Here is a 121896-nt window from a genome sequence, read left to right as displayed (position 1 = left end):
TCAGTGTTGTCTTGTTTTCTGCAAGCCTTGGATCATCCAGGCTCGGATGGGCAGCACCCACCGCGATCATTTTCACCAGCTAAAAAAATAACTCAATGAGTGGAGAGAATAAATTTCTGGCCGCAAGCAGCTTTCACCAAGGAGGACTCTGGACACCGGGTTTGATCAGCTAAAATAGTTTATTGAAGACACAGAGAGGAACAAAGGGAAACACACAAGCGGCTGAGTCATTGGCCTTAGAGCTTCTGCAGGTGGCCCTGAAAGATGCTGTTCCCTTCCAGGGTCTTGTCCCCACAGGGTTAGCACCCCGGCTCCGTGCCACAGGTTCCCAGGAAGTGTGGCCAGGGAGATTCTGGGGCCTGCCCGTTCCTCCAAATTTCTGTGAAGGGATCAGGCAAGACCAATGAATCCAGCAAAAAAACAGAAGCTGGAAGAAAGGATGAACATGCAGGACAACAAGCAGACTATGAGGAAAGACTACAGAAGGAGGCCAAGGTGCCACCCCACCCTGCCCGGGCCTCGGGGTGCCTGGGCAATGCGCACAGGGAGCGGGAGGGAGGACGTGCGTTACACATCCGGGACTGGTTCACGGAGGCTGGAGTGTGCAAGGGGGGTGCGGGGAGGGGCACTCCGTCCTGGCTCCGTGGCTGGGTGGTGGCGGGGTGCACGCTGGCAGGCGCTGCAGCCTCCTAGCACCTCTTAGAGGCCCCGCTGAAGGCACCAGCCCCTCCGGAGGGTCCGCACACGCCGGCAGTGACAGCAGGGGCAGCAACTGAGGCGGAGAGATCTCCACACACGACGCCACCTCGGGAGCTGCTGACGCCTGGTGGGAGGACAGGCAGAGACACGCGTCAGGTACAAACGCAGCCCGGAGACTTTGGGGTAAGCGAAAATATGCCCTCCCCGAAGGCACCGGGACCATACCAGCTGGAAAGGGGGAGGGAAGAGCTACTTACAGACATTGACGGAGCCAACACCCTCACACAGCCTGTAGGGAGAGGAAAGGGGACAGGTCAGTACCCGGGAGAGGTCACCGGGCCCACCCGGCTGCGTGGAAGGTAAAGTCCCCGGCCCTCCTTCTGGGCGCTTGCCAAGGGGGAGGGCTAAGCCAGAAGCCAGGGCAGCCCAGGTCACCTTGGGTTCTGGAAACAGACTGCCTGGTGCCCTGGCTGTCCACACCTTGCTTAAACCGGGCAGCAACCTCAGATTTGCCCTTCCTCCGCCTAGACCCTCACGTGAACATCTCGTCCTAGGCCCTTCGTAAGGATGAAGGGCAGGGGCCGGGGTAAGTACGAGGCGCCAGCGCAGCGTGAGCACATCAGCAGTCTCGGCCGCTACTGTGTCTACACTGGTTCTGACGGACCTGCAGCTTCCTCCCTGAACCTGGTCTGATTTGTGTCCCTGGCTTCAGGAGACACAAGTTTGCGTCTATTCTTCCCATTGCAGTCAACAGGCCCTAAAATAGTAACAGCAGATCCTCAAATACCGCTGATTCATTCCAGGCTGTTTTATGGTAAAGCTGGTGAGAAAAAAAAAATTCTGCCTACACTGACAGAACCAATGGTATTCGAGGACCCAGCTTCCTGCACATGGGTTCGCCTTAAGTCAGGCTCCAAGAGCCGAGCAATGACATTATGTGAAGGCTTATTGCTCCTGAGTCAAAAACATATGAATGCATGGAATTTTAGAGCAGGCTCAGACCTGCTACACCAGTTCCCTCATCTGATAGATGGGGAAACTGAGGCCCAGAGAGAGGAAATAACCCGTGATAGCGGCACCTAACTCCACCCTGCCTGTGTTTCCCCTGCGGCAACGCTGTTTCCTCAAGGGGAACACACCGAGGGCATCTGGTGGGCGGTGACAACAGGTGGTCAAAATCAGCTCAGATAGGAGGAGGGTCGGCAGCCCACCATCTAGTCATGCCACACCCAGTTTTCTGGGGAACGCATCTCAGAGCTGAGCTGACTCCAAGAATACTGTGTGGCCAAGGGGTGGGCCACTCAATTTCCAGGACTCTCTCTACAAGCTTCTCCAACTCCCAACCTCTGTCTTCCAAACCTCCACCCCCTGAATTCTTCACTAATGAGCTTCTCGGCCTTGGCTCCAGTGACTCTGAGCTCTCCAGGACATCTCTTGAGTCTGTAGCGAGTCTCACCATACGATCACTTTGATTCCAGATACCCAGCCAGCACCCCCATCTCTCCACACACAGGAGTCCCCCTGGATTTTCTCTCTGTAGCCTCACCCTCCACTCCACTCTGCCCAGGGCCAGTGGGGCCGCTATGCACAGGAGGAAGCCTCGGGTAGGACCACCTTGGGCAAGACCCAAGGGCAGCGCTCCACGTGTGCTGTGCTCACGGGCTTTGTTCAGGGGCCCTCCAGGCATTGGAAGGCTGAATGACCACCCGGTCTCAGAAATAAGCAAAAGCAAAAATGCTCAGATGGGGCTTGGCACAAGGCATAAGTGCCTGCTGTCTGTCTAAACGAGCCCAGCCCGCTGCGATGGAAAGCCACTGAGCGCACTCTCTGTAATTAGGCTGGGTAAGTATAGGTTTGAAAAGCTTTCTGAAGCTGTCAAAATAGGACAAATCTGCAGTTCCAGGCCTGGGTCAATGCCATGCTTGGAAGGACAGCCAAAATGCTGAGGAGAGCAGAGAGTACAGGGAGGGGGTTGCAGGGGAGGGGAGAGGGAAGGAGGGGTGATTAGAGGGGAGGGGAGGGGGGACAAGATGGAAAGAAGGTGGAGAGAGAAGAAGCACCATGGGGGGGCGGGGGGGACAGCCAAGCCTGGAGTTCTCAGGAACCTGCTGCTGCTGCCTGTCCTGACTGCAAGCAACACATTTGCAAAGCCTTGGCCTGCCTTATGCCTGCGTAGACATGAGAGACCCCGGTGGGGCTAGACAGACACCCAAGTCACTTACTCAAATTACCTGTCCAATTCCAGAATTGGGAGGTTTGGAAGGGGAGTCCAGAGGAGGCTGGAGTGTGAGGGACAAGGCGGGCTGAGAACCCAGGCAGGCTGGGAAAAAACTGGCTATGGTACCCACCTCTGCTCCTCGCCCTCCAGCAGGCGCCTGTAGGTGGCGATCTCGATGTCCAGGCCCAGCTTGGAGTTCATCACCTCCTGGTACTCCTTGAGCAGGCAGGCCATGTCCTGCTTGGCCTTCTGCAGGGCCTCCTCCAGACCGGCCAGCTTGGAGCGGGCGTCGTTGAGGGCGGCCTCGCCCTGCTGCTCAGACTGGCTCACGGCGGCCTCCAGCTTGGCGTTCTGAGAGCCCACAAGAGAACGAGAGGGGTGTGAGCCATGGGTCAGGGTCCATTTGCTGCAAGTGCCTCGTGTCTCCCACCCAGCTGGGATTAGCCAGGAACAGGCCGCTCAGCTGCGTCACCTGGGCCTCCCCGAGGGACCAGAGCCGGGGACTCTGCTCAGGCTAATGGCCAAGCACGAGGGTGAGCTCCAGGTTGGCACACGCACCCGCAGCCGCCTGGGTCGCCCCAGCCGCTCTGGCCAGGGCACGGAGAGCTTACCTGGGCCTTGGCGTTCTCCACCTCGGCCGTCAGCCTCTGGATCATGCGGTTCAGCTCGTTGATCTCCTCCTTGGTGCGGCGCAGGGTCTCGCCGTGGCGGATCACCGTGGCCTTCATCTCCTCGCACTGGGGGGGCAGAGGCAGGGAGGCTCAGGGCACGTTACCCCCGTGAACCCACCAGCTTGCCCACCTGCCCTCCCATCTCCCTAGCTGGAGGGGAGCACCCTCCAGAGACCCTCCTGCGGGGTTGGGGGGCCCTGGTGCCCACCTTGGTGCGGTACCAGCTCTCGGCCTCGGCCCGGCTGCGGCTGGCGATGTCGTCGTACTGAGCCTTGATCTCGGCGATGACGCAGTCCATGTTCAGGTCCCGGCTGTTGTCCATCTTGACGACCACCGAGGTGTCTGAGATGTGGGAGTTGAGAACGCGGATCTCCTGTGGGGGGGACGACGGAAGGACCCTGCTTACACCACAGCTCCAGCGGGTCTCAGCCCCTCCCCTCTCTGCAGCCCCGACCCCCTGGGCAGCCTCATCACCCAGCGCCCCCATCTGTGTCCAGTCCCACTTCCAGGCACGAGCCCGCTCTCCAGGCCGGCTGCCCCTTTCCACCTGGACCGGCCCCCTCACCTCTTCATACAGGCGCCGCAGGAAGTCGATCTCCTGGGTCAGGGCCTCCGCGTTGGCCTCCAGGTCCGACTTGCGCAGGTAGGCGCAGTCCACATCCTGGGGAGGCAGGGGTCCGTGAGCTCAGGGCACAGTGCTCATCACCGGCCTGGCTGCTTTCCTTGCCCCGTCCACGGAGGCCAGGGGACAGGGCCCCCGCGCTCCTGGTCCCACCCACCTCCCTCCATGTTCCCCTCCCTGGGAGACCCTCACGACGGCTCCCCTCTGAGAACAAACCCATGTGCCTTGCAGAAGGGCCATCACCTTTCACCCCCTCCAACACCCCGACACATCTACCCTCCATCCCCCCAGGTTAGCCTGCCCTGTCCCAAGAAGGCTGCCCGGATGGTCTCTGCTGCTCAGCCACCTGGACCCTCCCCGTCTCCGCCAGTCCCCGAGACCCCATCTGGCCACTCCTGGTTCCGCCCCATCCTCCCATGCCCTGGCCCCTGGTGCGTCTCCTCCCGCCAGACCCTCACAGCGCAGGGGACACTGCCCCACAGCGGACTCTGAAGCTCCACGGGCCCCGCACAGCCCACAGCCCACAGCACAGTGGGCTGGGGGGGCAAGACAGCCACCCCTGCCCCGGGCCTTGCCAGTGAGTCTTCTGACTTTGCTGCCCTCTGCTGGGCAAAGCCTTGCGTGACCTGCCCGCTGGGAACTTCCCATCCTGCTTGGGCATGGGCAGGGCCCCCACACTGAGCCTGAGGCCCTCAGGCTGGTCTCCCCAGGAAGACCCCCTGCTCTGCTCTGAGGCCTCCCTGTGCGAGCCTCTCCACCCGGCGGCGCTCACCTTCTTCAGGGCCACAAACTCGTTCTCGGCGGTTGCTCTCAGAGCAACCTCCTCCTCGTACCTGCGGCAGAAGAGGACCAAGAGGAGGTCACGGTGGGGCCAGGCAGGCCTCCGCACACCCCCTCCGCTCACCCCAGCCAAGGGGCCGCGTCAGGAGCCTTCCCACCCAGCCGCACCCGGAGCCCCCTGGGCCCTTCATGCCTGGACTTGGGTGTGTCTGTCATGCCCCCTCCGCTCTGAGGGGGGGTGGGAAGGGCCAATCTTCTGATGCCTCTAGATGTGCCCCCAGGGCTGCCCAGGAGGCACTCGGGCCTCAGCACCTGCCCTGTGTCAGGAGTGACGGGGCTCCCTCAGGACACCCCAGCCCCCGCCTCCCCTACCCTGGGTGTCCTCCCAGCTCAGGGGTGTGGGGCCAGGAGACAGAGGCCACCGTGCTCAGCCCCTAAGCAGTGGGACACAGAGCTCAGAACCTGTCACCCCTGAGACCCCAGAGACGTGACTGGACTCCAGGTATGACGGTGGCAGCCAGAGCTCGGGGGGAAAGGGGGGACCCCTGAGAGCACAGGGGAAGCTACTGAGGACCTGCTTAGGTTGGAGATGGCCTCCGCAGGAGAGAGGCCTCCGCGGGTGTGCAGCCTTGTTCCTAGCTGGCACCTGGGCCCCAGAGCTCCTGCCACACACGCCAGCCAGGCTGCCTGGCAGCGCCCTCCCACAGCTACTTTCTCGCCTGATCCACGGGCGTGGGCAAGTCTGTCTCCTGGGCCCACCGCCACGTCCCTCCTGCCACACTCACTTCTTCCGGTAGCCCTCCAGCACCTCCTGCACGTGGTTGAGCTCAGCGGCCAGGCGCCCGCTGTCGGCCTCCACGGACTCGGCCTCCCGCCTCAGGGTCTCGATGTAGCCGTTGAACAGGGGCTCCATGTTGCTCTCGCAGCACTGGCGGTTCTGGTAGAACTGCCATTTGGTCTCCAGCAGCTTGTTCTGCTGCTCCAGGAAGCGCACCTGTCATTTGGGTGAGGACAAGGGGTTAGATGGCTCCTGGGGTCCCTAAGCCAAAATTGGGGGGATGGCGGTGATGCCTTTGAGGTCTGCTCCCAACTTGGAGCTCAGCAGAGATTAGGCAGAGGTGGGCTGTGGGGGCCCAAGCAAGTCCTGCATCTCCTGACCACGGTCCCTGTCTGCACAGCCACCTCAGGGACGGGAGCAGGGGCCCGGGATAGGCTCTCAGCTGAGCTGAGTTCCTGAGCCTCTTGAGTCCAGGCGGCGCCATGGGGTCGGGAGAGGAGGGGCTCCCCCTCAACCTCAAGGCAGAGGATGAGTCCTCTTAGGCCAAGCTCCCAGACTCGGATCACAGCAGGGGCTCTGGGACATGATGTTACAGGTCATGTAGAGGAGAGCTCAGCTCAGCTGGCCTCTCCCCACTTGATCTTGTAGCCAACCCCCAACATCCCCAGGGCCTGGGCAAGCCTGGCTGATCTCAGAGCAGCAGTCATTTTCCCTCCTCGTCTCTCAAAGTGTGCCCTGTGCCCAGAGCTGCCGTGTGCGCCTCTCCCCACCAGCTCTGCCTGGGAACACTCAGCTGAGTCTTTCTGTGTCTTCAGTGAGGGCCTGATGGGGCTGTGTGTCTGTTGCCTCCCCCATCAGACAGGAACTCCTGGAGGCAGAGGTCTCTGTGCCTCTTACTCTCTCTGGGAGCCTGGCCTGAGCCTGAGCACAGGTGGAGCTCGGGAAAGGTGTGATGAAGGACACGCACCTTGTCAATGAAGGCAGCAAACTTGCTGTTGAGGCCCTTGATCTGTTCCTTTTCCTGAAATTTCACACCCTGGGCGCTGGGGTCGATCTCCAGGTTGAGGGGGGTGAGCAGGCTCTCGTTGATGGACACGGTGGTGATGCTTGGTGGGCTGGGTCCGCACACCCCGCCGGAGCGGTACCCGAAGCTGCTGCCGCCGGAGCCGGCCCGGAAGCCACCACAGACGCTGCGACTGCCGAAGCCCCCGGAGATTCCACGGTAGCAGGAGACGCCGCGGTAAGGGGCAGCGGTGATGCAGCAGCGGCCAGGCCGGGGCGCACAGGCCGAGGCGCAGCTGAAGGAACGGACAGAGCTAGATCCACAAGTCATGATGCTCTTGGGACACAGAGGACTCTGAGGAGGGAGATGTGCTAGTGAAGGGCACAGCAGACAATGTGCTTAATGTCTTGCACACAGTAGGGCCTTTTATATCAGGGAAGCCTGATGCGTCCACAGAATTTAGAGCAATTAAGCGTCTTTATGGGCTTGGGTTCTTCTGCTGCTGTCACTCCTCCCTTAATGTGCTTAATTGGGAGCCATATATGACCACATGCTTATGGCCTTTTTCCCTAAACTGCACAATTTTTGTCTTCAAAGGGCCAGCTCACCTCTCCCACACTCACCCCAACCTCCCCATTCTCAATTCGTCAAACTCAGGGGTTGGAGGAGAGAGGAGCAATGACTCACGTTGGGACAGAAGGGGAAAGGCAAGCTGCAGTCCCTGCTGTACCGCCCCTTAGTGCAGGCAACACCGCTGTCCATGGTCCTCGCCAGCCATGGTCCTCGAGGGAACACCGGGGGAATGTGAGACCAACAGGAATGGAACTCCAGGTGTGTGTGGTTCCCCCCCCCCCCCCCGCACTGCTGGTGTTTTCCTGTATTTCCAAAGCCCCACAGTTGCATAATCTCTCACTTAATCACCCACACAGCCCACATCTGCTCACAATCCCTTACCCCACACTTACTGACTTACTGACATCTCTCTCTCTCTCTCTCTCTCTCTCTCTCTCTCTCCCCCCACACACACACATGCTGACCTTCCCACCATAATCACACACAAACACATTGCTTGTGTTCGCACTCACTGTTCCCACTTGCACACAGATCAGTCCCTAGGTAAACGTATTAGACCGTATTGGCCAGCCAACATCGTGAGCAGGAATTCCACCCCTCAGAGTAATCTATGAAGGCTTGCTGGCCTCAAGAATGCCTGACCATTTCCAACATGACCCCAGCCAAGGATACCATGTCTGGATTTCATCTCAAGGTTCCAAGTTGTTTCCAGGGCCTAAAAGGCTGGGATGAACACCACTATCACGATTTTGTACAAATACAGCATTTGGCTAATAATGAAATCTATCTCGATAGACCCTATGATGAGAGCATCTAACCCCTGCCATCACCCCTGATTCTCTGCTGCTTTCCTTGCTATACCCGCCCTGCAGCCCTCTCCCTTTTAGAGCAGTTTGTCAGTAACTTCAGCAGGGTGTTAGGACAGATTCATATTGGTGTGCACCAATATGTGGGCCTTGAACCTTAAAGACTCTGCTCTGACTAGTTCTGTATGATCTGAGGGCAAAGTACTTCACTCATCTGGGAATTTTCCCTCCCTGTACTTCTTGGAGATTTGCAGAACTGTCCATAAGTACAGGAAACTCCAGAGCATAGTAACGATGGTTTATCTTATTGCCTCGTTAAGAAGCAGGAGAGCCAGGAGAAGCATTATTTTCAGAGTTCACATTGGGACCCAGTGGGGGAAAAAAAAAACAGAACTTATTTTACTAAAATAGAATAATGTCAAGTGGAATAGAACAGACTAGGAAATGTGAGAGTGGACCACAGAAAGAATAAAGTTTCATGGCATTTTTGTTTCAATTGTATATGGTATATATGTATGTGTGTATTTAGTCACTATGCAAAATCATTGCTTAATATGATTGCTACTAAGACTTTTAAAACATGGCACATCCGTTAGGAACACAGACCCAGATTCCAAGCTACCCAGTTTCAAAGTCCAGTTCTGCCACTTTCTAGCTATGTGACTTCAGGTGCCTACTTAACCTCTCTGTATCTTATTCCATGATTTGTAAAATAATAATAGTACCCACCTAATAAAGTTGTTGTAAAGATCAAAAGAGTTAATCCATGTAAACCACTTAGAACAGCACCAAACATGCTCTAAGTATGTAATCAGTAGCAGTAGTTATTGCTAGCGCTGTCGTAGTTAGAGTGACAGATTGGACAGGGCTGTAAGAATATATATAGTTGTTGTTTATGCTGCTGCTGATGACCTAGCAGAAGATATGAGAAATACACTTACCCATATTCCTCAGCCACCTATGTAAAATTCCCATTAATAGCATGTATTTGAAAGGGTTAATAGAAAGGTGAAATGAAATAATATATGGCCAAATGCTTCACATAACACCTAATACACAGCAAGTGTTCAATCAATGTTATTTATTAGTCTGTCATAGGAGTCAGCTCATGGAAGGACCTGGCACTTTCAGTCATGGTTACTCCCTTTATCCTAGAAAAGAACCCCAAAACATATGGTCTTCCTTCAGTCTCCACTCTGGTCCAGTTGCCCCAACTGCAGTGAGGGTCTCTCCCCTTAAGCAAAGAGAAAATATCACCAGTCCTTGGCCAGTCATGCTGCTGGACATAAAGTGAAACTTGGGAAATCCAAAAAGTCTCCTATATGTGATGATTTCAATAAATTTGTATTTATTTGGCCTTAATAGACCATCAGAAATCTTTGGTAATAAATCAGTGACAGGCTCGCTCATCTTGCTTTTTGCCTGATCCCAAACCCCCTGATTGATCAGTAGCTGGGGGAATCCCACTGGGTTGAGAATAAGGGCTATGCTATTGAAAAGCCATCCAAGTATAATGGAACTCCAAAGAGAGTAAGAGAAGGCTGGCATTCACTGCCATTGGACCAATGGAAATTGGAGTTGATAAAGAACTTCCTAGAAGGGTGGTAGGTGATCATGGTTTCCTAAAGGAATTTGCATTATGTCTCCCATCTAAGGAAGCTTATATAAAACAGAAATACTCTTTATACTGGAGTGGCCATCATGTTTGTGGAGACAAGGTAAATCAAAGGACCTTCAGATAGAGAGATCAGAAAGTCTTCTTTTAGACAAATCAGAACCCTAGACATAGCCATTGCCTGGGGCAGACCTAAACAGAGCTCTGTCAGATCCACACGAGACAGGACCATAAGATGAACTGATGTGGTGACTTGTCACATGAGCTCCACCTACAATATCTCCGGGGGCTGAGGAATCAAATCTCTGGTCCAGAGACGCAAGCAACGTGAGTAAGGTTTCCTCCTTTTCCAACTGGAGGAGGAAAACGCCAGAGATGAGACTAGGGGCCCAGGGCAGGACTGGAAACCCTGAGGGAGAAGAGAGAAGCTGAGCCAACCAACCGCTGGCGCCTGTCCCTACCAGGGAACTTCTCCGGCATTGAGCAGGGTTCTCAACACCAGAATTATAAGACTCAAAAGCAACATCATAGGAGAGTCACCGGGATGGAGGGTACAACCAGTGTGGATGAGGAGGCATGGACCCCAGATACCACACTGGCCTGGACAAAACAGGACAGTCTCCTCTACTACAGGAAGCTCCAAGATCAAGGAGTCTGGAGAACCACCTCACGTACATGCCCCACAAGATGTTCCTGAACGACTCTGCCTTGCTACCTGCCTCACAGTTGCACCAGGTAGTCTGCTGCAGACCAGGAGCCCAGGTCTTCACCCAGGAAAAGTACACGGAGGTTCATTTTCCCCTGACAAGGCCCGTGGGCCAACCATCAATCTACATCTTGCAGGAGTGGGATTGATCCGAGCAGGGGAGAGAGACTCAGGGTAGCTGGGTGGTAGTTTGTGTGTGGATTATTGGCAGGAAGGCCATGCCTAAGGGGAACAATACCTATAAAAATATGACCACAATGTAAGAAAATAAACAAATGTGTATTTTTAAAAAAGAAACTCTCTTTTTAGCCCAAGTGGATCTTATTTCAAGAAATGCTTGGAAAGAAGGAGCCTATTGAGTAGTTTTAACATTAGAAAATTCTTCAGTTCATCTTGCTTCTATGGAAGATGTTATAAGGCAGATGCCCCAAGACAGAAGATGGGTTATATAAGACAACATATTCCGGTTGGAGAGTCAGGGTTTCTGAGGTTGATAGGCCCCTGCCATGTGCTGAACTTTGTCTTAATTTTGGAGAGGAACATTTCGGAGGTGACCTAAGAGGATTATGAAGCTCCTGATTTGACAAGAAGACTGACCCAGGTTCATACGAAAGACCAGAAGCGGGAATAGGACTGTTCCAACTGTACCATCAGGGGCTCAGAAATGTAATGCTGACTGCCAGCGCCCATTCTGAGGCAAAGGTAAGAATGATTCCCTGTGCAGGGTGAGGACAGGCTTTAAGAAGAAGACAGGCAAGTCAGTGCTGGTGAAAGGTGTGCAAGGAGGTGTTTCAGAGAGTAAACAGTAGGGCCACCTCAGGGCCCTTGCCAGTGGAGGCTGAGACCTCAGAAGCAACATCAGTTTCATCTCTGGGATTCTGCTCCATGACTAGGGGTCAGGAGACCGACTGCGGGCTCTGTGTCTGGAGAATATCAAACCCCTTCACATTAGGCTTACAGGTTACGCTCTTTCTAGCCTTGCGCCTCCTGCTTTCCATTCAAAGAAAGCAGGCATGGGTCAGATTCCAGTGAGGGAAACTGACGGAGGAGGGAACGGCTGTTTACGTAACTCCCAAGCTACTGATGAGCTAGCAGACCTCAAGTCTACTCACCAGGCAGGGGAAGTTGAGAAAGGCCCAAATCACAGCCCTGCCCCCTCAGGTAAGACAGCCTGGGACACTGGCCAATGGCCTGTCAGAACTCTCTACACAAAGGGACAAATTACCTCGGAGAGCCTGGAGGGGTGGGGAGTAAGCCTGACTCAGGAGCTCCGCCCCTAGTGAGTTCTGTCCCACTAACCACATTGAGCCTTTGCACCTCCCTGAGTCCAGGCGTCTGCCCTGAGAGGATTCATTGCTATAAAGCTGCAGTTGGAGACACCTGTCTCTCCAGGTAGGTCTTCTGCACCTTGTCCTCAGCGTTCCATCCCTTCCCCCATCCACCTCATCCTCCTCTACGTTATCCCAAGTGTCCCCCACCATTTTCCCCCGAGTTTTCTTCCCATTTTTCCTCCACTGTTGTCCACTTTCCTTCTCTTCCCACCGCCCCCTCTCCCCGTCAGTCCTAGTCCTTCTTCCAAGTAGCTCTGGAAAGTAATTATTTAAGATCAATCATCTTTTCTATAGAAATTGCCTCCTATTTACTTCTTTCTTTCCTTCCCCATCCTACCTCCCCCAAGGCCTTCAGGATTCTCACCCGCATGAGCTGACTTTCCCTGTCACCCCTTCACTGCTCAGGTCAAGGACATCACCTGACCAAGGTCACACCAATTCATTCCATTCCTCCTTTAGGCCCAGCCAAGACCATCTTCTCACCCCACCCCCAATCCCAGAAATGACCACTCTCTAGTGTGTTTCATCTGGTCCCCACCCCATTCAACCAGAAAGCTTTGCACAATTAACCACCAAGCTTTGATGGTTTCATGACTCAGCACTTAATATGCAGCTGGTACTCATTTCATTCATTCAACAAATATTTATTAAGCACCTACTATGTGCCAAGCCCTTGGAATATATCCATGAAGCAAACGTTTTTATCCAGTGGCATGTTGCAGGTTTGCATTTTTGTTCATGATCTGGATACATGTGCAGATTTTCTCTTAAAATCATGAACAAGACAGAAGCTCTCCTCCATGCTGTAGTCCTAAATCCTGAGACCTCTCAAGAGGGAACTGGGGATGGGGTTAGAGAGAGTGTGTGTCAACTTGTCATATACAAACACCATCTACTGTGTGATACGATAGCGGTTGGTAGATAAAAGGAGGTACGATGATGTAAACTCATCCCTTCCATTGGGATCAAACACACCAGACACTGACACTAACCATACAACCTCCGCAGTCTCTTAACATCCATGGACTTCAGTAAAGTGTCCTGTCAGTAAAGCTAGAAAAACACCTGCCTTTGACTATAATTGTAAACTTAGATGTGTTGGTGCATGTTGGATTCAATATAGAATTTACTAGGAAGTAAAGTAACATCAAGGATGTTATTATTTTTTAAGGTTGGAAAAATATTCACAGAATGGTTTTCAATACTACTTGAATACTGTTTTTAACATACCCACAGACTCTAGAAAAACTATTGAACAAATACACTAGAAGACATGAAAAGGAATGTTCAGGGGCAACTCTGTTCAGAATCCAAACTCCAAACATAGCCATGAGGCCATCATGGTAGACAGGTGAACAAACTGTGGCATATGCACACAATGAGTACAACCCAGAGTGAAAATGAACACTGTACAGCTACAAGAAATAGCGCTGAATGTAAGAAACCAGACTCACAAGAATAGACACAATAGAAGTGCAAAAATTAGAAAACTAAACAATATACAGGTTAGGGATACTGTATATTATTAAATATAAAACGGTAAAGAGGGGCCTTCCCGGTGGTGCTAGGGGTTGAGCGCCGCGCTGTGAATCTGTCTGCAGCCACCGCGGTGCCGGTTCGATTCCCGGCTGGCCAGGGAGAATCCCACATGGTGCGGCAGACCTCTCCTGTCTCATCCGCTGCTCCCCTCAGCAGTGCCTTTGGTCCATCTGACTGTTCTGTTCCCTGCTCCGTCTCTGGTGAATCCTCTCACCCTCCCGCACCTCTGGCCTGTACCCCAGCTCTTATATAAATAATTTTTTTTAAAATGGGAAAAAAATAAAAAATAAAACTGTAAAGAAAAGCAAGGAATTGATTAAATGCAAAATCCTGAAGAGGAGCCATCCCTAGGCCAGAGTGATGCTCACAGGAAGTAAAGTTTTACGTATGTTGCTTCTTCCTAATGGCGGTAGGCATACCGTCTATGCATTCTTGTGTGTGTGTGACATATTTCACTATAAAAACAATTTCAACTTCCATAAAGCTCACATCGCCAAAGCAGAGACCCTAAAGTGATGATTCAGCCAACACATCCTCTCTCCCTTTCCCCCACCACAAGCTTTTTCAATCCAAGAAACCATACAGGTTGAATGTCCTTTCAGGTCTTCCAAAATTAGCAGCAATTAAGAATGCCTGAAGTTTAATTAAATGGTGTCACATCTGACTTTTTTATATCTTGTTTTAAATTGCTTCTTTTAATGGCCCAGCAGGGCCAGCCATTAGGAATTAGCTCATGTTTATGCATGATATTTTTATAGGGAGTTACACTGGCAGAAAAGGTAAAATGCATGTGAGAGGCATCTTGACTCACAGCGGTTCTCCTCAGGGGACACCCTGCCAGCTGGCTTGCTGGGAGCATCACCGCTCAATTGTAGGCAATGCCCAAAACTGCTGATGAAGGTATGAAGGGAATGGGAAATGCTGGTCCAGCTCCCCAAACCCATAAAGTGACAGCCAGTGCCGCACCCTCCTCTGCAATGACCAGATGGCTGACACAGTCAGTGACCCTGCCTCTGTCCCATCACAAGGCCTCACTCCTGAAAGTTTTGCACAGACACAAAGATCCCTGCTGTCTTCTTCCCTCTCTGCCACCAGCCTGTCCCCTTCCTCTGTCCCTACACTGCTCTGCTGACTTCGCCCCTAAGGCACAGCAGACACAGAGGGACTGCCAGCCACTTCTCTTAAACCCCCGTATTTTATGAGCTCATCTTTGTAGGACCTGCTCTGCTGGAGAGAAGTGCTTCCTGGGCAAGCAGAAAACTGAGCAGACGTATAGAAATAACTCAAACTGACATTTCCCATGCCCTTTCTTCAATCCTCAGCCCCCGGATCACAGAGATCTAACCTCTAGGCCTCTCTGGCCTCCAGCCTCAAATTCCCCTGTGTCACCAGCATTGGTCTCTCCCAAACCCCCAACCCCCTGACTCTGTCCATCTTCCTCTTACCCCTCTCCCGAGTGCAAACCCACAGATATCCCCTCTGAAGCAACTTTCCCTACCCTCTTGAAGTTTTCTAGGGGTTAGGAAATCTAGGGGTTTTCATAACTTGAAGGTGAGATAGCATCAGCTCCCCTGGGCTCCCCTACTTAGTAGCCTGGAGACTTTGGGTGTCTTTAGTTTTCTCATGTGTAGAATGGAGATAATGGTACATACTTCATACAATTGATATGAGAATTAGTGGTTCTCGTTAATTAGTTAATTAGTTAATTAATTAGTGATTCTCATTAACATACTAATTCTCACATAATACAGATAATATGTGGCATCATGATAACCGCATAGTGGGTGACCCTTGAAAATAAAATGCCCTCTTTTCAAAATAGGACTACATTTCTCTACAGAGTTCTCAAGTGACCTGACTTGGCATCACCTATGACAACCTGATATTTCGTGCTCACTGGAGAAAGACGATAAGCATTACATAGCATCATTTATGAAGTATTCTCCCCAAATATGAGCAAGTTAAATCCAATCAAGCCTCTGGACCAACACTAGCCAATGGAATTTTATATGGTAATGGAAATGTTCTGTATCGAGACTGCCTACTCAGATAGCACGTGTGGACACTGAGGACCTAAAATGTGGCCAGTGCCCCCTGAAGAACTAACTTAAATTTAGTTAATTTTCACTAATTCATATTTAACAGTCATGCTTGTAGCTATTGACTACCATATTGAATAAGCCAGCTCTAGATCTAATTGCAGCTTAAAAAAAAATACAAGGTATAAAGAATAAGTTAAATCACATAAGACCTTTTTTTTTTTTTAATCTAGGGACAATTGGGAATGGATAGTAAATAATTCTTTGTAATTATTGTTAATTATCTTGCATGTGGAAATGGCACTGTCCTTACTCTTAAGAAATGTGTATGGAAGTATGTAAGGATTGCAAGGCATACTTCCTGTAGCCGCCACATAAATGGCAAGTGTTAAAGCAAACACGGCACAGTGTGAGAGCTAGCTGGAACCTAGGTGCGCGGATGGACATCTCCAGGTGTTTCTTATACTGTTCTTCCAACTTTCCTATTAGTTTGAAAAATCTCTTAACAAAAGTTGAAAAAGACATATAACGCAACTACTTAATAATCTGCTAGCCAAAAACCTATGGTTTTCAGCAACCTCTGGACTCCTGGGGATGAGGAAGATACAGTGTGTGTTGTCAAAGCACCTTGGCATTCACTAGAATGGAAACTTCCAGATGTCATTGGAAATACTTCAGACTTTGCTGGATCCCCCCTACTCACCTCTATACACACAAACAGGTCCCCTCCTCTTTCCAAAGTGCACACACAGTGAATACACACTCAGCATCTGACTTTTCTCCTCCATTCTCCTGGCCTGTTTCTTCCCTCCCTCCCCTGCCAGGCCTTTCTCTCCCCAAAATCTGCAAATGAGTGCATGTTCTGCTGGCAAAGCACTTTGCAGATGAAACATGCTGAGTCCCCCTTCGGCCAGGCATCCCATACACAGAGGAGGGTGCGGGCCACTCCACCATTAAAGCACATTCTAGCCGGGCATTGGACCAGGCCACCCGCCCAAGCCCATAAAGCACAAATTGCCCCAATCCGTCTGCATGGCCAACCCCCTGCTCAGTCTGAGCATAAATAGGACTGCAGCTCCTTGAGGAACACATTGGAGTTTCTCAAGGCTCCTGCTCTTCCTTCCTGTTCTCTGCAACTCATCTCACCAGTACTACCATGACCTGTGGATCAGGATTCGGTGGAGGCCGTGCCTTCAGCTGTGCCTCAGCCTGTGCGCCCCGGGCTGGCCGCTGCTGCATCACCGCCGCCCCTTACCGCGGCGTCTCCTGCTACCGTGGAATCTCCGGGGGCTTCGGCAGCCGCAGCGTCTGTGGTGGCTTCCGGGCCGGCTCCGGCGGCAGCAGCTTCGGGTACCGCTCCGGCGGGGTGTGCGGACCCAGCCCACCAAGCATCACCACCGTGTCCATCAACGAGAGCCTGCTCACCCCCCTCAACCTGGAGATCGACCCCAGCGCCCAGGGTGTGAAATTTCAGGAAAAGGAACAGATCAAGGGCCTCAACAGCAAGTTTGCTGCCTTCATTGACAAGGTGCGTGTCCTTCATCACACCTTTCCCGAGCTCCACCTGTGCTCAGGCTCAGGCCAGGCTCCCAGAGAGAGTAAGAGGCACAGAGACCTCTGCCTCCAGGAGTTCCTGTCTGATGGGGGAGGCAACAGACACACAGCCCCATCAGGCCCTCACTGAAGACACAGAAAGACTCAGCTGAGTGTTCCCAGGCAGAGCTGGTGGGGAGAGGCGCACACGGCAGCTCTGGGCACAGGGCACACTTCGAGAGACGAGGAGGGAAAATGACTGCTGCTTCTGAGATCAGCCAGGCTTGCCCAGGCCCTGGCTGGGCAGGGGATGTTGGGGGTTGGCTACAAGATCAAGTGGGGAGAGGCCAGCTGAGCTGAGCTCTCCTCTACATGACCTGTAACATCATGTCCCAGAGCCCCTGCTGTGATCCGAGTCTGGGAGCTTGGCCTAAGAGGACTCATCCTCTGCCTTGAGGTTGAGGGGGAGCCTTCCCTTCCCTCCCGACCCCATGGCGCTGCCTGGACTCAAGAGGCTCAGGAACTCAGCTCAGCTGAGAGCCTATCCCGGGCCCCTGCTCCCGTCCCTGAGGGGCATGTGCAGACAGGGACCATGGTCAGGAGATGCAGCATTTGCTTGGGCCCCCACAGCCCACCTCTGCCTAATCTCTGCTGAGCTCCAAGTTGGGAGCAGACCTCAAAGGCATCACTGCCATCCCCCAATTTTGGCTTAGGGACCCCAGGAGCCATCTAACCCCTTGTCCTCACCCAAATGACAGGTGCGCTTCCTGGAGCAGCAGAACAAGCTGCTGGAGACCAAATGGCAGTTCTACCAGAACCGCCAGTGCTGCGAGAGCAACATGGAGCCCCTGTTCAACGGCTACATCGAGACCCTGAGGCGGGAGGCCGAGTCCGTGGAGGCCGACAGCGGGCGCCTGGCCGCCGAGCTCAACCACGTGCAGGAGGTGCTGGAGGGCTACCGGAAGAAGTGAGTGTGGCAGGAGGGACGTGGCGGTGGGCCCAGGAGACAGACTTGCCCACGCCCGTGGATCAGGAGAGAAAGCAGCTGTGGGAGGGCGCTGCCAGGCAGCCTGGCTGGCGTGTGTGGCAGGAGCTCTGGGGCCCAGGTGCCAGCCAGGGGCAAGGCTGCACACCCGCGGAGGCCTCTCTCCCGCGGAAGCCATCTCCTCCCTGAGCGGGTCCTCAGCAGCATCCCCTGTGCCCTGAGGGAGCCCCGTCACTCCTGACACAGGGCAGGTGCTGAGGCCCGAGTGCCTCCTGGGCAGCCCTGGGGGCACATCTAGAGGCATCAGAAGATTGGCCCTTCCCACCCCCCCTCAGAGCGGAGGGGGCATGACAGACACACCCAAGTCCAGGCATGAGGGCACAGGGGGCTCCGGGTGCGGCTGGGTGGGAAGGCTCCTGAGGCGGCCCCTTGGCTGGGGTGAGCGGAGGGGGTGTGCGGAGGCCTGCTCACCTCCTCTTGGTCCTCTTCTGCCGCAGGTACGAGGAGGAGGTTGCTCTGAGAGCAACCGCCGAGAACGAGTTTGTGGCCCTGAAGAAGGTGAGCGCCGCCGGGTGGAGAGGCTCGCACAGGGAGGCCTCAGAGCAGAGCAGGGGGTCTTCCTGGGGAGACCAGCCTGAGGGCCTCAGGCTCAGTGTGGGGGCCCTGCCCATGCCCAAGCAGGATGGGAAGTTCCCAGCGGGCAGGTCATGCAAGGCTTTGCCCAGCAGAGGGCAGCAAAGTCAGAAGACTCACTGGCAAGGCCCGGGGCAGGGGTGGCTGTCTTGCCCCCCCAGCCCACTGTGCTGTGGGCTGTGGGCTGTGCAGGGCCCGTGGAGCTTCAGAGTCCGCTGCGGGGCAGTGTCCCCGGCGCTGTGAGGGTCTGGCGGGAGGAGACGCACCAGGGGCCAGGGCATGGGAGGATGGGGCGGAACCAGGAGTGGCCAGATGGGGTCTCGGGGACTGGCGGAGACGGGGAGGGTCCAGGTGGCTGAGCAGCAGAGACCATCCGGGCAGCCTTCTTGGGACAGGGCAGGCTAACCTGGGGGGATGGAGGGTAGATGTGTCGGGGTGTTGGAGGGGGTGAAAGGTGATGGCCCTTCTGCAAGGCACATGGGTTTGTTCTCAGAGGGGAGCCGTCGTGAGGGTCTCCCAGGGAGGGGAACATGGAGGGAGGTGGGTGGGACCAGGAGCGCGGGGGCCCTGTCCCCTGGCCTCCGTGGACGGGGCAAGGAAAGCAGCCGGGCCGGTGATGAGCACTGTGCCCTGAGCTCACGGACCCCTGCCTCCCCAGGATGTGGACTGCGCCTACCTGCGCAAGTCGGACCTGGAGGCCAACGCGGAGGCCCTGACCCAGGAGATCGACTTCCTGCGGCGCCTGTATGAAGAGGTGAGGGGGCCGGTCCAGGTGGAAAGGGGCAGCCGGCCTGGAGAGCGGGCTCGTGCCTGGAAGTGGGACTGGACACAGATGGGGGCGCTGGGTGATGAGGCTGCCCAGGGGGTCGGGGCTGCAGAGAGGGGAGGGGCTGAGACCCGCTGGAGCTGTGGTGTAAGCAGGGTCCTTCCGTCGTCCCCCCCACAGGAGATCCGCGTTCTCAACTCCCACATCTCAGACACCTCGGTGGTCGTCAAGATGGACAACAGCCGGGACCTGAACATGGACTGCGTCATCGCCGAGATCAAGGCTCAGTACGACGACATCGCCAGCCGCAGCCGGGCCGAGGCCGAGAGCTGGTACCGCACCAAGGTGGGCACCAGGGCCCCCCAACCCCGCAGGAGGGTCTCTGGAGGGCGCTCCCCTCCAGCTAGGGAGATGGGAGGGCAGGTGGGCAAGCTGGTGGGTTCACGGGGGTAACGTGCCCTGAGCCTCCCTGCCTCTGCCCCCCAGTGCGAGGAGATGAAGGCCACGGTGATCCGCCACGGCGAGACCCTGCGCCGCACCAAGGAGGAGATCAACGAGCTGAACCGCATGATCCAGAGGCTGACGGCCGAGGTGGAGAACGCCAAGGCCCAGGTAAGCTCTCTGTGCCCTGGCCAGAGCGGCTGGGGTGACCCAGGCGGCCGTGGGTGCGTGTGCCAACCTGGAGCTCACCCTCGTGTTTGGCTGTTAGCCTGAGCAGAGTCCCCGGCTCTGGTCCCTCGGGGAGGCCCAGGTGACGCAGCCGAGTAGCCTGTTCCTGGCTAATCCCAGCTGGGAGGGAGACACGAGGCACTTGCAGCAAATGGACCCTGACCCATGGCTCACACCCCCTCTCGTTCTCTTGTGGGCTCTCAGAACGCCAAGCTGGAGGCCGCCGTGAGCCAGTCTGAGCAGCAGGGCGAGGCCGCCCTCAACGACGCCCGCTCCAAGCTGGCCGGTCTGGAGGACGCCCTGCAGAAGGCCAAGCAGGACATGGCCTGCCTGCTCAAGGAGTACCAGGAGGTGATGAACTCCAAGCTGGGCCTGGACATCGAGATCGCCACCTACAGGCGCCTGCTGGAGGGCGAGGAGCACAGGTGGGTCCCAGCCCCGTCTCACCATTAGCTGCCCTCCTGTCTCTTGCTCAAAAGCCACCCTTTCTCACGACTGAGCAGTGGCCGGGGGTCTCGAAAAAACCTATGGGTTTTTTGCTTTGTTGAAATATATGGCTTGAGAGCGCTGATCTTGTCCCTCTGCTCCTACCTTGTTGACCCCTGGGGACTCCACTCCAAAAATGTTGGGAGTTTTGTCTGCCCCTGGTGGCCAGTCACTAATCAAGTCTTTTTCTTCCTCCCTCTCAGGCTGTGTGAAGGTGTTGGCTCCGTGAATGTCTGTGAGTAATACAGCCTGTGTGGTCCAATAAACTCCCTCCTCTGAAGGATGGCAGAGTCTGGGAGGGGGGGGTTTTCAGTGAAACCTAAATGTAAGAGTGGAGACTGGCCTCACAGCAAGAGGATTAGGGTCAAACAGCAGGAAAGACCACAGTTTAGGTGTAGAAAGCCCCAGAGTTATCAAGTACAGTTCTCCTGACTTTTAATACCAAAGCTCAGGCGGTGTGGGAGGCATTTGTCCCATTTGCAGAATGACTCCCTCCCCCAGAATTTTGACTCAACCTTTGGGGTTCGCAGGTGTCAGCAGCTCCCGGGGTGGAGTCGTCTGCGGGGACCTGGGCGTGTCCAGCTCCAGGCCAATCATCAGCAGCGCCAGTAGCGCCTCCTGCGGGTCCACCCGGATGTCCTGCCGCAAATGTTAGATGCCCAGACTCATGCCCAGGTGGATGTCTCTCCAGTCCAGACGGGCGTGACCAGCCCTGCCTGGGCCGCAGTGAAGAGCACCCCCTCCTGGGCAGAGCAAGCACTCTGCCACCGCTCTGGCACTTTGAAAGGTCCATCCCACTTCTGGGTGATCTCTAGTTTCTGTGTGTGATTCCCTCTTGCTTGGTTCTGCTGCCGGAGCTGCGAAAGGCTGCCCCGCAAAGAAGGCTCCTATTGCCCACAGGAAGGGGACTCTGCGCAGGGAAGAAGACCAGCACCAACACCCTACCCTGGCTGCCACAGGGCCAGTGGCCAGGGCCTCCCAGCCTCTCCCTTCCTCCTCTGCTGAGCACTCTGTCTTGACTTGTTGTTTCATTAAATCAATGTAGCCAACACTTGGCCTTGTCTGCGCCTCTGTTTTCCTCCCCAGGGGTCAGGGTTTGGATGGGTCCCCAAAGTCATATGGAACTGACAAGGCGTTAGTCTGAGGTCTCCAGTACTCTACCACTCCAGTACCCCTAGTCCGGGGGTCTCCATCGCTGGGGTCACAAAAATCTCAGATTTAACCAGGGTTGTGTGAGGCCCTTGTGTGATATAATTTTGGCCACACAACCTGAATGACACATCTGCAGATGAAGAAATAGATGCTGAGAGACACTCAGTCCCTCGGGAGGGGCCCCACATGGAGTCCAGTGGTTCCTGGGGTTTGAAGCCTGGTGCATCTTGCTGCATGTGTTCACGTCGGTGAACCACAGCTGCCTCCCAGAAAGCATCCCTGTGCACATCTGTAAACTGGTGGAGAATGACAATGAGATCCATCAATCACTCAAAGCTTAAGGAAACATCACTCATTGCTTTGGTGGGGAAGACTCATGCCTGAGTAATTTATTAGAATTCTTTAAGGCAAAAGTACACAAACATAATTTAAATTTTCAAAGTCTTTCATATGGCTACTTTTTTGTTGTTGTTGTTTGTTTTTTAATGAAGTTCTTTTGGGGTTTGGAGACCTTCCATAGCTGATAAGACACCTCAGAGACAGAAAACAGCACATAGCAAGAAAATGATGCTGCTCAGAGGTGAGCACAGACTCTGGATCCAGACTGCCTGGTCCAGAGCTGGACTCCGTTCTGAGCTGAGTGACCTTGGACGGTTCACTGCGATTCGCTGTTTCCACATCTCTAGAGTAAAAGGGAAGAAGGAGTTGATGGGAAGATGAAAGGAACTTCCTGTACATAAAAAAGATGAGCGCCATGAAACCAGAACAGGGGTTATCAGCGCTATTCTTCTGCACAATATAAAGTAGAAATCCTGCCAGAGATCAGGGCCGTGGCCAGCCTCTGGGAGCACTTCTATCTGTGATCAGGTATCTCATGTTCAGAGGGAAGTGACCACATCTTCTAGGTCAATCCAGTTTTTTCATGCTGGGCAGTGTCTCCCCCATCCTCATGCACACACACACACACACACACACTGATGAGGATCTTACAAGTGGCAGTGGGAAGGGGGTGACAGCCCCTTGGCTTCACTATGGGCCAAGGTGAGTCCCTGACCATCTCTCTTTATAGCAAGGTGAAACTCCAGACTTCTAGACCCAGGTGCAGACATGCAGGGCCCCGTGCCCATCCCTCAAGGTGACAGAAATAGTGAGAACATTGAGACAACAGAAATAAGTGATCTGAAAAAACAAAGGCCTTTTTAAGAGATAAAAATAGTCCACGGTTTGCAGTCACTGACGTGGCCCCTGCACTCCCTGCATGGAATGCTGAGCAGGACAGAGCCCCAGGAGAGTTCCAGAGTGTCCAGCTGTTCAAAGCAGCCCTTCGCGCCATGACAGCACACAGGCCCGGCCAAGGGTCCAAGCCCGAGGCCCAAGCATCAGCTTCAGCTCTGCCTCCCCCGTTCAGAAGCCATGTGCAACCCCAGCCCAGAGGGACTTCCCATCTCTGCAGAGGGACCCCTCGCTTCCATGTCTCAGGCCCCGATGGCCTCCTGGCCTCCCTGCTCTCACCCTCCCTCCAGCTATGACCTTCACTTCCCGCTCCAGCAACACAGTCCCCACCCCACCCCAACCCCACTGCTGGACCAAGCCAGGCAGGGGAGCAGGGGTGAGTGGATCAAATACACAAAACCTGGGGCGCAGAATGGAGAGAAAAGGGAATACCGCGCTGCATCACGTACAGCGCATCATCTCCCTTCTGGGGTCTCACTTGTGAAAGAAAATGGCTGGACTAGGTGATGTCTGAGGTCCCTTAGCAACGGAAAGCTCTAGTATTCTTTAGAGGAGAGGTCAGCCAGGACTGGGGCCTCGGGGAAGCAGGGGCCAGGGGCCGTGGCACTGCTGCGTGCACAGCTGTCTGTGTCCATTCTGCCCAGCCCACTGTCCCGGGCGGCTGTCTGTGAGTGGCTGTCTGTGTGTGTGTGTTTAACTGTGAGGATTTCCCACATGTAGTCACAGGTGTGCATGTGCGCATGCCTGTGTGCATGCGCAAAAGAGTTTTATGGGTACGTGTGGATATGAGTGTATTGTGGGCGTACAATTGGACAGGTGTGCCAATGAGATGGGGTCACAGATGGGCCAAGAGGGGAGTCCTGGTGAGCAGGAGCTGCTGGGTATCACACAGGGCAGTGCCCCTGGGTCAGGGCTAAACTACCTCCCCCCTTCCTGCCCCTTAGTCACTCTCACCACAGTGGGGGAAGGTGACATTTGACCTTAAAGACTTCGCAGAGCTTTCTTTAAAGGGGCCAAAATCTTGCCCAAGAACTCAAGTAAATGAAATTTTAATTACGTCTTTGTTACTTTTATTAATTTGAAAACACTTTACATACTGTAATATACTTCATTCTCACATGATGAGTACTATTTTCTGTACTGTGGTGCAGAGAAGTTAAGTAGGGAGGGGAAAAGGGAGAAATGAATCTTCACCAGTTAGATCTGAGGAGGGCGCCCAGAACCAGGAGAAGCGTTGGGCCCAGTCATAGCAAGATCGGGGACAGAACTGGGACAGAGTCTGGTTGAATACTGCAGCTAGCAAGAAGGGGCTGCATTTTGACCCATCAAGAGACTCCCAAGGGGTTGCTGGAGGGTGAGACGTGTTAGTGGTGGGAGGACAAGGTTCAATGCATCCAAGGACAAGGAAGACCAGCCAGGCCCACAAAGCCTTGACCTGCTCACATGCACTACGTGCAAACGCTGGAGCTGGATGCGTGAGAGAATCACTACCCGCGGGGTCTCAAGTAAACACACGAACAGCTAAGTCACATCAGGCGTGTTTAAGTGCTATTAGGTATGAGGCAGACATGGAGAGCTAAGGGCTGACCCCTCAGAGTCCCCTCTGCTGAGAAGTGATGACCAAACTGGTGACAACCTCCTCCTCTCAGGAGTTACTCCAACTGGCAAAGCCTGTAAATGGGCTGCTGAATGACTCTCCCACCCCAGGCTGGAATGTGGCCCTTGGCCAGGGAGCCACTCAGAAAATTGGTTCTCAAACTGCAAAACCACAAACATCGCTGGTGACCCACATGGACCTGGCCCAGCAAGAGACTCAAACTTGACCCACAGTCCCTGGTATCTCCTGGACTGACAGGCAGGTCCAGCCTTGAGACTTGGAAAGGGAGAATGTGGGCAACCAGTCCTCTGTGATACAAGCTCGCCACAGACCCTCCGGACAACTTCTGGAGGATACTTGCTTCTGCACTTCCCGCAGTGACATGATCCTCGAAGTGATCAGCACAGCAGGAGCTAGAAAAACCTGACCTTAGAAGCCACAGAATGGTATTACCTCCTAGCAGAATGCAAGGAACAAGCGCAGAGGGGGTTCTGCCATCAGGCAGCTGCTTGTGCTGGGAGTGTTGGTAAGAATGTTTATGTGGCTGGTGTGGATCAGCTTTCACCCCTCAGGGCTGATGCATATACCCAGTGGCACTCAGCCCTTCTCTGGCCACCCTGTCCCCCAAGCTGGTCTATCTTCTACCCCACAAAGTCCAGTTGCTTTATGAGCTCAGACCAAGTACATTCTTTGGATGATGGCTGCCTACCAGCCAGGTTTCAGCCCCATTCCTTTGGCATGAGACTGCTCTGTTTATCCAGGAAGGGGGCCTTTTTGGATACCTGTTCTCCAGGCAGGGACCCAGGAGAACACGGCAGACACTGTGGCACTAGCTTACCTTAAAAGGTAAAGCCAGGGCCTCTGGCCAATGACGCACCTTAGCCCCACCCAGGGACACAGAAAGCAGGAGCCATTGTTCCTGAGGTTGCTGGTGATGTAATCCTTTGTGCAAGAGAAAAGAATGCGCCCTCCCTGAGCAGAGGCTTCTCTTGGGCTTGGGTGGCTAGGAAAAGGCCCAGAAACTCAGCCCTTCTCTGGCCACCCTGTCCCCCAAGCTGGTCTATCTTCTACCCACAAAGTCCAATTGCTTTGTGAGCTCAGACCAACTACATGGTAAGTCTTGCAGTGCAGACGGAGCAGAAATCTCCACCTGATTCCAAAGCCCAATTCTCCCTCCACCACAGTACACAGTTCTCAGTGCACCAGCGAATCACTTGTTACACTAGAACCTGGGTCTGGGGCACCCAGTTGTGTTCACACACCCCCAGCCCCAACCTCTGAGGACCATCTCTTCCACCACCTGTCCTCGAATGTCCCTATCGGGGCAGTAGAAGCTCCTCTCAGCTTCATCCTGGCGTTTCCTTGTGATGGCCTGCGTCCCAGGCGGGTGTCGTTGATGTAGCTGAGCCAGGTTTCTGGTCTCGTGGCGCCTCCTTTCCAGTTCTTCTGTTCTTATCCTGCATCACCCCCGTGCTCACCGCCACTGTGCCTGAGCCTCAGGGCCGCTCAGCAACTGCTTGCAGGGTGAGTACTTGAAGGACCGCAGCTCTCAGCTCCTCGGCCAAGAGCAGATGACTTGGGCCCAGGCTAGGGGGTACTAGACCCTCCCTTCGTGGGCCCCAAGAGAGGGGGTACTAGACCCTCCCTTCGTGCATTTCACCAGCGCACTCTGACTCCACGCCCCGCCCCCAGACTGTCTCCATAGCGTCACCACAAACTGAACCGTGCAAACCCAGACTCCACAAGGGAGGAGGTGCCCCCAGGTCGGTCCCGCATCTCCTCCCACCTCCAAATCCAGCCAGTGCTGTCCTGAGGACACCGTGAGAAATGCAGGCGCGGGCACCCCGGCCGCTCCGTTCACGGCAGAACTTTTATTGCAGAGGAGGAGCCCCGGGAGCGGGACGGGGGTCGGGAGGGGGACGGGGCGCTGGGCCGGGGCGCGAGCTGCGGGGCGGCTGGTCTCTCGGCCGGTGAGCTGCTCCCCGACAGCTCGCTCCGGGCGGGGCGAGAGCGCGGGCGAGGCGGGGGCCGGCCCCAGGGCGAGGGCGCCGGGGTGCGGGGCTAAGTCTTCGGGTGAGGGCTCCTGGGCTTCTCCTGGGCCGGCCAGAACGGGTCAGCATTCGCGGGGTTCGCTGCAAGCCAGGCCCGCGCCGCAGACCGGGGGGCCGCAGTGCGCGCCGCCGCCGCCAGGGGCGCTCGTGTCCGGGCCCGCGGGCTCCGCGGCGGGCGCGGCGGGGGGAGCCCCGCCCTGGGCTGGGGGAGAGCGGCTGCTGCAGGAGGCGGACCCCCTTCCCCCCGCCCCACGGCCCCGGAGACGCCCCACGAGCTCCCCCACGGGACAGAGGCGCAGACCCTTCTCCCCGCCGAGGGGCAGGAGGGAAGCTCCCCAAAGCAACAGATCCCCAGTACCCCCTCCCCAAGAGCGAGGCAGGAGCCCCCAGCGCCCCGAGGTCGGCGCCGGATTCTACCCACCTAAGGATAAAGCCCGAGGACAGACCCACGGAACCGCCTGGCCCCAAAGAACAGCCCACACCAAAGAAGCCCCACCTCCAGCACGCACAGTCACCCCAGAAGGCTCAGAGGCAGGACAGACACAGACCCCGCTCCCATCCCAGGGTGCACACAGAGGCGGGGGGGGGGGGGGTGGATAATATTTGAAGCCCAGGCCGAGGCAGCCCTGTTATGTACTTACTGATGCTCCGGGCCCCGAATCCCAGACCAAGCCTGCGGGGAGGAGCAGGGAGCAGGTGAGCGCATCATCCCTCCGCCAGGTGCTCCCCAGAACCGTCTCCACCCGCCCAGAAGAAAACACCGGCTCCAGCCGCTCCAGCCAGGCTCTCGGTCTGGTTCTCAGACAACCCCCCTCCACCCCTCCACCCCCACCCCCACCCCACCCCACCCCCGCCACCCCCCCCCTGCAACTTTTTGCATCAAAAACTCCTTCTGGGCCTTTAGACTCAATCTCTCCTGCTTTACATTGAATTAACTCATTTTCACTGATGACTTCTTGGAGGAGGAAGAAAGTGAAAGGTCTGTACTTTCTTCCACCGCAGTTTAGCTTGAAAGGAGGGATGGGTGGGGGGAGCATTTTGAACTTTTGAAGAGACCACAAAGGAAATAGCTCAATTATCTGAAAAATACTGTCCAAGCCTCACCCAGCCACTTTCCATCTGAGTGTCCTTGAGGTGGCCCCTTGCTCTCTGAGACTCAGTTTCCTCATCTGTAAAATGGGGCTAATAGGCTCTTTCTAGGGTTTTGATGGGGTTCAGAGGAAATGATCGATGTAGGGTGCTTGTGCTCAGTCCCCTGACCCTCCCCTCAGCCCGGCAGACCCAGCTGGGGCGGCAGCCCTGGGACCTCTACTGCTGTCTAGAGCTACAAGCTGAAGCACTACCTGTGCCTGTCTCCCTGCCTGCCCGAGGCCTGGAGGACAGAGGAGGGAAGGCACTTGCTGGGGACCTGCGTGCCCGTAGCCTGGCTGTGGTCCCTGCTGCTGTCTCAGTAGACAAACTGACCCCTGCTCTCAAACTCTGGGGGCAAATGACTTCATGAGTCACCCAATCCCAGGTGCCAGGATGCTCCATTGCTGGGACTTCTGTCTACAGGACTGTAGGACAGTGGGGGACGGGGGGTTACTGACAGCAGAACAAGTCCCTGGATACCCAGGTCACCACTCACCACCCTCCCCCACTGTGAGGCCCAGGGGCTGAGTGCATCGTCGAGGCCAGTGCCTGGCCTCACCTGCTCTCCTCATCCTCCAGCAGCTTGCGGTAGGTGGCGATCTCAAAGTCCAGGCCGAGCTTCACTATCATCAGATCCTGGTACTCACGCAGCTGCCTCACCATGTCCTGCTTGGCCCGCTGCAGGGCAGCCTCCAGCCAGGCCAGCTTGCCCTTGGCATTGTCTGAGGTCCCCTCCTCCTCCTGAAGGGCTGGCAGGTCCTTCGCTTGCGCTAGCTTGCTGGACTGGGGGCAAAGGGAAGATCACAGACAGGACAGCCTTGGTCCCCACCCACCCACTCCCATCAAGAATCCAGACGCTTCTCAGAGACTGGAGCGCCAGTGAGGGGTTACAAATGGCTTAGAAGAATGAGCGTGCCTGCTCCAAAATGTGTGTTATGTCTGCCCTCCTCGCAGGGTGGCGGTTCGGAGAGGGAAACTTTTACACCAGTAGGTAGCTTGTCTAATATGAGCTAGGATGGAGGAAGCAGCATATGCTCCCTAGTACATAATGCTAGGATTATTATTTCATCGACGAAATTCAAAGGGAAAACAGCCTGCCTTCATAGGAGACTAGAACTTATAGTCTCTGGGGCAAAATAATAACAATAAACACTCGTCTTGAAGAAGTGAGCTCGCTGCTTAGGGAACCTTTGGAAAAGTCAGAGCAGCTGTAGCTGACGGGACACTGAACCCTGGCGGCCCCCACCCCGCTCACTTGCCACCCCTGGAACTGGAACAGTTCATCCCTCCTCAAAGTCACAAGCTCCTGTAATAGGGAGAACCCCCACAAATATATATCCCTCAGAACCTGAGATCGTTTCTAAAAATGGGTTTAAATTTAATGCCGAATAGGACAAACAAAACACAGAGACAAAAGTGTGCACATGGATACAACAATATGACAGAAACAGGCATGCACCTTCGTACGTATATACTTACCTGCCAATTATTCACCCACATGAAATACAGAGTCCTAGGCTAATGTAAGCGCGATGGACACTCCAGCCACACTCCTGCTTATTCAGACACACAGAGAAACTCTGCCCACCAATTCCAAAAGACAAGGACTATAGTCTAGTTACCATAAATACCTGATCCCTTACCCCATCGCCACTCTGCTGTCCCCCGGTCCCACTCTTAGACTGTCTCTTTGCACTGTCCACCTCCACGGTCAGCTGCTGGATGGCCTGGTTCAGCCTGTTCAGCTCCTCCTTGCTGTGCCTCAGGCCCTGCATGGTCTCCTTCACCTCTTCACACTGTGGGTTTCAGGCAAGTCGGGTAGGGAGGAAGACCAGGAAGATGAGAAGAACAGACAAGGGGCACTCGACTGAGGCCAGAAGGACAATTTCCATACCCCCACCCCCCCTGCTGTCACCAGCAGGTCACCTAACTTCTCTGGGCCTCTATTTCTTCTTCTGTAAAATGGGCTTGCTAACCTTTCTGGTCCCCAAAGGCAGTTGGGAAAATGAAATGCACTGGGTTGGCACGGTGGGAGCTGCTCCACCAGGCCTGGAGATGCCAAGGGTAGCATGAACCCAGGCACAAAGGACAACAGTCTGTGGAGCTGAGTCTTCGAAGTGAGATCACATAAATTTACTCCTAAACTCTAGGAAATCAATTATTGTGACGCACCCCAGATGGTCATCTACATCAATACAAAAGGCCTTTAATAAATTCAATAGTCATTCCTAAAAATCTAAGAATCTGAAAAAACTTCCTTAACTTCATCAATGGCAGGGATCCAAACACTGGCTCCTTCCCCAAACTCAAGGCCACTACGGCAAGTGCTGTCTGTAAGTGACAAAATCAGCCCCTTCACTTCCTGCGTCTGGCCTCCACGTGCCGATTCCTAGCAGATGGGCATGGGAGCTGACACCTGCACAGAGCGTCGCACTCCAAAGTGCTGTAGCTCCACCATCTCCACTGGGGCGCACCGGCACCTGTGAAGTAGGCAGGCAGGTACTGCTGTTGCCATCACCTTTCCTTGGGCAGGCTGACAGTCTACAACGGTGCCATGAAGCAGGGACCCAGAACCATGTGAATAATCCTGCCGGGCCATGGCTGAGCCAGACCTGTCTTAAGCCCATGCATCTGCTCTCTGCCCTGAAGGACATAAAGTCACACACATCCTTCAACCCGGAGAATAGGAACAGCTCATGCCAGCCCAGTGCAAATATCTTTCCACGGTAGATGGGGTATGGAGGAATGCGCATGAACAGGCTAGAAAACATTGTTTCCATACATCTCTGCCCTATTTCCACTGCCCTGGCCCCTTTCCTGCAGTCACACCTCAAAGCTGTACACACAGCTAACAAGCTCATGTCTAGCTGGGCCCAAAAGATATGGATGGAACCCAAGACCCCTCATCCCATGTGACCCAATGAGCCATGTGGACAAGTTTCACTTGAGGAATAGAGTTGCCATCACCTCCAAATCTGCGATGAGCACCGAAGCCCAGATCCAGCTTGAGGAATTCCCAGAATCCTCACTTCTGAGGATGAGGCCGCTCCTTCCTGGGGGCTTTGTGACCTCACCTTGTCACCATTACAGAGTTCTGACAAGGGGTAAAAGGGACATTCTGCGAGCTCAGATGGGAAAGTAGGGGACCTGGAATGGGCGTTGAAGGAAGGAGGAAGAGGGAGAAGGAATGGTAGTTCAGGTGGGGAAAATGGAGCAGAAGAGTTTAGATTTATGGAGTGGGCAGTGGAAGCCAGAGAAGGTGCTTGAGTACGACAGTGGCCTGATGTGAGATGTAATTTAGGAAGGCAGGTCTGGTACAATGTGGAAGACAGACAGGAGGTAGAGAGACTGGAACTAGGGAATCCAGTTCCTAAGCTAGCTAGATAATCCAGGGTAATGACTCTAAAATGAAGGAATAGCAGGGACTAGACAGCACAAGCTTTTTGTTTTATAAATTTCTCACACATGCAAAAGAGGACGTGGAATATACATTTAATGATTTAAATAGCAATAGTCATAAAACAAATCCTCATACACCCACCAGTACCTTTGAAGTCCCCCGTGGGAACTGTTCTGATCACAGCAGCTTCCAACTCTAAACCCATCTAATCTCCAACATAACTATTATCCAGAATTTTTGTGTTAAGCAGTCCCTTGTTTTTCCTAATTATTTTATCTCTGTATAAATTCCTAAGTATTTAGTTTTGGGTACCTTTAAGCTTTATATAAATAGAATTCTCTATGTGCTTCTGTAACTTGCTTTTTTCTCTTCAATATCTGTGAGATCCATCCATTTTGATGCATATAGCTTTATTCATTTTTCAGTGTTGTATAGTATTCCGATGTATTAATATTTCTTCATTCTGCTTTGGCTATCCAGATGTGTATCTTTTTGCTATAACAAACAATGCTACTATGTGTTTTGTGGTATATATCTGCTGGTGTATATCAGCAAAAGGTTCTGAAGATTACTGGTGATCAAATTTTTTTTAACCATTAACCACAACTCAGAATAAGTAATATATTTTATTTCATGAATCAGTACCTATATACATATTCATGCACATAAACTAAAGTACCTCATGAAAATTACTCATTTCTACTATGTGCAATGCACTCTGATTCTCTAAAAAATCACCTTATCATATTTATCTTTGCTTTCAATTTATAGCCTTATGTTTTATGTTCATTTCTTATAAATAGCATATTTCTTGTATTATTCGTTAAACAATTCTGAGAAAAAAGTACAAGAAGAGTTATTAAGCTCCCTCACTTCAAACTATATTACAAAATGAAAGTAATCAAAACAGTACGATATTGTCCTTAAAAAACAGGTACACAGGGCCTCCCTGGTGGCACAGCGGGTTGAGTGCAGCACTGTGAAGCTGTCCGCAGCCTCTGCAGTGCAGGTTGATCCCGGCCGGCCAGGGAGATTCCCACATGGTGCGGCAGACCTCTCCTGTCGCACCTGCCCGCTACTCCTCTCAGCAGTGTATTTCAGTCGTCTGCCTGTTCTGTTCCCCACTCTGTCTCTGGTGAATCTTCTCACCCTCCCGCGCTTCTGGCCTATACCCCAGCTCTTGTATAAAAATAAATAAATCTTTAAAAAAAAAAAAAAGCAGGTACACAGATCAATGCAATAGAATCAGAAATAAAGCCACACATATGTAGGCAACTAATTTATCACAAAGAAGTCAAGAGCATGCAATGAAGAAAAAATATCTCTTAAATAACTGGTACTGGGAAAACTGAACAGCCACATGTAAAAGAATGAAATTAGACCACTATCTTTTACTATATACTAAAATCAACTCAAAATGGATTTTTTTACTTAACCCCTGGTAGCCTAGGGATTAAATCTCAGTGCTATCACCACTGCAGCCTGAATTCAATGACATAGACCTTAATGTCTTTTTTTTTAAGATTTATTTATTTATGCATACAAGAGCTGGGGTACAGGCCAGAGATGTGGGCGGGGGGGAGAGGATTCACCAGAGACAGAGTAGGGAGCAGATAGGCAGATTGACCGGAGTACACTGCTGAGGGGAGCAGCAGGCGAGGCAGGAGAGGTCTGCTTTGCCATGTGGGTTGCTCCTTGGCTGGCCGGGGATTGAACTTGTGCTGCAGAGGCTGCGGATTGCTTCATAGTGCGGTGCTTAACCCGTTGTGCCACCAGGGAGGTCCTAGACCTTAATGTCTTTGTGCATTCATCTCCAACAGCAAAAGAAACAAGAGGAACAACTAAGAACTCTTCACAAAGGTGGAGCCCAAATCAAAGGGGATAGTATCGTTCTCTCCCAAAGCTAAATCTAAGTGAAAGTTTTGAAGGCCAAGAAAGGCATTGCTGAAAGGCATTCACAATGCAAAAAAAAAAAAGCCCACATATCAATTGCCTTCCTGCGGTGGTAACTCTAAAAGCAACTGAAATATCCTCAGAAAAGCACCCCCCCCACACCCACGCCGGGAGGAACAAGTTTGACCACTATGCCATCATCAAGATCCCCCTGGTCACTCAGTCAGTCATGAGGAAGATAGAAAACAACAACATACTTGTGTTCACTGTGGATGTCAAGGCCAACAAGCACCAGATTAAACAGGCTGTGAAGAGGCTCTGTGACATTGATGTGGCCAAGGTCAACACCCTCATCAAACCGGATGGAGAAAAGGCATAAATTTGACTGGCTCCTGACTATGATGCTTTGGGTGTTAGCAACAAAATTAAGACCTTCTAAACGGAGTCTGGCTGATTCTAATTGTGAATTTTTCACCATTAAAAAGAAGAAATAAATGAAAATGTAAATACAGCAAACTAAAAAAATTCTGCACAGCAAAAGAAACCTTTGTTAAAACAAGAAGGTAGCTTACTGAATGGGAGGAGATATTTCCAAGCCATGGGTCAGTCAAGGGGGTTGGTATCCAAAATACATAAACAACTTGTACTGCTCAACAGCAGAAAACCATGCACCCTGATTTAAAAATGGGTGGAGGATCTAAAAATAGACATTTCACCAAATAAGACACACAGATTGCCAACAGATACACATGGAAAGATGTTCTCCATTGCTTATTATTAAGGGAATGCAAATCAAAACCACAGATCAATAAGTCAGAAGGAAAAAGATAATGTTGTATAATTTCACTCATTCATGGAATTAAAAAAAAAAATCCTTTAGAATGAATGGTAGTTACCATAGAGGAGTTGGGACGTGTGGCTGGCAGTGACTAGAACCCCTGCACCCTGAGTGTCCGCCCTTAGAGTCCAAATGTTCTTCCCACATTCTAACTTCAGAGTCTCTCTTCAGGCCAGAATCACTCGCAGCTATTCAAGGGACTGGTGCCTGCACACAGCCTGATACAGGAGAGGAAAGCATGAGAATTAGGCATGAGTTCCTTACAATGAAGCCAGAAGACATCATGTCACCATCTCTGAACCCAGTCACCCTAGGAATCACCCAGGACCCACCCACAGAGGTCCAGAGAAGGTCTGGGTCCTATAGCAGCCCTTATAGTTCAGCAGCTCCCTAACCCAATCCCAAAAGAACCCAAGCGGCAGGCTCTCTAGAACCCTCGAGGAAATGCAGCTGGATACAGAGCCCCCCTACTGCTCCCACACACCCAGGCCAGTCTGGCTCCCCCGGCCCCACCCACCGGCCACGTGACCTGGAGTGTCGCAGCCCCCCTGAGCCACAAGACTGTCACCTCTCTAATAGAAATGTATCTATTTGCCTGTTCCACTGAGGCCTGCTAATCAGTGGTGTTCTGGAACATGCTCCCACCAGATTCTAGACCTCTCTCACCTATTTCTAGTCAACTCTACATCAAGTGACAGTGGTAGCTTAAATCATGCAATATGGAAGATTTTACACCACTGCAATCAACAAGCATGATAAATCAGGGCTTTTTTTTCCTCAAAGAGTCAACTATTAAAAATTTACCAACAAGCCACTGTCCCTAACTAAATCATGCAGGGAGCCCCAGAAACCAGGGAGAGGACCTCAATAAAGACTATTGTCCTTAGCCTCTCCTCAGGGAAGGGAAGGGCCCACAGGAGTTCCAAGCAGGAGCAGAAGAAATAGGTGCTAAGGAGCTGTGCCACGAATACATGGGTGAGGTCTATGCAAACAAGGCTTTGACCCAAATCTGGGGCAGCGCCCACCTGTGCCCCTCGCCCTTGAGCAGGCTCCTGTAGGTGGCTATCTCGATGTCCAGGCCCAGCTTGGAGTTCATCACCTCCTGGTACTCCTAGAGCAGGCAGGCCATGTCCTGCTTGGCCTTCTGCAGGGCCTCCTCCAGGCCTGCCAGCTTGCAGCAGGCATCGCTGAGGGCGGCCTCACCCTGCCGCTCAGACTGGCTCATGGCGGCCTCCAGCTTGGCGTTCTGAGAGCCCACAAGAGAATAAGAGGGTGTGTGAGCCACTGGTCAGGGTCCATTTGCTGCAAGTGCCTCATGTTTCCCTCCCAGCTGGGATTAGCCAGGAACAGGCCACTCGGCTGCGTCACCTGGGCCTCCCTGAGGGACCAGAGCCGGGGACTCTGCTTGTGCTGATGGTGAGCACGAGGGTGAGCTCCAGGTTGGCACACGCACCTACTGCCGCCTGGGTCACCCCAGCCACTCTGGCCAGGGCACGGAGAGCTTACCTGGCACTTGGCGTTCTCCACCTCGGCCGTCAGCCTCTGGATCATGCGGTTCAGCTCGTTGATCTCCTCCTTGGTGCGGCGCAGGGTCTCCCCGTGGCGGATCACCGTGGCCTTCATCTCCTCGCACTGGGGGGAGAGGGGAGCGGAAGCCAGTGAGGTTCAGAGGCACATGTTGCCCACTCAGGACTCCGTGGGTGACAGCGCCGGCGGCACAGTGCTCAGCCTGTGCAACCACACGAGGCAGCCCCGCCAGGACACCCAGCCTGAGACTGCCCGCGTCCCCTTACACCACCAGGGATCAGAGTCCCTAGACAAAGGAGCCTTTCCTAGTCTAGTCCCCACAACCCCCACTGCCACGTGTCCTGGGCTGCCCACCTTGGTGCGGTACCAGCTCTCGGCCTTGACCCCTTATAGCCGGCAATGTCATCATAGTTAGCCCAGATCTCAGCCACGATGGAGTACTCGTCAGATCCAGTCGTTCAGCAATGACTGAGGGGTCTGGATGTCGCTTTAGATGACTCGTTTCCTGTGGGGTTAATAACCATTCATATCACCACACAGAGTCGGACAGAACAGAGCTCATGCTTGCTTCTCCACACAGGTGTGCGCGCACACACACGCACACACACACACAGAGCTACCTTCTCCACAGCCCTCGGTCATGCATCTCTCTGTTCCCTTCGTACACAATCTGACCTGAGACAGAGAAATTGGAGATGACTAATATATTCCCCGCCAGTGCCCACCTCCTGGCACATGTTCTGCAGGAAGCAGGTCTCTTCTCCAGGCTGTGGGCATTGGCCCCTGAGTCTCCCCTGCCACACAGGTACAGTTAACTTGTGTCAGAAGTTTTTCAGAGGACTCCACCTCCCCCAGCCCAGCCCTGGGGAACTCCCAATATCATTCCCAACTGCAAAGCAAGTCAGAATTGTAGGTCCAGGAGTCGCAGGTCAGAGAACTCAGCTTTCCAACTCCAGCAAAATAGAGGGTGTTACTTTGGAAAGTTCATCCGGCAATCTGGGCCTCTCTGCGAAGAAAGATCCAGAGAATTCCTTCCCTCTGGCTCCTCTGAGGTGTGGGAAGGAAAATGCTCTTATGTGGGTGGGAATAAAATATGAGCTTATTAACTGAAGGAGGGAGGACAGGATGCCCCTGAGGCCTGCAGGATTCCTAGCCCCTGGCCTACTCACCTGCTTAATTCCAGCAAGCTCATTCTTTGCCATGGCCTCAGAGCAACCTCCCCTGCAGATCTTCAGAAAATAACAATATTTGAATAAGGGAGATTATTCAAAGATATGGCCAGGAACAGAACAGAGAAGCAACCGCTTCAACCTGACTTGTTACATCCCTTCCAGGAAGTCAGAAATATTCCTTTCCTGCATCTCCCTCTCCCCATGTCTAAACGTCGCTCTCACCCACATCTCTAATTTCTCTGATGTAACAAACAGTATTCATTTTAAAGATCTTGGTTGTGTCATTACCCTAACATCACCAGCTGATTGCCCGGGTTTAGAGCTGGGAGGGGCTGGGACGAGCAACCACCCCAGTGGGTGTGAGCGGTGGAGTAGAGGTAGCGTGGGTCTCTGTACCCCCAATCCCTAGCACAACAGAGGAACACAGTAAGCGCTCAGAAGGGGTTCATGGGGGGGGGGCTGGTGATAGGATAGAGTGCCTGTCCTCAGAGCTGATAGCACAATGGGCAAAGGCCCTTAACTGACATCTTAGCTTCACGTGTCTCCATGGGCTTCCCTGTCCTGCCTTTAAAGCTGATGAAAGCACACAGGGGCTTAGAGAAGAAAAAAATCTGTGAAGCCAGTTCTCACAGCTCCCAACTGCCCCATCATGTCAGCCCTTCTGAGCGACGTGGGCCCCCCACCACCACAATCACTTCCCGTGCCCTCCAGCACCTCTGCACGCAGCCTCCCGCCGGCGGCCTCCACGCACTCAGCCTCCACCTCAGCGTCCCCGTGTAGCCACTGAAGAGCAGCTCCAGGTGGCTCTCGCTGCACTTGTGCTAAAACCCCCAACCTGCCCCCTCCATCCCTGCCATGCGCTTTTGCGATTCCACACCCCACCAGACAAACTCCCTCCCTCAAGTAGACCGTAAGCACCAGGTTTTTTTTCAAAGTTCTCCTGTTTTCTAGGATACCAGGCGCACGACAGTGTTGGCAAAGGCAAGTGAGGGGATGCCAGGCATCCCAAAGCAGGCGCTACTAGTCATGATGACCTCTGCGGTGCCAGGATTTAATTACCCTTTGCACAATAATAACTCATATTTAAAAGCAAAGGAAGCCAAGGCTGATTTGCATGTTTCTCTTTTATGCTGCCTACTGACTGCACTCAGGTTTCCTCTGCTGATAATTGGACACATAAGCAACTTCCTTTATGATGGGTGATGACCTTTTAGAGTTGGTGGCCATGACCAAGCATTGGTTGAGGGAAAAGCTTTGGATCAGTCTGATTTCTCTAAGATCCCAAAGCCTGGCAGTCTACACTCCTCCCTGGGAGAAGAATTCAGCTCAGTCAGCACAGGCTCAGACCCTGCCAGGGACTGGCATGGGGAAGCGCTGGGAGCCGCCTTTCAGATTCTGACTGGGCCCCTTTATGGAGCCTCCCATGCTTGGCCTTGAACAAGTCACTGGACCGCCCTGAGCCCTCCTTCCTGATCAAGTAAATGGGCGCAGCAATACTACTGACCTCAACTACAGCACAATTTTTAAGCCCCTGAACATCGTAGGCACCACCTAAGTGCAATCTCTGCCCTCCCCTGAGCAGGGTGCTGAGGGGTATAGGGAGCTGGGCTGGGAGATCAGGGAGGACTAGTTAGGGAGGACTAGTTAGAGGTCAGAGAGGAGCTGGCAAGACACTTAGTAGGAGAGGCGATAGGAGCTGAGTTCTGAATAAGAGAGAAGAGAAAGTCTTTGCCCAAAGAGAGACAGGACGAGGAGTGACAAATTAATCACAGTAGCACAGAACAAACAAACAAACATTTACGGAGCGCTTACTAAGTGCGAGCCAGGGCCCTAACTGCTTTCTCCTGCACTATCTCATTAGCTCCGCCCAGCAGCTCTCGGGTTGTTATGGTTCCTGTTCTGCAGATGAGGAAACTGAGGCTCAGGAAAGTTATTCACTTGTCCAAGGTCATGAGGTGCACCTGCCAGCCTGGCTTCAGGGACCCCTCCCTCTCCACACAGGCGAGTCTGCTTCCAAGCCCAAGGCTCGCGGGGCTGCGGGGCGGTGCTGGGGGGCCAGAGGGCGGGTGCGCCCCGCGCCCAGCCTGCTGCGGAGCCGGCGGCCCAGCACGCCCAGCCGAGGGGCGCGCCCAGGGGCCCGCCGCGCTCCGGCTGCGAGCTGACCCGGCCCTTCCCTGCTCCATAAAGCGCGGGCAGGAGGCGAACGCCGTTTTATGGGGGCGACCCGGCCCGCTTTGATTCCCCGCCCGACCAGGCGCGAGCCCGACCCCAAGCTCGTAAATGCCTTGACCGCGCGCTCCCTCCCCGGGCCATTGGCCGCGATATAAGGCGCAGCGCCGGCTTCGGGGTCCAGTCCAGACTTCGCCGCCGCCTCGCCATGCCCTGCCTCTCGTCTCGCCCCGGAGCCTTCAGCTGCGCCTCGGCCTGCGGGCCCCGGCCCGGCCGCTGCTGCATCACCGCCGCCCCCTACCGCGGCGTCTCCTGCTACCGCGGCCTCGCCGGGGGCTTCGGCAGCCGCAGCGTCTGCGGGGGCTTCCGGGCCGGCTCCTGCGGCAGCAGCTTCGGGTACCGCTCCGGGGGCGTGTGCGGACCCAGCCCACCCTGCATCACCACCGTGTCTGTCAACGAGAGCCTGCTCACCCCCCTCAACCTGGAGATCGACCCCAACGCGCAGGGTGTGAAGCATGAGGAGAAGGAGCAGATCAAGTGCCTCAACAGCAGGTTTGCTGCCTTCATCGACAAGGTGGGTGTCCTTGATCACACCCTTCCTGAATGCCTTTTCCTCTGCAAGGCACTGAAGGGCTAGTCAGAGACGGGGGGTGGGGGCCGGGCCAGCTCCTGGTCTGATCCGAGTTGATGCACAGATTTGCAGAGCTCAGACATCCAGGAGGGCGCGGCTCCCAGTGTTTAGGGCTGTTACCAGGTATAACCTCCGGGAGGTCGCTCTGCACCCTGGAAGTCCTGGGAGAAGCTGAGCCAGTCTCTAGGAATGGGGAGTGTGACTGCTGATCTGTTATGTGATTATTTTAGGTGGTACAGACAAAAGGCATTCATTAACACTGAAACACCTACTGAGAACATTTATCTCCTTTCCTGTCTCAAGCCCTCTATCAGATGGAGAACATCTCCTTGGGTGCTCCTATGTCTTTAGCCTCTCTCTAGTACTCACTGCTCTCCTACTTTTAATTAAGAGGGTGAAGGAATTAAGACTTAATAAGAGAGTGTTGGGTAAAGAACTGTTCAGAGTTGTCTGGGGTAACAATTTTAGCTAAATTTAATGTTCTATTATTTCCTTTATGCATGCCTAGTGATAGGGGTTTTACAACTATGGTGGTAATATAAACTTACTCTTTAATACCATTTAAGTGTAAATGTCATGAGTAAAATAGCACTTGGGGATGAGAAAATCCTGACATCAGCCTGGGAAGGGCTGACATTTGAGAATCGCTGCCGCTAGTCTGGTCCTAAGAGAAAGGAGACAGGGCTACAGGCCAGTGGTCCACCTAAGGGCCCCCGAGAATGGCTGGTCGGGCAGAACTCCAAGCCCAGACTCAACCTCTCCAGACCCCTAAGGCTAGGGGGCCCAAAGTTTGGGGTTCCTGTCCTGTGCCCCTCCAGCACACTGTGCCCTGAGTGCTGGTGTCCAGGGAGCAGAGGAGGCCGCCTGATGGCCACATCCATGCATCCACCAATACTGTGTGACACTGGGCAGTGGCTCGTCCTCTCAATCCCAGTATTCTCCCCAGAGCTGTGTGTGCTGCGGGAATGAGCTGACAGGACTTTAAAACATGGGGGCCATGGTAGCCATGAGACCCCACCACCGCTCAAGCCCTGTCAGCTAAGGCCACCTAAAGTTATCCCAGACAACATCAGCAATGCCCATCCCCCGTTTCTGGAGGTGCTAACCTGGGATTTCCTAGCTGCGCTCATTAGGTGGGGGAGGGATACCAACGCGAAAAGGCAAAGAACATCTGATGCCAACTGAAATGTATGAGAAGTGGACAACTGGAGGCCAGGAGGCGCTAGTCCTGTTTGCTGACATCCTTTCTGGCCAGTGCAATGTGCTGTTGCCATGGCATCTCCCCAGTGTGACTGACGTCCAGCAAAGGCTCGCAAGCCTCTCTTCTCTGCAGTCCTCACCCTCCCTATTTTCCAAAACCTTCCCCTACTCACATTTCCTGCCTGGCCTTCAGAGACATCTGAGTGTCCAATACAGGAATTTAGGCCACCTCGAACCACACCCCACCTGCCGCCCATGTCTCTGGCTCCAGCCACTCCCCTCTCTCCCACCTCCCCTAGGAATCCCTTTGCCCTCCTTGACCATCCATTCAAACAACTGCTCATCAAGTCCCAGGCTTGCCATTGAGGACACAGAGAGATAAACCACAGGCCCCGCCCTGGAGAGCTCATAGTAAAAGGCTTTCATCCTAGTTTATCCCTCCCAACCCTGCTCTCCATTCCTTTCCTCCAGAAGCCTTCCTGATTGTCCTTGTCCTCAACCCCTACCTGTCCTCCCAGCCCAACAGTAACCCAGCACAGGCCCCTGGTTTCTCACACTTCTAATCCAGCCCCACCCGGTCAGACCTCCTTGAGCCTGAGCAAGCAATCACGAGCCAAGCATTCTCCCAGTGTGTCCACAAGCCTGGAGAGCCCAGCCGCGCCCTGCCCTCCACCGCCTGGCCTCTGCACAACTCTCTGTTTTTGCTCTGCCTCCTCCGAGGAAGGCTGGGAGTCCTGGCTCCCCCGCCAACTCTCCTCTCACTGCCATACCAGGTGCGCTTCCTGGAGCAGCAGAACAAGCTGCTGGAGACCAAGTGGCAGTTCTACCAGAACCGCCAGTGCTGCGAGAGCAACCTGGAGCCCCTGTTCAACGGCTACATCGAGACCCTGAGGCGGGAGGCCGAGTGCGTGGAGGCCGACAGCGGGCGCCTGGCCGCCGAGCTCAACCACGTGCAGGAGGTGCTGGAGGGCTACCGGAAGAAGTGAGTGCCTAGGAGGCGGGCTTGGGCAGAGGAGAGGGGCTAAGTCACAGCGATAGAGTTAGGTTGGACCTTAAAAAGAAGCTTCCAGCAGGAAGAACACAATGACAGGGACAAAATTTTGTGGCAAAAGTTTTTCTTTTCTGACTTGGGGGTTTCAGCTCTGGAGAGAATTTGAGCTGTTCAGGTTCCCTCATCAGGATGCGTTTATTTCATGAATGCATCACTTGTTGATCATCGATTCTGTGTTCCAGCTGTAATGCTGGGCCCTGTGTAGGATGGGGGTAAGAAAATAGGGGGCAGGGAGAGGGGGTGAGCAGAGCTAGGGCAGGCATCCTGCCCCCAGAGAGTTACAATCCAGAAAGGCCTATGAAGAGCTCATGGCACCCACCCTGTCCCCAACCCCGCCCCAGGAAATGAGTCTCTGAAACTGGAAGCGTGTTCAGTGACATGGGTTGCTTGAGTGTCCAGAGGAAAGGGAGGGACAAAGTATCTCCTAGTCCAACAGTTTTTTCTTCTTGCCTCCTCCAAAGACCCCGTTCCTTGAATGTGTCTGTCTGGGCCTTCATTCTCTTTTCTTTCTCAACTGGCTACTCAACATTGCACCCTTTGTCCCCAGGTATGAAGAGGAGGTGGCACTCAGGGCCACAGCTGAGAATGAATTTGTGACCCTGAAAAAGGTGTGTGACCTCCCACAACTCAGAACGGAGGGCAGAGGCAGGAGGGACTTAAAGGCTGAGAGACTTCCCCGGAATCACACAGCACAGCCTCTCCCCCACCTCTCTCCCCAATGCGCCAGTGCTCCCTGGTCACCCCAACATCAGTGCACACTGCCTGCCTCAGGCAGGGCAACATTCTTCCCCTTCCACGGTACCTTCCTCTGGCCATGTCTTCCCGCCAACTTACCACATGCCTGGCAGGCAGTGGGCACTCCACAGAGACTTGCAAATGAAAGAGCAGGGCCCAGGAGACAGCTCCCTCCTTGGGCCGCAACAGGGAGGTGCTGGGGTGAACAACGCCCTGTTCCTCAGCTCTAACACTTGGCCCTGCACAGGCCCCATCACTCCGACTCTCAGCGGATCCCCGAGCCCGTCCCTTGGAGGCAGGCAGCTGAGGCCCAGAGGTCAAGCGTCTTGCCCCGAGTCACACTAGCTTGCAAGACAGAGTTGATCCTGAACACCTCTTCTTCTCACCACCCATCTAGATTTTTTTCCATGCAATTCTAGAGCAGAGGGGGAGGAGAATCATTTGAATTAGATCATTTGACACTAGAGCCTAGGTTTTCAGTGATAGTGTAAGAGATTCTAGAGGAATCAATCCACTGCACCCCAGAGGAAGTGTCTGGAACCTTGGGACTCCCCCATCCTTACCCAGACCTACTCCTGTCCCCTTAACTGCATGGAGTGCTTCACCAAGACCATGATGCCAGCCCCTGGGGTACCACCCCACCCTATTTTGTAGAGCTCCCTGTTGTCTCCCCGGTGAAACCCTGTGCTCATTCTCCCCTTCAGGATGTGGACTGCGCCTACCTGCGCAAATCAGACCTGGAGGCCAATGCGGAGGCCCTGACCCAGGAGATCGACTTCCTGCGGCGACTGTATGAGGAGGTGAGGGCCGATGGGGCAGTGGGGCAGCAAGGAGGATGTGAGTTAGACACTAGGAAGGACTGGCCATCCTCTGGCTCCTGAACCCCTTGAGTGGGGCAGTGCTGAGGGGAGTTGAGAGATCCGAGTCAGATTTACTGTCAGAAAGTGAAGGAAGTTTAACTTGAGAGCTCATCTGACATGTCCCAAACAAGCTGGGGTCCCTGGTTACCATGGTCATAATTATCGCAAATTAGAAACCTCTGGTCCTACACCCAAAGCTGGAGGCAGCGGCCCTGACTGCAGCCAGGCAGCAGGTCTCAGCCATGGGCTTCTGGAAACCTCAGCACTCCAGAACACTGAACTTTACCTTGGAGGGTGGGGCCTCCGACAGTGGCTGTGAAGGAGCAGAGAGAGGACAGGGAACATCATGAGAGAGCAGGCGTTGAAAGTGGGGCTACTAGAGAAGCTCTTAACACACCCCCCCACACACAGGAGATCCGCGTTCTCCACGCCCACATCTCAGACACCTCGGTGGTCGTCAAGATGGACAACAGCCGGGACCTGAACATGGACTGCGTCATCGCCGAGATCAAGGCTCAGTACGACGACATCGCCAGCCGCAGCCGGGCCGAGGCCGAGAGCTGGTACCGCACCAAGGTGGGCACCAGGGCCCCCCAACCCCGCAGGAGGGTCTCTGGAGGGCGCCCGCCTCCAGCTAGGGAGATGGGAGGCAGGTGGGCAAGCTGTGGGGCTCACAGGGGTAACGTGCCCTGAGCCTCCCTGCCTCTGCCCCCCCCAGTGCGAGGAGATGAAGGCCACGGTGATCCGCCACGGCGAGACCCTGCGCCGCACCAAGGAGGAGATCAACGAGCTGAACCGCATGATCCAGAGGCTGACGGCCGAGGTGGAGAACGCCAAGTGCCAGGTACCGGCGAGCCCACCCTGGGTGCAGGAAGAGGCTAGGGTCAGCTTGCAGCAGAGGGATTTCGGTTAGATTCTGGAAAAGTCTTCCAAGAGATTCAGTTAAGTGCAGTCTCACAGGTGACAGAAGAGTGAAGAAGCCTGCTGTGACTTTCCTGATTCAGTGGGCATAGGGGTGTGTGTGTGTGTGTGTGTGTGTGTGTGTGTGTGTGTGTTGGAGGAAGTGAGGTAGGATGGTAGCAAGCTAACAGGAGAAATAACTTCCAGGATAGAAGTGACTAGGATCTCAGGAAACTAAACTCACTTGCTCCTTCCATAATCCCCCCTTCTCCCCAGAACTCCAAGCTGGAGGCCGCCGTGAGCCAGTCTGAGCAGCAGGGCGAGGCCGCCCTCGCTGACGCCCGCTCCAAGCTGGCAGGCCTAGAGGAAGCCCTGCAGAAGGCCAAGCAGGACATGGCCTGCCTGCTCAAGGAGTACCAGGAGGTGATGAACTCCAAGCTGGGCCTGGACATCGAGATCGCCACCTACAGGCGCCTGCTGGAGGGCGAGGAGCAGAGGTGAGGCCCACACCTGTGGGAGGATGACTCTTTAATCTCCCCCAAACTGTGTTGAGCACGTTTGCACACTATTTGCATCTAACTTGCATTAAAATTTATTGGAGAAGAAATTTACAAGCTTTGCTCCCTGTAACTAATCATTGTCTCTTTGCTCCCCACAAGGCTGTGTGAGGGCGTTGCTGCTGTAAATGTCTGTAAGTAATCCATGTCTATGTTGTTACTTTGGAAATAAAGACTTGGGGTTCCAGGCAAGAGAACATTTTCCTGAAAGGGCAGCTAGTAAATATTTCAGGCTCCTGGAGGTGAGCAGCATCTGTCTGAACTACTCAGCTTTGTCTTGTAACTGAGAGGAGCCACAGCCATAAGAAATACTTAATGAGTAAGGTTGTTGGGGCCAGTAAACCTTTATTTACAAAAACAGAAAGCCATGAGGGCCTTAGCTTGAAGAACTTAAAGGAAGGAAGGGGTGTGGCACTGAAAGATGATGATAAATAGCTACTTCTACCTATAGGGAGGGCCTGGGCTAACCATTTACCAAAGATACTAAGGTTAGACTGCAGGATAAAGGCCCAGTGTGAGGGAGTTGGGGGTGGGGGAGAGGGAGCCAGCAGGGGTGGGGATGGGGGGTCGACGTGAGGGGGAGGGACTCTGAGCAAGAGAAAGGGGCTCTGGCAGCAAGCAGGGGCCCCTGACAAGCTCCCATAGGCACTAAGGCCAGTTCTACCCCTCTCCCCTCCACCACCGCAGGTGTCAGCAGCTCCCGAGGCGGGGTCGTCTGCGGGGACCTCTCTGTGTGCGGCTCCCGGCCGGTGACCGGCAGCGTCTGCAGCGCGCCCTGCAGCGGGAACCTGGCAGTGAGCACTGGCATGTGCGCCCCCTGCGCGCCCGTCCAGAGCTGTGGCAGCGTCCGCTCCGTGCGATTTGCGTAGTGCCTCCTGCTTTGCAAACACGCCCTTCAGCCAGCCAACCTCCCTGCAGATGGAGGCAGGTCCCCAGCTCAGAAAACTCCTGAACTTGATACGGAGGGGCTTCACCGGCCCACACTGCGGCCTTCTCTCTTGCATTCAGCTCCTCGCTCGGCACTTCATTTCTTGCAGTGAGGACCAGGCTGCTGGCCCACACGCCTGGTACCTCTGCCCCATCCCCAAGTGTCTCAATGGTTTCTTTACAGCCCTTGGCAAAGATTCCATCCTGACTCTGGGGACTCAGGCTGCCAAGGGACGGGTTGGCCCCGGGGGGCCTCTCCTGCCTTCTAAGCCCATGACTCCTGGTGACCACGGCTTCCCCTCCCAGGGGCCAACTCTTGCTCAGCTGCCCAGCTACCTCTGTCTCTTCTCATGCTTGGTCTTCATGTTGCCAATAAAGCTCACGGTTCCTATACAACTGTGCTCTGAGAATCTTCCTTTTGGTCTCTGCACGTGAGTCCCATGACACCCTTATTTGCCCCTTCTCTTGGAAGTGTGCAGAGGCACTGTTCTCAGCTGTCTCTGAGGCTCCCTTGCCCCGGGTGCAGGGCACGGTGCCCACAGCCCCAGAGCTGTGCCTCACAGCAGCAGGAAGCAGTGCTGGAAGGGGTCTGAGAAGGGCATCGGCACAGTCTTACCAGAGAGGGACAGGGCCCAGCCCCCCAAAACCTTGAGTGGCAGCTTCCTCACTTGCAGCTGCTGGGACACCAGGGGCCACTCCGCCAGCCCACCCCACCTCGACACAGGAAAATCCTTGCCAGGGAAGCAAGTACAGACTCCCCTCTCCCAAAAGCCAGCTGTCTGAGGTACCACGGCCACCGCCTCCAGCCCCTGCTATTCCAGACACAAACACCTCCCCCCTCTCCCCTGGTTGCTGCTGCTATCAGGAATAGATACCCCAAGCATGGGGCACCCTCGGACAGGCCCTGGTCAGAGACCCAGACACACAGAGGCCCCACCAAGCACAGACTTAACACAGAGATGTCCTCCCTGACCCCCATCCAGATGCAGGGCCTCCCTCAGCCCTAACGCCCAGGCACGGCGCCCCCCTCACCCTAGCCCTCTTCCAAGCAAACAGAGACCTCCTCCCCCATCACCCCCATCACAGAATCCCAGACTCAGAGACCCCCTTCTAGGCCCCGCGGCTCACAGAGCCGGCACCAGGAAGGACTGTGGGCAGCTGGTCTGAGTTGGCTGGTCCACCCGAAACCCAGGCCTGGGGCAGCTGAATGTTTGCTGCCTCTCACCACCAAAGAATGTGCTCTGGCAGCACAAGGGGGGGTGTACAAACAGCTCCCCCCACCCTCAGCAGGAGATGCCTCCTTGCTCACTTCTTGGCAGAGCCAGAGCTTCCCTGGAGTGTTTCTTGGCTTTCTCGGGAGAGGGACTGGAATCAGCCCCTGGGAGGCAGCCAGGGCCTCACACCGGATCAGAATCAAGTTCCTTGGAGCAGCACCCATAGCACCAACCTTCCCTCGCAGTCTCCTGCATGAGAGGCTTCCCAGTTCCGGGGGCAAACCCAGCTTTTTAGGGGGAGAGTAGTCTCCCCCCGTTCCCCACCCCACCGAATGAAGCCAGGATACCAGGCACAGGGCACGGAGCTCACCCAGGCCTCAAAGAGGCTGCTTTATTGGGGTCTCTTCTGACATCATTTTTCGAGTTGCCGTGCCGTCTTGGGGCCAGGGGTGAGAGGGAAGAGCTTCCTCCCGTGACTGTGGCAGGAGGGTGTGCGTCTCCCTCAACTGGGCTCAGCTGTGGGCATTCCAGCTGGTGACAGAGGTGGTCTTGGAAGAAAGGGTCTTGCGGGTCGCAGGCCCCCCGCCACTCAAGAAGCTCAGGGCATTAGTGCCCATGGTTCCTCCGAAGGTGAGCCTGCTGCCAGCGCCACTAGTGGTTTGCACAGCTGGAAGAGACGGGAGAAGTGCTCCATCAGCAGAGGCACCCCACCGGAAGCCCCATCCCTCCACTCCACCCCCACCCTCTTGCTGCAGCTGCCCCTCCCCCCACGGGCCACTCCTCCAGCCTTCTGCCCCAAGGGAGCCTGGGACGGTGGTGGGGGCTGCCTGCCACACAGGTGCCCGGCCCCACCTGGGCCTGGCTGAATGGGCGCTCCAAGCGCCTGCTGGAAGCTGTTGAAGGGAAAGAGGCTCCCGGCCCTCACAAAGCAGGGTCCTCAGGCCAACGTGCCATCCCAGAGAGCCCGCCTAGCCTGGGCCATGCAGGGTAAGGGCCCCAGCCAAGGACTTACAGAGTTTCAATTTTCCCATCCCATCTTCGGCCAACCTGGAGGGCAGAGGAGAGAACTGTGAGGGCGGCTCTTTCCTCTTCACTAGAGGAAGCAGTCCTGGCACCCTCCCCCAAGCAGGATGAGTGTTCTTTCCTCTGTGCCCCCCACTTCCAGCCTTCCTTCAGCAACATGAGCCAGGGGCGGGGGTGGGGGTCACTTAGGCCCTCCTACCTACCTGTAAGTCTGGGCTTTATCTCAGAGCATTCATTTCCTCACCAATAAATGGCGCCTAACTCAGGACTAATTCACAGGATTGTTTGTGAGGATTAAATAACATAATTTACCCAAAGCCCTAGGCATGCAAAGATTCCAAACACGGAAGCTGCTTTTATTATTTATGTAGTCAGGTGCGTCCCCTCACGAGATCATAAAATCCTAAAAGCGGGCTGCAGCATATTGATTCCTGTACCTCCAGCCCCTAGCACAGGTCTGACACTAGTTATTACTTAATGTGTGTTGAAATAATCAGCAAATTGTTGACTGAGTGAATTTAGCTCCAGCTGGGATAAGAAGGGAGAGGGTAGGTAGGTGGGGTGGCTTTAAGCTGCCTGTGGGACTGAAACAGGTCTTGCCCTGGAAATTAAAAATCCATCTGAGACATCTGGGTGTGTTTGTTTTGTGACTCACAGTCCCATTGTCACCAAGCCCTTGGCCTTGGGGATGAGTTTACTCTGAGGGAGGAGGGGACACCTCACTTTGGTGGAGGCAGTAAGGAAAACCCAGCTGGCCTCAGTTGCCCCAAGCCCAGGAAGGGGGCAGAGCAGAGGCCAAGGAGAGTACATGGGTACGCTAGGAAGCTTCCAGGCCCCTTATAAGCCTCTGGCACGTGTAGGGAGTCACTTGCAGACATGGGTGGGGAGGGAAGCCAAGCTGCAATAGGGCAGCAGTGCCACCTAAGAATGTCTGGCACAATGCCTCAAGAACTCAGAAGGAAGGTTCCTGAATGTCTAGGACTCTTGTGGTTTATATTTTTCTACTCTCATTCTAAATAAATATTTGCTTTTATGCCTAATTTTATTTTTGTAACTTTGTAATTTGGAAAGTCCCTCCAAATTGCATGAGCTTCCGAAACCACAAACCCTGCATCTGTCCCTGGGAAGGGTGAGGGGCTAAGGAAAAGAAAAAAGGTGTCCACCTCTGGGCATCTAAGGGATGGAGAGAGGACCGGGACCTGGGCCCTGATGATAGCAACCTGGACAGATCGGGCTTTCAGGCAATGTCTCTAATGGCTGTGAGCTTGGGACCCCACCCTGAACTTCCGCTTCATCCTGTCCATGGAGGAGGTGGGCCAGGTCCCACGCTAGAGGCCTCTCAGCTTTGACTTCTGTGAGAAAAGAGACCCACGGTGTGTGTGTTCCCAAGAAAGCAGGACCCGTCCATGGTGGAGGATGGTGCAGAAAGAGATATCTCAGCTGGGCCAGCTGAGCTCTGGGGCTGCTCTGTGCCCCAAATCAGCTGCTCTCTCATCCCAGAGGCCTTTGATGTTCAACCCCTTTTTGCACAAAAACTAAGTGCCAACCTAGGGAGGGGGCAGGTCAACTGCAGCAGCTGAGAACCTTCCTCTCCCTCCTACCTCTCTTACCAATTCACATGCTGCTGCAACCCAACATCCAGGCTCTGCCCTGAGGATTCCCTGTTCTCCAATTCTTTCCCCTCCACTCCATTCATCCCGAGTTCCCTCTCCCCAACCCCTTGAGGAAAAACTCAGAAAACAGGCCTCTAGTGTGGGACCTGGCCCACCTCCTCCATGGACAGGATGAAGCGGAAGTTCAGGGTGGGGTCCCAAGCTCACAGCCATTAGAGACATTGCCTGAAAGCCCGATCTGTCCAGGTTGCTATCATCAGGGCCCAGGTCCCGGTCCTCTCTCCATCCCTTTGTAAACTCAGCATTTTGCAAATGCAAGGGACAGATCTCTGAGCTACCTGCACAGATGTTTGTCTCCTGGATCAATAGGCCTTACCAATTTCCAATTTGCATGACCTATTCTGTGTTGGGCTCCAACAAGCCAAGTCTTGCATTCTCCTTCTAAGCCTTTTTTCACACTGTTACCTCTCACTGTCTCCAAATTCTAAACTTCCCCAAGGTGCAACTCCAAAGCCCTGTCTGTTGACTGAACAAATGACAAGCCCATCAAATTGAGAATGAAGGCCCAACATCATAGACATATTTCTTTTGTGAAAAATTCCCTGTAAGACTTACCCACCCTTTCCAGCCTCCTCTCTGGCTGGTGAGTAAGCAAATATCTCTGGAGACAGGGGGAAATTAACCTCCTCCACCACAGTCAAGCCCGCATAGCTTAGCACTTTATGTAGTGAGAAGTAGCCTGGCATCATGGAAGATGCTGGACCAGGATCAGCAGAGAGTGACTGCACACTGGCCCCACCCCCTCCATTAAACTGACCCACAAATTTTCCTCTGCAGATTAGGGAATCTGTACTACCTGACTGGTTCACCTGAATGTGTTCTGAGGATCAAGTTAGATGACTCTGCTGATGACCACACACACGAAGGGACTCTTAATACCTGAACTTTACACCACATGGTCTTTCCTTCTAAAAGGTCATCTCTTCAAGGATAAAGAAGCATCAGTGAAACCCTCCCTGCATGTCCCACCCCCAATGCCCTGCAAAAGAGGGTACACAGAAAGCTCTTGTCAGTGAATGACTATGGAGGCCTAGGCCCAAGGGCGAACCTGGGAAGGATCCCCTTCCCAGCTGCCCTGTCCTCACCGGCTCTCCTCGCCCTCCAGCAGCTTGCGGTAGGTGGCGATCTCGATGTCCAGGGCCAGCTTGGTGTTCATGAGCTCCTGGTACTCGCGCAGCTGCCTCGCCATGTCCTGCTTGGCCCGCTGCAGGGCGGCCTCCAGCTCTTCCTGCTTGGCGTGAGCATCCTTCAGTGTCAGATCCCCGTGCTCCTCGGCCTCGGCAATGGCAGCTTCCAGCTTGGCTCGCTGTGGGCAGCAGTGGGGCTGTGAGCCGGGGCTGGGCCTCCCCAGTCATTGCCTTTCCTGCTGCCCCATCCTGCAGTGGCTCCTGAGTAACTTGCTGTGGTAGCTGTACAGGCACCAGCCTACTCCCCCAAGCACCAAGGAATCCCAGGGGTTAAAAACATGGGTTTTGATGCCCAATGCTGACTCTTGGCTCTTCCTGGCTCTTCCTCTTTCTAGCTGTGTGACCTTGGGTGAATCAACTCTCTAAGCCAAAGTCTCCTCTTTTCTAAAATAGCAATAACCATAGGAATATTGCAGGGACTAAATAAAATAATGCACAAGTCCTTGGCCCAGAGTCTAGAATATAGGGAGTACTTAACAAGTGCTGTTATGATTACCATTATTAATAAAGGTTATTATGATTTACAAGTGCCCAGACCTCAGCTTTAGCTAGAGGAGCTCCCCAAGGCCATAGGTCCTAGTTTGAGCGGCCAAATTTCTGGCAGCTGACAAGCACCAAAAACTACCTTCAAAAATAAGACTGAATTTGGAGCAGGTCCAGAACAGGGGCATGTGGAGCAAAGAGATGCTGCTTGGAACCTCCAGACTCAAAATGCATGATTTCGGGTCCAGTCTCAGCATTCCCTCCACTGGGGGTGGCTTATCCCCCCCACAATCAGGTGCCAATCTAGTCCCAGGCCTCCTCTTGTTCAGCCCAGAAGCTGCGTCATCCACTGCAGGATGCTTCCTCTCCTTTCTTCTTGCCCACCATTCTCTGCCCTCCACCCTTCCCTTCAGCTCACGCCCGCTGCCTCCCCATCCGGCCCTCCCTCTAATACTCTCTGCCCCTTGTCCAGGGATCCCCCCACCGCCATCCCCAGTGGCAGGGGTGGTAGATACCCTAACTCTGGGGTCTTGCTCCATCCTGCTATAGGAGAAAACTGGAGGTGGCAGAAGCTGCATATTTAGGAAACTGCCATTCATCACTTTCCCCTCCCGGCCTGGAAGCTGGCTCACTTCACAGGTGACTCACGGCCCTGCCTCTGTGCCAGGAGGCCTGGTACAAACAGGCCCTGGTACAAACAGGCCTGCAGGGATCCCAGGGAAGGACACCACTGGATAAATCACCCCCACATCCCATCCCCCAGCTCATCTGGAAATTATCGCCCTGAAGCTGCTGTGCGTGTCACCTTCCCTGCACCCCAAGACAAACACCTGCTCAGGCTTGGCTGCTCCATCCAACCCTGTGCCTCGGCCAGGGCTTGGAGATCCCTCCTCAGCGGCACCCCACCCTGCTTCACGTACACCCTCCCAGCAGCCCGTCTGACACCTGTGCCCCAGCCACGTGCCAGGCGCCAAGAACAGAGGAGAGTGAGGCAGACAGAGGGGCCCTGCTCACCACGCATTTTTAATATTCCACAGAGGTGGGGGACAGTCATCACCTTACTTAATAAGACAAAACTTCAGCTAACGACAGGTGCTTTCAGCACTTCCGACAGACTGGTAGAGCAGCCATCTCTGAGACGGGGCCTTTTGCCCTAAATCCCAGGAATGAGAAAGGGACAGCCATGGGCAGAGCTGGGTGAACCACATTCCAGGCGCAGGGAAGACCAAGTGCAAAGGCCCTGAAGCGTGAACGTGCTTAGCAGACAAGACCTGGAAGGCCTGCCGGTGTGGCCAGAGCTCAGGAGGGAGGGTGTGTAGGAAACTGAGGTCAGGGGAGGGGACAGAGCCTTGGGAGCCACAGCAGGGGCTCCTGCTGCTTCTGTGCCTCATGTCCCACAGACCATAAGCTCCCAGGTCCAGCCTAAGGCATCCAGAGCAGGTGCCTGGAGCAGCTATTGCTAATCAGTACCAATCTGGTGCTGGATGGTAGTTCTTCATTGACAGGCCAGCCCAGCTAAGACTTGCCTCCTCCCTCCGGCCTGAACCAGGGCCTGATCAAAAACATTCTGAGCTGGCCTCAGAGGATGCCCATCACAGGCCCAAGGAGTCAGGCGGAGCGAGGCGGAGGGTCTGTCCCCACCTGGTTCTTGATGTTGTCGATATCAGCCTGCAGTCTCTGGATGGCCCGGTTCATCTCCGAAATCTCGTGGAGGGTATTCTTGAGGTCCTCCCCGTGCTTGCCTGCCTGGGCCTGGAGATTCTCAAACTGGAAGGATCACACGGAGAAGCATGGCAGGGGGTGGGCAGCGACAGTGGCCGCTCCCTCTCCCTAGCCAAGAAAGGCCCAAGGTTCTGAGCAACCAGCCTCCCGTCTGCTCTTCCCAGGGAAGGGCCTGCCGACCCCGGCATCATTGCCCTACGCCAGAACATCAGGCTATTGAGCAGTGGGCGGGGGGTGCCCAGCTTCCTCCAAGCCCAGATGGGGAGCACAGGGATGGCCCCCTGGGGCCCAGCACCACTGATGTGCGACTCCCCATCCCCATCATGTCCCAAGTCTGAGATCCTCACTCGTTAAACACCCCTCGCCAGCACCATCCACCTCACACCCAGTTGGTGGAAGGCACCAAGGATCACACAGCAAGTGAATGCAAGACCAAGAGCCTGAACTCAGCTCTCCAGGTCAGTGACCCCACCCCCCACCCCCAGTTCTCACAACTCCCTCTCTCCAGGAGGCATCCTTGCAGGCTATTTTTAAATGCTGCCTCAGGTTCCCTCCCCAGAGAGCTATTTGACCCCAGTACCCCTCCCCCACCCCCAGTCAGCTGCCCTGATTCCATGCACACATGTAATGATTCAACCTCCCTGACTAGTCCTAGGACCCACAATCCAGGCCCTGCTCTTCCATCTATAGCTGTGTGGAGTTAGGAAAATTACTGAACCTCTCTGTACCTTATTTCCTCATCTGTAAAATTGGGATAATAACAGTGTCTACCTAATCGGGCTGTTCTATGGGTTAAATGAGTCAGTGCAGGTAAAACGTCTGAAACAGCCCCTAGTCTTATGAGCACCTGCCAAACTGTAGCTACTGTAACTATTAATCCGTGTCCACGTCCTCTGCCCCGCGCCCCACGAGACCAGGATCTTCCTCAGGTCAGGGACGTGGCCTTTGCATCCTCTTCTTTCTGGGCGCTGGATAGCACCACAGATTAATGCTGCTGCCTGCTAGTGGGGCCCAGGCCTTAAAGGCTTGAGACAGGCTGAGGAGTAAAGAAAGCTTCCATGCCGCCAAGTTCCCACCAAGAGAAGGAACTGTGCTCCCAGTGGCCACACACCTTGGTCTGGTACCAGGACTCCGCCTCGGCCCGGCTGCGATTGGCAATGTCCTCGTAATGGGCCTTGACCTCGGCGATGATGCCGTCCAGGTCCAGGGAGCGGTTGTTGTCCATGGACAGCACCACGGACGTGTCCGAGATTTGGGATTGCAGCTCTGCCAACTCCTGTGGGGACCAGACAGAAGGTGGGGTCTCGGGGCGTGATCGAGACCTGGCCCCATGCTCACCTGGAGTTCCCCACACACAACCAACAAAAAAAGGAAGACAGGGCCAGAGTGGGCCTGGGTCACCAGCACTGGGGGCAGCTGCTTAGCAGACCTGCTTGTTCTCGTAACACCCCCCCACCCCCGCCCCGGAAGAGCCCATTAGCAATCTCCACATTAAAGAGCCTGCTGGGGAGGGAGGTAAAGCAACAGCTGTGGGGAGCTTTGATGGCCACCACCCACCCACCCCCACCCCCATACACACACCCCCCTCCCCCGCAACACAAGCCCTCCTCGCCCCTCAGCAGCCTTTCAAACTGCCTGTAAGGGCTGCACTTATGGACAGGGAAATGTGTCTGTGGCATCCTGTCACCTGAAAAGGGCATTGTGGTTACAATACATTTCTATAGCTCTGTTATATACACAGGGTACGTCTGAAAAGGCGGATTTCAAGATAATAAAAATCAGGACAGGGGGTCTATTTTAATTTCACGCTTCACTTAGTTTTCTGGATTTTTAACAATGACTATGTACTTCCTTCACATGAAGAAAGGAAGTCTATATCCGTGCATGTTTACATCTGCATGCGTGTATGTAAAGGGTGCCCGTCGTATGAAGACCCGCACTGAGGTTGGAGTTGCTGGAAGTTCGCCTCAAGGATCCAGTCCCTAAAATTAAAGTGTGTGGGAATTCACGGAAGGGGCTGGCGCAGGCTGAACGCTCAGGCAGAGATTAGACAAAGGCGAACAGAGGCCTGGTCTGAGCCTTTTGCCCCTCATGGATTCCTGTGCCCGGAGAGAATAAAGAGCAGCATGAATACCCACACCCTCCAACTGGACCCAGAGGCAGGGGCAGACCAGAGGGCCCCTGGCCAGGAACTGCAGGACATGACATGCCTCCCACGCCCAGACCCTGACCGTCTCATAGAGGGTCTTCAGGAAGTTGATCTCGTCGTTCATGGCGTCTACCTTGGCCTCCAGATCCACCTTGCTCATGTAGGCGGCGTCCACGTCCTGGTAAGAAAGGTAGAGGGGCGCCATGTCCTTAGGATGCAGAACACCTAGTGGGGCTAGAGCGAGCCAGCACTGCCCAAGCACAGCATCAGGTCGCGCTGGCCCTGCTGAGACCATGGCTTCTCCAGGAGCCTGATATGCATGGCGGGAAGTTTTCCTAAGCGCCCTCCCCGGCTGCATGATAGCAGTCTCCACACGGGCCGGGACCCGAGGTGCCTTCCCAGCACCAGTAGCCCAGAGCAGCCCGAGACCCCAAACTGAGTACCTGGCCAGTACCTAGCAGCTCTCACGCGTGGATACACACGTCGCTGAGTGGCTATGGGACCTTGAACAAATCCTCCAACTCTGCGGGCCTCAACTTCTCATCAGTCAAATAAGAGTAAACCCCATGCAGACTCCAGGAGGCCATCCCGGAGGTGGCAAATCCAAGCCTGTTTAACACAGGCCGTCCTGGGCAGGTAGGTCCCGCTCCCACTGTGGGCGCCCGGCCCCAGATGGCCACTCTCCCCTGCACTGCATTCCTATGGCAGGGCCCACGTCTGCCGTCTCCGGAGCTGCCGGGGCCTCCCTCCAGGGCAGCGCACTCTGTGGTGGGCTTGGAAGGCTGAGCTGCTCGGTGAGCGCGCCTTGAATCAGAATCTTCAGTCCCGTCCCTCTAAGATATACCGAAGACCTTCCAACCTCGACTTGCGCCAGGGACAGGGAACTCATTCTGCCTCAAGGCCTCCCGGCCTGTTCATTCATCAAGCACTTCGGGTGCCCCCTTTCTGGGATGAAATGGTCTCGCCATGATGAGCGCTTCTGTGTTCGGGGTTAAAATCTGCCCTTTTAACCTCCATCCTTTGGTCTTAAGTCTAAGCCCCCAAAAGCCCAGACACAAGTCTAGTGACTCATCAAACGCAAAGATACCCGTACAAGTACACACACACACGCACGCATGTGCAAGCACACACACACGCACGTACACGAGACACACTGTGCTATACAGGCAAGGCTTCCAGATCTCTCCTTCAACCCACCCCTCCCCTCTTATAGTTCCCAGGCCAGACCTCAGACGCAGGTCCCGACGGGCTGCTCAGGGGAGAGGTCCGTGTGGTCTCCTTTCCCACGTGTTTACAAACAGCCCCCCCCAGCCTGTCTGCCCCACTCACCTTCTTCAGCACCACAAACTCATTCTCAGCTGCTGTGCGACGGTTCACTTCTTCTTCGTACCTGCAGCAGCAGTGGGAACACGGTCACGTCGATGCAGCTTTGCCTCCATCCCCCTCATGTCCAGATGTGAAAATCTGCCCACCCGGCCTTCACCCCTCCTTAATGACACACCTGAACAGACAGGTGTCAGCCCTGAAAGCAAATGCCCCTGACATCTGTGTGGTTATTCTTACGGCTTTGCATCTTGGCGTGGGGGCGGAAGGGGGGTAGTAGCGGCGGGGCAGGGAGCAGACGTGAATTAAAAGACAAAGGCTGCACACACTGGGAGCAAGAAAAGACACAATAATAGCCATGCACATGGCCTTTTCACATGGGGCTGCCCTGGTGTGCGCTCCCCATGCTTTAACCCAATAAAACTCAGAACAGGCCTACAGCAATGGTGCTGTGATCACCAGGGCTGGAGGGGAGGCACAGAGAGGCAGAGGGCTCTGCTCAGTCGCTAAGCAGCTCAGTGGCAAAGCCCAGACTTGCAGCCTGGCAATGGAGCTGTTACAGGGCAAGGAGAGGGTCACCCCAGCCAGACCCGAGTCTGTGCCTGACTTCAACCTCGTCCCACCTCCTGAGGGTGAAGCAAAGAGACCTCATGGGCTCAGGAAGGGGTACAGAAAGTCCTAGAAGAACTAGCCCCAAGCCTAATCCCACAGCCCCACCCTCCATCACTCTCTCCCAAGGAACCAGCTGGCCAGTCGTGGGAAGACATCAGCAAGCTGGACACAGCAAAACAAGTGTCCGGCCCCAGCTGCCACTCTTTTTTTTTTTCCTATAATTCTTACATCTTGCCCCTCTTTGGGAAAATCAGAAAAGGTGTCTGAATAGGAAATCGGCGGTACCCAAGAACTGCTGAGTTGCAGTGGGACACCTTTGTGGGGGGTACAGGATGCTTGGAGAGGCAGAGCCTTTCCAGGAAGCTGGACTCCCAAAGCCCCACTCCCTGGGGTCTTCTGGAAAAGTGAAGGAAATACCTCCACGCCTGCCTCACCTTGGGCACTAGTCCAGAGACTGCACCAAGGGGAACTTCCTGGACAGCTGATGCCAGCGCCCCTCCTGGCCCCTGCCAGTGTCTCCATCAGCCACGCCCTGGAGAAGCGACTGAGGCCTCTTGAGTAAGGGAGTGCTCATGCCACACACACACACTCCTGACAACAGGGTCTCCCAGGTTGCCCAGGCCTTCTCTGCCCTGCACCTGTCTGGTTCCACCTGCTGTGGGATTAATCCTGTTGACTGTTGCCCTAGGGAAGTATGGGAGGGAGGGGGGAACCTTCCACAGAGGCCTTTGTTTGTTCTGCCTCCAGTCAGGGCCAGAAGTACCTGGCTTACTCATGCACCCCCAGGCCAGCACAGCACTCATTTCCCCCAGTGCCCTTGGGTAGGTTTGGGGTGAGGAGGAGCCGCCCAACCACCCTCAGGCTTGGGTTTCTATTCAATGAAAAAAGAGAGTGCAGGCACCTCAAAGGCCAAGCAGAGCCCTACCCTTCCTCCTAGACTCCCACACGCCCTGCCCCAACTCACAGCCTCCCTTCTGGTCTGTCCTGGCCATACCCACACACCCCAGCCTCCACAGCCCCCCTCCCATGGCCCCCAAGGGTCATCTGCCCTCCTGCTTCTTTCCATGTCTCCTCCTGGAAGTTCAGGACCCCAGGGTCAAGTCCCAGCTGTCCCTGTGATCTGCTTTGTCATCTCATTAAAGTTCCTGAATCCCTCTGGCCTCTAATTCTTCACCTGGAAAAAATGGAGTGGCTCTAGAATAATCTGTGAGGGTCGTACAAATTCTGGAATACACCTGTTATAGGGCACCTGCTGCCCTCTCCTCTCTGGGGAAAATGGTCTGGCACCCAAAGTGAACCATGCAGGTCAGGGCTAGGAGGAGATATCTCACTGGATTTTTCAGGAGAATCAAACAGAGAGACAAGGAAACAGCCCCCAAGGACAAAGAGGATTTGGGAGGGGCAGGAAATGTGTTAGTCAAGCCCTTCCCTTAAGGGAGTCATTGTACAGCTGAACCTCTGACCCAGGCCCAGAGGGGCCTTGCAGAGGGCCGGCTAATAGAGGACACACTAGCCGGGCAGGGGTGGCCAAGCTTGCGCTGGGGGACCATACTTGCTCTTGAAGTCTTCCACCACCTCCTGCACGCTCCGCAGCTCCACCTCCAGGTGGCCCCCATCCACCTGCAGTTTCTCCAGCTGCCTCCGCAGGCCAGCAATCTGAGCCTCAAAGATGCCTGGGAGGTTGCTGCTCTTGGCCGATCTCTGCTCCTGCAGCAGGGCCCACTTGGTCTCCAGCAGCTTGTTCTGCTGCTCCAAAAACCGCACCTAGAAGGAGAACGTAAGTGGAAACTCACGAGACCATGCCCCCCACAGCAGGGTTGGGAGGGTCTCCAGCTGCCCAGCAGCCCATGCGCCCACCGACTGTCCCACCAATCTGGGCCGCCAGCCCTTGGCCCTCTCCTCCAGGAAGCCCACCCTGAAGCCTTTCCTCCAGGACCATGTCTCAAGTGTCTTAGACTGTGATCCAGGGGTCAGATCTGCCTGGTTCATCGACATATCCTGGGGTTTGTGATTTAGGGCCACCTACCTCCTCTGCTCCTTGTCACACACAAGTGACCACTTACCCTCCCTCTCTGAAGACTTGCCTTTTCCAGTCTGTACTGGGCCTGACTCAGCCCCTGCCCGTCAAGCTGGGACCTCTGCCCTTGCTCCCTCAGTGTCCTCTCTTCCCTTCCCCTTGCCTCCAAGAAGGCCTCGGGATAAGGTGCCACAATCAAATCGTGTGAAACGAGACCGAGTATGCACCTAACTCAAAGGGACAGCCAGCAGGCAGCGAGACGGAGCAGCTCAACCGCAAGGGAGGCATTGGCCCTGGGGGCCTGGGTAGCTTTAGCAGAAGTTGGAGGATGTGTGGTCTACAGGATTGAAGAGGGGACATGGGGACAAGGAAGCAGACAGGTAGGCAAAGGCATCAGAGGAGGGACCTGGCTGGCCTCTGCTAGGAGGAAGCCCCGGCCAGAGGGGCCCAGCCGGGCCAGCCCCTGGTCCCTGGGGCCAGCCCCACCTTGCTCCTGCCCCTCCTAGACCCACTTATCAAGTCTTCCCCCTCCCTCCCAAGTCTCCCACCCCCATGGGACCCAGGTGTAGCAGAGGAAAACACCTCACAAATGGTGTTTGGGCTCCCCAGGACCTCCAATGTCCCCCAGCACCCCCCAAATGGGTTATCCACAAGGGCAGGTGTAACTTCATTTCCCACCACCAAAGGGAAGCTGGCAGGCTGGGCGGGTGTGGCTGGCAGCCTTCCTCTCTCCAGCCTTTCATTGCCGGCATCTGCCTCAGCACAGGCAGGACGAGGGAAAGAGGGGTTCTCCTCAGCTGGCAGGGGCATGCCACCCCTACCTCATCGCTGGCTCTGCACAACCCCTCTCAGAGAAAGGAGCCTGGGAGGCAGAACTCCTGCCCTGGCCTCTGGACCCACCTGCTAAGCGGGACAGACAGGCCCAAGAACCCCACTCATAGACACAGGGAAAGTGTTACAGGCCCCCCCAGCCCACATGCAGCGGTGCTGGGGTGGCCCCTGCGCGGGGAGGTGGCCCGGGCGGCCTCACCTTGTCGATGAAGGAGGCGAACTTGTCGTTGAGGGTCCTGATCTGGTCGTGCTCCTCCTGGCGCACCCGCTGGAAGTCGGGGTCGATGTCCACGCGCAGGGGGACCAGCAGGTTCTGGTTGACGGTCACCGCCTGGATGCCCGCGCCCGCGGGGCTCCGGAGGGAGGGGCGCGGGGCCCCCAGCGGCCGAGGGGCGCCCGAGCCGTAGAGGCTGCTGCTGCTGAAGGTGGCGGGGCGCGCGGAGCTCAGGCGCAGGTGGGCGCCCCGGCCCGGGAAGGCTGCGGAGCGCGAGCTGAAGACTTGGTTGCTCAGGCGGATGGACATGGCGTGGGCAGTGGCTGGACCTAGCAGCGGCCAGGAGGGAGCCGAACTCGCTGCCTCAGGGAGCCCGGCTGCTTTTATCCGCTAGCCCAGGCCACCTCTGCAGCCGCGAGGCCCGTCCCCTGGCTGTGCTCCCGCCCTCGGCACCGCCCACCCCTCCCAGGCCCGGCTTTCTCTCCCAGCCGGAACCGTCCAGACTGGAGGGGAGCGCGCCCCGAGATTCCCGCAGGCCCTGTGCAGGTGGACTCTGGCAGCTGGGGGGAAACAGCAGTTCTGGCCACCTGAAATGGGGTCAGTCAGGGAAGACTTCCTGAAGGAGGGGCCAAGAATATCCCTATTCTTGAGGCCAGAGCAGAAAGATTAAGGAGGAAAAGATTGTGGAGGGAAAAAAAAAAATGTTCTACTCCAGGAGTTCAGCCCCAGGCTCTCCTCCCCAGACTTCTGAAACCCAGAAGGCGTTTCCTTACAGCCTCCAGGGCCCCCTCCCCTGCCCCCCACCTCAGTCCAATTCTTCCTTGAAAGATCAGCTCAGTTCTTGCGTACTCTGACCCCAGGGTGGGCCTGGCCTAGCTGGTTTCCCTGGCTACTGCCCCACATCTCCTTTCCATGTATAAACATGGCCCCACTTCTGGCCCCCGCCCCACTCCAATAGGCATCTGGAGCTCAGAGGCCCCAGCCTGTGCCTCCCCAACCCCCAGAGCACATTCCTGCTCACTTATGGCATTTGTCCCTGTGGAGGAAGGGGGCAGGCGGGTGTCAGCAGGCCCCTGGCCTTGTGTACACACCTGCAGCCCCCTGGCCGTGATTGAGCGCACCTGTGCTTGTCTGTGAGCACACCTCCCAGGTGGGAGCCTGTATTCAGGGGCCGGGATGCCTGGCTACACAATTGCACACTCTCTATGCATGTCTGTGTGTGCACTCGTATTTGCCCTCAAACCCTCCTCCCCAGCCTCCAGCTCTCACCATCTCTCTGACCTGAAGCCACTGCCAATTTCCCGCAGCTTTAAAACCAGCCCAAGAGGGGTAGCAGAGAACACCAGAGGGAGACAGCTCCTGCTGGCCTCCCTTCTTAGACGCCTCAGTCACACAAGCCACACTCGCCCAAGCAGCCACACTTGTCACAAGGAGCTGACAGTGCCAAGAGGCTCGGGGAATTCCTGCCCCTCGAGAATGCATGGTCCAGTGGTTCCTGGAAACATGAATCTCACCCCAGCCATGCTTGCTGGCCTCACAGATTCTGGGCAGAACATTAAGAGAAGTCAATCCCACTGAGCCTTTGCCCAAGCGTGTCTCTCCAGACTAGAGGGCAGGCCGAGCGGCCTTTGAAAAGACAGATGCCACCCCTGCTGTCCCCTTCGCCTTCCAGCCACCCCTAGGCCTGCCCGCTGAGCCAGTCAGATGGTCACCTCAGACCAAGCCCTTGGGGCATGCCAGCTGCAGGAAGGCGGGGCAGAGGCACTTCCTGGCTTCACTTCAGTTAGACCAGAAGGACTTCCAGACAAGACTTCTGGCCTGTGGCCTGCAGCAGCCTTCTGTGTGATCCCTGCGAGGTTCCTCCCGCTTCCCCTGCCTTTATATTGGTATTGGGACTGCCCAGGCCTGAGGCAGAGGGATTCCCAACGGCCCAACAGACCTTTAGTGATGTCAGCTTCAGGGTGTGTGTGTGTGCGTGCATGTGTGTGTGTGTGTGTGTGAGTGTGTGTGAGATTTCCTGGCACTGTGATATTTGTATGCATGGGGACCCCACACCTTCACTGCTCACACCCTGAAGCAGACAAAAGAGACTAATTGTTTCATTCACACACACACACACCCCCCACATTGCTCACATATACACACACTCACACACACAAATATACATGCCCACCCTAGCATGCACACACACTCCACCTTCCTCCTCCTCAACACTCTTCCTCAACTCTTTCCCACTACTCACCACCCCATTTTCCCACCTCTACTTTCCAACCCCGCCCACATTCTGCTGCTGGCCCCTCCCACCTGCAGCCCCCCCCACAAACCTGCCCTCTGGCTACACCCTGCCCACCCCAGGAATTCCTCCCACTCCTCCACTTCTGCAGTAGAGCCTGAGCTGAGCCATCTCTGGCAAGGCAGTGCTGATAACCCGTCTCGTCTCGTGACCCCTGACTAGTTCCTGCCCCTCCCCGGGTGACAGTTTCTTCACCAGAGTAATACCCGGGATTCCAGGAGGATATTGCAAAGGCAAAAATGTAGGTGGACTTTTCAGGTCCGGGCCCAGCCTCATCTTGAACAACATCCCCATCCCAAGGCCTCCCCGTGTGTGCTCCTCAGCCCCTCCACCCCCGGTAGAGCACGACCGGCAGCTCCAGCCCTCCCCTGTCTGCTGATTCTACATTCACAAGCCAGCACCAGGAGCCCACCAGGTGCCAGGCTGTGCCTATAAACACCCTCTGGGGCACGTCACAAGGAGCTGACAGTGCCAAGAGGCTCGGGGAATTCCTGCCCCTCGAGAATGCATGGTCCAGTGGTTCCTGGAAACATGAATCTCACCCCAGCCATGCTTGCTGGCCTCACAGATTCTGGGCAGAACATTAAGATAAGTCAATTCCACTGAGCCTTTGCCCAGTCACCCTCTGCTTTTCCCAAAGGCTCACTCCTTCACAAACACACACACACACACACACACACACGCACCCCAAGCATACACATTCAGTTGTCCTCATAATCCTCGCCTGACAACCCCCACATCCTCAGGAACCCCTCCATGAACAAATGGGCAGGCCCAGTCCTGAGCCCTCCTTGGCCTCACTAAACCCAGCCCAGACACAGCCCACACCAGCGGAACTGGGAGCTCTCCTCTCGAGAGGTGAGGGGGACATTTCTGCCCCAGCTGTGCCTGCAGAACCATTACCCGCTGTCCATCCCCTGAAATCAGCATCGTCTCTTTCTGGAAAGCATGATTTGTCTTCGTTACCTTGACATGCAAATGTTACAGTCATAACAAGAGTCATTGACCATCTCCGCACGGAGTGTAATTCTCAAAACAAGTCAAGTGACGAAAGACAAGGGCTCCTTCCCGAAGAGAGGAATCCGAGAGAGAAAGACGAGCCGCAGAGCGCAAGGGGAAGGTGGCGGCAGACACGCAGCGTGGCCGGTGCTCAGTTAGGGCTCACTTCAGGGGGCTGGCCCGCGGAAGCCTTCACGGCTCTTGACCTGTTTTGTTCTAACAATACCTAGTGGACAGTACTAGACACCCCTTACTGAGAGCAAACTGAGGCCAGGGAGTCTAAGTCTCTGGTCTGAGGTCACACAGCTAGTAGAACCGTGGCAGCTTGAACCGCTGGATTGCTTACCAAAAACAGCAAAAGAAAATCAAAGAGCAAACGGGGTGAGGGGAGCGGTGGAATGGCCATTTTCACCAGCCAGACTGCCAAAGACTAAAACGTTTGGTAACAATACTGGCAGGTGCACCGACACCTCAGCTCAGGCAGCGGGTGCCTCAGGGCCACCATGTCAGGTTCACTGGGTGACTCTCCAGACCTTTGCTGTGTGGACCCGGATACTTTCATCAGGAGGAAGTGGATCCACCTGCTCAAGAGCCTCAGGGGTCTTGGCTGTGCTGGACAAACAAGCTCCCCCCAGGCCTTTGTTCCAGGGTTCTAAGAAGCTTCTGATGTGTCCACTCTGGGCACTAGCAGCCCCTCTGCCCCCTCACAGCCTGCTCTTTCTGGTGACCAGCCCCCATCCCGGAGTCTGCCCTGAGTCACCTCAATACATCAGAAGCTGCTCCTAGTGCACTTATCACTGAGGAATTTACAAGGGTTTTAGGAGTTCTGTGTCAGGGTAGGGGTCAGAGGCCAAATATCAGAACAAGAGATGTTCCTGGTGTTGTGTTCTCACGGTTTAGGAATTTACAAGAGTTGTAGGTGCCCTAGAGCCTGTGGAAGCCAAGACCCCCGGGGCAGAGACCATCTGTATATTGTCCATCATCTCACATTTAGTTACAACCGGCTCTACTTTCTAATTTCCAAGAATGTCCTGTAATTCTCCCCTCTTACCATTTTCTTTGTCTTCTCTACAGTCAGTTCTGCCATAACATATGCATCCCCCAAATTATTATATTATGCCAAATCATGCAACAGAGGGGCGGGGAGGTGGAGTTTAGGACCATGATACTCAGAAATGTCATTAGTGACTCATGAAAAAAGATAGGAACCTCGTAAAAATGGTAATACAGTTTTAAACACACTGAGTGCTTAAGAACTACGGCTGCAATAGGTGAAGTATTTTAACTGGAAGACTTGAAGTTTGATGTGCACGTGGACACCAGACAGGTTGCAGCCCCGAGTTACTGTGAAGTACAGGTAGGAGGGTCCCCTGAACTCTGACTGAAAGCTGCACACCCGGGATGGATGGGTGTGGGTTGGAAACCAACGCAGCCCTGTGTGTGTGTGTGTGTGTGTGTGTGTGTGTGTGTTGTGTGGATGTTAGGCCAGGTGCAGTTAACTGCATCCGCCCTGTTCCTCGCAGATCAATTGTGTGCAAGCAGGTGTCAGGTTCGCATTGTTCTTGGGGTGTTCCATCATTTATCAACCATGTTATGACCAAGTCTTACTTTCAAACAGCCAACTTACTGTTGCAAACGATCCCACTTCCTGGCAGTCTTTGTGGGTTCCAGAGCTCGGCGTGTGTGCTCAGCCTGCTCTGTCACTGGAAGGCAGCACTGACTTCCTTACCAGGGTGTCTCCCCCTAGAGGTGACGGGACCTGCCAGGTCAGGTCCCAGGACTCTGCTCCCCACCAACCAGCACAGCATCTGCCCCTCACTAGGGACTCACTAATATTTGTTGGATAGAGATGAGATGAAAGTTGTTCTATGACGATTTCAAGCATCAAGGAGACAAAATCTTTGGTGATTTGATAAATATAGAATATTTTCAATAGATCCCCATCCCCAGGAAATGCCCTTGACTTCATGGCAACTGCCAAACATTCTGGTTGGAATTTCTCCAGGGAACAATTCCTCAGCCCAGCCAGACACTTCCTATTTGAAACCTGACAAGAGAGATCCAGAATGTTCTGGCAGAGGCTGCTTTCTTGCTCCCACAGGCCCCCTGTCCAGGGGATTATCTCTTCCTCATAGCTCTGTGTACACTCAAAACTTTGTTTTAAGTATGTAGACACTGCAAGGGCCTCGCTTCTCAGGGGCTCCAGGCAGCCCCTCATAGGTCAGCTTCCAATAAGGAGACAACAGTCACCATGGTAATTTGAACAGACACAATTCATTGTAAAGGATTTTTGTAAAAGATTTATGCATACAAGAACTGGGGTACAGGCCAGAGGTGCGGGGGGCGGGAAGATTTCACCAGAGACAGAGTGGGGAGCAGAGCACGTGGATCTACGGAAATATCTGCTGAGGGGAGCAGCAGGCGAGACAGGAAGGATTGTTAACTAGGTCCAAAGTTGTTAACAGGTCATCAAAGAGGTGAGAAGAAAACTCTAAAACGTGGCCTCCCTGGTGGCGCAAGGGGTTAAGCACAGCACTATGAAGCTCTCCCCAACCTCTGCAGCACGAGTCCGATCCCCAGCCAGGAAGCAACCCACATTGCTCAGCAGACCTCTCCTGACTCACCCGCTGCTCCCCTCAGCAGTGTATTTCAGTAGATCCACCTGTTCTGTTCCCCACTCTCTCTGATAAATCCTCTCTGATAAATCAAAGGGGAGAGCCTGGAACTATTAAAACTTAGAAGCCTAATGAGGGTCCCCTGAAATGCAGGCCTCCCGGGAGGAGCTGCTGCTGAGCTGGCATCTCCAAGCTCCACTCAGGGTCCGTGAGCCTGGGGCGGGCTTCCAAGGAGGGAGCTCAGCAGGCTGGCGCTGCTGTCTCAGGTGCGAGGACACAATGAAGCTGATTCTTCAAGGGCTGGGAAACCACCAACTGGATTCAACTGCTGCTGTGGACAGGCACCGCAGCGCCCAGGGCGAGGCTCATTCTTGGGGCAAAACTCACAACAAGTGGAACCAGAAGCCCACAGGCAGCATCTCCCGCTGCGTCCCCTACGGACAGGTTCTACTGACAGCAGCCAGCCCAGCTGAGTCCCAATTACACCCCGCAGAGCAGAGTGTGTAAGTGAGGGCTTGGAGCTAAGACACACCCATGAACTGGGAATCCCAGCTACCCCACCTCACATTTTTCCTGAGTTAACTAAACCAACCCATTGTTTTGGAATTTGCCCACATAACCCCTGAGCCTTGCAGTGAGGGCCTCACTAACACAGCTCCTAAAACAGCCAGCTGAGTCACGGGTGGAATGGATTCAGATCCCTGGGTGTTGGATTTCTGACTAAGTTATTCAATAAAAATATCTTTGATTCGCTCATTCTTGCCACTGACATCATTCTTGGTATACGGCACGTACCCTTAAGTGTTTCTTGAATAAAACCACCCTCAGATCAGTGAAGAAAGAGACCCGTGGGGTGTTGATCATGGCATTGGTTATATGACATGTAAGAGAATGGGAAAGAGAGAGAGGAATAGGGGGGCAGGGAAGGTGGGAGGTGGGGGAGAGAGACGCCCACATATCCTACAATCAGTAGAGGAATAGTTGAAGAGGTCATTAAAGCGTCCCTTGTTATATAACATAACGCCTGTCATTCTCCACTACGGGGAGGGGCAACAGCAGGCTCAGAGTCGGAGCCCCTGGGCCCCTGTCCTAGCTCTGCCACATGTTACAAGTATAACCCTGGACAGTCTCTCTGCACCTTGGTTTATTTATCGCTAACATCAGGAAAATCCTATTTCGTGGGATTACATTAAGGATTAAATGAAGAAGAGAAAACAGCCTACACAGAGCCTGGCACCTCTGAGGGTATTTCACAAGTGTGAATGTTTTTATTGTGCTCTGAGCGAGCGTGCAGGATGGAAAGGTGAGGCAACATTACGGCTATCATGAAATGGGAAAGAAAACACATGCACGGGGCCTGAGATATCGAGCAGTGCTCGCATCTGAGGGATAAAATCTTGGGGGACTCGTCTCTTTCTACTTCCCAAATATTAATCACACAGTTTGGTGATTTTTAAGGATGTTTAGAGCAAAACAACTGAAAGTCAGGAAACATAATGATTTACTGGTCGGTAAAAATCCAAAATGTCCACCTACCAAAGCTGTCACATGGGACCGACACAAGCAAGTGTCGGCACCAGGGCACAGCAGGGCTGCTCGGCCCCACAGAAGAGGGTGTCTGTACTGGGCTCTGGGGCTGCAAGGAGAGGGCACACACCTGGGGAGGGCGGAGGGCAAAGCGAGAATGAACCTTGGGACTGGCAGCATAAGCCTGGGCTCAAGGTGCTCGAGACCTCAGACAGGTACAACACAACACTTAGAGGCGCTAAGTGTTATGGGTCTGTATGGTCACGGACACACAGGTGCATATATAGTCCCTCCCCACCGATGATGTCTTAGATTCTATAAAATATTACGCTTGCTTAGTCAACCTAACATATATTTCCACTAAAAATCGCTTTATTACCATATCGTTCACCTCTTGAACAGGTTTTAGAATCACCGGTGTAGACTGTTAAAACAGGAAGGCAACGTTGTCTTACTGGCTTAAAAGTCAGAAAATTGCTAACATTTCAAAAGCTATGAGCAGACCTAATACCCGGATCTTGATTTCTTTTCCTTTTTAAGTATTTATTTATATATGAAAGAACTGAGATACAGGCCTGATGTGGAAGGGGTGAGAGGATTCACCAGAGACAGAGTGGGGAGCAGAGCAGGCAGATCTACTGAAACACACTGCTGAGGGGAGCAGCAGGCAACACAAGAGAGGTCTGCTGTACCATGTGGATTAGTTCCCTGGCCGGGGATCAAACTCATGCTGTAGTGGCTGGCGATGGCTTGATAGCACTGTGTCTTTAACCCCTGTGCCACCAGGGAGGCCCAGATCTTGATTTCGAACGGCTACTCTTCAGTAAAAGAAGCTAAGTTTCCTTGTAGAAATGGCTAATGCCAGAGTTAGGACAGAGAAATCACAGAGTGAGGACCACCTTGTTCCAGAGAGTGAGCAAGAATGGAAGGGACAGGTCAAAAGGACACATACGCCAACTTGAAGGGGTTCCCACTGGCCAAAGCGGAGACAGTCTGAGCATCCAGATAAATAACAACAAAACCCAGGAACCCCTGAGTATATAGCAATGTGAATAAGTGAACAAGTAAATACATATAGAGAAGGGAAAGAGATTTTTCCATATAGAAGATGCCAACTAATAAATGTAGCAATAATGATGGATTTGGCAGGCGCCAGAGTAATAATTAAGCCAAGAAACATCAGCGATGCCAAGACTAGTGGGAGGAAGCCTGATGAGGATCAGGATATTTACCGTGTCCCTCTGCAAAGTCCATTTTAATTACAAAGAGGAAAAAAGCAATTTATGCTGGAGAAACATCTCGAGGCGTCAAGGTCAACATCACCTGCAGAAGGACACAGGAGGAAAGCCTGGCCAGCGGGGAGAGGGGCAGAGCAGAACCTGGGATCTCAGCCTGAGGAAATATCAGACAAGCCCCTGAGGACATTCTACCAAATAACTGGCATTCCATCCTCAGAAGTGTCGGGGTCACGAAAACCCAGCCTGAGGAACTGCCCAGATCAAAGAAGACTCAGCCCTGACAAGTCAACGCGGACAGTTCTGAGCTGGATCCTTTTCACTCTCAAGTAAAGCTTGACAACCAGTAAAACTGGAATGGCGTTTGAAAGCCTGGATGGAATAATGTATCAATATTAATCTCCTGATTTGATGACTCCAGTGTGATTGAGAGAGAGACAAAAGGGCCGTGTTTGTGGGAGATACGGCTTCAACAAAGGAGAGCAACTTATTCTCAGTTCAGAAAAGAAAATTGTTTGTATTATTCCTGCCACTTTTCCGTAAGTTAGAAATGATCCAAAAGACAACAAAGTCCAAAAAGTTTGTTTCAGCTGTGGCCAAAAGCTCTGACACTTTATCTCACTAAAAACAAAGGCTACAGCCTGTTGGGTCAGCTAAACCTGTCTGTCCTGATGGTCGGGCTGGATTGCCGGGGCGGGAGTTGGGCAAACTGTGCTCTGTCCAGAGGAACAGACCAGAGGCTGGTCCCGGGAGGGCTGAGTGGCGACTTCCGCATGGCTCACACAGGAACCAGCCTAAGGAGGAGGGTGGTGCCCCCGGGGCCTGGGGCTGGAGGCAGTGGGAAGCCAGCCAGGATCTTTCCGTACCCCACTAGAACCCCACCTTCCCTGGAGAAAGGAAGGCACGAGGGAGGGTGCAGGGAGATAGCCTTTGATGTCTGGCAGCTTTACATTATTAATACAGTAAATAAGGCTTTGACCCATAAAAGGCCTCCCAGCTCTGCCGAACCTCTGGCCACTGCCCCGGCACTGCCCGGGGGAGAGCAGTGTTCCAGTGACGGAGCGCGGAGGGCCAGCGAGGTGTGCTTTTTTCCCACACAGCAAAACTGCTGGTTCATTTTTTACATATTTGGACAGGTTTGATGTTAGGTATCGATCTTCCACTGAGATAGTTCTAAAAATGCCAGGAATGAACAAGGAATGTGTTTGTTGCTGCAGATCTCCACGCAACCAAGGGTTGCTATGAAGCAAGGGTGTGCCAAGTCACCCCCATCAGCCTCATCCACAGCAGGTGCTCATGAACGGCTTGTTTCTGTGTGTGTGTGCGTGTGAGTGTGCATGTGGCTGTTGCTGTTGGTGATTTCTGCATATGTGGGTGGTGGAGATAAGCCTTGTCACCACACCACTTTCCTTATTTGCCCACGCAAGGGCTCTCAGAAGCCCCCCATCCCAAACCACATCATGTATGTGACTGTCTAGACTGGTGTGTGTCGTTACCGAGAGATGGATAAGCCATGTTTATCTGCCCTAAGAGACTGGTAAGTTCCTGACTCCAGAGAAGCAATAGCTCCTAGATATAAGAAGTCAGGCTTGGGAGATGTGCTTAGTGTGACTGAAAGGCTGTTTCAAAGCACAGAGGTGCTCATCCCTGGCCCCCTCCACCCACCCCATCCCACCTGCAGGTGCTGTCCGTTGTGCTGAATGGTCACAGTTTGCTGCAACAGGGAAGGCTAGACCCCTACCCAGGCCAGGGGCATAGAGTTCAAAGCAGGAATTTCCATATCTTGGATGTTCACCGAGGCCTGGAGAAAGCTCCTCTGGGTCCTGAGTGGAGAAAGCTGGAGTCTAGATAAAGAAGGGGACTCTCAGGGAACCAAGGCTGGAGTCAGGGTTTCGCAAGCTGGAATCTGGAGCTGTGATGGGGAAGATGGTGCCCCAAGGTGGATGTAGACACAACAGCAGCAGCTGTGAAAGGATGCCTTTTGGGGTTTGGCCTTTTCAGGCTGTTCTATCTGAAAAGCACCTATATATCACAGAGCCTGTGCCAGCAACACCTTCAGCCCACAGAGTGGGGGTGCTCACTTGTGCCTAGGGCCTTGCCTTCCCCCACTTCTAGCTCCAGGCATAGTGATAAGCAACATGCAGGCGTGTGCCTGGGTCCAGCATCTGACCCCAGTGTGACCTCCCTCTTCCCTGACCTGGGCCTGACTCATGCTTCCAGAATGGGAATCCAAGGGTTCCTGCAGCCCAGAGGTAGCTGACTCACAGCTAGCCCAGGGGTGGCTGTGGCAGGGGCTCAGGCAACTAGAAGCTCCTGCATAGGAGACTTCTGTCTTTCCCTGAGCACCTACTTCAAGCCTGGGCACTGCCACATTTCATCAGTTGAATGCCCTTATCTGGAAAGGAAAGAAGCAAAGCTCAGAGCAGACCTGACAGAGGTGAATCAACAACCAACCCCCAGCACTAAACACAACCTACCCTCAGGGCACGCCCTGGGGCAGCACCCTGGCGGGACACAGGTCTTCACACTTCCTGGCAGCCATAACACCCAGGGCTCCTGCCCTCTTGTGTGGCTGCTCCATCCTGGAGAACAGCCCACATGAGATGCGCCCAGCTCTCCTGGGGGAGTCCAGCCTAGCTGGAAAAGGTCCGCCAAGTCAAAGACAGGCTTCCTGGGAAACCGGGAGGAATCTAGTTGGGGCTGGGATACCCACTGGGCAGGACACCCCTGGACCCAGCAGCCACTTGGGGAGAGGAGCTGTCCTTGCTCTGCACTGGCCAAGGCCTGCAGAGGGAAGGCTGGAGGGGGCAGCAGTCTCCTCTCGTTCCTGTGGTTTCAGGTGCTAGGCTGACATCAGGCCTGAGCAATGCCTGGAACTCACTCTGGCTGGGGCCCACTGGGGGCTGAGGCATTTCTTTAAAAGCTTATAAATCTCTAACTACTTCCCCTTTCAACCCAGCCCCACCCACCCCTGCCCAGGAGGACTCATCTCCACATGCCCACAGATGGCTCCTCGGGCCCTCCTCTCTGCTCATGCACATCTGGAAGGAGGTGCAGACCCAAACTGCCCCCAACCCGGGGTCTCCTAGCCCTTGGCCTGCAGTGAGAACACAGGGGTACACATCACAGAACCTGCACAGTCAGCCAGGCCCGGGGCACACTGCAGCCGGCCCCTCACCCCTTCCACATGCTCACTGGGGTCCTCAGCACAGAGGAGTTCCTCCTTGGTGGGGCCCAGAGGCTCCCCCAGGTGTCCGCAGAAACACATGCTTTCCACTATACAGGTGCTCCGAGCGTACACACTCAGGTGCTTGAAGGGCGCACGCAGGCAGCAGTCTGCAGACCCCGCATTGCCCTGGCACACTGCACTCAGGATATGCTCTGCACAAACACGGCAGGCAGCACGTGCACACGCACATCACACCCAGCCAGACTCATGAGCATGCACGCGCATGAAGAAGGTCCCCTGCCCAAGGGTCCCCGTGCCCTGGACAGCAGGTGTGAGCTCCAGGACGCCTGGGGTGAGAACCTGAGCAGGGTGGGGACGGAAGCTGGCAGGAAGCACCATCCCCAGCCTCACATCCGGGCCGCTGCCTGGTGCCCAGCCCCAGGCTACGAGGGCGGGAGCGGGCCGCAGGCACAGTCCTCTTACAGACTGGAGGCAGCAGGTGGCACCCTGGGGCCACTGGACGGGCCCAGCCTTAGGAAGAGAGGACCTGCCTGAAGAGGAGACACCCCTGGACTCCACAAGGAGGGTGGGAGGGGCGGGGAGCCCAGGCAGTCTGAGCTTGGGATGGGGAGTCTCACTGGGAAAGAGAACCAGATAGAAGGAGGACGCAGGCAAAGGGAAAATGAGGAGGTACTGGGGAGAAACAGCGGCGGAGAAGAGAGGCCAAGCCGGGCAGAGAGTGAGGGACAGACGTGGGACGCAGAGGCAGGGCCCTTGGGTGTGAGTACAGGTGCGCTGCACCCCACAACCCCAGCCTCCCTGACCCAGCCAGGCCCTACCTCTCCCAGGCGAGACGCGCTGGGATGAGGCGCTGCTTCTCAGTGCCCCTGCCCTTCTCCAGACCCATCTAAGGGTTCCTGGAGTTTGAAAAACAATCCAACCCCGCTCTGGGATTCGGAGTGCAGAACCCTGGGCTGCCCAGGGAAGTTATGAGCTTCCAGAAGGGAGAGAGACACCAGAGCCAGACTCACAGAGGGAGAGGGGACAGTGTGGACCTTCAAAGGGGAACACAAGTGGACCCAAGAGCTTCCCAGAGAAGCCCCCAGCGAGTTCTGGAAGGAAGAGAGAGGTATGGGGTAGCAGAGGGGCGGGGGTACCATTCCAGACCAGGAGAATGCAGGTGGCAGGAGAGGGACACTGGAGGGCGGGGCAGGTGGTGGAGGTGAGGGGCACTGGGACACGAGCATCTCTCAGAGCCACTCAGTCAGCTGCTCCCCTAAGTGTGGAGAAAGCTGGGGGTCCTGATGCAGAGCAGGAGTTCTCACGCCAAAACCCCCCCAAGATGCTACATCTAGGCCCGATACTTCTATCAGGGACTCGGTGGAGTCCAAAGATGGGGTGTACAGAGATTGGAGGGTTTCAGAGCTGGGTCCTGGGCTCTTGCCTCTTTGGGCCTAGACTGTCATCTGCCCCCCTCGTCCTCCAGCCCTGGGGGACCTGGGCCCACACACAGGAGCGGACAGTGAGCCAGCCCGGTGAGCTGGGAGGTCCGGAGAGGGCGGCTCGTGCTACAGAGAAAGGAGCCTGGGGCCCTGACCCTGTCCAGGCTCTTCATCCTGGACACCCTCCCGGGAACCCCCACCCCTCACTCCCCATCCTGCCCCTCCCCGCCCCGCAGAGCCCTCCCAGAGCTGTGTCATCATGCCCAGAGCCCACCTCGGGCTGTTCTGTGGCCCGGGCCATGGGTGCTGCCTCTCCTGGTTTCTGTGCCTGGGTCTCAGGCCTCAGGGGAGGGAGAGAAGCTGTTCATGGATCGGATACTGCGAGTGGCAGGGAGAAAGGTATTGTGTTCTCCCTTTTTCCAATGAGAACACTGAATTTAGGAGCGGTAACAAGTCTTATCCGAGGGCCTGTGAAGCAGACCTGACTTTAAGGCCCAAAGGGAGCAGGGCCTGGAGCCGCAGCCACACTCAGGGCCTGCGGGTTCTCGTTCCATCCCTGACCCGCCACCTCAGCCTTCAACAAGGCCTGACCCGGCCTGCCCCTGGGCTCCAAACCCCTCCCAGCAGAGTCCCATCCCTCCCACCCCACAGGCCCCCTCAACTCTCTGCTTCAGATCCACACAGCCTCTCCACCGTCCCACCCCCGTGCCCTCCCCAGCAGCACTCCCAGCACCCCCTCTCCACGGAACCTGAAGTCAGTCCACCTGTCCATCTTGTTCCATCCCCCGGCCAGTAGCCACGTCCCTCCCCCACCTCAAAACTCTGCAGTGACCCCCAGCTCCCCTTGAAGCATAGTGCACCTCCTCCATGTAGCATTCTAGACCTCTGTATACTTTTCGGGCCACAGTGCCATCCACTGCCCCCCCAACACCCCTAGGGCCCTCCACCATAGTCTACTCTCCAACCACACGACTGCTTTCAGCTCAGCCAGCAGGCGCGCTCCTGCCCCGCCCACACAGCCTTGCACCCAGCTTCAGGTGGGTGACAGGAGCCCATGGAGCCTCCGAACCCTGTGCCTCCGCACCAGAACCTGTCTGAACCCCCACGCAGCAGGACCGTCAGTCCCCACCAGTGACTATCGCAGCGACTGGCACCTGCTCAGCTGCTAGCAGGTATTCTACAGATGGCATCTAATCGGTGATGCTTCATCTGGCCTCCCTCTCCACCCATGTGGGCCAAGGAGACACTTGGTCAGGGGGAGGGGGAGGAGGTAGTTGCCCCCCAAACCCCCATCCCCTGCTCCTTCTCTGGTTATTGTTTCTGCTTCGTGGGGTTCAGAAGTGGCAGCAGTCTCACTGCACAGCCTGAGGCCCCAAAGATTATCCCTGGGAGACTGAGCAGAGGATACACACCTTATCAACAGCAAGTCCCCTGCATACCTTAATCCCTCAGACATTGCAAGGCAGATGGTGGCCAAGAGGGTCTGAGTTCCCACCCCCAAACCCCTCCACCATCCTGCCTCCTCCCAGCACCTGCCTGCAGGCCTCTGGGCCTCTGCAGAGCAATCCAGAGGCCCCAGAGGATGACATCAGCCTCCTCTCACCGCTTTCCCAACTCCTTCACTTCCCGGAGCAGCCAAAACGAGGAGATGGTGCAAGTGAGCCCTGCCCTGGGAAGTTTCCAAGATGGAAAGCGAGGAATGAGCCTGGCACCTGGAGCCCTGACAGGCCCTGGGACAGGGCCGGTGGGAAGCAGTGTTGGGAGATGAGGACAGCAGCAGAGATGGCTGGTCCTCTGTAAGCTCTTACTACGTGCAAGACTCCAAGCTAAGCAGTTTATAGCTATTTTCTCATTAATCCTTCCCACACCTCTCTGGGCTAGGTATACTCCTTATTTTACTTATTTATAGAAGGGAAGCTCTACAGAGAGATGTAGTCGCTTGTGCAGCATCACAGAGCTCACCAGGAAGAGCTGAACCTCCAATCCAGATCTGCCAACCTAAAGCCCATGCCCTGTCCACCCCATTTCATGGCCACCTCAAACACTAAGTGGAGAGTGGCTACTTCCCTCCCCAAAAGGCCTCAAGGCCTCCCCACTAGCAACAGCCTCTGCCAGCTGAGGCCCCAGGAGCCAACCCCGGCCTGCCTTCCCACCGTGACACCCTCCCATGCCCATCGCATCTCAGATTTCAGTCTTACCGTTTTCCAAGCTGGGCCTTATGACCTTAGCTTCTGCTGTTCGCTCACGCTGACTCGCCCGCCCCATTTTACAGATGATGAAACGGAGGATTAAGAATGTTAAGTAACTAGCCCAAGGTCACACAGCTGAGGAGCAATTGAGCCTGGTGAGAACTCAAGTCATTAGAGCATCAAGTAATAAAGCATTAATTTGTGTTGCAGACAATTAGGGGATGGGAATTAGCAGGATGTGTGGCTAATGGTGCAAAAGAAGGCTTAGGAGAGAGGCAGGTGGGCTCCAGGTGGAGGGGGCCTGCAGGCTTGGCAGGGGCCGGTGGGTGGACTGGGAGGGGAAAGCAGGAGGAAAGTAGAGACTAGAGGCAAAGGACAGAGGAGGAGAGAGGCTTGTCAAAAGTAGGGAGCAGCGTGACGTGGTGGAAAGAGCTGGGCATGGGCTCAGGATGGCCAGCGTGTTCCCCAAAGGACTGTGTGCCCACGGGTAAGGCCCTGCTCCCTCTGGGAAGTGACGGATGTAAATGAAGGATGAATGAGCTCTGATGGCCTCTGGGGTCCTGCCTGCCCTGCCTGGGCCACCAGGCCTTCAAACAAAGTGTCTGACCCCAGGCCCTGCAACACGAGCCCGCGCACAGGCTTGGACACCGAGAGCAAACGGAAGCCAGCAGCAGCGTGGCACCTGGTGGGCCACCCCAGGGCTGGCCCCAGTTAGAAGCCGGGAGTCGTGCACCATCCACCGCCGTGCCTTAAGCGCGGTGCCTCACCACAGTCGGCCATCCTGTGGGAGCCAGAACACAAGGTGAAGGGGCCAGGATGGAATTGGGGGCTCCTAGGGGCAGAATAGGATGTGCCACCCCTTATTAAAATCTCAGTTCATCCCCAGGAAAGGGGAAGAAACGGGGGTCCTTGGAGAAGGAGCTGAGAAAAGCCCTGGAAGTGAGGGGGAGGGGGGCCAGGAATAGAATAGGGGTCTGCTGAGGACAGTTCGGGAATAAGGACGGTCCCCAGTCAAGACAGCGCACCTCGGGAAGGCTCCTGGCCAAGTAGGACAGCACAGCACCGCTAGAGGCGTGGACCTGTGGTGTGTGCACACAAACACGTGCACACACATGCACACACATGCCTGCACAGAGACCCCCGCAGCAGGCCAACGTGTCACCCCGCTCCACTCCACCACTTCCAGACCAGGCCCTGCAAACTGCCGTCTCTCTCAGGAGAACACGCCCCTCCAGGCCAGGGCCCCGCAGCCCCGGAATTCCAAGGCCTGGTCTCACCTTGCTCCCTCCTGCTGCGGTTCATATGCACTTGCTTCCTCTCCGACTCAAGAGGTACCAAACAGAAACAGGCCCACCTGCGCGACTGAGACTTCCAGCCCTGGAACAGGAACTCACCTCTTCTCTTTCCTGCCCACGGGACCGCCACCCTCGCCCTCCTGCCCGCTTACACTGAACACAAACCCAAGGAACGCGGGAGTCCCGAGGGGCCCATGAGGTATGCCAGCGGCCGCCGCACTGGGCCTTCAAGCTTCACCCCAGAACTGGAGACTCGGGTGTGGGTACCAGCAAATCCACCGACTGGCTGTGAAACCTTGGCCCAGGTTTCCATGTGCTCCCAGGTCATGGTGACGCTTACGTGAGAACTGTCTGCAAAGCACTTCGCACAGAAGCACTTGATAAAGTGTCTTCCCTAACCATCACCTGGGTCCTTCACTTCAACTCCCCCTCCCTCCCCCACCACCCCATCTTTTGCGATGAAATACTCCTTGAAGTGTAACCTCAAGCCTTCACGTCACAGCACACGCCAGGTCCACTTTTGCTAGAGTCTGAGGACTGAGGCAGATGAGGCCACGCCAGCCGTTTGCAGAAGACACCTCCCTGGAAGGGATGGGGCCAGAAGGGAGATTACAGAGGCGCCGGCCCAGGGCTCCACCATGCACCTGCCGCCGCTCAGGCAGAGATCAGGGCCTGCCAGCTCACCCCACCCCATGAGCTCATGGCTGTGCTTGCCAGGCGCTGGCTCAGGGAGCAGGTGCTGACAGCAGGGCCTGGGCACGGGCCCAAGGACAAGAAGGCGGGAAGACCGCAAGGACCAGCAACAGAGCCAGCCCCAGAGGACGCCGATGTGCAGGCTCCAGCCGCCATGTGCAACCTCCCGCTAGAGACCGCCTCCTCGGCTCCTCCTCCCAGCGCCCTCCCAATGCCACCTCTCCCCACAGGACAGTGGAGGACAGAAAAAGAGGCTCCCTCTTCTTCCCCAAGGCTCAATCTCTCCTTTTGCCTCTCTCTGTTCCTCCCTGCTCCAAACTGCTGAATAGGATGCCGCCGTTTCAAAGCTTGGAGAGTTTGCTGGGCGGGAGACTCTGCTCAAATACTGTCATTCCTGCGGCTGCTGCAGGCACGCATCTAAATGCCAGTTATAAAATGACTATGAATCCCCAAATAAATGCCTCTGTGCCAGTTTCGGGGTGTCCTTAAAAGTGAGGGCAGACCAGGAGCCAATCCCAGTCCCAAAGAGCTCCCACGTCTCAGTCTACACCCTTCCTCCCAGTGCACCAGACGGTCCTGCCAAGACGTGCCCCTCCTCCACCCCAACATCCACCTAGGGGCGCGCAGAGCCCCCCACCACACAGGTAGACCAGCCGCAGCGCCCGGACGCCACACAGGGACACATGGTGCTAACTCTGGGTCTCAGTCCTCGTGCTCCCAGGGGTGAAGGGTCATCTGCATCCCCAGGCTCCAGGCAGAAGCCCTGCAGGGCCCTCAGGAGCTCCATTTGCCTCTTGACTCAAAAGGGAAGCCCTCAGTTTGGGCGGAGAGCTCTGCCCTTCAGGATTCCTTCTGCTCCCACCTCACTCACCCCAGACAAGCCTCCAGCCAGATTCCCCACACAGGCCTCCCTCTCCCTGCCAGGAGCTGCTGTCCTGCCAGCTCCTCAGCCCTGCTTCACAGTCCACCCTTCCTGCAGGAAGCCACACTGCCCTGCCCTGCCCCCCACATAGCCCACCACGGCCGTGGCCTGAGGAGCACGAGCCACCCTCCAGGGGACTCCTTGAAGCCACAGTAGTGCCTTTCCCTCAAATCCCAGACATGCGCCCCCATCCCTTACACACGCTCACACACACTCTCTCCTCCCTTCCCAGCCCTACGTTGCAGCCCCTAAAGGAAGGGGGAGAACACGTCCCCTCCAGCTCAGCAACTCTGCCAATCTGAGCTTCCTCTTCACTGCCCAGGCCCCAGGCCCAGCTCCGAAAGAGCCAAGCACAAGACAGGCTGACTAATGGGGTGCTGTCCTCCCTGTTTGCACCCTGACCCCCTGAGAGGGAGGCAGCAGGTCCTATTAGCGTCCCCTCTCCCAGAGCTTCTTCCGCCCCTCCCCTCGCCCCGAATGCCTTTCTCATCTCTTTCCCCAGACATTCCAAGGACAGACACCTGGATGGGTCAAATTTGGGCCAAACTCCCTGGAGGGAAGGCCTGGTCCCAGGCTGCACCGCATCGCCTGTCATTTACAAGTGGCAGCGAGTGGGCTGGGCAGGCGTGCGGCTGGACAGTCCCCACCCAGGAGGCAGGGCAGATTCCCGGAGTACCAGGTCACTCGGCCTAGTTACTGGCTGGTTCTGGAGTGATGTGGCTGGGATGTTAGGTGCCTGCTGCTCCCCCCGCCTGCCCCCACGCTAAGGACGGCCTCGTCCCTCCCCTACCGGGTCCACACCCCCAGCTCCACAAGCCTCCCCCAGCCATCCCCACCCAGCTCTTACCACCACTCATTCCGCGTCCCCTCGGCACTTAGATCCAGAATTTTCCGTGTATTCATTTGCCTATTTATGTGTAGTCTTGCAAATGTTCTCACAAGCTACATCTTCCATGGTCATCACTAGTTGTGAGAGGCCCCAGTACTAATTAAACCCATTTCGCTGGAGAGCTAGTCCCTGCCCTTAAAGATCACCATGGAAGGCTCTGGAATCTAAGCCACATCTCTCTTCCTGCAATTTTTTCCTCTCAGTGATCAAGCAATCTTGAAACTCCCAACGACGAGCAGTTTCTTTTCATGTCAAGAGCTTGTCTTGATCTCCAGGGACGTCCCAGATAAGGTTGATTTGTGGCAGCATCCCAGGGACTCCCTGGAAGAAGTCAGCTAATCCTCACCAGACGCTTCTCCCATGGAGTACTGCAAACCCTCAGGGCCAGGCTGTGTCTTCCTGGCTGCTGGAGCCACACTGAGAGCTGGTGCTGTGTCCCACCAACATGCCAGGCCCTTGCATCAGATTTCCGATGCCCAGAAGGCTGTACGGAGAGACCGACCCAGGACTGAACCTCAGCTCTAGTGCACATGGTAGTGTGCATGGAAAACAGGCACGATAAGAAAGTTGAAGGGGGCAGCGAAGACTGGAGTCACCATGTGTAAATCAGCCTGCGTCAGACCCTGCTGCATCTCCATTTTGCAGAGGAGGGTACTGCGAGTCATTTTAGGGTCACACAGCTAGCTCCAGGGGTGCGGTCATAACCTGGAAAACTTTCCAGGAGTCCCTACTGAGCCAGGGGAGCACAGGTTTCCCCCACTACCACAAGGCAGAATGCCCCTGCTTGGCATGATTTTGTAGGTTATTTGGGGATTCTGGGAACCATGCTCACATTTGTGTATGAAAATATATTGAGCACAACCTACCACATAACACTAAACAGGCGACACCCTATCCCAGGGAGCAGGGGGGCCTGTGCTAGGGTTCTCAGCTTATCTAGATGAACTCGGGGTGGGGGGAGGCAGACAGAAAGTGGGACACGTCAAAAGGATGGAGCAGGCGCAAAGCGGTAACAGGTCGCGTCAGGCCCCCAGCAAGGGGCCTGCAACCCCTTCCAGGCCCTCCTTTTGAGTCCCGAAGGCTGTGGTCACTTTGCCTGGGTCATAAAAGACACTGGTGGGGTCAGAGGATGAGGCTTGGGTGGCAGGACTCCTCCCACGGAGATGGCTGTGCTCCCCTGAACTGCTGGCCTGCCAGACCCCCGAACCCCCAGAGCTGACCACAGGCTAGGAGTGATCTTGGGTTCAGACAGGACCCCTCAGGGGAACCGTGTTAATCTGTCGAGACAAAGAGGGCCTAGAGGTTTCCTGGGGGATCCGGCAGACACCTGCTGGAGAGGGCTCATACAGAGCTGGCTGTGGGGATCCAGACCACCTTTCAGGGTGGGCCAGCGAGGGGGGAAACATCAGGTCCAGGCAGAACCGCCCAGCCCTCTGCCCCAGATGGAGGGCAGGACCCAGCTCTGGGGCTTCCCGCCCAGGAATCCCATCAGCCAGCTGAAATTCCCAGCCCACACCAGGCAGCCCCAGGGCTGCGGGGGAGGTGGGATCTGTTTCTCCCCACCCCCACAGATACTCCAGCGGGAAATGTGTTGAGCTCGTCAACATCTCTGGCCACAGGCCGAGTGCTCCTGTGGCAGCTAAATGATGGGGCAGAAGCCAGGTCATTAGCAGGGGAGACTGTCATTAGCGCGGGTGATGCCACCGCGCACAGACAATGGCAAACAGTCATTAGTGGCTGTGTCACGGGGTGAGGCAATGCTGGCAGGGGGAGGGTGCAGGAGGGAGCACACACACACACATGACCACATGCAGGAGGAAGCAGGCGCGCTGCACACTGGAGTGGAGGCAGACGCGCGTGCACACGCGCAGTCACTGCTCACACATGCACGGGGACACACACAGGCGCACTCACACAGGGGGACAGGAGTGCGCACAATTGTTCCTTCCACGCCCCCCTTAACTGCATCTCGGGACATGAGTCGATGTCTGATGTCCACAACAGCCACACACAGGGTGTGAGCGGGCCCGTTCCCGTGTTCACGTGGGTATAAGCAGACAGCCTCATGCTCTTGTGTGTGAACTCACATACAGAAGCATAGCTAGACAGGATTACACATTTGCACACCCGTGCTCACACACATTCACACACTTGCACAGATGTGGCAGACACATAGTCATACAGGGGCACGAGGGATGCGTGCACACACTTCACAACTGCTCGTTCCTAGATGCAGGGTGTGGATAGGCGTGCACACACCAGGCCGGGAAGGGGCGGGCCCCCATGCACAGGGGTCTGGGCAGGAATGCCTTCACTCATTTGCACACTCACGCCTTCACTCACTTGCACACTCACTCCTTCACTCACTTGCACACTCACGCCTTCACACACTCACACCAGGGCATGAACAGACACTGCAGAGAGGCCCACAGATCAGAGACTCACCACACACACCAGGGGGGCAGGGCATGGGTTCCCCCACAATCAGGTACCCAGAAACAGACATGTCCCCCTGGCCAAGAGACACCCAGACCACTAGGGGCCAGAAAGAGCCCCCTCCCCGCGTCAAAGGAACAGCGCGCAGGAAAGAGGAAGCAGGCAGTGTGCACCCCAAAGGCAGGGCCCTCAGCTTCTCCCTATAGTGCCTCCACATCCCAGCCTAATGCTAGCAAAGACCCCACCTCACTTGAACCCCCAAGAAAGGAAGTGCTCTCAGCATGTTTCTAGAAACTTCTGAGCCCACCAGGAGGCAAGACTAGAGGGATCAAAAGACAGCTGAAGTCTAGCTGCTGCCCCAGTTTTGAATCCTCTCACCCTCCTCACCAGCAGGCTTTGGTGCGTCAAGTGGGGGACCCCACTTCCAGTTCAGAAAGTGGAAGTGGAACAGAGGCAGGAGGAGAGGCAGGCGAGAGTGGCAGCAGACAGGTACGTCTGGGGGAGCCACGCCGAGGCTGATCCCGGGCTCAGATCCTCCCTGCGCTGCCATCTCGGTGTACGAGCTTCCTGCTGCTGCTGGAACAAACTGCCACGAACTCTGTGGCTGACAACAGAATTGCACTACCCGCCGCCTGGAGGTCAGACTTCCAAAACGGGTCTCCGCGGGCTAAAATCCAGGGGCCAGCAAGGCTGCCTCCTCTGGAAGGCACTAGAGGAAGATCCGTTTCCTTGCCTCTCGCGCTTCTCGTGGCCGCCGCCTCCCTCGGCGCCCCTGTACCAGCGAGTCCAGTCGAGGGGCTCCCGCAGGCCCTCGCCCGCCTGCCTCCCTCTCCCGTGTTGAGAGGACCCTCGTGGCTACCTGGGGCCCACCCCGATAATCCAGGATAATCTTCCATCTCAAGATCCTTAACATAGGGCCTCCCCGGTGGCGCAGCGGTTGAGCACTGGGTTGCGAGGCTGCCCGCTGCCTCTGCGGCGCCGGTTCGATTCCCGGCTGCTCCCCGGCCACCGGAGGAGGGTCCCACATGGCGCGCAGACCTCTCCTGCCGCCCGCTGCTCCCCTCAGCAGTGTTCTTCGGTCCTTCTGCCTGCTCTGCTCCCCACTCTGGCTCTGGTGAATTCTCTCACCCTCCCGCGCTTCTGACTGTACCCAGTGCATGTACAAACAAAACAAACGAACAAACAAATAAATAAATAAAAACATGCCTCTATTAAAAAAAAAAAAAAAAAAAAAAAAAGATCCTTAACATAATCACGGCTGAAAGGCCTTTTTGCCATGTCAGGTAATAACATCACAGGTTCCGGGGATTAGGGTGTGGACATGTTGGGGGTCCGCTGTTCTGTTTACCACCCTGGGGGAGCCTGGGCAAGTCTTTAACCTCCCAGAGTCTTGCCCTGTCAACTGCAATCTAGAAATAGCTCCTCCCCCAGGGCGGTCGCCGGGATAGAGAAAGCCACATGCAGGAAGCTCCGCACCTCGCAGCAGGTTGGGAAGGTCCTGGTCAGCCGTACTGACCTGTCCCCTTTGAGCTGCCCGAGGATGGTGAGGAGCAGAGCGCGGCAGGAGAAAGGGCGGCAAGACACTGCAGAGACTAGTGAAGGGTCTCTGCGGGCTTGGGGCTGAGGGACAGAGTACGGCTGGGAGGGGGGTGTCTGGAGAGTCCCTGGACGGGCACCACACACACCTACAGCGACCCGACCCTGGAAAGGGCGGCAGGGCAGGGCTGGGCGCAGCTCCTCCTGTTCCTGCCTTCCTGTGCCCCATCTGCTGCCATCTGTTCGCAGGGCCCTGGGGCAGGGGGAGGGCAGGGGCCCTGGCCCAGCCTGCCATTACCCTGCTAAGTGCAGACTGCATGGCGATGACCCAGAAGATAAACCCACATAGAGGAATTGCCGCTGGAAAACACTCATTAGCTGCCCAGCGCTGTTTGTCCACTCAGGGGGACACAAATGGCAACTCTGAGGGCATCAGATTCCCACTGGCCCTGTCCTGAGCCCTCCCACCACCCTGGGGCCCAGCCCCCCATCCTGGTCCCTCTGCTCCTCTCACCCTGCCCTCCTCCCCAATCCCTGCTCTTCTGGCCGCCCTGGCTCTGCCCAGTCCCCCCGCCTCTCCCTCTCAGCCTCAGAGCTTCACTCAGGGGCTAGGAGTCCAGACAAGAGGAAGCCTGGGCTGGGAGCTACAACTGAAGGCAAAAAAATCCCACAATCCCTCCGGGCAACATGGGAGCACAGGGAGGCCTGGCTGCTCAGGGAGGTCTGGCTGCCCCACATCACGGGGAGACAAAACCAGGTCACACGGGTGAGCCCTGCCTGCCTGCCTGGGCACTCATTTGCTTGTGGGACATCAGAGGACTTCCTCTTCCTTTTCTTCTTGAGACACAGCTCCCCCAGCTCCCTCACCAGGAGATCCCCAACAGGCACCCAGAGGGTGGGGTGGCGGCACACAGGACACAGCTCCCTGCAGGGGTAGGTCCGAGAAACAGAGGCCAAGGGCAAAGAGTTCAGCCACCGAGCTCCTACGTATGCCGGGCTCGGTGCTCCGTGCCTGGTTCTCAAGAGCCACCCTGGGACTCCCCTGTGTGCCCGGTCGGGCTCTGAGGATCCCTGGCAGAGTGGGACACCCCTGCATGTGGGGTCTCCCCGCCTGGTGCAGCTTGCAGGGCTGGTGGCCGAGCCAGCCAGGCTGCTGCCGTCAGGCAGGCTCAGGGAGGCAGCAGGGAGCGCGGGCAGGGAGCACGGTGTGGTTTCGGCCTGTAATCAGGGCAGATAAAGGCAGCAGCTGCAGCCGGGAAGCTGTTTGGGCTCACAAATAAGTGTCTCCAGATGCCCGACCACTCCCCTGGGCCTGCCTTTGTCAGCCACCCCAGCCTTCTAGTCCCTCTTTGTTCCTCTCTGAAAGCAGCCCCAGGGAGGGGGCCCTCCTAAATAGCTGTGTGCGGTGCCAAGAACAGAGGGTGAGGAGGCTGGAACCAGCCAGGCAACTGACCCGGAGGCCGGGGCTGGATGGAAAGAGAGTCCATGGTTGAGAGGGAATGGTCTAGAAGGCAGAGGGCATCTGGAATTATCAGGAGAACATTGATCCGAGTGTTTGCCCCACTGCTGCACACAGGGCTCGGCACCGGGAGCAGCACAGAAGTGTTTCCTGCACAGACGCGGGCCGTGGCATGGGCTGGTCACACTGGCCAGGGACCAGGATTCCAGGCACAGGGGCACTCAGGGAAGGGCGGGGGAGGCGAGAGACTCTTGCCTCAGGGCACCATGGAAACAAGTGCTGGGCAATAGAGGGCACACGGCGCATTCACTCAACAACTATTTATTAAGCATCTACTACATGCCAGTGGCGATGGAGCATGTACACAGCAAATCCCTGCCGTCCCAGGCAGCTTTGGAGAGCTCTCTGGCTCAAGGACTATTGTAGGTTGGGGGGCTATCTGAGAAGACTTCCTGCAGGGAGGGAGCAGGCGGGGTGGCTGAGTGCAGACTCAGAGGCACACAGAAGACGGTGCATGTGGGAGGGAGGAGAAACACTGAGTGTTTGTCTGGGGCCTGAGAAACCAGCTTCCCTGAAGGAACTGTGGTCATGGGTTCAGCAACCAGTCACGCTGGGCAGCACACTGGGGAGTAGGTGGGAGGTCACTGGGACCCCTGTTGCTGGGACCCGGAGAAGGAAGCAGATGGCATGGTGTCACCCCTGGAACAAGGGGCCTGTGCTGCACCTCGGTCTCCCCGCAGGCCGTGAGCAGCACAAGGAAGCAGGACCCTCCCGCCAGTTTCCCTTTGAGCAATCCCTCTTCCTCCCCTTCTCCACCCACAGGCCTGGCACCCACGCTGAAACGCCACTGGCTTGAACCCAGCACCCACACATCCAGCATGAGCCACAGTTCCCCAGGCAGGGTGGACCTCCCGCAACCAGGACCGGGGTGGGGGGGGACTTACCCGCTGTGCTCCAGCCTTGGGTCTTACATGGAAGGAGAGGGACCTAGGGACCATGGCGTGGTCTCAACCCTGGCCACCGTGGTGCCCTGGTCTCAACCCTGACCTAACTCTAGGCTTCATGGGACGTCTGCCAGCTCCGGAGGCTTCCTTCTGCCACTTGCTTTTGCAGGGAGCACCATCAATCCTCTCGCCCCCCCTAAGGTATGTGGCCCTGGCAGGAGGGTGTCTGAGTTCCCCAAGGCTGAGAAGGAACTGGGGACCTGGATGCCAGCCCTCTGGGAATCCACCAGTGGTGACACGATGACACCCAACAGGAGCCAGGCCCCACGGAACAGGGCACCAGGGCTGGCCTGCAGAGACAGGAGTGTCTTCCCAGTGCAGCCAGGATCTGCTGCTCCATGTCACCCCAGAGCTCGTGACGTCTGCTGCAGCCTGTGTCGGAACACAGGGTATTAAGTGTCCTATGGAAAAGGGATATTCCAGATAGAAATCATTCTAGACAGAAATGATGATCGAGCACCTACTATGTGCCAGGCACTGTGCCAGGCACGAGACACCGAGGGAACAAAACCACCCACACAGTCCCTGTGCTCCTAGAACCTCACCGGGGAGGCAGGCACAAGTAAACAACCAACAACAAATAATTACAAATTGGCCTAAGTGCTTCGAAGACAGGAAAGTGTAATTAGCCTAGGTTCACCTCTCCCTGGCCCCAGAGGCCTACCCTCGTGCTGGAACACCCGCGCCTGCCTGGCCTCCCCAGCACACTGGGGCTGAGCACCTGGCATGGTGAGGGCGTGGACAAGCTCCCAGAACCTTTGCTGAACCAAAGTGGGAGAAATTGTTAATTAAAATGATTTCATTCAAAAGCCACCCGGGTGCTGATACAACCTAATTTTATAAGCCACTGAGGCCCAAAGAAGCCAAATATTGGGCCCCAAACCACACAGCTGGTAAGCAGCAGGGGCCAGGCCAGAATCCGGATCTCCTGTCGGCAGGTCCTGCCACCGCCTCTGTCTGCAACCCCCTGGTCTGTCCACAGCCTCCGGGAGTCTGCAGCCTCCAGCCCGCCCCAGGCGCCGTCCTTGCCGGTCAGCGCCGTCCAGCAGAAGCGCTTGTGACGATGGAGATGTCCGTGTCTGAGCCGCCACACCGCGTGCAGCCGCTCAGGGGGCAAGGAAAGAGGGCCCGTGTGGTGGGCGTGGGAGGGGCCGTGCAGAGGCAGGCAACACCAGCAGAGGATCTTGCTTGACTTTCCAAGGAACCCTCCAGACCTTAACCCATAATCAGCGCCTGGGGAGCCCTAGAGGATTTTAGACAGTAACGTGGTGCTTGATGGCGCTGGGCTCGAAAGGAGGGCCTGCTCCGCGGAGCCCCGGGCACGGCTGGTTATCCTGGCTCTCGTGATCATCATGCCCGGGAAGTCTCTCGTCCCTCAGCGCTGCCACCATCTAGCCTGAAACACCCCCGCACCGCCCAGCACTTCCTCCTCTTCTGAGCCTCTGCTCGCTGCCCCTCTGGAAGGCGTCCAGTCTCCACTGGTTTCATGCCTCTTCCCTCATCTCCACAGCCTGCCTGGCGTGTGCAGGCTTAATAGGCACCGTGAAGTTTCTCCATCTTTGCTGCTAGTTCCCCCTTAACCTTCCCAAATCTACTCCCAGCTCCCCAATCCCCAGCTGTGGGGCCCTCAGAAATTCCTCTCACACAGCCACAGGCTGCTCGAAGGCCGCCAACCCTTGGACTGGATCATCCCCTTCCCAGGACTTGACCCCTGGCAGCACCTCCCTCCTGCAGCCTCAGGACCGGTCTGCTCAAAGGGACGGTCCAGTAAAGGGAGGTCAGAATTTCCAGCCTCCTCAGGGGGAGGGCCCTGACCCAGGTGGGGACCGCATTTAGGAGGGAAGAGGAGAGACGGATAGAAAACTGAGCGCGTTAATCTGGGAAGACTTCCTGGAGGCGAGGCCCAGCCTTCTCATCAGGCCCCGGAGTGAGGCTGAGATTCCCCTGCCTGGAGAGTCCTGCCTATCTTCCCAAGAGCCACATCCCGCCCAGAGCCCGAACCGGGCTGGGATGTGCTCACGGGAACATTCACCCCGCAACTATGTGTTGCTGTCCTGCCTTCCTCCAGGCCTACTGGCTTCACACGCCAGGCTCCAGGCCAAGCGGGGCAGGGCACAGGGACTGAAACTGTGACACAGGAATGCCATTCCCATCAGGCCATCCCGTGACGGTGAGGCATCCTAGTCGCCCTTCCTCCCCCGGGGCGGAGAGATGGCAGGGCCCCAGGCTAGGACTCTGAGTGGGCAGGGCGCTCCGAGGGAGGCGAGCTGCAGAGGTGGATGAGAATGAAAGGAGACAGGTCAGAGGCCGGGAGGAAGGATGCAGAGAGAGAAATAGAAGGAAAGAAGAAGCAGAGAGAGTGAAAACTCCCCTTTGCTTATTTGAGGACGCATTCAAGAGCCTTCTGGGCATCCCTGCCCAAGCCTCCCCCTTCCTTACCGGGCCCTTTTCCTGCCTCTGCATTTCTCTGACTCCCAGCTGGTCAGGGCTACGTCCTGCTGCCAGTCACAGGGAGCCAGGGGCCAAAGGGCAGGCTTGAGGTGGAGGGAGGGGTCTGAGGTTTCTGTCTCCAGAGCATGTAAGGACCAGCCAGGACAGGCTTCCAGAATCCCAAGAGCACAAGACACCCAGCTGCTGTCCCCAGCTGGGCTGACCCAAGCTCAACCCTGAGCAGAAGCGCGAGCAGGGTTGTGTGTGAGTGCGTCTGGGCGGAGTTGAGACTGTCCAGATACCGAAACTTCCCAGAAGATGGAAAATTTTGCCCCCCCTCCACCTTCCATCCCCCAACCCCTGCCACGCCTCCTGCTCCCCTGGGTGGGGGCTTCAGGCTCCACATCCGTCCTCAGTGAGGGTGGAATGACAGGCCTGTACAGTTGACCCCCAAGAATGCCAGCTCGGGGGAGGGAAGCATGATGGCGGTAAGGGTGGGCAGGAAAGTGGGTGCTTCGTGAAGTGTGTTTGGGGCTCTTTTGTTGCTCTTCCTGTTTGGCAGCCAGAGCAGTAACCACCAAAGACAGCTGCACCCCAGGGAGACTGCCAGGGCAGAGAGGAAGCAGCAAGCTGACCCACGTCCCACCCACCACCAGAGGCTCAACCAAGCGTGCCCACCGTGCCGCAAAGAGGGCAGCCCCTCCACACACCCCCACCCCGCAAGAAAGCCACCTTGCTCAGGCTCCAGGCGCGGCCTTGCAATGCCAGGTCGCGGCTCAGAGGCTCACTGAGGTCAGCGGAAGGAAGAAGGAGACGGAGTCTTAAGTTACCCAGAGGCATCGTTGAGAACCGGGCATCCAACGTATAAAAGCCCGGGCACGGGCCAGAGCCCCGGGTACTAGGAAGACAGCCTGGCTTCCGATCCCACCGCCCTTCCCGGCAGCCACGGGCTCCACGGCCAAGATAAGAGAAAGGGTTCAAGTCCATTACTGATAAGTTGCCTGACCTTGGACTAGGAACTTAGCTCCTCGGCGCCCAGCGTGCCCCTCTGTAAGCCAGGACTGAGGGAAATTTAGCGTCTGCCTCAGACGGTGGCTGCCATGAGGGCTGAGGCTGCTCCTGGCTGCAGAGCATTCAGGACATACTTGACGAACGTGCTGGCCCTGGCAGAACCCAGCGCTGTTGACAGCCCTCCCCACCCGGCACACAGGGTGGGAAGGTTGGAGGCGGTCAGGGTGCTGAGTTGGACCAAGGCCACTCAGCTACCAGGTGAGGGGAGAGACAGTGGAGGGTGGAGTGGGCCAAGGAGTGGGCCTGAACGGGGGAGGGACAGCTCGCAGACTCCGTGGACACCGTGACAGGAACTGATCACCAGAGCACCTGGTCAACCCACCCCTGGCATCAGAGCCTGGGACACAGCCTCAGGAAGTCTGTGGTCTCAGGACGGGTGCCTGTGCCCAGGGAGGCGGAAATGGCCACTACAGGAAAGAGATGAAGGAGGGGGACGAAGGGGCAGCGCCCACGCCCAGAGCCCTGGGGACAGTGTCCATCGCCCCCACCAACTCTGGCTGCGATGGCAGCCCAGGTCTTTGCCCCCACGGACGGAGGGCTGTGTGCCCCGCAGGTGCCCTGCACGCCACCTCCTGGGAGACCAGTGTTTTCAACCCTGTTTACCAGCGAGGGGAGAAGTCTGAGTCTTGAACCCAAGTCTCTCCTGCCCAAAGCCAAGAGCCCTTGACATCTATTTCCCCTCTAGCTAGACAATGTAAGGCACATAGTAGGTGCTCAATAAATGGCAGCTGGGAGGAAGGCAGGAAAGATGGGAGAGCGGAAGGAAGAGAGGGAGGGAGGCCAGGGAGACTCTTTGGTACCGCCAGAAAATAATAAATAATAAAGGTGCTGTTTTCTAACGCCAGGCGGCCGTGGCGTCCTGGGGGTAGGGGTGGGGGGTGCAGAGGAGGGACCTCAACTCAGGGCCGCGCTTGCCTCATCCTCTCCAGAAGAATGCGAGCCGGCTACGTCAGCCGTCAGGTATGCGCGAGGGCTGCGGTGAGAGGTGACCTTGCTCCCCTCTCTCTTCTCTTCTCCTTCCCTGCTGAAATGCCCGTCTTTGGGCTGCCTCCCCGCCCCCACCCAACCTGCCAACCAGCCCAGTCTTGTCCCTTCCCTGGATCCAGGCCTGGCTGGGTTGGGGGGACCTGTGGACACCCCCTCCTTCGAGCAGATCCCAGCCCTGGGAAGAAGCTGGGTCGTGGTGCCGGGGGCGGGGCGGCGCCCCGTCATCTAACAGGTTGGTCGGCCTGGAGCGCCCCGCCTCCTGCAGCTAATGAGCACTGTACAACAGGTGTTTGCGCCTCAGTCCCCAGCCTGTCCTGCCTGCGACTGGAGCCAGCTGCCTGCCACTCCTCCGAGGCTCCCTTGCTCATCCCGGCGCCCTCCGCTCCTGGGCCCGGGGGCCGCGATGAGCTGCCGCTCCTGCGTTGTTGGCTTCAGCAGCCTCAGCAGCTGTGAAGCGACCCCAGCAGGCAGCCCCTGGCCCGGGACTTCGGGATGGGGCAGCTGCGGGGCCCCCGGGCCGAGCTTCAGCTCCCGCAGCCTGACAGGCTGCCGGCCGGCTGGCACCATCCCCAAGGTGACCGTGAACACCAGCCTGCTGGTGCCCCTGGACCTCAAGGTGGACCCGACCATCCAGCAGCAGAAGAACCAGGAGAAGGAGGAGATGAAGGTCCTCAATGATAGATTCGCCTCCCTGATTGGCAAGGTGAGCAGAAGCGGGAGAAGTCAGGCCTGGGCAGGTGGCTGAGCTCTGATTTCCTGAGCATCGGGCCCCACCCCTGCCTCCAGCCAATGGGGAATTGGTGTTGCTAACTAGGCAGGCTGGCTCGGAGCAGAGATATGGGGAGGGCAGTCCCCGAGCCGCCTGGATGAGGGCAGTAAGGGAACCCCAGATGGATAACAACCTGCTGTGTGGTCTGAAGTCACTCCCCCGGGTGGGGACGTCAGGGAGCTCTGTGGCCAAGGGGGAGCCCCCGGGTCGGAATGGCTGGCGGAGGCACCGTCTGCAACCCCACTCCAAGGCGGGTGGACAGTGGAGACGGCCTCTCAAGGGTCATCCTTCTATCTAAGCCTCGGCCACACTCAGCTTCCCGGACTCAAAACACAGATAATGCCAGGGGGTGTGTGGCCGCCAGAAGGAGGCTGGGGAGCAGGGATGCAGCTTACGTCAGGAGATAGGAATGCAGGGGGTGAGTTGCCAGCCCAGCTTCCTGTACCCACCTGAGTAGCAGGAGTGAGTTCCTGCACCCAGACCTCCTGGGCCCACTACCGTGGCCAGCACGCTGGGCTGGAGCACTCACGTCCATCTCTGCCCAAGGCAAGGGCTTTAAGAGTTGCAAGGAGCCCTGTCCACTTCCCAAATCTGCTGCTCATCCCCTCCTCCAGGAAGCCTCCCCTGACCAGCCCTCCTGCCCTGCCAGGAACAGCAGTGATGACAGTAACTTCTGCCTCTGATTCGTTGCTGGATGTTTATGTATTTCTGTTTCCCTCTCATCCTTATGAAAGAACTGACTTTTGTGCCCACTTTCCAGCTGAGTATCATTGGGCCTTACTGTCCCAGTCAGCCAGAGCCCGTCCTCCCTGGCCCAGCCCCTCTCTGCAGCCGGCTCGCCTGCTCTGTGCTCCTTTGCAGGTTGCTAGTGGCCCCCGAGGTGGGCGCTCGCAGTGGGGCAGAGAGCAGGGAGTTCCCGTCTCTGCCGGCCTTGACAGATGAGTGTCGCTTACCCACAGCCGCACTCCCCTGAGACTGAGGCCCAGAGGCTAGGCCCTTGCCTAAGGTCCCGACAGTCGGGACATGAACTCAGGCCTGTGAGGCACACCAGCGGTCCCCGGGGTAGGGGACATTTCTTTTCTTCCCCTATCATGTGCCTAGACCAGTATTTGTCCCCACACTTGGGGTGCCCTGGGTGGGAGGACGCAGAGGGGAAGTGACAGTGGGGGCACAACTGCCTGGGCTGCTCAGAGCCCCTCACTGGCCTGGGAGGCAGGTCTCTGCAGAGCCCCCCCCCTTTCCAAGCCGGGTTAACCCCTTAAAAGGAAGGCTTCCCTGAGCTGTGTGATTCTGTCCAGATGGGTGGCTTTTCTCCCAGGGCTGCCATCACCTGGGCCTCTCCATGGCGCAGGAGAGGTGCGTGGGCATAAGGGGTTGGGGTCCTGGCCTGAGGCCAGGGTTACGGCCTCGGGGGTCTTTAGCAGAACTGGAGCCTCCCAACCCTCAAGCCTTGGCCTGGAGACAGGTGCTCCACAGGGTGGGTCAACAGGACCCATGGGTGCCAGTTCTCTGGGGACCCTGACGGCCAGGGAGCCGCCTGAGGAGTCCCACCCGATCCACCAGTGCTAAGGTCTGTCAGCGCGTGTCCTCCAGGTGTCCTGGGAAAGAGCAAACAGGAAGAACAAAATCTAGGCGCGAATCCTGCCCCACCTCTGGCCACCGTGTCATCTCAGGCAAACTGTCTAGCCTCTCTGAGCAGTGTGATGGGCTTGTCAGAATCAAATGGGATGAGTTTTTGAAAAGCACGTAGATTACACCTGGTGGACGTGACGGCTCTGCTGCTGTCTGGAAAGCAGAAAGTGCGACAAGTGGGCCTGGCCTCAGGAGCTCCAAACACCCAGCTGGCCCAGGAGCATGAGGAGGCGGGAGGGCTATGCTGGGAGGGGGGTGGGGGAGCTTCAGAGTTGGGGGCGCAGCCCAGGGCTGGGGAGAGGTGTAGGGGCCCAGGGGCCGGAGGCCCTACCAGTGCAGGGGTGCGGCTCCAGGTAGAGGAAGGACACCCTCCAGCTCTGACTGTGCTGGAGGAGGAGGAGTTGGAGGGAGACAAAGAGGGTGGCAGCAGGATACCCAGGACCACGCAGGGGCCCTGGGACAATGTTGGCTCTTCGACCTGCAGCTGTGTTTCCTTGGGCAAGACACCTACCCTCTCTGCACTCAGATTCCACCTCCCTGCCCACTCTGCTCTGAGGGTAGCCCTGAGTTCATGCCAGTTTAAGAGCTGGCACTGCTGCAGCCAGGAGACGGGGGGAGATGAGCAGAGGCAGCGGTGGAAGAAGTGGAGAGAGGCGCGGAGAGGGCCATGGCCACATCCACAGAATGGGCGGGGTAAGAGGATCGGCTGCTTGCTATCGGCCTAAGGAGGTTTGGAGGGGGCGGCCAAGAAGGCAATGAAATGCCTGGAGCCAGAGGGATGGGTACAGTGTCTTCCTCTGGGCCTGGATGGCCTCTGGAAGTCACTGGAGCCATCCCCCTGCCCCAGCAGCCCTTCCTGGCAGAGCCTGAGGCCACCTGGTTACAGCCAACTTCTGCCTGTCAGGGCCCCACCTGAGTAAGAGGACCAGCCTGCCCCTGGGTTGTGGCCCTGGGTTAGGGCCCTGAGCCTGGAGGTGGTCGGCCTCCTGCTGGAGGGGGCTCCATTCTCTCCAACATGCGTGTCCCTTCCCGCCCTGCTGTGGGCCTGCTTCCGTGGGTGGCCCAGAGTCAGGTCCAGTCAGTTCTGCGTTTCTGGGCCTTGGTTTCCTCATCCGTAAAATTGGGAGGAAGATGGATGTTTGCCGCCCGTCTTAGAGCTGCCAAGTCCGATCCGTGGGTCAGAAAAGGAGGAAGGGGAACAAGAGGCAAAGACTCAAAGCCTTGACAGGCGAGAGGCAATTAACCTGGCACCTCACAGGGCGCAGGGATTACCGGCCCTCCCTAGGCTTTGTTCCGAGGGAGGAGACCTTCCCCGGAGAAGGTCCTGGGTGGGGGATGACTTTCTATCCCCACCCACTGAAACAAGCCGCTCCCCCAAGGACAGTGGGGGGAGGCTGCCCCGGATCCCCCACAACCGAAAGTGCCCCCTGTCTGAACTGGTTGCCAAAACCATACTGTGTGGGCACCGGCCAGGGCCGCAGCAGCGGGGGTCGAGGCTACGCTAAGGAAAGGACTTCCCATTGTGAAGGATTTTTTGGTTGCTTGTGGGTGGAGGAAGGAGCCTCACATCGTTCTTCTCACCCCACCCTCAGTGTAAACATGGGGTTCCTGCTTGTCAAAACGGAGGTAAGGTGGGGTGAACAGATACCTCCTCCCCCCTGCCCCCGCCCCCCGCGCTACCATCCCTTTTCACACAAAGCAGGACAGACACCCTCTTGACCTCCGTCCCTACTGAACCTGTTTGACTGACTACAGCACCATGTCGACGTCAAGCTGGGCTTCCATCAGAGCTTACCAGCCAGCACCCACGGGAGCTGCGGGGGGCTCAGCCACAGAGGCCTCATCTAGTGAGGAGGCCTCATCCTGCTGGTGTTATCTGCTGCGAACGTCCAAGGGGATTTCCAGTGGCATCAGAGTAGCTCAGGAAAGCCTGGGGGAGTGGGGAGGGCAGGACAGAGAGAGGACAGCCCCCCTGGCAGGCACACTCAGGAGCCTGTGACAGACCATCAGGTGGGCCTGTCTAGGTAGCTCCGGCACCAAGTTGCCGTTACCCTGGACATGGCACTTGGCACCCTAGGCCACCATTTCCTCTGTAAGTGACAAGGACTGACCATCTGATCCCAAAGGCTCCTGGCTGTGATTTGGGAAGCTCACGCCAGCCATGGAGGAGGCTCTGCTGTGGTCACAGGGGAGACCGCTGGGCTGTTGTCACAGCATCCTCATGACAACAGGCCAACACTGTCCAGGAGTCTGGCCCTGTCGCCCCTTCTGCCTCTGGCCTACCCACATCCTGGGCATCAGGAGATGGGGGATCACAAAAAGGGGTGCAACTGGCTGCCCGTCTTCCCAGGGAGATGATAGGGCAGCTCAGGTGAGGAACAGATAAAGTGGGGCCTCGTGCTGGAGGAAAGAGGGGCGTCTTGGAGGGTTGCCCAGGAAGGGACCGGGAGGAGCTCTGGGGAGGATCTGGAATGGCAGAAAGGACAGTGCCTGAGAGAAGCTGCAATCTGGAGTGATGAGGGCAGAGCTGGGTTGGGCCGGCCCCCAGGGACCCTGATGAACGTGGGCCTGGGAGCCACGTAGAAGTCGGCAGGGAACCTGAAGAGGGAGCATTTTAGAGGAGCCTCTGGGTCTACAGCACCCCCCCCCAGTCTTTATCCTCAGGGCAAAACTGGCTCTAACTAGAGGCAGAAGTGACCCAGGACAGGCAGGTGGACCCCAAGGCCACAGTGACACCAGCTGCAGACAGGAGGCACGGACTGCGACTTAAAAGATTCTAAACGCCAAGTGCCTGGACTCCAGGCCCCGTGCTAGCTGCGTTCTTGATGAGGTTCAGAGGTTAACACTAGTTAACCTCTCCGCGCCTGGCTTCCTCACCTGTGACGTGCAGCTGCCCCGCGGGGCGGCCGGGGAACCTGGACGAGTGCGAGCCAGCAGGGAGCAGGCACACGGCGGGGCTGCAGAAGCTTGTGCGATTGTTACTGCTCCAAAGTGCATCCCAGGTTCTCCCCTCAACAGCCTTTGGAAGCCTGCAGAGTGGGTGATATCATCCGCAGCTGCTCGCTGGGGAAACTGAGGCTTGGAGAGGCTACAAGTCCAGGGTTGTCAGGAGGATTAGCATTTAAAACCAACCAGGTCCTAACCTGCTGAGTTTCCATGCCAAGATGAGACCAGGCTTGTCGAGGGGGGGGAGGGGACCAACGGGCCTCTGACACCCCACGTTCCCTGGGGTCTCCCACCCAAGCCCCAGGCAGGCGTGCAGAGCCTGTCACATCGCTGGCACACTCATCCCCGTTCCCCTTCCCTTGTCTCGCTGGCCCTGGCCCTGCTCCACGTCCGGGAAACCTTTGCTAATTGGCCCCACCTCCCTCCGATTCCCTCTTTATCGCACCATCTTCAGTTTAAACAGTCAGTCATTGGAAATGTGGTCTGAAGGCTGCTGAGTGAGGCCCAGCGGGGTGTGTGCGAGCAGATGAGCAGCCACTTCCCAGAGCAGCCCCCGCGGGGCTGGGAGCCTGGGCCCCAGCCTGGCCCGCTCACCGCTGCCCTCCTGCCCATCCAGGTGCAAGCTCTGGAACAGCGCAACCAGCTGCTGGAGACCCGCTGGCGCTTCCTGCAGACCCAGGAGTCGGCCCCCTTCGATCTGGGGCACCTGTATGAGGATCACCAGTGTCGGCTCCAGGAGGAGCTGCGGAAAGTGAGCCAGGAGCGGGGACAGCTGGAGGCCAACCTGCTGCAGGTGCTCCAGAAGGTGGAAGAGTTTCGAATCAGGTCAGTGTCCCTGTGGGAGCCGAGGGCAGGGATAGAGGGTGGGGATCAAGCTGTACCCAGTGCGAGGTCCAGGGGGCCTCCCCAGGCGGAAAAAGAGGAACCTTCTTTAAAGAATGGTCTTTTTGTCCAGGCATATTTATTCTAAATAGTGTGGCAGTAACCCCACAGCCGCCGCCACCCCCACGGTGACTTGCAATGAAGTCAATCCTACGCTAGCTCACAGTGAAGCCATGTGCTACCCCTGAGCACTACCCCTGTCTCCTCCTTGTACCCATAAATACACTTGTTCTCGCCCGCATGTCCAGCTGGCGACACTCAAAGGGTCAGAGAAGGCAGAAATGGACGGGAGTTTTGGATTCGCCTTTCGTGGGGAAGCTGTCACTTCCTGAATGAACAGATGGGCTCGTGCTTCGGATCTTGCTTGGGATTTTTTATCTTGTTTGTGCTAGAAAGGGGAGGGACCAGAGTGCAGGCAGGGGACCCAAAAAACCTGGGTTTTGTTTGAATAAAGAAGCAATCCCTTGTAGGTAATGCACGGCAGATCTCGATGGTCAACCTGGAAACTAGCAATGTGAGGAACATGACCCCAGCCTGCAAGAAGTCTTTACACCTTAGCGGGACAGACAGATGGACAAGCAACTGGCAGGCAGTGCAGCTCCGTGGTTAAGGGCTAGGTGGTGGGGTCAGTCTGCTGGGATGCTGGGATCTGAGCAGTGGCTCAGCAAGCCCGATAACTCTCCAGGATGCTCACATAGGAAGCTGTTCCCCTCTCTGGGGGCCTCAGTTTCCCCATTTGTGAATCTGATTGGAACTTCCCAGCCAACAGATCAGATCTGCAACCCTGGCCTCCGCTGATCTTAATGGTGGCGCCCCTCCCTGGCCTAGGGACCACCTGTCCCCCAGGCCTGCCCACCGAGTCCTAGGGAAACACACAGGGAATCTGACAGCATATAGTGAGCTGCCCCACTTAGACACCTGACCGAGACGAGGGAGACCATGTCCACTCCCCAGATTTCACCAATACAGAGAAGGTCTCTGACGCTCAAAGGGTCAGAGAAAAGCAGAGCTGGACGGGGGCATTGGATCTCCCCTTCATAGGGAAGGAAAGAGAGACCTGTGGAGGGCAGGGGCTTGTCCCCAGGAATACAGCCATGCGTGCTAGGTCCCTGTCCTCACCACAGGGTGCCCCACGCCAGCCTGCTCCTGTGAGCCCACCACGTCGCCTCCACGGAGGCACTTTGTCACTGGAAGTCCTGCACAAACACTACTTGCTGCTGCAATCTGCCTCAGCTCCTGCTTTGGCCTGCTGCCTGGTTTCCAACTGCTGCCTGAGTTTACTGTTCAGACTCAGGATCTCTCTTCCTCCCTGGGGGTAGGAGCCCACCCACATTGAGGGAGGATAGGCCGAGAGCCTCTGGGTCTGCAGACCAGAGACAGAGAAGCTCCCACTTGGCTGTGCAGCATCTGGGGCCCCCAAGTGCCGGGAGACGCCAGGCCAAGCCCTGCCAGGGAGGGGTGTGCCCTGCCTCTGCAAGGCCGATGAGATCAGCTTCACTCCTAGAAATAAACAAGTGGGGGGGGGGGGGAGGGCGGGTGTGACAGCCAAAAAGGTCCGAGAATGAGAACGGGTTTGGGAGCTGGTGGCTGGCAGACGGGTAGAGGACTGGGGGTGGAACAGGGGAGATGGTATCACTTAAGCCTTTAAAGGGATGGAGACTTCCTCCAAAAGCTTTGATGTAGCAGGGACCCCTGGGATCAGCCAACTAACCTTCTATTTACTGAGGATAAAGCAGAGGCCCAGCAAGGGGAGACAACTTGCCCAGGGCCACCCAGCAAGGGACTCAAGAATGCTTCGTACAGTTGTGAGAGCTGTTCGCAGCACAAAAGCATCTGACTGAGGGGTGCACTGGAGCTGAAACCTGGGGGAGCCGATGAGAAGGGAGGAGCAAAGGCTACCCGGGGGCTGGAGGGGGCAGAGGGGGATAAGGAGGAGGCTGGGCACCTCAGAGGACCCCACTGGACAGCTCTCCCCGAGGTCCAGCCCCGAGCAAGCAGAACTCTGCTATGGTGCGGGGGAGTGGGGAGGCTCAACTAATAAGTCCCATGGTGAGGACCAGTCCCCAGACCCCTGTCCCCTGGTCAGGGAATTCCTCAGAGCCCTGGTTCTAGGGTAAGCCTGTGGAAGTGAGCCCAGCCCTGAGGACCCGGGGCTGGCAGGCAGAGAACCAGAGCTCTCTCTGCAGTGGGCCTTCTCCATGCTCTTTGGAAATGCTGGGGGGCTGAGCAGAAGGCCCCGGGCCATGCCTGGGGTGGGAGCTCACAGCGCTGACGATGATACAGTAACCGCTCTAGTGGGCCTGTGGTAAATACTTCACGTGTTCTCGTATTTTACCCTCACTGTTACCATGACTGAGGGGCACTCAAGGGTCTGGCCCAAGGTCTCGCAGCTGGTCAGCAAGGAAACCAGGACATGAGGCCAAGTCAAGTCATGAGACTCTGGCACCCCACACTTAACCAGCACAGCACCCCAGCTGGAAACACGCCCCCGTCTCCATTTCCTCGTTTGTAAAAAGGGGGCAGCAGGACCGCTCAGCTGAGGGCTCAGGGTCACAGATGGGGTGCAGGTAAAGCTTTGGGGGCATTCTGTTGGCCCAAGCAGTCCTCTGACTGCAGAAGAGTCACCACCCACCTCGAGCCCCCCACAACCTGCATCCTGTTTGGACGCCTGGAAACCGAGGAGAGTGTGTGCTGAGCACACCGCCTTTCAGAGCCCCAGGTGCCCTCTGGCTCTCCCCCCACCCTAGGCCCCGGCCTGCTCCCTCAGCCACTCGGGCAGCTGCTGGAGAAGAAGGCCCGAGGGGTGGCAGGCCCACCGGCTGGCTGACGTGGGCGATGGTGACGCTGCCCCTGCGGTGAGGTCAGGGACTGGGGCAGACGGGCGACTGTAATTAGAGCCGCTGTGATTCAGGCATTCCCTAGAAAGGGGTTAGAAAACAGGAAGGCGCAGGAGCCCCAGCGCCACTGGGGCAGGCAGCGCTGATGGGGCAGAAGTCTGAGGCTGGTGCACCCCCCCCCCCACCCCCGTCACTACCCCTCTACCCCACCCCTACCCCCCTACTCTCCCACCCTCCACCTCCCACCCCACCTCACCCCCACCTCCCGGGCGCCAAGACAAGTGTCTGGATTGAGGAAGAGGGAAGCTCAGGATGCAGGGGTCCCCCCCTCCATCCCACAGCAAACTGTTCCAAGAAAAGGAGGCGGCAAATCCTTGGAGAAGAGCTTGCAGCTGCATGGGGAGGTACTGGGGGGACTTCATCAGCCCCGTCCCCCACAGCACGCTCACACATGGCGAAAGAGGGAGCCCAGCAAGAAGAGGCAGGGCTCCCGCTCCAAAGCACCCGTGCGTTCCCGGGAAGGCCAAGGCCATACTTCCTGCCCTCTCTGGAGGCAGAGTGAGGGCGGCCGCCACCCACACAGCCAGGGAGGAGGGTGAGGTGGGAGCACAGCTTATTTGCGACCAAGACTCTCAGGGAGGAAAGAGGGAAAAGATGAGGTGCAAAGTGCCAGAGTGGAGGGGCTGCACCCTGGGGAGAGGCTTCCTGGAGGTGGGGAACGTGGAGCAGAGCCAGGAAGGGGGCAGGTGCCCCTCGGAGACCGGCAGCCCAGGGAGGGTAGGAAAGGGGGAGCATGTGTCCCTGCTCCCCAGAGCCGTCACTGGCTGTCATCAGGAAAAGGGGTGTCATAGGAAATGAGGGGCTGCATCCACCTGCAGAAAGTGCCCCTTTTTTTCTCATTGGCACACGGCACCAAGCAGGCCAGGAGAGGCCCTGAGCCCCATCCAAGGAGGGCTAAGCGAACCCCACGCTCCCACCACCTCCAACAAGCAGCCCTCTGTCCGCCCCCCGCCAGGTATGAAGAGGAGATCTCCAAGCGCACGGACATGGAGTTCACCTTCGTGCAGCTGAAGAAGGTACCGCGCCGGCCCTGGGTCCTCTTCCCGGCCAAGCCCCAAGCAGGGCCCTCGGCGGCACGTTCCGGGCCTCAGACGGACGCCCGGATAGGAACCTGTCCTCACCCTGCTATTCTCCCCCGAGCCAGGTCCCCCCTGGGGTTCGCCCTATCTCACCCGGGAAGCAGAGACCCCCCACCCCCACATCTGCCCCGGGAACCCCCGTCCCTCTGCCCCTCTCAGCACTGCTCCCACCCCCAGGACCTGGACACAGAGTGTCTTCGGCGGACCGAACTGGAGACCAAGTTAAAAGGCCTGCACGGCTTCGTGGAGCTGATGAAGACCATCTACCAGCAGGTGAGGGCAGGGCCCGGGGCCCGCTGAGCCCAGAGCTAGCAGCCCTTGGCGCGGGCCGCCGGGGCGGGCAGGTGTCCGCACTCACAGCCATACCCGGCTTCCGAACCTCTTCCCGCGCCGCTCTCGCCGGCCCGCTGGTCCCGTCGTCACTCCCTGCACGGAGCCTGGTTGGGGCCCCCCGAGGCAGCCCTCTCAGGGAGGACCAGGCCTTGGGGTACCTGCTGAGGGCATGCAGGGGGGCTGCCGCCAACTCTCAGGAGGTGGCCCGAGGCGGGGAACCAGGGGGCCTTGAAGAGCCCTTCTCACTGCGTTCTTCTCTCCACTCCCCGGTCTAGACCGAGGCACCGCGCTCCAGCTCTGACAGGCCCGCACGCCACCTTCCCCGTCCTGGGTGAAGGCAGGAAGGCCTATAATCTCGTGTTCCCAGACTACACTAGCTTCTCTGGGAACAAAAACAATGCAATAAATACTTAGGGACACGTTCTCACGAGAAGGTGTCCCGACGTCCTCGGTGGAGCCTGGCCAAGGAGGCCTAGCGCGCCCCAGTGCAGTCAGCAGAGGGCCCTGCTGCCCCTGCCGGACCTCTCCCCGGCCCGCATCCCGGCATCCTTTGGGATGTGTGTCCCCTTTCCACATCCCCAGTTTCTGGGTAAGGAGGTATGGGGTGCTGCTGAGTTCAGCTGTGAGCCGGCAGGTCCATTGTTGGGGTGACAGGGCCCGGGACCCTGTGTGCTGCCAACAGCTGGTGCCGAGCTTCAGCCACACAGCCACGGTCAGGGTAGGGGTCAAAGTCACCACCGCGATCAGAAAGTTCTGCTAAGGTGGCCCTTGAGGCAGTAAGCCTTTCCGGCAGCGCCAGCCCCAGCCGGGTGTCCCGGGCCTGAGTCCATCTGTGACCGCGGGAGGGGGCCTGGCGGTGAGCCTGACCAGGCACCACGCCCACAACTGGCCTGAGAAGTGGGTTCAGGGTGTCTCTGCCAAACTCTCTGTGAGCCGGTGGGGGCCAGCACACGTCACCAGGGCCAGCATTCCGGATCTGTGCCCCACACTGCTCACACACATCTCAGCTGGCCAGAGCCCAAGCTTCAAGCCAGGACAGAGGCCCTGCGGGTGTGAAGACCCAGCGGGAGGGAGGCCGGGCCTACCCAGGGACAGAGCTGGGCACTGCCCGGGGCACACCCACAAAGCCCCCAGGTCCCAGCAGCCCACAGCTTTGTAGCCTGTGACCGCCAACCCTGACTAGCTTTTTTTTTTTGACCATTTCCATAAGTCTGGGCAAGTTTTTTCTCCTCTCTGTACCTCAGTTTCCTCATCTGTAAAAGGGGGAGAGTAACATCTGTTAAAGGGGGAGAGTAACAGTTCTGCACTGACACTGCAGAAGTAAGAGAGGCAGGCAAAGCGCCAGCTCTCAGGAGGGCACAACTAGCAAGAGGGGACAGGGAACAAGCAGGGATTTACCTGAACAGGAGCGACAGAGGGTGACAAGTGCTGTCATGCCAAAAAACTGGGTGACAGGAATCAAATCCCAGGACAAGGGGCATCTCACAGATGGTGCGCGCTATGGAGAAGGCCCGATGGGGAAGGTCCAGTCTAGAGGAGGCTGCGGTAGAGGGAGGAGCTGTCCAAGGCGCCCAGGCAGAAGCGAGGGGGATGCAGCTGTGGCTGCAGCAGTCTGAAGGAGGGGCAGCCCTGTGTCCCTGGAATTTATTCTGAGTCGGGGGGCAAAGGGCCAGGGAGCATCCCCCAGAGGAGTGCAGGGGAGGGGCATGCAGTGTGGGTGAAGGGTAGTAGGGTTGTGGTCTGGTAGTTTGTGCTGCCACCAACTTGCAAAGAAGGGGTGCATGTGTTGAAGTGTGGGTGCTCTGCACCACTATAGCAACTGTGAGGACTTTGGGGGGCAGTGAGCAGCAGGTGGTGTTGAGACAAGAGGTGTGTCTCTCTCCGTCCATCACCCTTTAAGCTGGCACTATGTACTAGAAATAGAATGCCAGCCACGTGTGGAATGTTAAGTTTTCTAGCAACCACATTTTTTTAGAGACAGAAAAGGAAAGAGATATATTTTTATTTCACTCACATATCCAAAGTGTAATCATTCAACATAGAACCAATATTTTTTTTTAATGGGCTATTTTTTAGTTATTCTCTTGCCTATATGTCCTAGAAAACAGCCTCCCCTGGAGCCGCTGGCCATGGGCTGTCAGGGGCGCGTGACACACCGCAGCCTGCCAGGCAGCCCCTTCACCCCTCAGCTCCCGGGACACGGGCTGGGAGAGGACAAATGCTCCCCCCAGCACCCACGACACATTCCAGCTCCCAAGTGCATGTGGGGCCTGGCTGCATCCAGCCAGAACGCCACGTGCCCCACCCATACACTCTGGTTCCAGGGAGATTAGCTATGGAATCTGCTGACAACCCCCTGCAGCCAGGCACACCTCCTGGGATGCCCATCCCTGCACAGAACCTGGTGCGTCTAAGCTGCCTCCGTGCCTTTGCTGAGCCCCAGGAACGCTGCCTTAGCAACAGGCTGCTCTGTCTGCTGCCAGCCACAACTATGGCATTCTAGCTACTGTTCACTGAGCACCTACTAGATTCCAGGCACGGTACTAAGCATTTTCCAGACCTAATCTTGGTTAATCCTTAGCCCAAAGACATGCGGATAACAATTAAGAGAGCACCAACCTTAACGCAGCTTGGATTTGAATCCTGGCTCAGTAATGGCGTGAGCTTGAGCTGGTTCTTTTCCCTCTGTGTGCCTCGATTTGCCCATCTATAACGTGGGGAGAATAATAGTACCTGGCTCAATGACCTGTCGTGACATGTCCCAAAACACTCAGAGCCATATCTGGCATCATGAAAGTATTAAATAAATGTTAGCTGTTCTCAGTTCAAGAATTAGATCCATTTTACAGATGATAAAACCAAGGCTCAGAGAGGTTTCAAAACTTGGCCAGGGTTATCCAGCTACTGAGAGGTGGTGATATTCTTAAGCAGCAGTAAGTGGCCCCTCAGAGTCACTGACCTGGGGGTCACACATATGGCAGGCTCCCAGGCTCTTGCTCCTGGGAGAAGCTTTAAGCTGTTCTGTGGCTTACCTCTCGCCAACTTGGGGGTGCACAGCCTCCACAGGGCCCACCCCACTGTGGCACTTCCACCCACACCAGCCAGCATTGTTATACCCTCTGCCGCCGGGGGATGGGCATGTCAGAACAGGTCTGCATATGTTCTAAACCCTCCATTTCCTGCTTCTGTTTACCAAGCTTGAGCTTACCCTGCTCTTCTTTCCAGAAAGGATCTGATGGGGTTGTCCCACCAGCTAGGTTTCCACCATCCTTTGCCCTGCCGGGGAAACTGTCCGGATACAGGGTATTCTGAGGGTGCCTTGGCCTGTAGCAGATGCCAGATTCAGCCAAGGAAGCCCCAAAGCTGCACCTCTAAACTGTCTAGAGCCTGGGCCTGGTTAGGATGTCAATTTCATGTGGGGAGCGTCAGGCTGTGAAGGTGCCCAGGGCAGCAAGGTAGGGCGGCGGCTGAAGACACCATCTACCTTACTCTGGCATAGGTCTGGCCCTTCCCTTGCTTTTGCCTGCAGATCTAGGGCAGCTTGCCTCTGAGTTTAGGGTCCTGCCTAGAGATCTGGAGCAGCTTGCCTCTATGTTTAGGGTCCTGCCAGATCCAGGATGGAGGCAAGATGCCCCCCAGAGGGGCTTCAAGATGCTCACTGCTGCCAAAGCTCCCTTCCCAGGAGCTGATCCTCCAAACCAGGACGCTAGTGGCAGCCTCACCTCCTGGCTCCACAGCCTCCTGCACAGCTGCTGAGCCATCCCCACCTGCCACCCACAGCCAGAGCGGCATGGCTGCAGGCCAAGGCACCAGCCTCTGCAGGCAGACGCCACAGGCTCAGCCATAGTCTTGCTACGATAAAGACAGATGGAGGACCAGGCAGGGCCAGAAGTCAGAAACCAGGGCCAGAATAAGGTCATGAGACCAAAAGCTGAGCAAAAGCTGAGCAAGCGCTGAGGCCTCCAGATCCAGCTGCTGTTTGCAAGAAATACAGGGGGCAGAGAAGCATGTTAGACAGCAGCATCCAGTCAAACCCAGACTGTGGCCATCACGACAGGCCCCAGCAACACAGTATTTGCAATATGAAAAATTGCAAAAAGAAAAAGTGGGGGGACAGAAATGGAGGGGATATCTATAGAATAAGAGAGACTTAAAGACATGTGGACCAATTACAATGTATGGGCCTTATTGGGATCCTGACTCAAGACAGTGTGTGTGTGTGTGTGTGTGTGTGAGAGAGAGAGAGAGAGAGAGAGAGAGAGAGACAGAGAGAGAGAGTCAGAGAGAGTCAGAGAGAGTCAGAAAAAAGAATACTAACCAAAATTTAGAGGCTGAGATAGGGGTCAAATGTAGAGGTGAATGTGCTGTCTGCACCCATGTCCTCCCTCCCTTCCCTGGCTGGCTCCTCAGCCACCTGACTCACTCTGCCCACGCCCTGTCGCACGCCCTCCCCATGGGCAGCTCAGGCCTGGCTGCTGCCGAGCACCTCTGAAAGTGCCAGGGCTGAGAGCAGGCCTCCTGCAGCCCTTTGTGACGACCCCTTCCTCTCTACAAAGTCCCGCGCAGCTCTGGCCCGAGAGCTGTCAGGTTCAGCCATGACAGAGAGACAGACAGAGCCTCCCTCACACTAAAAGAGCTGAGCAGAGGCACCAAGGCCCTGGAGTCCCCCTGCACTCCGCTGCCCAGACCCCTCCCCTCAGGGTCCTGTGAGACTGACTTGGGGCCTATGAGGATGCGAGCGAGGATATCCAGGAGGTGCTGAGCACACACCCTGGCCTGTGACGAGCCCCCAGGAACAGGAGGGACTCCAAAGGGTGGGCTGGCCCTCTCCAAGCAGAGGACAGAGAGGAGGGAGGAGAGGGATCCTAAAAGCTATTGGATGAAGACTGCAGCTGAGTCCTGGCAAGCCCTCCTCCTGATGGCCAGTCCTGAAGCCACTTCTGCCTGGGCCCTGGCAGGGGTGGGAGGGCACATGTGTCAGCCTCTAGGCCCCCTGCCCCTCATCATTCACTGGCTTGCATTCCATTTACCCAACAACTGAGAGACACCCTTGCCGGACTCAGAGGCCCAGAGATGAAGACAGCCCCGCTGGCTCCTCAGGGAGTCTCCATGGGGGAGGCAGAGCTGCCAGTTCTGCTCATGGCAGACCACTAAGCAGAGGCCTGGACATCCTGGGTCTTTTCCCCATCAGCCAGGACGAAGGTGCCCCTCACCCCGGCCCCCAGAGTGTCCAACAGTGTAGAGTCAGGGACACTGAAGAGGAGTAAGGCTGGTAGGATGAGCCTCTGGAGCCAAGAGTCCCTCCCTGGAGAGGCCAGTGGGCGGGTGAGCAGGGCCAGCTTCTCCCAAGAGCCCACGCTGGGATTCAGGCAGGGAGGCACTACCCTTGGATCTCTCCAGGGAGGCAGGAAGGGAGTACCTGCCCTCCACTTCCTGGGGGATGAAGGGATTATGGGGCCTGTGGATGGCTGAGGGTCCTAGTGGCCCCCCATCAGCCCTGAGACCCCTATGTCTGTGCATGGCCAGGAACTGAAGGACCTGGAAGCCCAAGTGAAGGATGTGTCGGTGACCGTGGACATGGACAGCCGCTGCCACATCGACCTGAGCGGCATCGTGGAGGAGGTGAAGGCGCAGTACGACGCCATTGCGGCCCGCAGCCTGGAGGAGGCCGAGGCGTACTCCCGGAGCCAGGTCTGGGCCTGACCGCGGTGGGGGCAGCAGGCAGGGGGGCTCACTGGTGATGGCTAAGGGCCTGTAGCCCTGGGTGCTGAGAGTGCACAGGAGACATGGGGAACACGGGGCAGCACTGGGGGGCGGGTTGGGGGGTACAGCCCAGTAGTTGGCTCATAGGCAAGTGTGGAGAATGGCAAGCCCAGCACCATGCCAGCCCCAGAGGGTGATGGGCTGGGGAGAACAGCTTCCGCCCCTGCAGAAGTTCACAGGGCGCTACCACCCAGAAGGTCAGGCCAGGTGAGGGCACAGTCCAGTGCACTAATCTAGGGCAGCCAGGAAGAGGCCACTCATAGAGGGACCTGGTGCGGCTGGTGTGGGAGCAGCGGGCTTCCGAGGAGGTGGGGCTGAGTGGGGAGGAGAGAGCAAAAGCTTCCCCAAGGAAGGGGCTTCAGGGAGGGTCACGAGAGCTGCCCCAACCTCCCCTCTCGCCCCCCAGCTGGAGGAGCACGCGGCCCGCTCTGCTGAGTACGGAAACAGCCTACAGAGCAGCCGCAGCGAGATCACTGACCTCAACGTGCGCATCCAGAAGCTCCGATCCCAGATCCTCTCCATCAAGAGCCACGTGAGTATCTGGGGGACCCACCTGGGGGCAGGGCAGGGAGGACAGGAACTTACACATGTACACAGTCACGTGTGAGCACCCGCAGGAACTGACTGAGTGACCCTGAGCACCTCTGTGCCTCAGTTTCCCCGCCTGCGCCAGCTTGTAGCAGGACAGCCTCCAGAACAATGCTGCCCTGAATGGAAAACTGGGACAGGCCCCTCTGGGGGCTAGTACCTCTCTTGGGTGGCCCTCAGAAAGTGTCTGCTGAGATCTAACTGAACTCCCTCTTGCTGCAATGCAACCCATTACCACCCCCAGAAATGTTGCTGCTTATCCCCATCACCCCACACACATCCCCACCAAGGGCAGAGGTGGGCCCTGGCCCATCCCACCCACTGACCCTGTCCCCCCGTGCTCCTGGCTGCAGTGCCTGAAACTAGAGGAGAACATCAAGGTGGCCGAGGAGCAGGGTGAGCTGGCCTTCCAGGATGCCAAGGCCAAGCTGGCACAGCTGGAGGAGGCCCTGCAGCAGGCCAAGAAGGACATGGCCCGGCAGCTGCGCGAGTACCAGGAGCTCATGAACACCAAGCTGGCCCTGGACATCGAGATCGCCACCTACAGCAAGCTGGTGGAGGGCGAGGAGAGCCGGTGAGGGGTGGGGCCGGTGGGCGGCGTGGGGCCAGCAGGCGGGGCTTGCGGAGAGGGAGGATGGAGGACCAGGCCTGCACCAATCAGCCTCCCTCTCTGCATGGCACTGCACGCCTGGCAGGCCTGGGTCTATGCCCAGACTTGACCACTTACAAACAAGGACTTGTCGCTGTCCATTTCCATCTGGAAAAACACTGGCCATAAACACGGCCCACAGTTCTGCATGCAAGTGCTTGTCACTAATGAGTTCTGGGTAAATGTTACCCATTGATGTAGGAGAGGGGGCAGAGACCCAGAGAGGACAGGCTGGTAGCCAGAGTCACACAGCAGGGCAACCCAGGGCTGGGTGGCCCTCCATGTGCCAGTCCTCCGGCCCCCAGTCCCAGGGGAGCTCTAACCACAGGTCCCCTTCGTATCTCACCATATCCATCCTCACCAGGATGGACCTGCCTTCAGCCACCGTGGTCAGCGCCACCCAGTCCAGATCCAGAACTGGTGAGTCTGCTTTGCCCTAAGAACCCACGGCGGGGAAGGGGACAGAGGATGGGGGGTCATGACCTTAAAGGCATCATTTTAAGAGACCCCCCCAACCTCCAGTCCCTTCCCTCCCCCACCCTTTGTGTTCCCTGTAGCTGCCTCCAAGTCCAGCCTCTTGAGAGCCCCCTCCCGGAAGAAGAAGAACAAAAAAGGCCCCGTGATCAAAATCACCGAGATGTCAGAGAAGTTCCTCTTGCAGGAGTCAGAGGCCTCAGAGTAAGGGGGCCGGACGCCAGGAGCCCCAGCTCACTCCCGCTGCAGCAGGAGGGACTTAAGCTAGACTCAAGAAAGCACCTTGAAGCCTTCTGCCTGGGAGGGGAGGCAAGCCTGATCCCAAACCGAGAAGAGGAGGGTTCTAGCAACTGCTTTTCTGGATGTGGGTTGCGGAGGGTGGGAGAGTCACTTCACTCCTTATCGGTATCTCACTGATACCGCCAACCTCTGGCCAGGGCTTTTCCTGACCAGGTAAACCAGAATTGGGGGCAGGTTTGTTTCCACCTCCTCACTCCTCTGAGGTTCCTCCCTGACAGAGGGCTCTGATCCAAGTCCCTTTGACCCTTTGCCCGACCATCGCCTTATTCTCACATCTCAAGCCTTGCCTAGCTTCTGCCTGGGGACTGAGATCAGTGCCCAACCTCACCAGCCAGCCACGGCCCAGGAGCTGTGTGGGCACCCTCCCCGTATCTGGAGTTACTGGGGAGGCTGGGTGCTGAGGACCCCTGGCTTTCCTGCATCACCTAGGCCCCCCCAGAGACCTGACAGTATTAGGGAGTGAGGAGGCACCCAGGGTGTTTGGGACCTGAGCCTGGGCCTCTGACATCAGCTCGACACACCTGCCCCTGTTCCTCCTCCTGCGGGTCCCTCCCAGCCGGGCACAGTCAGAAAGGAGCACGCCGCCTCCGCCAGCTCCCAGCACCTTCTCCAGAAGCTATTCTTGCCATGATGAACTCCCCAGAGGGAAGCTGGATGGCAGCCTGGACCAGACAAGAGACTCAGACTCTCCTTGTCCTCCCTGCATCCAGGGGTTCACCACGCTATCTGGGATCTGAGCTCCCTGCCCTCCCACCCCAGTATTTCCTAGCCTGAAACTGCATTTGGTACACCAGGTCCTAGAGACTCCTAGCCCAGCCCTGTCCTGAAACCCCAGGCCCATCTCCCATGAACCCCACTTGGTACCCATCAGGCCAAAGAGACTTTGCATTCATTGGGGAGCTCAGGAACACCCCACGCCCGGCCCTCCCCCTCCATGCCCACTCCCGTCTCCAGTGGGGCCATGAAGAAGGCATAGTCCAAGCAGATCTGGGAGCTTCTGAGCCCGGGGGACATGCTGGGGAGCCCCAATGACAACCTTTAAAGGGCTCAACCAACAAGAAGATATGGGGCTGAGGGGGCACCCCGCCTTCCAACTCTTGGCTCTCATCTTTGGGGCTGGCAGCTCCAGCCTCCCGCTCAGCAAGCCACCTTCTCCCCTCTCCTCTCCCCACCTGCCCTTTGTCTCCCCTCCTCTTCCAGCCCCATCTTTGCTCCATTGTTCTAGTTCATCTCATTTTCTAGGCCTGGGGGGGGGGGTGGGGGGGTGGGTGCAAAACCCAGGCCCCTCCCAGCCTCAGGTCCTCCCGGCCTGTCGGGGGCACTGAAGGGCTACGGGCCTCTCGGAATGGAGGGAGCCCAGACATATACTCACCTCTGAAGTCCCAAAAGGGTGCTGATTGCTGCTTTTTCTCCAGCTATTTATTGGTTTCCAAGGGAGCAAATCCTCAGTTGGGATACAAGATATATAAAGTATATATATATATATATATTATTTTTTCATAACTTATGTGGCTTTAACTTATTGCTTCCCTTCCTGTCCCTGCATGACCAGTGCTATGTATGACGCTCTCTGGATGGATAACATCCCAGCCACGCCACCCAGCTGGCTGGCCACCTTGGGGCAATGCCCCCTTAGCCTACCAAGGAATGAATAAAGTGCTGAGATTTATCCATGGATAAAGCTGTGTGTGTTTTTATCTCCCCTCTCGGGATTGGTCAATCACTGGTCAACCGGGCTGACCACAGGCCTTCGGGAATTCTCCAATTATGGGGGAAGGGAGCCAAGAGGCCAGGAAAATTTTTGGACCAATGCAACTTGGACACAAAAAGGTCTCCTGTCCCACCACCCCACGAAGAGACTGTACAGTGGGGACCCGTGTTCCTGGCACCTCCTGACACGTGCAGGCGTCATGCGAACCGCCTGAGCCAGCAGACGGGACTCGGCGGGGGGTGGCAGGGATCCTTCTCAAGCCTGACTGTGGGGGTTGGCACAGCCCTGAATATATTCTGATGGGTGTGGGCCCCATCCTGCCACATCAAATTCTAGATCAACAAACAAGAATTGAGAGCCTTCTCCAAGCCCAGCCCAGCATTATGACACCTAAGCTTGTTCCCCACCCTCCGCCACAAGAAGCTCGCGGTCGGGTTGGCTGATGAGCCGTCTACTCAGGACAGCCAGCCTGGGCTTCCCAGCCAAGCGCAGAAGGGGGAGCCGTGGATGGTCAGCCAAGGGCAGGCTTGTGGAGGAGACCAGACAGACGGAAGGCAGAAACAGCCTTAGAGGGGAGGCAGGGACATCGGAAGATCCCTACTGGCTCACCCACTCACTGGCAACAAGACCTGGGACCATGGAGCCTCAGTTTCCCCATCACCTTCCCCACAGACCTCACAGGGCACGTGGAGATCTGCAGGAGAGCCCCTACTCCTTCCTATCGGGAAGGCCCCCGCTCTTGCTTCTGGACTGTAACAGCCCAACAAGCGTGAAGGATTAATGGTGGTGTCATTATTGTTCTTAAATCAGATATGGATTCGGGAGGCCACATACAGGAAATGGGCCTTGGGCGGCTGACTCAGGGCCCAGCACAGGCAGGTCGCTGGTCGGAGCCCGGACACTCGGGATTATCCATTCTCGGGAGAACTCTGAGGGGTGGGCACCACTCCCACAATTGAGGAGGAAATAAACAAACAATTAAACAAACAAACAAGCACCAAACAAACAAACAAATAAATAAATAAGGGGGTTTTTAAGACCAAAAAAAAGAAGAAAAAAATTAAAACTCAGGCGAGACTGCTGGGTAAGCCAGATCTAGGAGGGGCCTAGAGCCTTTGGTTTCTGTTCTCGTAAGTTCTGAATTGTCAGTGTCTGAGTATTAATTTGAGTTTCTGAATCTGAAAATGAATTTCACGGTCAAAAGATACGGCATAGTTGTTATTTACTTCCTTCTACTTTCTTTGAATTTATTATTTTTATCACCTTCCAACTTCTTGAGGTGAATGCTTTAAATCTCCCTCTCTCTTTTTCATGTAAGACTGAAGATCATACATTTTTAAGTTCCATTTTGACGGTTTCCTACTATTTTCATATTTTATGAATATTTATTCATAAATGTATTTTATTAGCTCCTATTTAAAATGATTTTATTCTTTGACTCATTTCACAACCTTTATTGAGCACAGACTTAGACTGTGGAGGCTCACGGAGATATGAAATTCATCAGACATTTTTCTTGATGTCCTGGATCCCCAATCCTCTACTTTCACTGAGATTTGGTTTCCTATGTCTGTGCCTTTTATCCCCAGGAGACTCAAAATTCGGGGTTGGGGGGGAAGAAGGGGGATCACAGAGGCTGACACAGCGCAAGGCCCAGAGTGAATGTAAGGTGAATGAAAGAACAGATGAGTGATCGCCACCCCAACCAAGGGCTCCTAACCTGAAGATCCCCTGACCGTTGGGCCCCCAGTGCTAATTCAGTGTCTGGCACATTGAAGGAGCGGGGTTAGCACCTGCTGAATGAATGAATGAATATGATTTCCCTGCCCAAACTCTCCCCTTTCCTGAACAGCTCTCTGGAAGGCACAAGTCTGATTCTCTGTCCGTGTACAAACCCCCTCCTTCCACCACTCCCCTGCTGCCCTCCAGAGTGATCTGATGAGCACCTGGCCCACAGCAGCACCCCTATTCTACACCAAACAAAAATAACACTCCACCTGCATTTGGCTGTCTCTTCTCCTTTATTTCTGGCCCTCCTAACCATCTGTGAGCTGAACAGGACAGGGTTGCTGCACTGGGGCCCAGAGGGGCCAACCACTTTTACCTGGTCACCCACCCGGTAAAAGACAGCATCTGGCTTCATGGAGCCATTTTCACCTGCAGACTGCCTGCCGCAGAAGTGGTTCAAATGACAAACAAGGAGGGTGACGGAGAGGCTGCAGTCCCCAATTTAAAACAGAAAGGCAATGGGGTGAAGCAGGTGCCCAAAGGTGGGTGCCCAGACTGACCCCTCAGGCTCAGAAAGGAAGATGGGGCTCTTTTTGTACCAGCTCTAGCAAGTTAGTTCCTTGGTGCCTCAAAGTAGGGCCTGAGTTCTGGGGGTGACCTATGCCACCTCCCCTCTCACTCCTGGTCTGTCTAGTCAGAGGAAAAACAGCTGGAAGGGAGACTTGGTCCCTGTGTTGCAGAGGCTCCTGGGGCTGTTGGGGAGCCACACAGAAACAGAGACAGCGAGAACTGGGCAGAACTCAAGACCTCAGAATTGGTTACCAACAAAGCAGATGAGGGACATGAGTCCAAGAGGGCTTCCTGGAGGAGGGGCGGGAGGGGGCTTGAGAAAAGGGCCTATTAGAGCTGGCAAAGAAGAAGGGGATGGAAATGGCCTGGGGAAGGGAGGGGAGGGGAGCAGATCTGCTCAGCTTCCAACCTGGACAGAGAGTGTCATCTGTGAGTCACAAGGCATGAGCTGGAGAAGCCTGAGCTGAGAATGAGGAAACCTATGGCGTGACCCCCAAGCCCCCATCAGGACGTGAGCCACCTGTGTGCAGGGACTGTGGCTTCTTCAACTATGCAACCAACTATGCACGAACTGTAGTACCCATCTAACAGGATGCCCAGCACAAGTCACTTTGTCTGAAATAAAAGAGGCAGAGATGGCTCCTGCAGATCCCTCCTAAGGCAAGACCAGGACGTCCTGCTGCTCCCCCTACACTCAATCCCCGGGCAACGCGCCCAGCTGCAGAGGCAGCAGTCACGGTAACTGATACTCTGGGCTAGAAAGCAAATCCTGCGAGCTGGGTGGTCTCGCAGCCTCCAGAGATAAAGCTTACCTGCCGCACAGATCTGTTGTGAAGCTTCAAAGAGATGATGCATGATGAAAGAATTCAGCGCAGTGCCTGGTACACACTAAGTGCTTAATAATAACAATCCCTGCAAACACATGAACCTGTGAGACCTTCTCCCTTATCCCCATGGAGTTGCTACCTGCCCCCTCCCTGACCCAGGTGCCTGGTGAGGGGAGGTTAAAGGAACAACCACACCACCGGCCCCGCCTCCCGGGCACCTCCAGCACCCCCTCCGGCAGAGACCCGGGCTGAGAAACCTGTTAGGGGAGAGCTGAGGATTAAAGAGGGTTAGGGGGTAGCCCAACCCTCTTTTCCCTCTGAGAGCGGACCCCCGCCCCACAGTCCATTGCGGAAATGGCAGGTCCTGCCCCGCGAGCTCCCTGGCACCCACTGCCCTCTGCTGGCCACAGCGAGCCCAGCACCTCCTAGGACTCGGCTCTCCCCACTGCAGGAGGATGGGGAGGCAGCTAGGCTGCACTTCCCAGCCCTGAACCCTGAGCCACTTAGTTCAGATTCCAGGCCTCAACACTCAGAGCCCCCAGAGATGAAGCCAGGGGCTGCGTGGCAATCCTGCTCTCCCCGCTGCTCCCTGCCCTCCCTGGCAGGGCAAGCCCAGCGCCTTCCGTGGGGGCTGCTGAGCCTACAGGTGTTGGAGATCCTGACCCCACCCGGCGTCCACAGCTCCCAGTTCTGTCTCCTCCTCGTGTCTCACCTCAAATGTCAGAGACGCCTTCTCTGAGGGCCCGTGTAGAACGGCCCCATTAGCGCTACGCTGCTTTTTACTTATCATTGACTTAGTGCAACCTGCTTAACTTCGAGTTTTTCTTCTCCAGTGGCGCCCAAACAGGACATTCGGCACAGGGAACTGAACGTGTGGGTGCTAAAGGCTCAAAGGACAAAGGCTGGGAGAGATCAGCAAACACAGGAGGCAACACCACCCCTGGGGCTGAAAAGCGCGGCCTCACCGAAGCCCAGGAGCTCACGTGGGGACCCCAGCAGCTGGTGCACAGACATGAGGCCAGGGCACTGGAGGGAGTGAAATCTCGTCCTTCTATTGGGAACGCTTGGGTCCTAAAGACGGGGTGATTGTTCTGACAGGGCGGCCAAGGCCTGAGGGGGCTTCCAGAAGGCGGACTGCACAGAGCCCCAGGTGGAGAATGTGGAGCACCCACAAACCCCCTCCTGGAGCCCCTCTGTCCAGAAATGTCCCCCAAAAATCAACAAGTGGAATCACATCAAGTTAAAACGCTCTGCAGAGCAAAAAAAAAAAAAAAAGGCAACCTGCTGACTGGAAAAAGCACTTGCAAGTCCTGTCATTGATAAGGGGTAATAGCCAAAATATAAAGAACTCGAACAACTTAATAGAAAGAAACAAAAATCCCACAATATGGAAAGAAACTGAGCCCCAAAAACCATTTTTGCCACAGAAGCCCGCCCCCCAGGCAGCACCGAGCAGTCACCTGCCGAGCTGGAGCCCGCGGAGCCCGGCACATCTCAGGCTCTGGGGAGACGGGTGATCAAATCTGCCTGGTTAGGTCCTCGCGCAGAGAGACAGACAGACAGAAACGTATTATTGGCAAGTGGCAATAAGAAACGGTGTGAGGAAAGGCTCATGGGGGGCCTGGGGGTGGGTGATTAATAGAGGGTTCAGGGAAAGACTCACTGAGGACATTTCATCAACCCAGGAGATGAAGGAGCAAGCTGAGTGGGTGTCTGAGAAAACCTTTCTAGCAAAGGGACAGCAAGGGGAGAGGGGACATGGGGGGGACAGGGAGAGAGTGAGGAGACTGGTGGGCCGGGGGAGCTGGCTTTGACTGAGTGAGACAAAGGGCTTGGGGTGAAGAGGGAGGGACCCGGCTTCTGTGGTGGGGGGCAGAGGGCCAGAGCAGAACAGCAATTTCTACCATTTTCTTGACCCACGTTAGACAGGCAGTAAAACGGAAAGGGCAGAGGCTGCCTCCCGGGAAGGGTGGGTCCCCAGACTAGGCCCCCATCTCAGAAGCAGCTGAGTGTCTGACCTGGAGCCCCGGACCACAGAGCCCTGGTCGTGCCCACCTCCTCCTCCTCACCCACACGAAGCCCCCACCCCAGAGCGAGCGCAGGCCACTCGGGTGACTCCGTCCAAGGCTCACCCAGAGCCTCCAATGTCAGAGGAGGAGTTGGGGCTGCCCTGGGCCCACCCCCGGGAGGTCTGAGTCTGCTGGCCGGGGCAGGGAGTCTGTGGCTCTGGGGTGGCGCTGGGGTGGCAGCTTTCACCTTGGGAGTTCGCCCAAGTCCGGGCTGCCAGTCCCACCTCACCCGGCCAGCAGATGAGAATGTTCCAGCGTTTCAGTCCATCCTCTCCGGCCCGCAACGCGGCTTTCCAGCATCCGCAGGCCCCGAGCGCCCCCTACTGACCACGGCCCTGCCTGCACCGGCATCGGAGCAGGGGCCTGGGAGCCTCCAGGCCAAGAGAGGATGTAGTTGGCAGTTCCGGGGCTAGAATTTGGCCTCCACCCTCCTCTCCCACATCCATGAAACACAGGTGAGGCTTGGCATCCCCATCTCGGACCCCCCTTCTCTCCACTCCCTCGGAGGTTGAGGGGGCATGACCTGGTAGAAATAGGGACAGGGCACGGATGCCCTCCTGTCTGTGGGACTCTGCTGCGTACAACCTGGGATACTCCCCCAGAAAATGAGGGGCTGAACCTTGAGAGGTGGATGGAGGAGGCAGGGGCAGGACCTCGGTCCCCGGGCCAGTCCACAGTGGTCCTGTGCCACTGCTTGGGGCCTGAAGAAAAAATAGGTCAGCCCCTGCCTCCAGCCTTAAAGCCTCTCACCCATCTGCTTTCTTCCTGTCCAAGTCCCACGCCTGCCAATCCTACCCCTCCCCAAAGTGGCCTTCCTTCAAACCCTGGTGCCATCAACAAGGCCATCACACGGACAGCCCTGGCACTGACATGTGTGCTGAGCCTGAGAAGGGTCAGAAGGTAAATGAGCTGGAAAAATAGGGTGACCTTCCAAGAGGACCACGTGTGACAGGCACATGGCTATGTGCAGCACGCACATGTGTGCATGCAGGTGTGCTTGCACTCTCCGTACTGTCTGTACACATACCTCTCCTGTGTGTGTGCACAGGAGGTCCATCATCAAAGCCCACGGTCACACCCCTGCACACACACACCCTGGGCCAATGCTTATGTGCACACACATGCACACATCCTTGGGGAAAACTACACTCTGGAGCCAGGCAGACCTCAGATGGAACCCTTGGCTTCACCCCCTACTTGCTCTGTGACCTCAGCTGCATGCAGCTTTTCAGAGCCTCAGTTTCCCATCTGTAAAAATGGGTAATGAGAGCGCCTGTCAAGGAGTAAGGATGAAAGCAGCCATTGCAGGGAGCAGGCCTGGTACGTAAGAAGTGCTCGTTTCAGCAGAGCCCACCCACAGCCCATGTGGGGCGCCCGGGGTCTAGCGCCCTCACGGGCACACAGGGGCCGCTCTGTGTTTCTGCTGTTTACACAGGCTGCTTAGCTACCACCGAGCTGAGTGCACGGAGGCCCGCCCTCCCACCCCTGCCTGTTGGGACAGGATTCCTACATTCCGGCTGCTTTCTCTCTTGCTCATGGCCACAGACAAAATGGAGGACTTGGGGAGCTCTCACCCTCCAAGCCACAATCGACTGTGCCCTGCCCAGTGTGCTGGGAGTACTCTGGGGGCCTTCCCTGCCTGCCAGCCTTTTCCCCAACTCTGTCTCCCCACAATGCCTCCAGCAGGGTAGAGGTGGGAGGCACTGCAGACCATCGTGCTCTCCCCACGGCCCCCTGGAAAAAGGCATGGCCATGGCCCCATCACCCCTCTCTCTAGGACCCTAAGTCCCCTCCAGGCCACCCTATGGCCAGTCCAGTGCCGGGGCCCTGGATCCAGGGCAGAGAGCAACATGGGCTGATAAACTAACTCTGAAGGCCTTCCTGGAGATCAGGGTCAGCGTGTGGAAGGTCACCCCTTAAAAGTGTGCCTTTCAGTCACCAAGCTCCCAATCTCTCATGCCCCAAAGAAGTGATCTAGGGCTCTCCCCCTGGCATGGATGACAGACAGTTCGTGCCTGGCAGGGCTGCAGCCATACTTAGCAGAGAGTGACAGCTCCTTTCTTCTGTCTTCTGGAAGCTGAACTGGCCCAAAAGCAGCCAGAACCACCCAGTTAGATCCATCTGCTTCCAGCTCCCTCCAAAATAAGTCATGGCCACCTCAAACCTCAGGTGTGGGGGTTAAAAAGGTAGCACAGGCATCCTCCGAGGGGTGACATCCAGCACCGGGAGTGTCCCCTACCCCCTCATTTTACAGATGGAGGAACTGAGAGAGGAAGGGCCTTGCTCTAAGCCACACAGCAGAGGCCCCCGCCCCTCCACCCTCTTAGGACACAGCCAGAACTCAGCAGATCTCTCACTCTGAGCTTTGCTGTGTCCAGGATTGCCCCACTGCTGGGCTGGAGAGGAAAGCGGGGACCCACACGCCAAAATCAGCTGGCTTCCTGGGGAGAGACGCAGGCTGCAAGGGCTGCATCTGGCCTGGCTTTCCCCTGGCCTAGCTGTAGAGCTGACAGGGTCCCTTCTGGAAATTCTGGGACCGAGCCCAAAGCCAGAGTGAGAGTGACTGGCGTGACCACAGACTGGGCTGGGGAAGAGGGACATGAACGAGCTCTGAGACCCAGACCCGCTCCACCCCTAAGGCGTCGCAGTTTCAAATCACCCCCAAACCCGCAACATAAGGAAATAGGAAGGAGCCTGGGCTGGGAGCCGGGGGTCACGGTGCTGGTCCTGCTTCTGCCACTAGCCCACGAGGAGAACTTGAGCCTCAGTTTATCCTTACGTCAAGTGGGGTTTGTCCTCTCCACGGCCCGCACCACCCCATCTGGCCAGCGCCTGCCCCTCACAGCCTGAGTCTCTCCCCCAGGCCAGCACTACACCTCCCTGCCCCCGCGTTGTCCCCTTAGGTGAAAGGCGGGGCGGCAGGACTTGCTCCAGCCCCCTGTGCCAGAGACACAGTCAGGAGAGGCCAGGCGAGCTCGCAGGTCTGACCCAGCACAGGCCAAAGCTGGCATTGCTCTTCTCAGCCACTCACGCCCCCCCCCCGTGCACCCCCAACCACAGCCAACTTTGGAGTGGGGTGGGGGGACCAATAAGGACTCCTGCCTGGGGGAACGGTCAGCTGACCGGGAGGGGGCAGAGATGTCCTTTCACACTGTCCAGAGCTTTCCCAGGGGACCAGGCTCGCAGCCCACTGCAGGTGGTCAGCAGAGGAGGGGCTGGCCCAGGGCCTGGACTCCGGTGGGCTCTCCCCGGCCAGCACGGGTGGCGACACCGCGGCGGGCTGGGCCCCGGCCCCGAAGGCCTCCAACGACAAGGCAGGTGCGTCTCATGCAGCTGCTTGCGCAGGGTCTCCTGACCCTGAAACTCAGGATTTCGGGGTCCCGCGCCCACCCCCCACGGAAACCGGGCAGGGGCTGGGCCCCAAGTGGCGCCAGATCCCGGGGCGGGCCCCGAACCTCTGTTCCCGTAGTGCCGACACCTGGTGTCCGCCCGCCCGCGGGCCGGCGTGCCCGGGCAGGGAGGCCGCTCGGGGCCGCCCGGACCGGACGGGACGGGACGCAGGCGGCGCCGCCACATCTGAGCCCCGCCGCATTCCGGGGCGCCCCGCCCGGCCGGAGGAGGGGTCCCCCACAGCCGGCGGGCGCCGCCCCCCACCGGCCGCCGCGGGCTGCTGCAGGTCCCGGGGAGGCCCAGGAGCGGGGGCGGCTGCCCCAGCCCCCAGACCACAGCCCCCAGCCCCAACCCCACACCCAGTCAGCGCTCCTCAAACCCCGCTTCCCTGCGCGCAGGCCGGGGTGCCAGGGTGTGCAGAAGGACCAAGCCAGAGGCCTGCGGAGGTCTTGCCCCTACCCAGCCTGACCCCCTGAGGCCCCGGCCATCTCCCACCCCCTAAACCACACCTGCCACACCCTCCACACATCACAGCCGGCTGCAGGGTCTGGGCTGGCTTTGCCCAGGAAGTGGGCAGGCCTGGAACCCTGTCCTGGACTCAGCTGCTCACGCACCCTCCACGCCCACCTGTCAAGCTACCCTGGGTGCCCACCACCCCCTTGAACCCACAGCCCAACCAGGCTCCCCCTCCTGGGATGTCCCCCAGCCTCCCTGCTGAGGGCGACAGCCACATGTGCAGGGAACACCTGCAGTGGCGGGCGCTGCCCGTCTGCTCTGAACATTCACACGCTTTATCAAGTCTCCCCCGAACAAACTCTCCAGCCCTTCACACACACACACACACACACACACACACACCCCTTGTGTCTGTCATTAACGCCACATCTCTGGGACTGGGCTTCCGTGGAATTCCTGTCTGCCTAGCGGCGCCCCCCACCCCTGCCCCCTGCAGCTGTTCTGCAGAACACTGGGCACCATCTGGCCTTGCCTGGTCAAGCCCTCCTTCCCCACCACTGCATCCGGACAGAGCTCAGGCAGCTCTGTGGGAAGCGGATGCTGGGGAGCCTGGGACCTGCGGGGAACCACACCCTCTAGCTATTATGTCCCGGGCCCCCTGGTTTCTAGAACCTCCTGATGGATCCTGGCCCAGAGAAGTCAGTGACAAGGAAGGGGTGGGGATCCGTGGGCAGCACTGCTGGCCCCTTCGCCTACCCTCCGCAGAGCCTAACACCAGCCTACGGGCCAGGAGAGAGAGAGAGTCCAAGCTCACACCTGTTCGGATGCCCCATGAACAAAGTCCCTGTGGGTTGGACCTACGGGCTCTCCTTCGGGGTCTTCCATTTGGAAAGTCAGAAGAGTCGGTTGAGCGGGGTTTTCGGCACGTACGTGAAGAATGCCCCCACACGCCTGAAACAAACACTCACTGAGCACCAGCTGGTGTCCGGCACTGCCCATGGCACTGGAAACACGGGCCAGTGGGCACACAGAGGAGAAGCCGCAGAGCAGCTGAGCGCAGAATGAGGGGCAGGACCCGGGGCAGTAGGCGAGCTTCCTGGAGCAGGGAGGCAGCCCAAGATGTAGAAAGCAGGGCAGAGCCAGCAGGCCCGGGAAGGACATTGGAGAAGGGCACCCCAGTGGGAATTCCAAACCCTGCGGTGGAGGAGAAGGTGGGGGTGCTGGCAGTTCGATCCTCCAATTCATGAGGCCTGCGCACAGAGCACTCTGCCTCCTCCAGTGGACAGGGCAAGAAAGAGAGGGGTTGGCACACAGCAGGAGGGACTAGAGCTAGACAACAGGCAGAACTTCCTGACAGTGCTGTCCAAATTGCAAACTGGCAAGAGAGAGGTGTTCCTGGTGCCCAAGGCTCTGAAGAAGACTGTCCCCACAGGGTCTTCAGTGGCATCCTCCGTGCCCTGAAACGGGGGGCTCAGAGCAGCCCCCTAAGGGCCATTTCACAGGGAGGCTATGGACTTGAGAGGACAGCTCAGCCATTCTAACATGCTTGGCCTTGTTTTGCTGAGGCCGCAGAATTTGCTTCGTCAGCTCCCTAGAAAACCTCTGTGAAATCTCTGTGCTGGGAATGGGCAGGTCAGGAGGCTCCTCCACCAGAACTGGGGGGGTAAAGGGGGGGGTGCACACACAGCTGGGCTCTTCCATCATCAGGCCAAGGCTTGGTACCTGGCCCCTCAGCCTGTGACATCCCAGCTGGCTCACCTCGGTGCATTCCCCACGCGGAACCCGGGGCCCCTCAGGCCTGGGTCCAGTCAGACAGAGACAGAAGGGGAGCACAGCCCGCCCCCAGGAAATGGGGCAGGACTGGGGATCAGGGGCCTGCAGCTCTAGCTCCAGCTCTGTGCCTCATTTTCCCCAAGCTCCCAGTGAGGAGGACACTCCCAGCCCCCATATTTCCAGGACGAGCAGGAGGTCATGTCTCTCGCAGTGCCTGGTATCCAGAGCGTGAGGCCTCCAGGCTCAGCTGCGCCCCACAGTCAATGAGGCTTAGGACCCCTAGTTGAATTCAAGATCTCCAGCCCAGCCCCTCTTTTTACAAGAGAGGACACTGAGGCGGAGAAAGAAGGGGTCACTGAGCTAAAGTCACACTGCCTCTCTGAGTCCTGGAGACCTCTCCAGCCTCCTGCGTGGCCTCCCCCATGCCAGGCGCCCCTGCCTAGGTCTGAGGTGGGTGGCAGGGGCTCCATTAGGTGAGGGAGAAGGGGGGAGGGGTGTCCTGGGCTGGGGCCAGGGCTGGGATACCACAGAAGCTGAGGTTCTTCCTGGGAGGGGCGGGAGGCCCGGAGGCAGGGAGGTAACCTGTCCGCTCCACCTGGTGGAGGGCTGGCGTTCATTGCCTTATAAGGTGCTTTCTCCTCTCCCTCAAACAGCTTCTGACAAAGAATGAGGTGGGGCTGTGAGTGGAGGGGGTGGGGTTGGCACTTGGAGCTGCACCCTACCCACCCCCAAGCTGTACCAGGGTGGCCTCTCTGAGGACAGCAGGGCCCCCAAAAGCCCCCTGATTTGTCAGAGGAAATCTGTGACCTTACAGGCGGCCTCTGAGGTCCAAGCCTGGGAGCCAAGACCCCTTGGTGCCCATCCTCACACCTGTAGGAGAGGGATGCCCCCAGGTGTGCTAGCTCCACAGGAGCACCCTTACCCTGCGCTGCTTCCCCTCACCCC

The 121896-nt window shown here is 56.5% G+C and overlaps 6 protein-coding genes and 1 pseudogene across 7 annotated transcripts; 3 read left to right on the top strand and 4 right to left on the bottom strand.

The window, feature by feature from the left end:
• Positions 1–689: 689 nt before the first annotated feature.
• On the bottom strand, positions 690–7101 carry LOC119247948 (keratin, type II cuticular Hb6). The gene is made up of 9 exons (XM_037514783.1): positions 6736–7101; positions 5776–5984; positions 4983–5043; positions 4154–4249; positions 3797–3961; positions 3529–3654; positions 3048–3268; positions 957–988; positions 690–823 (listed from the first exon to the last, which is right to left on the bottom strand). Exons 1-9 carry the CDS (start codon positions 7099–7101, stop codon positions 690–692), a joined length of 1410 nt encoding a protein of 469 aa, XP_037370680.1.
• Positions 7102–16536: 9435 nt separating this feature from the next.
• Positions 16537–26499, top strand: LOC119247073 (keratin, type II cuticular Hb1-like). Its single transcript, XM_037513289.1, has 12 exons — positions 16537–16908; positions 17672–17880; positions 18396–18456; positions 19190–19285; positions 19478–19642; positions 19784–19909; positions 20171–20391; positions 20656–20687; positions 20983–21102; positions 25876–25958; positions 26140–26197; positions 26315–26499. The coding sequence occupies exons 1-12, from the start codon at positions 16537–16539 to the stop codon at positions 26497–26499; spliced, it is 1728 nt and encodes a 575-aa protein (XP_037369186.1).
• Positions 26500–26547: 48 nt separating this feature from the next.
• Positions 26548–30660, bottom strand: LOC119247072 (keratin, type II cuticular Hb1-like). Its single transcript, XM_037513288.2, has 5 exons — positions 30584–30660; positions 29260–29412; positions 28176–28399; positions 27127–27158; positions 26548–26687 (listed from the first exon to the last, which is right to left on the bottom strand). The coding sequence occupies exons 2-5, from the start codon at positions 29389–29391 to the stop codon at positions 26548–26550; spliced, it is 528 nt and encodes a 175-aa protein (XP_037369185.1). The 5' UTR covers positions 29392–29412; positions 30584–30660.
• A 4069-nt stretch (positions 30661–34729) lies between these two features.
• LOC119247071 (keratin, type II cuticular Hb1-like) lies at positions 34730–35646 on the bottom strand (annotated as a pseudogene).
• A 2025-nt stretch (positions 35647–37671) lies between these two features.
• Positions 37672–45859, top strand: LOC119247070 (keratin, type II cuticular Hb1). Its single transcript, XM_054696790.1, has 10 exons — positions 37672–37685; positions 38634–39189; positions 41220–41428; positions 42045–42105; positions 42937–43032; positions 43504–43668; positions 43811–43936; positions 44269–44489; positions 44652–44683; positions 45237–45859. The coding sequence occupies exons 1-10, from the start codon at positions 37672–37674 to the stop codon at positions 45416–45418; spliced, it is 1662 nt and encodes a 553-aa protein (XP_054552765.1). The 3' UTR covers positions 45419–45859.
• A 1195-nt stretch (positions 45860–47054) lies between these two features.
• KRT7 (keratin 7) lies at positions 47055–60317 on the bottom strand. Its single transcript, XM_037514781.1, has 9 exons — positions 59910–60317; positions 58415–58626; positions 56257–56317; positions 55010–55105; positions 53890–54054; positions 52698–52823; positions 50472–50692; positions 47703–47737; positions 47055–47357 (listed from the first exon to the last, which is right to left on the bottom strand). The coding sequence occupies exons 1-9, from the start codon at positions 60231–60233 to the stop codon at positions 47203–47205; spliced, it is 1395 nt and encodes a 464-aa protein (XP_037370678.1). The 5' UTR covers positions 60234–60317; the 3' UTR covers positions 47055–47202.
• Positions 60318–90473: 30156 nt separating this feature from the next.
• Positions 90474–109669, top strand: KRT80 (keratin 80). 2 transcript variants are annotated; one of them, XM_037514779.1, is made up of 9 exons: positions 90474–90818; positions 96079–96287; positions 100197–100257; positions 100498–100593; positions 106180–106344; positions 106823–106948; positions 107358–107578; positions 108018–108073; positions 108211–109669. In XM_037514779.1, the coding sequence occupies exons 1-9, from the start codon at positions 90519–90521 to the stop codon at positions 108333–108335; spliced, it is 1359 nt and encodes a 452-aa protein (XP_037370676.1). In that variant the 5' UTR covers positions 90474–90518; the 3' UTR covers positions 108336–109669. The 2 variants fall into 2 exon arrangements, with proteins under 2 accessions (XP_037370676.1, XP_037370677.1); XM_037514780.2 differs by having other exon boundaries at positions 108176–108245.
• The last annotated feature ends 12227 nt before the right edge of the window (positions 109670–121896 follow it).

The sequence above is a fragment of the Talpa occidentalis genome, unplaced genomic scaffold (genome assembly GCF_014898055.3).
Source record: "Talpa occidentalis isolate TD23 unplaced genomic scaffold, MPIMG_talOcc4v2.1 talOcc4.16, whole genome shotgun sequence".
Taxonomy (NCBI): domain Eukaryota; kingdom Metazoa; phylum Chordata; class Mammalia; order Eulipotyphla; family Talpidae; genus Talpa; species Talpa occidentalis.
The sequence above is the reverse complement of the archived record's forward strand: the minus strand, read 5'-3'. Positions and strand labels throughout refer to the sequence as shown.

Coding starts and splice junctions, on each gene's coding strand:
- LOC119247948 (XM_037514783.1), bottom strand. CDS start 7,101: ATGACTTGTGGATCTAGCTCTGTCCGTTCCTTCAGCTGCGCCTCGGCC. Junction 5,985..6,735: donor TTGCTGCCTTCATTGACAAG/GTGCGTGTCCTT, acceptor CCCAAATGACAG/GTGCGCTTCCTGGAGCAGCA. Junction 989..3,047: donor CTGGAGGGCGAGGAGCAGAG/GTGGGTACCATA, acceptor CTCTCCCTACAG/GCTGTGTGAGGGTGTTGGCT.
- LOC119247073 (XM_037513289.1), top strand. CDS start 16,537: ATGACCTGTGGATCAGGATTCGGTGGAGGCCGTGCCTTCAGCTGTGCC. Junction 19,286..19,477: donor TGCGGCGCCTGTATGAAGAG/GTGAGGGGGCCG, acceptor TCCCCCCCACAG/GAGATCCGCGTTCTCAACTC. Junction 20,688..20,982: donor TGTTGGCTCCGTGAATGTCT/GTGAGTAATACA, acceptor TGGGGTTCGCAG/GTGTCAGCAGCTCCCGGGGT.
- LOC119247072 (XM_037513288.2), bottom strand. CDS start 29,391: ATGCAGGGCCTGAGGCACAGCAAGGAGGAGCTGAACAGGCTGAACCAG. Junction 27,159..28,175: donor CTGGAGGATGAGGAGAGCAG/GTGAGGCCAGGC, acceptor TCCTCCCCGCAG/GCTTGGTCTGGGATTCGGGG. Junction 26,688..27,126: donor ATTCGGGGCCCGGAGCATCA/GTAAGTACATAA, acceptor GCTCTCCCCCAG/CCCAGGGCGGGGCTCCCCCC.
- LOC119247070 (XM_054696790.1), top strand. Junction 43,937..44,268: donor TGGAGAACGCCAAGTGCCAG/GTACCGGCGAGC, acceptor CCTTCTCCCCAG/AACTCCAAGCTGGAGGCCGC. Junction 44,684..45,236: donor CGTTGCTGCTGTAAATGTCT/GTAAGTAATCCA, acceptor CCACCACCGCAG/GTGTCAGCAGCTCCCGAGGC.
- KRT7 (XM_037514781.1), bottom strand. CDS start 60,233: ATGTCCATCCGCCTGAGCAACCAAGTCTTCAGCTCGCGCTCCGCAGCC. Junction 56,318..58,414: donor GTGGAAGACTTCAAGAGCAA/GTATGGTCCCCC, acceptor CTGCTGCTGCAG/GTACGAAGAAGAAGTGAACC. Junction 52,824..53,889: donor AGTCCTGGTACCAGACCAAG/GTGTGTGGCCAC, acceptor TGATCCTTCCAG/TTTGAGAATCTCCAGGCCCA.
- KRT80 (XM_037514779.1), top strand. CDS start 90,519: ATGAGCTGCCGCTCCTGCGTTGTTGGCTTCAGCAGCCTCAGCAGCTGT. Junction 96,288..100,196: donor GTGGAAGAGTTTCGAATCAG/GTCAGTGTCCCT, acceptor GCCCCCCGCCAG/GTATGAAGAGGAGATCTCCA. Junction 106,345..106,822: donor AGGCGTACTCCCGGAGCCAG/GTCTGGGCCTGA, acceptor CTCGCCCCCCAG/CTGGAGGAGCACGCGGCCCG.